Source organism: Nyctibius grandis, chromosome Z, assembly GCF_013368605.1.
Source record: "Nyctibius grandis isolate bNycGra1 chromosome Z, bNycGra1.pri, whole genome shotgun sequence".
NCBI classification, from domain to species: domain Eukaryota; kingdom Metazoa; phylum Chordata; class Aves; order Nyctibiiformes; family Nyctibiidae; genus Nyctibius; species Nyctibius grandis.
The window spans coordinates 8,768,944-8,903,957 of record NC_090695.1 but is presented as its reverse complement, the minus strand read 5'-3'; the positions used below and the strand labels follow the sequence as shown (position 1 = coordinate 8,903,957).

The window sequence follows — 135,014 nt, the reverse complement described above, 5'->3', positions numbered from 1 at the left end:
CCTGCTCCACCTTTGGAGGATGCTCTGAGGTCAGATGGGGTTGCCATGGGGTGGCACACACTGCTGTAGTGCCTGTGGCCAGAGTTCATCTGGGACTAGGATGTTCAGGCAAAACTGGAGGGGAAAGGATGCCTGTCTGTGGCCTGCACTCACAAATGCCATGATCCTTGCCTGAGCTGTGACCCTTCCATCCAGCTCTGAACCAGGTATAAAGCCTCAGAAGTTCCCCTGAAAACCATTTCCAGTCTGCCATAGCGTCCATCTACGATTTAGGGTGATTATAAGATCTGTATAGACTGCCCAATGCTGTCCAGTACTACAGTTCCAGTTTTTGGAACTGTTAGATTTGTTTGTAAAATGTCCCCTGGACTCCAGACCCTAGTGTTCCCAAGGGAGAGCAAACGAGGAGGCGGAAGCTGGAACGTGAAGCCTTTGGGAAAGCTGCCTGCAGCAGACAGCAGTGCGCTTCCTCTGTCTCGCTTCCGACAGGTTCCTTCCCTTCTCGGAGGGGAAGAGCTTGCTCTGAACGGGCCGCTGGAGCTTCATTTCCATGGAAGAAGCTGAGACACTGGTACCTGACACTGAAGACAATTTCAGATCAGCGGTTCAAGCACTGCTCTTCATGTATGTGACCTTCAGCACTTGGTGTCAGAACTGGTGTTACGGTGTGTTACGGGTGCAGGTGATGGTGGAGCATGGTCAGAATCCATTGAGCCAAACCGTAGTTCCCTCTGACCACACTTTCATGGTCTGTTGTTTCTGATCTTTCATCCAGACTGAGGCCCCAAGATGTGCTATGGAGTATCATGGAACTGATGCAGAGCCCCACAGATAAGGCTCTGGGTTATGCGTGTGTGTTGGGGTGTGAACTGCCAGTTCCTAGGGCAGAGGGTGTTTTCTCTTTTGCCATTTGTACAGCACCTCACATGCCGAGATCCTTGCCCAAGACTCGAACTCCTGGGCGCTGTGACCTGGTGAGTTATAACCGTGTCATCTTTGAAGTGCTGCTCCCTCTTTTTCTGTCCTGCCTGTTCATACTGCAGAAAGGATCAGAAAAGCCCAAAGGCGGTGGGGTCACATACTCTGCTCCCGATTTGTGGAGGAGTTAAGACAGGCAATGCTGGAATAAGCATTTAGGGAGAGGCAGCCAAAAGAGATTTCCTCCTGGCTGAGCTGCAGCATTCAAGTTCGGAAAGTACTGTGTGGGTTACGTGCTGCTGGGCTTTGCTGCTGCCATCGCCTTAGGCAAGGCCGTGACATGCATACCTGCTGGTAGTCAGATGGGGACAGCATCTTGAGCAGTGTTGCTCTGAAAAAACTGGCCAGTGTCTTTTTGGACATCAGGAGCAACCTTAATGCTGCTGCTGTGGAAAGAGTGCTGGGGATTTCAGCGGAGAGGTGATGGATCATTGGGACCAAGAGGAAACTTTGGCTTGGTGGGTGTTTCTACCTGCATTCCCTAAATTGTGAGAAGATAGTCAAGCCCAGCAGTGCTGTACAGATTGCCCCATCTGGAAGATGCATAAAGAATAGCTTGTGAGAGCCAGCTCTTTGCTCAACCCAGACGCAGGGAAAACGCCTGGACTGTGTGCGCTGGGGTTTTCCTCCTGCCAGTCAGCAGTGCTGTAGCTGTGCAGAGAAAGCACAGCGCAGACAGGTTAGCACAGTCACTCGAGTCCTTTCTATACCAGTGTTTGCATAGCTGATGAGATTAGCGTAGCTGGGCTGGTGGTGGACAAAGAGGGTAATTCTCAAGGTCTTCTCTGCTGTGGCTGCCAGCAAAATAAAGCGGTTATGCCATCAAGTAGTGAGTCTGAGCTTTGCCTTCATTAAGGAGCAGCAACAGCTAAAAACATGAGTAGTTTTTCAGGAACTAGGATATTCTCAGGCTCTTTGTCTGGGTCTGGTCTGCTGACCTTTCCCCTGGGCTGACAGTCTGGGATCTTAAGGTATTTTCAATGATCTGTGCTGGCCATGTGATAAATCTGGATAGAGAGAACACAAAAATCAGTGGCATCAGTCTGCCACTCTGAAAGTGCTCCTTTTGCTGCTGTGCCTGTTCCCTGTAAGCAAAGGGCTGTTTCATGGCTTAGGTTTGTTGAGGAAACAGCCTTACGGCTCCTCTCTTTCTGCTGTGCAGCTATCTCCCTGGCAGCTCAGTAGGAATGATTTATTATAGATTACAGCTCTGTTCAGTTCTGTTTCCCTACAATCTCATACAGTTAAAAGTAACTGAGCAAAACACAGCGGTGCTTCCGGAGGAAGGCTGCTGTCAGAGGCCAGCCCTGTAGCAGAGGCTGGAAGCAAGGAGGAGCAGTTCACCAGGAAATGCCTGTGTTCACGTGCTGATGGCTTTTGGGAAGGAAAAGGTATCTCACCCGTGAAAGCTTCCTTACAGCAGGACTCCGAACGCTGCTGATGGAGCTGCACCAGTGTGAGCGGTTGTGAGAATGCTGCCTTCCAGAGCTTGGGAAAGGTCTGACCAAAGCGGTGGTCTGGAAAAAAAAAAGTCAAATTCTGTCCTTAAGTGAACCTCCAAGTGGTTGTTTTGGTTTTTTTTTTTTTGAGTGTTTTTTGGCTTGGTCTTTTAGTTGTTGGTGGTGGTGGTTTGGTTTGGGCTTTTTTTGCTACTGGAAAGAAAAGGTATTGCTTGTGCAAATCCTTGTGAGGAAAGAGCAGGGAATTTCCTTTGGAGTGAGCCCATCTGAAACTTGATACGTCTCAGATGTGTGTTAACAAGAGAAATGAAAAGATTGTGCCATAAAGTGGTAGGGGATAATGAGTTTAATCTACTATTATGTTGTCCTGGGAGATAGAGCTGGGGCAAGGGTATCAGCAATAACATTATGCTTTGCATGACAACAGCAGCAAATACCACCTGAACATGCTTCCCCAGGGAGGGGTGAAAGGGTCTGTTTTCAGAGATTCACTGGGACGGTGGAGAAAAGCAACCAAGAGAGGTTGAGCCTGGGGAGAGATGCCAGGAGATTTGCAGATGGGCATTGCATAGTAGCTGTGCATTTTCTGCAGCTTGAGATCTGCTTTCCCATTCAGTGGCCCAGCTGAACTGGAAAGCGCTGGGCTCTTAACCTCATTGAGAACTTCAGAAATGCAGTAAAGAAACCACAGCTTTAATAACATTAGTGACCTGGAGCCTGAATGAACAAATCTTTATATTTAGCTCCTTTGCCTGCAAGGTAGATGGGTGGTGATTTGCTACTGCACCAGACATAGGGGTTTTAAAGGATGCTGGTGTGAGTGAGCACTGCTCTGCTCAGATGGACCTAGAGCAAGGAGTGCAGATAGGACTTAATCTTGGGAAGCTTAACTGGTGAGCAGGGCCTCAAAGGGTTTTTGGAGGGCTGTGGTGAAAACAGAGTCTGAGGTCAGTACCTGGAAACCCATCAGCTCCTAGAGCTGGACAGGAGAATCCAAGTCTTTACTCAAATGCATCAATCTTTTAAAGTAAAGAATGCAACGATCTGCTCTCAAGGAAACATCCAGTCCGCTACCTTTCTTTTCTGGGCCGTGCTAAGTTACGTGCACCTGGTGCAGAGCCCTGCATGTCCCTGTCCCCTCTGGTGCCAGAGAGCACATGGGTCAGTCTGCGGGGCTCGGTGTAGCCCAGCAGAGCTGGATGCAGCCTGTATGGCTGGCAGCAGAGTGGGGCCAGCTTCTGCTTCAGGAGAGGTGGGAACAGAGGAGGCTCATAATTCAGATAGCTGCTTAGTGCAGGACATGTGGGTATCTTTATCTCTCCCCATCACTGGGGTTTTCAGAGGTGTCAGTACCACCCTTGCCCTACTCCCCACGCTGTGCCCGGTGCTCGGGGCTGCCCACCCGCTCCCCTTCCTTGGGGCAAAGACAGCATGCCGTGACTCAGTTTCCCTGTGGCCTGGGGAGCAGCGAGGGGTGGAGCGGGACCGGAAGGGGACAGAGGGGAAGTTACAGCAGCTGGTAGGAAATGGCATTTTGGGGTGCTGCAAGGTGGCCCTAACCCATCCTGTCTGTAGAGGTGGTGTTTTGGGGTGCAGCAGTGCAAGTCTTCTCTGGCTGCTGTAGAGCTGGTGTTTCGGGCTGCTGCAAGGCAGCCCTGCTCCATCCCAGCTGTGGAGCTGGCATTTTTGGGTGCTGCAAAGCAGCCCTGCTCTATTCTACGTTCTCCTGTGCCAGAGATCATGCTAGGGCAGGGAGGGCTGGCTGCACCTCCCATGCCTTCTGTATCCCCGCGTGCAGGGTGTACAATTATGGACAGTACCATGGCCCTGCTTCCTTCAGTGTCTGATTTGTGTGCTGCTGCTCGGGATATGGGTCTGAGCTGTCTCAGACAAGGCAGGAGACAGGACTGCTGTCACTGTGCTCTCGCCTATGTGCAGGCTGCGGGAGTGACAGCACGACGTGCCTCACTGTCTCTGCTTTGCACCCAGGCATGGAGCAATGGCTGTACCTAGGAGCAGAGGAGCCCTTGCAGGTGTGGCGAGGGGAGTGTCTGGTCCCACCTGCTTTCTTCCTCCCCCCTGTTCCTTCCTTGCGGCCCTGAATCCGCCTGCATGGAGTGTGTTCTGTAATAAACCTGCTGAACTGAGGGCAGGTAGAGCAAGACCAGGAGACTATAAAGAGTTGTGAGCCCAACCCAGGCCCATGTTGCTGCAGCAGTGCGGGGCCCCACATGCACATCTTGGTAATAGTTTGTACTGATGATGAGGATGGTCAGAGACATCTTCCACACCCTGTTGTGTGTGTCCAATGCATCCTGTGAGCCACCAGCAGATTGTCAGCACGGCTCTTTTGTCGGTGGAGGATAGGTCCAGCTTTCTGTGTATGCTGCAACCAGCCTTGCTTCTGTGAAGCACTCTGTGTCTGAGGCGGTGCCCCAAGGGTTAAGCCACGGTTGTGGGGTAGGATTTGTAGCAGGAACAAAGAGGGCTTTTAAGGTCTGTGCTGGGCTAGGAATAGAGGGGATGGATTGAGCCTTTCCCAGTGTGTAGAATTACAAAGGTCAAGGAGACCCTTTTGCTGGGAGGCAGCAGGGTTGGGGTCCCTGATGGAAGTGGGGCAGAGAGAAAAGAAATTGTGAAAGTAAGAGCAACTTCATGGGGAGCTTTAAGGCCAGAGTGAAAACTGGAGCTATACCCTGAGATGAATGAGTGCTGAACACAAGGCTGGGAGCCAGGAGTGCAGGGCTGTAGGTTTTGTGCAGGCCTTCTGCCCTGGGGTTTTTGGGTGGTTTGGTTTTGTTTTTTTCCCCCCATGTTGCACATGGCACCTGAATTCGCAGCGTCGCTGGTGTAGCCAGCACTTGGGCCTCTCCAGCGTCCTCTGAGCTGTTGAAGGCTGCAGAGGGTAAAAAAGGCAATGCCTGCAAGGGAGGATCTCTCCGAAATGCAGAAAAGGAGACAGTCCCGGGTGCCTGTAGGCACATTTTGCCTTGGCAGAAGACGGAAGTTGGCTTTTCAATGCCTGCCAAAGCTAAATCTGGATTTTTCATGTGTAGTTAAGCAGCAAAGCCCAGTTCTAGCTGCTTTCCTAGCCCCTCTGCTTAATGTCTTCTGCTCAGGGTGCCCCGTGGAGCACAGCACCAGAGGGTCCAGCAAAAGAAGCTAGGGAAGGGATGGGTGGCAGAAACCTCTGTTTCCCTTCCCACAGCAAGGTGGAAAGAGGATACAGCTAGTTTCCACCTTGAGCTTTAGATGGCGTAAGCCAGCCAGCCAGCCCACTCAGGACGTGTACAGAGGGGTGCAGGATATGCTGAGTCAACAAGAGCATCCCCTTGCTGAGGATGGGGGACTGATCAGGGCTACTGAGACAATAGGGGCTTCCAGCATGCAGGAAGGGTGAGCGACTGCTGCAAACCACACGGTGGGCTTTCCAATTTTAGCAAACTTCGATTTGTGTTACTGACCAGAAGAGGCGGTTTAGTCCTTAAAACTTTCAGGCTGCGTTAGCAGACACTTGGCCGTTGAGTTCCATCCCTGGCACAGGCGTGCTCCCACATCTAAGCTTTCGTTTAAAGAAATTCCACATCTGGTGTTTATGTTGGATCAGATAACCTTGAATGTGATTTTTGGAACAAATGGCTGATGCTTCACTGGGTTCTGTCTGGGAGATGAAAGCTGGTCCCAGGGAATACTCCATGAGGGTCGCTGCAGCTAGCACCTAAGTTAGCAGCCTACTTTTTCTCTACTTTTTCAAGCTTTTTCAAGGCTGCTCTACTTTTTCAAGCACCACAAAGGCAGAACTATAGGGACTACAGAGCTGCTGTGAGAAGCAGAACCCAGAAATGGAGGGCTTGGTTCAGGGCTCCTGGAAACGGTAGCATTCTCAGTTCACCTTGGTAGATGGCTTGTTCTCAGAGTCGTGCCCTGGGTGTCTGTCCCTGTCACCAGGAACCGTTTCAGCAGAAGCATTGGCTTTGTGTTCTTCTTGCTGCTTAGTGTCCATGTTGAGGAAGCCTGAACTTCTCTACCTGCCGTTGCCCAAAGTCCTCTCTTCTCATCCTTCCCTCTGACATCACCTGTGCTGCAAAAGCATGCCACCAATGTAAAGGTGGCTGAGTAAACTGGCACCCCTCTGCTGACAGTTCCCAGCTTGCTGACCTGAAATGTGCTATTTGAAGGCAGCAAGGTCTTGTCACTGTACTTTGGAGGGATGCTCTGCCTCTGTTCTTAGCCATTTGGGCTGCAGAGGGGGAACACAGGGCAGTTACAAGGAATCCCCTTGGTGTGGGAGGGACATCACAAGCAAGAGCAGCTTGGCTGTCTCATTTCCACTCTTCCCCCCCACCCAGCCTGGATGGAGAGGGGTGTTGCAGATGCGGTGTTACCCCTCTGATAGTCACAAATGGGGTGCTGGCAGGAAATTATTACAGTCTGGCTCAAATCAGAGCAGTCCCCAGCTGCTCTGAGTGGATGTAGGGCACGTCCCTTGGCTTCCCCTTTGCCCAGGGGCTATGTCAGGGAGCTGGCCTTGTCCAAGAGCTCATGTAGGTTATTGCTGCTCTCTCAGGGTCTCCCAGAGCTTGTAGAGAAGCCCATCTTTGCAGTGGTGACAGGCTGATTTAATCACTTGCATTTAAATTGCTGGGACTGTCCTGCTGGTGGCTGCTGAGTTTTGTTCAGGTGCTTGCCCAGTGCTGTGACCTCAGTGACAACCTGACCACCACAGTGTTGGCTCTGCCTTTGGCCTTGCTGATGAGACGCTTTGAGCACTATGGATCTCCCACCCTGCCTCCCTAGAAGGGACCCCAGGGACTGGAGCATCCCGATGAGAGGAGGAATGGTGTGCAGGGGAAGTGGCTGGTGCCTCCAGGACCCTGTGTGACTGACGTCTTGGTTTTCTTTGCCCTGAGAAGGGAGAATGGCTCTGTGTGTACATGGTGAGGATCAGGAGTGTAAAGATCCAGGGAGAACCAGCAGCTCTGACATACAGTCCTGAGCTTTGGCAGAAAATCATTCTTTGTCCCTATTAAATACGTGACATCCCAGCCCAAAACATTGTCCCTCCTTCCCTGCTCAAAGGATGGCTTAGTCTGGCCTTAATTCCAGGGTGTCAGGGCCTCCTCACCCAGCTGGACTCTGTGACCTTGCTGGAGACGTGATGCTTGACTGACTTGTCTTATTGCAGCACCAGCAAGGCTTGTCCTGAGCAACATGTGTGTGTGGCTGTAGGCAAAATGCTGCAGCTGGCCAAGTGCTCCTGGGTGGAAGGGACCAGAGCCCCTTCTCAGTGTGACTCTGACCAGTGAGATGAGGAGAGGAAAGGGCGAGAGGAGAGCCTGTGTCTGATCCCAGTAATTTTCTCCTATAGTCAATGTGAAATGGATCCTTCAGCTACAACAGGCAGAGGCGCAGGTCTGCGACCGGGCATGCTGCACAGACCAGCATGTTCTGCGTGCGCCGGCACTCTCCTGCGCTCCTTGACACAGATGGATGTGCTCTGCACGCAGAGCCGCTCGCCGGCTGGGAGCTGTGTGCCACAGCTCTCGCTGGGCTCCAGCATGGCTCTTGTCACCTCTGCTCCGGTCCCTTCCAAGAAGAAGGGTGAGGTTAGCCGGAGAGCCCTCAGAAGGGGTGGTGCTGGGGGAAAGGTGAAGGAAATGTGGGGCAAAGCATCTTTGAACTTCAGCCCCTAGCATCAGGGGGATTGCTAGTCAGAGAAGCAGCCTGCAGAGGACATGTATAGGTAGCATCATGTGCGTGGCTTGTACTGTCCAGATTGAGGAACTGGCCAAGCCTGCGGGCCCTGCATGGGCAGTGGCACTGGCTGATGCTGAGTGACCGTAGCCGTGCTTAGAAGTTCCTTCCTGGCTCCCAGCAAGCTCTCCACCCTGGAGAGTCAAACTGGGAAGAGGCACAGCCTGGGGGGTGTGTTTGGCTGCACCCGAAGGCAGGTTAGCTGGCAGACCGCTCGCCTGTGGATCTCAGCTGCGGCAGGACCGGGTAACCCTCCCACAGCCAGCGGTGGGGGTCAGGCTGCCGAAGGGCTGATAAAGCGAACGGGTTTGCCTGGAAGGCAGCCTCAGAGGAAGCCCTCCCCCAGCATGGCTCCTTATCTCGGCCGCGCTGGCACATGGCAGCGCTCCCGACCTGGGTTTCTGCCCCGTCTCCTGGACTCGAGCCAGCGGCGACATCTCTGCCCCTCCTGCCCCTGCCCGGTTCGCTGCCTTGCAGGGTTTGTGGCATTGCTCCGACGGCTGAGGCCGGGTTGCACATACACATACACGCACACACGCGTGTGTGCGCATGGCTGTGGCAGAAATGGGTGAGTCAGGCAGGAGGAGGGGGTGAATCACAGGGGAGTGAGTCAGCGGGAAGCAGAGGGCAGGTGCTCTCCCAGGGCTGGGCTTTAAGGGAGCCCAAGCGCCTGGCAGCCCATGCTGGGTCCACCGGGTGATGGGGTGAGGGTGCTGGAGGAGAGCTGCTGGGAAAGCTGCGGGGCTTAGCAGGTGGAGGCAGTGCCTGTTGCTTGGGAACGAACCAGGATCTGGCTCAGCCACGTGCCAAACCTGTACTCTGCCCGTGTCTCCTCCAGCTGTGGGTATGTTGGTGTCCCGGAGGGGCCTGGAGCATCCTCGGTACTGAGGCTTTTGCAGGAGGGACCGAAGACAAACGCCACGAGGGAGCAGTGCAGTGACCAGGTATCCCAGCCTCCAGTGCACAGGCTGGATCCCCGTCCCCACGCAGGCAGCCCTGGGCAAGCTGAGCAGGTCTCTGTCCTGGTCGGATCCTGCCCATTAACCTTCCCATCCGCTCTGAGGGAGTGGGGAGAGGATGGAAAAATGAACGATCCGTGCTGGAGCAGAGACAGACCCACAGATAGCTCTGGATTGAGTGAACGCAGCATGGACGGAGAGCTGCGATGGGGACGATGCGCTGCAGATCTGGGGGCATGGTCGGTCGTTGGCTCTGAAATCCCTTGTGTGAGCTGGGCTCTGCTGCAGACCCTGTTAGGGTGTTGGAGATGGTCATGGATGGCTGCTTCCCCCATCCAGGGACCTGCTATGGGCTCTGGAGTCTCCATCCAGCCTGGCTGGTCTCTGCTGAGGTTGATTCCTAGTGGTCCTGCTCATCACTCCTGAGGGCAGGTCCCCTGTGGGTGTGATGGAGGATACCGCCTGGTATCGGTGCCAAAGCTCTCTGTATTTAGGGACAGTCTTTTTGGAGCAGGTACTTGGGAGTTCTGGCCTGGGATAGCCAAGGTGTGTTGCAGCAGGTACTGACATTGGTACTTGGTATGGCTTCCAACCAGAAAAAGGATCAAATACTTGAGTGAAAAAAGCCCCCACTGATGTCAGTGTTGAGGTGAGTCTCTTTTTCAACACCCCCAAGGTGTGCGGGTGTCTGCTGCTCCAGACTGGCTGCAGGTACCTCTTGTCCTCCTTGGTGGCATCCTTGGCTGGGCAGGATGGAGACTAATGGGCTCCAGCACTCTCCAGAGATGCCCTGGAGCTCTGGCCCCTCTGTGAAGCTGCTGATGTGCTGCATCACATTGGGGGCAGAGGCTGAGAGCGATGGGTTTGTGCAGCTGGGAAAGGGAAGGCAGCGAAGGGGGCTCTCGCTGCTGCCAGCAGCTGTGGGTTTGGAGAGAAGCTGAAGCCAGGCTCTCCTGGGAAGTGCCAAAGGACTGAATGAGAAGCAATGGCACACAAGGGAAATTCTGATTTGATATTAGGAAAAGTATTTCCCCTCAAGGGTGGTTAACCTCTGGAGCAGGGTCCAGAGAAGGGGGGGGCAGTGTCCACATTTAGAGACCTTCAGCCCTTGGCAGGGGTGAGCCCTGAGCAACCTGCTCAACATTAGCTTTGCTGTGAGCAGGATTGGACCAAACCCCTCCGAGGTCCCTTCCCACCATCGTTGTTCCCCAGTTCTGCAGTTCTCGGGGTGCTTGGCAGTGTAGCAGCTCATGGCCTGTTGGACTGACTGGCTTGTGGGCGAATGGAGGGATCGGGGGGTTGTTCTGTCCATCCCCTCATACCATACGGTATGAGCAGCGTCAGGGGATGGAGGCACTGCCTTAGCAGCATTGCCTAGCTCATTGCTTTGCCCCCACCTATCTTAACCGTCTCTCCAGAGGTCCGTGTTACTCCCTGCCTGCACCAGCACAGAAAGCCGGCCGGCAGTAAAGCATGGGGCGATGAACCATCCGCCCTGCTCTGCTGGCCGTGCAGAGCTGGGATCTGTAGGGGGGTGCTGGCATTGTTGGGAGGCTGGCGAGGACGCTGGCCCCCAGCCCTCCGGCTGCAAGGGCTCCAGGTTTATCTTCCTTGCTGTGCCTGTCCCACAGACAGTGGCGATTGTGGGGAAAGTCACCAGTAGCCTTTTTAAAGGCCCCAGCTGCCTGACCATCCCAGCAGATAGGGAGCAGATGGAGGCTGAGATGAGCCCAAAGAACTGTCTGGAAAGAATTACTTGCTCCCAGTATTTTCTGTTTCTTTGCCAGCCTTTTATTCTCATGGCTGCTCTTTTCCTGATCCTGTCCTTCTGCAAGGCTGGCTGCTGGCAGCCTTATCAGCCTTGTCTTCAGAAACATCTTCACTCTGCGATTTAGTGTGTCTCTGAGCTTTGACCCTGGTGCCTGGTGCTGCAGAAGCCCGTGTCCAGTGTGTAAGTGCTCAAAGGGGTTTTGGTGTTTGCCCTGTCCTGTCTGCAAGAATAACAAACCAGAGCAAAGGGGGCTGTGTGTAGCCACGGTGCCTGGGCAGAGCTGACCCACAGTGGTAGCTAAGTCTGCTTCCCCGTCTGGCAGAGGCTGGGAGGATGTCCAGGCTTCCCAGATGCTTTTATGTGGTTTTTCAAGGTCTAGGACATTCCCATGAGCCTGTGTTTGTCCCTAGATCCCTTCTCAAGTTGCTCCTCAGCCTTTCCCTTGGGCTTGTTGATGCTGGGCTGCCGCCTTGCTCAGAGCACTGTGTGCTCTCCCTTCCTCGGTAGTCTGTTCACTACTCAATACTGCTCTGGGCGCTCTTGTGTTGCTTGGGAATCCCTGTTACAACACCCACAGGCATCGAGAGCAGCATGGTCCGGTGGTCTGAGCCACGAGGCCCCTGGGGCGCGTTCCCAGCTGCATGGGTAAATCACTACGTGGCCGAGGACAAGCTGGTTCCTGGTAGTCCATGGAGAACTCTCAGGTCTCTTGTGGGCTCTGTATCCCTAGGAGGTTAGGTCTGGGGGGACATCTGTGTCCCCAGCAGCATGGCTGCCACCAGGGTCGAAAGTGTTTTGGACCCAGTTGCTGTAGTTAAGCTGGTTTCTGAGGTCTCTGAGCTTTGTGTGTTCCCACAGAAGCAGCGCAGCAAAACGTGGGCTGCAACAGCAGCAGCAGAGTTTGCATGGGAACCTTCACATCTTTCAGGGGCTAATGTGAGGGCTCATGTCCTGTGCAGGTGGGTTGTCTGGGGATGTGGCTGCACCTCGAGCCTGTTCCTGTTCACTGTCGTTTCTGTGAAGGCGTAGAATGCTGATACGCCAGTGCCCCACTGCCGTGTAGTCTCTGCAGGCTGCCCCTTCCAGATAGCGCTGAGGGCAGGTCCTCTCCGGCCTCCGCCTGACATGAAGCATGAGCTGAGTCTTGGCTTCCTCCATCTCCATGCAACATGCCAGGTGGATTTCCGCTTCCATCCCGAGGGCATCCCCGGCCATTGCATTGCTCGGAGCCCTGGCAGCCCTGCAGGAACCCAGCGCTGTGGAGGGGGTGGCAGATGCACCAGGCAGAGGGCTCCGCTGTCGGTGGGAACCCACAGGTGGTTCAGGGTGCGTGGACCAGGAGGTTTGCCAGTTTCGTGGGATGAAATAGGAGCTAGACTGTGTCTCCCACTGCCCTGTGTACGGATATGCCAGCAGTCAGACATGCCAGTCCCTCCTACCCCCTCGTTTGCCTTCAGAGGGGCTTGTGCTCTTGTGTGTTTGCCTCCATTACGGGCAACAGTGTGAGTGTTTAGGTGACTGCTGTGACATCTTTTTCCTAATGCCAGCAGGGCGTTTCTCTTTCACCTTCAGTCCCACGGGAAGGAGAGACTTTCTTTTTCCATGACAAGGCACAGGACATTGAATTCATGGTGGAAATACGCCCTTCCAGCAGTAGCCCCGGCTATGGCCAGCTCTTTACAATCAAAGATGGACAAAGCCTCACTCCTATGGCCTGAATCCCTGCCCAGCTTGTGTCACCACGCTGGCCTGTGCTAGACTTGAGACTTTCACCCTGGAAAAGAGTGGAGTGGGTGTGCACGGCCATGTGTGTGTGTATGTGTGTGGTATCTCCTCCCCCTGTGCCACGTAGATGTCTAGCACGGGGAGTGGAAAAGATGCTGAATGTCCCCACAGCTGCTGCAGCCTTATCTGCAGGCTGCAGCTTGGTAACGCCGAGCCGGAGGGCTGAGTGCCTGTGCCCAAGCACCTCCCTTGGAGGGCTCTTACGGTAAAAGGAAGTGTATTGCAAGAGGGGTTGTGGTGGGGACAGGCAGTTCCCACGGGGTAAATGCTGCATGCACAATCCTTGCTGCCTGCTCCCTCTTCCCCTATGCAGCTTTGATGCCTGCGTCTGGATCTGCGGGGGGTAATGCAGCATGCCTGGGACCTCCTCCACTGCTTTGCGGTGCGCTGGTGACCGTTTGGGAAGGTGGGGAAAGGTGACGTTGCTGTGGCTTTCCCAGATGGGTGTTGGGGACTTGTGAGTGCAGTGTGTGCAAGGAGGGCTGGCAGGGCTGTAGGTGGGTGGCAGTCGGGGATGGGAGGAGATGGGGTAAGTTACAGGTTGAGCTGCAGCGATCAGGAGGCAACAGAGTACAGGTTGGGGAGCTGGGGACACTTGGGACATGCACAGGGGTGCGTGTAAACAGGGCAGGGTCTGATGGTGATGGAGGATGGGGTTGGGGTGGGAGTGAAGAGGAGCACGCTGGTGGGGATGCAGAGCCCAGCTGCCATGTGAAGGATGTGGGTAAGGTGAAGTTCTTGTGCATCTGGGATCAGGCAGTGTGGATGGCTACAGGGCATCAGGGTACATAAGGAGCTGGCTTGGTAAGGAGGGAAGATGTGGCTGTGGATGACTGTGGTTATATGTGGTGGTGACCGGAGAGAGACGAGAGGAGGCAGCAGAGGCAGGAGCAAAAGGGATCCCATCACCCACTGATTGCTGTGCTGTGTTCTCCCAGCTCGCAAAGCATCACCTCACCGCTGAAGCTCCCTGTCTGAGGCTCATGTTTCTGTACCTGGCTCACGGTGATGGAGAGCAGGCTGGGCTGTTCATGCCACATCGTTAGATCACACTTCCCACGGCGCACAGCCCGGGACAAGGAGCTGATGGGATGGGAGTTACCAGTAAGCAATTGCCTTTCCATTGGGGTTGAGTTAAACAGGTCAGGATAGGGTTTGCAGGGCTTCTGATGCAGACACCAACCCCAGAGCATCATTCCTGCTCTTGGGACATCAGATAAAAAGGTCTGTTAGTGCTAACATTTGTGCATCAGTTAGTATGGTGAGAGTCTAGTCCTGCTTGGACCTGGGGCATGCCTCCTGTGGACAAATGTCCTTACTGAACTTGAAACGTGGTAGTGTGTTGGTGCCCTGGTCACGGCTGGTGGCTCCAGGTGTCGTGCAAATGCAGAGCAGAAGTGATCCGTGCCCCTCTGCCAGGACCTGTTTGCCTTCTGGTCGCCATCCTGTGACCGGCTGCACAGACACGTGACTTTGTAATCACCAACAGTGGAAAATTTTCCATCAGTTGCAGTTGGCACTGAGGTATGGAGTGGAGCAGCCAGTCTGTGTGGTCATCCAGTGGCCGAGGTCCCTGTCCCGTGGGCCACCACCCCTGGAGAGGGACGGGAGGACTGGATGGGAGCTGGCCAATGTGTCCCTGTGCCTGGGTGGCCAGGGGCTTGCTTTTGCTGCAGGTGCTTTCTTTGTTGCCCCGTGGTAACTGCCAAGGCCACTGTGTTGCCACAAGGTCAAGGCCGTTGGGCTCCGCAGGTTGCTGTGGTGGCAAAGCTTGCCGGCACGGTGCCAGCTGCGCCTTCCCCCCCCGGGGAGCGATGGCACGCGGCGGCTACCCCGAGGTGAAAAGACGCAGCTTTTTATGAAGCAGAGCCAGCCCGGAGGAATTTTCCCCTCGTGGCCAGCTGTTGTCCTGGGCCTGGCTTGCGTCCTCCAGCACTTCCCACCCTGCGCTGCCCCAGGGAGGGGAGCAGGGGCTGGCCCACCCTCCGGACTCCCTGCGCAAGGACGAGTGGGTGCCACTTGGGGCTCGCGGGGGTGAGTAGCCGTGGTGGAGCCCAGTAGCATCCTACTGCCTCTGCAGGGATCCTCTTGGGCAGCGGAGAGTTTTCCCCACCCCCAGCTCTGCCGCTGCCTCTTTGTTTTCTGGCAGAAGCCTCCGTGCCTTTTCATTGCCGTAGAGGCGCCGAGCAGGAGCCTACATGTGCCGTGTGTGCGTCTCGCCAGGAACGTGATGTGGGCTGGCAAGCCTGCCGGGCTGGGCATCTCCCTCACAGGGCTGCGGGGGCCAACTGGCAGCTTCGGGGATCTCCTTTCCGTGGGCTGTTCCTCCAGCCGGGCAAGGCTTCGAGGCCGCTGGTTTCCTCCGCCAAAACCCTCTTTCGCGTTGGCAGCGTTTCTGCACCTTGCCACAAGTGGAGTAAGTTGGGTGGGAAGGGGCCGGTCCTCAGCTGGGCTCCACGGGGGGCTCGGGCTCTCTGCTGCAGTCCTCCCTCGCTCCTGCTGAGGAGGCACCTGAGATTAGAGCAGTGCCAGGGGCTGCGGAGCCGGATACGGCGGTGGCTGAGGATTGCTTGTGCTGCGCCTGCCTCTCTGTGTATTTGATCTCTCGACTTCCAGCGGGGACTGAATTCCTGTGCTGGATTCTGGGCTCGGCGCTTGTGAAAGGATCCAATTATTTCAGAGCTTTGAGCATCTCCATTTGCTGCCCATATTTGCGGCGCCCGGGTTTGTGCTGGCTGGAATTCCAAGTGATTAACGTGGCTGTGACATCCCTTCTAGGGGTGTTATCTTTGCTCGCTGTCCCCCACCGCCCCCCTCTTCCTCCTCCGGCATCGAGCGAGCGAGACAGGCAGGCAGAGACAAAGGTCTGTCCTCAACCTGGGCTGTCCTCCCCATGAGCGGCTGCTGCGTGGGATTTCCCTGCCCTGCCTGCTGCAGGTTTCCTGGGCTCCCGGTCGAATGCTGGAGCTGGGTGGCCGTGGGCTGGATCGCTGAGGTTTGAGCCTGCTGGTGCTGGGTGGGCAGGGGGTGCTGCTGGATCTGGAGAGCTGCCCGATTGTCCTGGTGGATTTTAAGCTGCTTTTCATTCTTCCACTGTGCTTTCCTGGGGAGAGGGGCAGCCGTGCATGGAGGGGAGGCTGGGGGGGGGGGGGGATTGGACGTGGGGGAAAGCCATACACAGGTGGCCGTTGCATAGCAGGATCTGCCTGCAGACCCTGCAAGCCCCCCTTCCCAGCTGCAGGCTATTGTCAGCGCCGCTGCCTGCACGCGAGGCACCGGGCAAGGTGTGTGGAGGTGATCCATGCCAAGACGTGGGGGGGTCAGGGGGAGCAGGGGCAAGCCCCCGGGCTGGGAGCTCTGCTCCGGCTCCCCAGGCTCACGGGAGAGGTTTCATTGTGTTACCCTGGGTGGGCCAAGCAGAAGGGCTCAGTCCCTGCGGCACCTGTGCGTGGGGCTGGGGAGGCACCGCACGGCGCTAGGCAGACCTCAGCCCCACAGGAGCCTGCTGCAGCCTGCGGCCCCAGCAAGGCACCCTGCGGAGAACGCTGCTCTGTCCCCAGGGGCTTCTGCACCCCCTCAATGTCCCCTCCTGTGGGATGGGAGGAAGGGCAGCAGCAGCACCTCACGAACACGGGTGCTGCGGGGCAGAGGGAGGTGTCGGGCCTGTCTCTGCAGAAGCTGTCTCTGGTGGTTTCTAGGAGCTTGCACTGCCTCTTGCCCCATCCCTCCCCTCTGGGCTCGGGCTTCCTCCCCCTTATCAGCACAGGGGCCAGCACTGAGCAATGCTCTGGAGCTGCATAAATCTGGTATGGCAGAAGGCCTCCCGAGGACCCCCCAGAGCAGCACCCTTGCAGTGGGGCAAGGATGCTCCCTCCCTCTGCATCCTCCCTCCCTCTCCCTTATTTCCACCAAGTGCGAGCTCCTTCCTCCCCAGTCTGAATACCAGGGGAGTGCCAGAGCCACGTCCACACCAGTTATCTTTCCTTCAGGCACGGATTGCTCCTCTCGCATCTCTCTAACCAGCTTCTCTCCAGGATTGCCACCTCTCCTATGTACAGTGCTGGAGGTGGTCCCCAGCCTCACATGTCTGTCTCTCTCCTGACGGTGATATGCCTGATCTGTCCGGCTGTGGACAAACCCTTCTCTGGTGGCAGCATTGCTGCTAGCATTGCTGTCCTTCAGGGTTGTGATGGAAACTTTCTGCCTGCTGGCGCTTCTCAAGCTCTGCTCTTAGCCTGTGCCAGGAAGCTCCTGGGCTTGCACTTGCACTGCTTAGATTTCCTTCCTTCTCCTCCTGTTCAGATAGGACCGATAGAGCTGCGGTTTATCCTCCAGGCAGTCTGTTTCCAGCAGTTTCTGTTGCCTCTTCTCTTGCCTTGTGCTCTTCTTGTACCGAGGATGATTATTTGCCCTTTTGTAATGACAGCCCCTCTCCTATCCTGGCTGTGTGGTTCCTGCTTCACTCCCGGTGAGGCTGTGAAGGTTACCTTAGCCCTTCCCAGGAGAGGGAGCAGGAGGGAGGAAGGCAGCAAAAGGCACTTTGGGGTTGGTTGGGTTTTTTTGTGGTCTAAATGGTGCAAGGATTCCTCTTGGCCCTGCCAGCCCCCAGGCATGGCGCTCTGCCCCAGGCAGAAACACCCTGCAGGTCCTTTGGCACCTGGGTACTTTGTGGCTGTTGAAGTGTAGTGCCCTTCCCCAGGGCTCGCCAGGCTGGAGGAAGAGAGGAAGGCTGTGCCTGACATAGCTCCGGACCCAGGTGCTGGGAGACCCTGGCAAAAACAGAGGGTCCCTCCTGTCCCCTGACCTTTGACGGGGCCTGGGAGCTTGGCAGGAGCAGGGCAGAGAGCAGGAGCAGCTCTGGTGGGCTTCCCCCAACAGGCAAAGCCCTTTAAGTCCTTAGAGCCAGAGCACCAGCACAGGCTGAAACAACGGCAAAATCACCATCATTTGGACTTAGGAGGGTCAAACCCTTGGCTTGGGCACATGGAGCCCCACGTGCTGCATCCAGAGGATGGTACCTGTGCTGCTCAGCTGAGCTGGTGAGGCTAACAGCAGAGCTTGAGAAGCACCAGAAGGCAGAAAGCTTCCATCACAACCCTGAGGGACGGCAGTGCTAGCAGCAATGCTGCCACCAGAGAACGGTTTGTCCACAGCCAGACACCAGAAGGCTGTGTTGCCATTCAGCGAGACCTGGACAGGCTGGAGAGTTGGGTGGAGAGGAACCTCATGAAGCTCAGCAAAGGCAAGTGTAGGGTCCTGCACCTGGGGAGGAATAACCCCAGGCACGAGTACAGGCTGGTGTCTGACCTGCTGGAAAGCTGCTCTGTGGAGAATGACCTGGGAGTTCTGGTGGACAAGTTCACCATGAGCCAATGATGTGCCCTCGTAGCCAGGAAGGCCAGTGACATCCTGGGGTGCATTAGGCAGAGTGTGGCCAGCAGGCCGAGAAAGGTTCTCCTCCCCCTCTACACTGCCCTAGTGAGGCCACACCTGGAGTAACTGTGTGCAGTTCTGGGCCCCCCAGTTCAAGAAAGACAAGGAACTACTGGAGAGAGTCCAGCGAAGGGCTACAAAGATGATCAGAGGACTGGAGCATCTCTCTTACGAGGAGAGGCTGAGGGAGCTGGGTCTGTTTAGCCTGGAGAAGAGAAGACTGAGGGGGGATCGTATCAATGCTTCCAAATACCTTAGGGGTGGGTGTCAAGAGGATGGGGCCAGACTCTTCTCAGTGGTGCCCAGTGACAGCACAAGGGGCAACGGGCACAAACTGAAACATGGGAAGTTCCATCTCAATATGAGGAAAAATTTATTTACTTTGAGGGTGACAGAGCACTGGAACAGGCTGCCCAGGGAGGCTGTGGAGTCTCCTTCTCTGGAAATATTCAAAACCCGCCTGGACGACCCTGTGCAATGTGCTCTGTGTGAACCTGCTTTGGCAGGGGGTTGGACTAGATGATCTCCAGGGGTCCTTTGCAGCCCCAACCATTCTGTGACTCCTCTGTGACTCCTCTGTGACTCCTCTGTGACTCCTCTGTGACTCCTCTGTGACTCCTCTGTGACTCCTCTGTGACCTGGACCTGGCTCTGTCCCAGCTGGTTGGCCAGAAGGTAGGGCTCTGGAGATGCTTGGCTCAAGGGGAGGAGAAGAGAGAGGTGACCAGGTGCTGTCTCCCCCTCCCTGCTTGGGCTGCAGAAGTCCCTGGTCCCTCTGTTGGTCTCTTGCTCTACAGGGGGGAGGTAGGCTCCCACTGGGTGCTGTGAGAGGCTGAGCCCTGCTGTGAGCTGGCTGGGCTCTCAGCATGGAGGAACTGCCTCGGGAGGCAGAGCTAGACACAGCCAAGGGAAACCCCGAGGCTAGGGGAAGGGCATGGGAACCTCCCCCGGACATGGTGCCTTGCTCCTCACCCTCCTCGAGATGCAGTGCAGTGCTGTGCTCCAGCTGCTCCCCATCCCAGGCTGATGGGCAGTCCTCCAGAGGGATGTACAAGGAGGTCCCAAGGTGTACTTGGAGACACTTTTGGGGTGGGCTAGGGAATCCTGGTATTTCCCAGCATGGTGCTTCAAGTGACAGTATCTGGGCTGGCAAAACATGGTGCAGCTGTGCTAGGTGTGTGCACTACTGGCCAGTGCTGGCATCACTGGTGACTGGTGTTGAGGTCTCGGTTGGGATGGATTTGTGGTGTCAGCCCATCAGCCTCTCCTGATAGACCAGTTCTCCTGAAAGGCAGCTGCTGGTGGGGAGCAAAGGGCTGTGACTGCAGAGGGACATGGGAGGGAGAAAGAAAGGATGCAGGTGAAACTGTGTACTTGTCCCGGCATGGACAGGTGCAGGAAGGATGTGGTTTTCTCCCTCCGCACCGTGCTGACTCTTGCTGCTGGTGGCTGACTTTGCATCCCAGTGGTGGCTGTACCACGCAAGTGGTGGTACAGATCTCCCCCAGGGATGGAGGAGGGAAGCAGCAACCTTCTGGGCAGGCAGAGCACAGGGTGTTACCTCAGCGTCCACCCACAGCTGCAGGCATTCACTTGCTTTTCTACCTGCCTTGGTGCAGGCCCCATGTGGGGTGCCAGGAGGAGCTGATCTTTACAAAGAGCTTTTGTTGAGGTTTTGGACCAGAGGTTTGCTATGCTGAGGTGTTGATTTGCCCTGCTGCAAGTGCTCCTTGGGAGCTGGTGTATTGTGTCTCTGTTCTGGCTGCTGGTGCCCTTCCACAGCACTGCTGGCAGTGGCTCGTGGGCTGGCCGACGCTCTCGGGGGCCGTGACTGCCTGTTAATGACAAACCTTATTGGCAGTGTAATGAAAGCACAGCCCGTTTCCTGGGGCAGGCGAGGTCGGGCAGCGAGCACAGCGAGTGACCTGCCGAAGCTGCCTTCCCACCTGCGAGGTGATGCGATGCAGAATTTGCCAGACCAGGGTGCCAGAGAGGGGGTACACTCGGGTGTTCCATGCCTCCGAGCATCCCTTTGGGGATTTTGTTCGTCTGCCTGGCCCTGCTGTTTCCAGCCTTCAGAGCAGTGCTTGCTGCTGGTTTGGGATGCCCAGTGGGACAGACGGTGGCTTCCCTACAGACGGCTGAGCCCCCAGTTGAGGGCTGCATGAGGAGGGAGGCAGGGAGGGCATGGTCCCCAGGGATGGGCGGCGTTTCCTCCTTCACCTGGAGGTTCCTGGGCCAGCAAAGCTCATGGGCTGCCCCTGCCACAGAGGGGCTGGGGGTGGAGGTGCTTGAGGGCTTCTGCCCACTCTGAAGGTGTTGCATCACGAGCTGCTGCCTGAGCTGACTCTCCTCCTTGCCTTCTTCCAGGCATGAAAGCTGCAGTGCTGGTGGATTATAACCACAGGGGAGCTGTGTTGCATCTGCAAATCTCTGTTGTGCATCAAGGGCACATCTGAGCAGGTGAGTGCTGTGCACATGAAAAGTCTGCTGTCTTTGCGCTGGGAGAAGCTGGTGGGGGGCCATCATGGCTCAGGGCTGTCAGGCTCCTGGTTTCTGCCTTCCCTGCCAGGCATCTCTTATTGGAAGAAAACAATTGCAAGCTCTTCTCCTTGTCTGTAGGCCAGAAAGTGTCCTGTGCTGTGGGTGAAAGGAGCAGGAGGTGGACATGAGACCAGTAGCTAGCTGGAGGCCCAGAGGTTGCTGGTGATCTGCAGTGTCTTGGGAAGCAAGGCATGAAATGGTCACCAAAAAGAAACAGGGATCTGTTCATATGCACAGGGTTTCATACAGGAAGGCATGCAAAAGGGATGTAAAATATGAGCCAGGCATGAGAGTTCACAGCTTAGCTTAAAGTATTTGTGGTTTAAATGGAAATCAAGGTGATAGCACTGCCTGAGATGGCCAAGGTGTATGTGGCCTTTGGGTTTGGGAGGTTGGGAGAGGCTGAGCCTCAGTGCTGCCTTCTCTGCCTGTGTGACCCCGCAAGCAGGCAGTACCCTCCTGCCCTTCTCCTGGAAAGCATCTGAATCACTCCAGCCCTGCATCTCCTGCTTTTCTTCCCCTCAGAGCCACTGTGGAAACTGAAGAGCTGGAGAGGACGGTGCAGAGGTTCCAAGGCACACCGTGATGGTGGGAGCCATTCCACGGCAGCCACGCCGCTTCTGGGGGGTGCCTGGCTGGCGGGTGTCTTCAGCTAGTTGTGCCAACGACCACCCACTGCGGGACAGGGAAGTTAATCTGGAGCAAAGTGGCATTCTGCTGCAGAGGGGTGAGTGTGGGGGGCAGCCAGGACAGGCTGCAGTGTGGTGGGTCACACAGAGGGGCTGAGGTTGGCAGGGATCTCTGGAGGTCATCTGGCCCAAGCAGGACCACCTAGAGCTGTTGCCCAGGACCATGTCCAGGTGTCTTTGACTATCTCAAAGAATGGAGACTCCACAACCTCTCTAGGTAACCTGTTCCAGTGCTTAGTCACCCTCACAGTAAAAAAAAGCATTTCCTGATGTTCAGGAGGAACCACCTGTGTTCCAGTTTGTGCCCATCGCCTCTTGCCCTGTCACTGGCCACCTCTGGAAAGAGCCTGGCTCCACCTTCTTTGCACCTTCCCTTCAGGTATTTACATGCATTGATAAGATCTCCCTGAGCCTTCTCTTCTCCAGACTGAACAGTCCCAGCTCTCCCAAACTTCCCTCCCTGGAGAGATGCTCCAGTCCCTTAACGATCTTAGTGGCCTTTTGCTGCAGTCTCTCAGCTGTGGGCTCACCAGTTCTGAGGAGAGGGGAAGGATCATCTCCCACGACCTGCTGGTGATACTGTGCCTAATGCAGCCCAGGACACTGTTGTCCTTCTTTGCCGCAAGGGCACATTGCTGGCTCATGGTCAGCTTGGTGTCCAGCATGACCCCCAGGGCCTTTTCTGCCAAGCTGCTTTCCAGCATGTCTGGGTGCATGGTTATACTGTTCATCACTCTTTTAAACAAAATCCCTAGGCTCCACCACCCTGGCCTGCCACTTTCCCATCCCCATCACAGCAGAGGTCAAAATACCATGTGCAGCCTTGCTCTCCAGATAGTCTTGACCCACTTGGAGAACCAATTACTCTATTGCTCACCTGCCGCTAAGCCTTTGCTCCACAAGAGCAGGCAGAGCTGTGGGGACAGGCAAAGGGCAGAGCTGGCAGGCACGTGCAGTTTGGCAGGCTCTGGAGCTCCTCAGTCTGCTGGTGACTATTCCTGCATCCCCTCAGCTCTTGCAGTCATTTACGTATTTATCATGCCAGAAAAACTTGTGGATGGGATTCTCACAGCTCTCAAACTAGGCTGAAAAACAAAAGTGAGGTGCCGTGCAGCACAGAGGACATCAGGCCCTTAGGGCAGGCAGGGGTGGGTAGATGGATGGTGCAGGAGCCCATGGTGGGCTCTGCAGCCACTGGTACCACCCAGCTGCTAATTGAGGTGGTGGAGGTCTCTGGTTCAAGCTGGCAGACCTGTGACGTTAAGTCAGGTTTCCCCAGGCTGCCCAGCCAAGTTTATGTCCCTGCCATGGGGCTGGCAGCGTAGGGCACCAGCCCTGCCTCATTCAGCTCATGTGGCCAGGGCAAGTCGTCTTGGTGAGCACTGGGAGATCTTGTTGCTGCTGCCCAAAGGGGTGATGACAGGCCTGACTCCTGCGCTCCAGAACAGCGCAAGCGCGTCAAGTCCCTGTCAGAGGGCAGGTCCCTTTCTCCCCACTTGTCCAGGCTTGTCCCCAGTAGCCTCCAGCCTGGCTGGAGACTCCTCTCCATGCCCAGGCTGAGAAGGAAGTGCTGATCCTGCAGGAGGGTGATGCCGCAGGGTTCCCCCGAGAGCCACACCAGCCTGGTTCCTCTTCCCGTCCCTGGAGAGGAAGGTCCGAGTGGGGGTGTACAGGGAGCTGCCCGCATCCCAGTAGGTTCCTTGCAGCCAAAAGCCCAGACAAGGACGGTGATCCTGGTCTGATCTGAATCCTCCTGCTCTCTCTTCCCAGATGCTGCGCTGCAGTGCACCCCGTAGCGGAAGGCTCACCCGGATGTCCTGAGCGAGAGGGGATCCAGCTCTCACCCTGACCTGTGGCACTTTACAGTCCTCCTCCTGCTGCTGCATGGGCTGTTCTGACTCCGGCTCCGCTCGGAGTCCAGGCAAGTAAGGCCCCATGCGGCACATCCACGCGGAGACGTCCCTGCCCGTGGAGCATGGCACGGACCCCAGCCTGTCCCGACCCAGCAGAGAAGCACCCTTGGAGCCTTCCTCACAGCACTACAACCACCGCAGCATCCTCATGGGCTACAACAAGACAGAGATCAAGCGCCAGAAGGTTTACCAGGTCTCCGTCTTCTCCCATCTCTCCAGCTCCTCTGAGAGCACGGAGCAGCGAGCAGGCAGCCGGCCGGCCGTCAAGAGGGGTTACCCTGAGCAGCGAACTTCGGAGGGAGGGCGAGATCCCAAACGAACTCACTGGGGTGGTGGTGGGGTGGACAGCAAGTGCGACGGGGGCCCTGGGCAGGCTTCCCTGAAGGATGATGATACCTTCGAGGATGGTCTGCTGGTGGAGGAGCTACCTCTGTACAGCTCTGCCCAGCACTTCTCCCACAGCGGGCTGCGGGTGGTGGAGCACCGGTGTGAGGGCAGCCCCAGCCACAGCCCCAAGGCCAGCAGATACGACAAGTCGCAGGATGTCTCCTCCTCGCCCCAGCACATTGCTTGCAGTACTTTGCACACGAGAGACGGGTGCCCTGTCTCATCGGGGGATCAGCCAACAGACTATGGAGAGAATGGGGAGCAGGCAAGTGGCCACAACTTGCTTCACCTTGATTTGCACAATATTGCACAGACAGCCCTCTTGGACTCTGGCGAGAAGAGAGAGAAGCCAGGGGGCAGCCCAGCTCACAGCAGGAGGGCTAGCGGAGAGGAGGAACGGCCAGTGGTGGCCAATGGCTGCAAGGAACCCACGGCTCTGCAGACAGCGCTCAGCCCCGAGCTCAGCAACCTGAGCTCCCAGGAGAAGACGCCCTGTGGGAGCAGCAAGCTCAGCAGCAGCAGCTGCCCAGCCAAAAGGAAGCTGCTGCCCGCTGGTGAGGTTGTGGCCGATTCCTGCTCTGAGGATGAGAGCCTGTCCCCGCCGGCAAAGAAGAAGAGGGTCCTGCCATGCCATCCGGTGCCCACAGCCTGCCGCAGCACTGATGCCAAGGGGGCCCCATTCTGGAATCACCTGCTTCCTACAGCCAAGGTGAGCATCGCTCATGGGGGGAGGCAGGGCATGGCTCTGGGGACACTCAGAGCTCAGGGCTGCCCTTGTGGTCAGTGTGGTCCATCATGGCACAGCACCCTGTCCTGTCCCAATGCCACAGCACTGGTGTGAGCGGGATGGTGGCTCACAGCCAGCCCTGGGACACATGGTCTGTAGGCTGTCACCGACACTTGACACCTTTTAGTCACTGGATCCTCTACTTGCAACCAGCTCTTTGGCCTGGAGAGCCTTGCTCGGACGGGACAGCGAGAGCTGGACATGTGGTGTGGGGCCACATTCAGTGTCTGACAACTCCACATTAAGCCAGACTTACCGGCAGGCTTGGGAAGAGTGGCTGTCTTCTGCCTGCCTGACGAGGAGAAAGGCAGAGGGGTGGGATGGCTTGAGTCCCTGGCTGTGATATCCATCAGGGCAAGGGTTTGGTGGCAGGGAGTGGGACTGGACATGCTCTGGCCAGGCAGTGGGAGCCCCAGTGCTGTGTGCAGAGATGCCACTGGCTTTTCTGCAATTCTGGGGTGCCTGTGCTGTGTCCCCAGGGTGCCACAAACTCAGAAATGGGGCAGACTCCAGAGGTTTGCAACCACCCTGGAAGCTCAGCAGCTGCCTTCGATTCCTCCCTGCTTACCAGTCCCTCCTGGCCGTCTCCCTGCCTTCACCATATTCTGCCAGCTGGGGCTGCAGCAGGCTCACGCCAGAGATGGCACCCTCCTGTCTTTCCCTGGTGCAGGGATCTGCAGGCACTGACAGCAGAGCTGCTTGGAGCTGGGACATACCATCCATGGCGCACAGCTCTGTCCCTGCCCATGTGCCCTTTTTGGTGACTGTCCCCCAGCCCAGGTGCCCCCAGCACTGCCCTTGCAGAGTGAAGCCCTCCAGCAGCTTCCCTGGGTTTTCCCTCCCAGTCATGCCAGCCAGCTCCATCATCCCTTTTGTGTTGTGCTGTCCTTTGTGTGGCTTCCAGAAGGGAAAACCCCTGAAAAGGGGACATCTTTAAAAGAAGGCTGCAGTGTGGCCCTGGCTTTAACCCCCCACCCTACAGCTCTAGGAGCCTGGCTGCGGGCAGGGGCAGGGGGCACACCACTCTGGCCAGCAGCACTGCTGAGGACTTTGCATGAATTACCAGGGGATGGGACTTTTCTTGGGCTGGTCGGGGAGCTTCATTGTACGTGTTACCCTTCCCTGGGAGGTGCAAGAGGGTATTGCTGCATGACTCTGTCTGAGGGCGTCTTGTCACTGGGGCTGGTCCTCAGACCTCCTTTGCAAGGTGGGAGCTGTGTGCTGCACCCTCGGCTTAGGTACCAACACCCTCATCCCTAGCAGAACCACTCTGGGGTTTGGGCAGCCCCACATCCCCACCAGACACAGCAGCCTTCACGCTGCCATGCTGGCCACCCCCGCAGAGGCCACTGACAGCTCCTCATGGATGGGAGCCTCTCCAGTCTGTGTGGACCCTTGGTGGGGTAGGGCAAGGGGTGATGGCACCTCCTGAGTGTGCACAGTCCCCGTTTGCTGCCCTAACACAGTTCTCTATTTCGTGTCCCCTCCAGAGCTCTGCGGATTGCACTGCAGTTGGGAGGAGGCTGAAGAGCGGGCTGCGCCTCAAGTCGTGAGTGTCCTGGCAGCCCTGCGGGATGGACGTGGGGGCTCAGGGTGCCCAGCCAGCCCAGCACCCCGCAGCCCTGTGGAAGGGTCAGGTTGGGTCCCTTCCCTGCCCCCAGGCATCTCTCCTCCACGAGACCCCAGGCTGTGGGGCGGAGGGAGGTTTCTTCTCCCTCTGGTGGGTAGGAAAGTGGGTTCAACCTGCACCAAAGAAAGGGACAGGGGGACCTGGAGAGGGCAGCCCAGGGCTGCGTGCTCTCCAGTCTGACACTAATTTTCTCTCCTCTCCTCTCTCAAAGGCGACATCTCCGGAGCAGCCTCCGGAGGGGTACCAGGTCCTCTGCAGTGCCCTGGGCTACCACCACTGTCAGCCGTGCTCTGCTGGGCAACTTTGAGGTAACAGCACCCACCTGCCAGAGAGGGAGGTGGGTCCTGGAGCCTCTGGGCTGGGCTGGCGGTGGACATGAGAGGCTGAACCTGACAGGATCCCTGGCACGGGGCTGGGCTGATTGTCCCCAGGGGCTTGGCGTGCAGTGACCTTGTCACACAGCCACCATCCACCAGGAGAATGTCTCAGCCAGCAGATCCTTGGGTGATGCACCAAGACCCTGGACCTGAGATGGCTGCTGCGAGGCTGAGACGAGGTGCTGTCGCTGCTTCTCTGTGTTAGATGTCAGGTTGTAGCCCACCAGCTCAGGATGGGTCTGTCTCAGAGCGAGCAGCCAGGGCCCCTCACGGGTGGTCTCTGGAAAGCCAGGAGGCATGCAAGGGCAAGCAGACATGTGGTTGCAGTCATCTCACCCGCAGCTTCGAGGCGAGGGGCAGGACTGGTGTTTGAAGGTCCCTAACGCTTTCCACCTCTCTCTCAGGAGTCCATCCTGAAAGGGCGCTTCGCACCGTCAGGGAGGATCGAGGGTTTCACGGCAGAGATCGGTGCCAGCGGCTCCTACTGCCCCCAGCACGCCACCCTGCCCGTCGATGTCACCTACTTCGACATCTCTGAGCACAGCGCGCCCTCGCCTTTCCTGGTACGGGACGAGGGAGGGCTGGGACCGTGGGGGAGGTGAGCGGAGGCTGTACCCAGGAACTGCGCATCCCGGGGGCCGCTTCTCTCCAGAGAGTGCGGCTCCAGTAACCGCCTACCTAAGGAGACCGATAGCTGTGCCAGGAGCAGTTTTTTAACCCAAAAAGCAAAGAGAGAAAGAAGAGGGAACCCTTGCAGGCACATAAACAGGCAGGCTGCTGCCCAGCCATCTCATGGCTGTTGCTTTGCCCTTGCCTCTGTGTTGCTGCCTGTTCATTCCCTGGTCTGGAGAGGAACTGAGCTGGGCTGCTTCTTGCTGCCTTGTGCCAGGCATTCCCAGCGAGGGGGGCTCTGGGCCCCACGCCGGGTCCCAGCTGGGCTGTCTGTGGGCTTTCTCCCTCTCACGTGCTGTTTCTTTTGCCCCAGGGAGTGATTGACTTGGAGGCCTTGGGAAAGAAGGGTTACAACGTCCCCAAAGCTGGAACCATCCAAGTGGTGAGTTTTCCATCCCTTGGCCTCCGTCAGTGCCGTGGGAAGGGGACTTGGTGGGCTCCAGTTGCCCTCCAGGGTGGATATGCTCCGTTACATTGTTTGGCAGGGCAGCAGCCAGAAAGCATGTGCAGAGTGGGTACGTGGCCACCAAGACAGCACAGCAGAGGGGAGCATGGGCACGCTGGCAGGGAGACAAGGTGGTGGGAGATGCAGAGAAGGAAGGCGGTGGTGGGGAGGGACAGGGTCTGGGCAGGAGAGCATGTATGTGCGGTGGGAATGGGATGTGATCAGATGGGAGCACAGGAGTGGAGGTGGCTGGAAAGGACTGACCTGTGGTCCTCAGGCGAAGGCCTTTGGGGCTGCTGTGGGGCTTTCTGGACACTTGGAGCTGCTGGTGCCGCACCCAGATGCCCTTGCCCTGCCCTGTGGATCCATTCCTGTGCCCTTCCCAGTCTCACCCCCTACCCTTCTGCCCCCAGACCTTATTTAACCCCAACAAGACTGTGGTGAAGATGTTCTTAGTGACGTACGACTTCCAGGACATGCCAGCCAACCACATGACCTTCCTACGCCATCGCATCTTCCTGGTGCCCGTGGGAGAGGAAGAAGGGTCCACCATGGCCCCCAGCAACCCACTGGGGACTGGCCCACCCCGCAGAGTCCTCTGCTACCTGATGCACCTAAGGTAAGGCACTCCAGGAGGGATGGACGCCTGCCCCGGGTCACCCCTGGGCTCCTCTCCTGTGTGTCCCTGCCTCCCCCAAAACTGCCGGGCAGAGTGGGAGGATGGCAGCCTGACCCCTTCGCCCTGGGGAGGAGCAGGGACTGGCTGTTCCTTCGGGGAGGTCAGAGCTGCCACCCTGCCCCAGGGCCATGGCCAGTATTCCTCTGAAGGTAACCAGAGCGTGGCCACCTGGCGCAGGGGCCAAAGTAGGTGAGGGGGTTGTGCCCCGCTCCGAGACTGTCCTGCCCTCGCCTGGGAGCCTGAGGTCCCTCTCTCCTGCTGTTGTCTCCACTCAGGTTTCACAGCTCCAAGTCGGGGAAGATCTACCTTCACGATACCATCCGGCTGCTTTTCTCCCGCAAGTCAATCGAGGTCGACTCGGGGATCCCCTACGAACTGAAATCCTTCACGGAGATGCCGAGGAACCCCTGCTACTCGCCCCGGGCCTGACCTTCTCCATCCCCCAGGGCCATTGGGGAGTCTGCAGCCCAGCACTTTGGGGAGAGAGGAGTTAAAGGGCCAGCAAGCCAGCACCACGTTGAAGTATTGCCCTCCCCACATGCCCCCATCCTCCTCAGCAGCACGGGTTCTGTGCCTGCGCCCTGCAGCAGGGCTCGGATCACCGAGGGGACTTCACCAGGAGGGACAGGGGCTGGGGAGCAGTGCTGCTCCCAGCTTGGAGACTTGGCTGGAGCCAGGAGTTGAGGGGATTGAAGAGTTGGGTGGGGGGCTGCCCACACTGGTCCCGGGCTTGGGAGCAGAATGTGCAGAAGAGTTTGTATTTATTAGTATTTATTGTTGCTGGGAGCGCAGAGGAGGTTTGTGCAGAGGATTGGAAGTGCTGTGCTGTTCTTCCCCCCCTACCCTGTCGGTGCTGGATGAGGCCCTTGGCAGCGCGGGGCTGGGGCAGGGCTGTGGGGACTGTGAGGGGGACAGGGGATGGGGACACCTCTGTCTGCGGAAGAGAGCGTGACCCTGGGCTGGGGCAGTGTTAAAAGACGTGGGAGAGGCTGAGACTTGCTGGGCAGCAGCTCTGTGGGGCTGGCCCTGCTTCAGGCGGTTTGGGGAGGCCTGCAGTTGCCCTCCCACCCCTTTAGGGCAAGCCAGACCCCAAGGAGGCTGTGGCTGGCAGGGTAGTGGCCGTTGCCACAGGTCCCGGGGCTCAGAGGTGTGGCTGTCCCACGGATGGGGACCTGGGGGTCTCTGCAGGCGCGTGGGGACAGAGATGACCCTGCAGGAGCCTCCAGAGCCCACGTGTGCTGTGGATCTGAGAGGAGGTGGAGATGGACGAAAAATCAGAGGCTTGCACCGTGAATGCCATCGAGGAGGCAGCTGCGGGCAGGGGCCTGCCCCCAGTGTGACCGGGTGCCGGAGGGTGGGTGGGAGGCCCAGCTTAGTCCCTGGGAAGAGGGGCACCAGCAGAGGACATCAGAGGGAGAGACATCGCGAGGGGGTTTGAGGTGATGTGGAGTAGCTCCCCTCCCTGCTGCAGCCTGGGGAGCTGGGAGCCAAGCCCAGGGTGGGTCAGAGGGGTGAGGGAGCAGAGAAAAACGCGCTCGCACGTACCGTGTCTGTATCACCGCCCTGACCGGGGCTCTCCGCACACTCCTGCTGCCAGCTGAGGCTGCGGGGAGCCCCGGCCCCTCTCTGTGAGGGGGAGAGAGGGACAGGTCCCCGCACCCTCACATGCCGGCCTGCAGAGGGCCGGGGGCTCCCGGGCCAGCCGTCACCGTCACCACGGCCCAGGCCAGGCTCCCGTCGCTGGGGTGCGGGGACGGGCCAGCACCGGCCTCCGCCACGCCGGGGGCCCGCTCCAATCCCCCCCCCCCTCAGCACCGGGTCCCGGCGTCCCCCTCCTCCGCAGTACACCAGGGTCCCGGCGGGGGCGGGGAGGCCGCGCCGGTACTTTTCGTGTTTGTTTCTAATTTAATAAACGCCCGTTTGGAGACCGATCCGCGGCCCCCGGGACAGGGCGGAACCAGCGGCAGCGGCCGCCGCGGCGGGACGGGCCACCCCGGGGCGGCGCACCCGGAAGGGGCGGGGCTTAGCGGGAGTGCTTCCGGGGCGGCGGGGGAGCGATGCTGGCGCGGGCGGCGCGGCGGGCCGGGCCCGGGCTCGGCCTGGGCCTGCTGCAGGTGGGGCGGGGGGTAGTGAGGGGGCCGCGGTGCGCGGGGTCGGGGTGCTGGGGGGGATCCGGGCTGAGGGGAGCGGGGCTGGGGGAGCTGGGGCCATGGGGGCGCGGCTGGGGGGAGGTGGGCAGGGACAGGGGTATTGGGGTGCAGGGGGAGGCCTGGGGGAAAATGGGTGTGGGGGGGCTGGGGGGTGTTAGTGGGGGAGTGGTGTTGGGGGAGCGGGGGGAACCGGGTGTGGGGAGCGGTGAGGTGAGCCGAGGGGGCGGGAGTGGGGCTGGAGGGAGCTGGGAGGGAAAGGGGTGTAGGAGAAATGGATGCGGGGGGCTGGGTTGAGGTGCAGGGGGGCATAGGGGGTTGGAGAGGAGGCTGGGCGGGAGCAGGGTGTGGGAGGGAGTGAGGGGACCTGTGGGAGTGAGGGGCTGAGGGGAGGAGGGTGAGGGAGTTCCCCGAGGGGAGCGGATCCTTGTGGCGGGCTGGGAGGTGGCCACAGGTGGGGAGGGGCTGGCTGTTGAAGAGGGGTGGCCTGGGACTGAGGTGGGGGTTGGAGGGGGAAGAGAGGAAGGGGGCTGAGTGGGGCAGAAGAGATCCCCACACACACCTTCCTTTCCCTTGCGGTGTCAGGGAGGCTTTATTGCTTCTCCCCAATAGGGATGTGAGGAAAGGGGAGACGCAGAGAAAGCTCCAGCACGGGGGTGAGCCCCCCTAAACCTGCAGGGAAAGCCCTGACACTTGCATTGGCCCTGGGGTCTGGGTCTCATCCCTGTGGGGATAGCCCGTGTGCCCTCACAGTGTGGGCTTGTTCGGGGTGTCAGTGCTGTTTCCTGCCCTGGTGTATCGGGGCCATGAGCAGCGATCCCAGGTGGGAGAGCAGGGGTGGTGCTGGGCTCTGAGGTGCCGGCAGCTGTTCTCCATCCCATTGTCTTTCCTTTCTCCAGCGCTCCCAGCAGCTGAAGCGTTCAGCATGGCTGGCCCCGGCACCGTGCCGCTTGAACTCCGGGCTGCCCATGAATGTTGGGGTGCTCTTTGTGCCGCAGCAGGAGGCTTGGGTGGTGGAGAGGATGGGCAAGTTCCACCGAATCCTCGAGCCTGTAAGGAGCCGCTTTTCTCCCTTCCTGGATTCAGCAGGTTCCTAAAGCTGTAGCGAGGCATGTCCTTTGCGCGAGGATTCGGCAGATGGTGTGCTTATTCTTCCAGATATTTTACTACCTGTAGACTAATTTCCCTTGGTGAAGCGTTAAAAGCACGGAGAAATCTAAATTCTCCCCCATGTGTAAAGCGTCTTTGCTCTCTGTGCAGCATCTGCAGCGTGTAGTCTGCTTGGTCTTTGTTTACACAGCTCTCTCTAGTCTGACTGGGCTCTCTTGGGGGGCGAAAACCCCAGACTAGAAGGCTCAGCCATCTAATCCTGCCCTTCTCTCAGGGTTTGAACTTCCTCATCCCTCTGCTGGATCGGATTCGTTACGTGCAGAGTCTCAAAGAAATCGTCATTAACGTCCCAGAGCAGTCAGCGGTCACCTTAGGTAAGGAACAGCTCCTGTGTCCTGCCCCTTTCCTTCCCCTGCATCCAGGGTGAGCGAGGGACAGCACGGGGAGGAGAGGAAATGTCCCAGGGTCCTGCACTCGGCCCCATCCCTGGGGACCCAAGCTTGGCCGTGCTCCTGGTGCTGTGAGCAGGAGAACCCCAGGAGGTCCTATCTGCCCTCACAGGGCTGCGGCTGCCCCTTCTTTCTGGGTTAAACACATCTGGTCAGGAATCCGTTTTTCAGATGTTTTCCTGTGTTGAACCACGAAAAATCTTCTCTGTGTTTTTGTAAAAAAGATTTCAGCTCAGGGTAATGAACAGCTCTGTTACAATTCTAGTGTTGATATTTTTGTTTTGTTTTTTATCTCCTTAAATCGTTATTTATGAAGATAACTACAGTATGAAATGTTTTGATCTGGAGACCTGAGTCGTCTTGTGCATTAAAACGTCAAAATGTAGTGTTTTCTAGGGAACGTGAAGGCCCTTTTTACAAAGCCTTTTAGATAAGGAGATCCGTTTCAGCCAGTCCCTCTTCCGTGCCACGCTGCTGACACCAGGAAGGAAAGGGGTGACCTTGCCCGGCTCTGCTAGTTCTGTCGGGGAAGAGGGGGTTGCCGTGGTTTGTCTTTGCTGCTTCAGCAGACAGGACGTGTTCTCTCCCGGCAGATAACGTCACCCTGCAGATCGACGGCGTGCTCTACCTGCGGGTTATAGACCCCTACAAGGTACCGTCCCTGCTGCGCCGACACTCGGCCCCAGTCCAACGTGCAGCCTCCGTGGCTGCGCCCAGCACGGTCTGCGTGTGCCGCGCGGCTCAGCCAGCTGCCCCGGCAGCCCCTCGGGCACCGCTCGCCTGGCTCTGCTGGCTCCCTGCTCCCCACAACGCCCGCTTCAGCCTCTGCCTGGCTTGCTGCACCCGGTGAGGCGGGTGGGCTGGGTGCCCTCATCCTTCCCAAAGCTCTGGACTCCGCTTTTTTTTTTTGGCTGGGCTCTCTGTGGCAGGTTTCTCGTCTCAGTGATACGTTTGCCCATTCTGCCTTGTTTTGGGGTCCCTCTCGGCACTGCTATCAATGCTGTTTTTTGCTTCTGCTTTCTAGGCTAGCTATGGGGTGGAAGATCCTGAGTACGCAGTGACCCAGCTGGCCCAGACCACCATGAGATCTGAACTTGGCAAACTCTCCCTCGACAGAGTCTTCCGGGTGAGCTGGGGCGGTGGATCACGGAGCTGCCGGTGTCCCTTGAAACCGCAGGGCAGTCTGTGCAGCCAGGCTGATACACTTAACAGCAAAACACCCTCTGCTTAGAGGGCTTCTGGCTGCTTTTCAGTTGACCTGCTAGTGAATCCTTGAAGATGGGTCTTGTTTTGGTTATTTTTTTAGTGGGAGCTGTTTTCCACCGTGTCCAGGATTAGTTGGAAAGGGTGACGGATGGCGTGTGCCCAGACCCAGCTGGTCTGGCTGCATTTCTCTTGAGTCGGTGACTCTTTGCTCAGGCCCAGAGGCGAGCATCCTGGCTGAGCCAGTTCAGGGCAGCTGTAACCCTCGTGCTGCATTTGCTGGGCAGAAACAGGGGCTGTTTGCATTCCTGGACGATGTTTGTACCCAGATATATGGTAGATGTTTGCATCTCAGCGATTTCAGTTTGGAGCACTGCCCTCCCTAGGAGAAGGTGACCCCTTCAAGAGATGCGGGCAGCATTTGGCCCTGCCTTACGCCTGTGGAGATGGGTTTGTCTGGCTGACCTTGGCCCATGAGGGCCAGTGTCTGTTTCCTTCCTGACCCCTGTCTTGTGCTAAGCGCCTCTTCTTTGCTCTCTGCCCTTTCTTTTGTGCCTCCCAGGAGCGGGAGTCCCTCAATGCCAACATTGTGGATGCCATCAACCAGGCCTCAGACTTCTGGGGCATCCGGTGCCTGCGCTACGAGATCAAGGACATCCACGTGCCCCCACGTGTGAAGGAATCCATGCAGATGCAGGTCTGGTTCTCTGGGAGGGCGGTCTAGAAGGAGAGGGAAGTCTCCGCTTCCACATAACACGGTTGTTCTCCATCCAGAGCTGGCAGCACCGGGCCCTCCTGTGGTGAGGGAAGCCTGTTGGCACTTGGGCTGCAAACGTACAGCGACTGAATAAATAATTCCCATCCTTATTTCGGCAGTGGTGGCCCCTGCGTGGTACACACAAGCTCTGCCAGCTCTCTGTAAGGCTCTGTAGGAAGCAAATCCCAGAGCTGAAGGTCTCTCCTTGAGAAAAGCCTGGCACCAGATCTCTGGGCTGGAAGGGCAGGAGGGGGAAGCGGCTGTCCCGTTAGGTGTGGAGGGGGCTGCAGAGGACTGTGCAGCGTGAGGAGCAGAACCAGCCCTCACTGGGGATCGTGGGGTGTTTGTGGCTGTGTTCCCATCCTCTGCTAAGCTGCGCTGCCCCAAGCGGGACATAGGAGCGTGTCCTCGCTGCGCTTGCCCCACGGGTGGGATTTGCCCAGCGCGGCCGTGGCAGGCTGGTGTCTGACCTGTGCTTGCAGGTGGAGGCAGAGCGACGGAAGCGGGCGACGGTGCTGGAGTCGGAGGGGACGCGGGAATCGGCTATCAACGTGGCTGAGGGGCAGAAGCAGGCCCAGATCCTGGCATCAGAAGCTGAGAAGGCCGAACAAATCAACAAAGCTGCTGGTAGTGCCTTGGGCTGGAACATGTGGGGCCTGGGGAAGCTGTAGCCCTCTGCACTGAGGGGTGATGTTCCTGGGGAGAGATCGCATCGCTGTCTGCGGGCCAGGCATCCTCAGCCACACTGGTCCTTCTCTGCTGGGGCCCTCGGGCTGAGCTCCAGCTCGTGTTGCCGCCCCGCAGCCCAGGGCAGCAGGAGGTGTGTGGCAGGAGTATCGCCGTGCTGCTGTTGGGGAAGAGGAGGCTTTGCACGTGCGAAATTGTCTTGATTTGCTCCTTGAAATTGATCAGCTCCTCGTGAGTGCTTTGTTACGGTTCTGATGCACGTTCTGCTGTGGTTCGTTGCAGGAGAAGCCAATGCCATGTTGGTCAAGGCCAGGGCCAAGGCGGAGGCTATCCAGCTCCTGGCAGCTGCTCTGGCACAGCAGGTGAGTGATGACTTCTTGGGGCAGCCACTGCTTTGGCACTGGGACTGAGGGAGGTGAAACCACAGCTGGGGTGGCACCTGACTTTCTCTTGGACACTCCCTGGTGCCTTCAGTGGCAGCGAGCGAGGAGTTTTGGTGTCTTGGGGCTGTGACCAGCCGGGGCAGGCGGGGGATGGGGGCACAGATGAGCTCTTGGTGGTCCGTGACTTGCTGCTGAGCCTCATCCCTCTCTCTCCAGCATGGCAGCGCAGCCGCCTCTTTCTCTGTGGCAGAGCAGTACGTGAACGCCTTTTCCAAGCTTGCCAAGGACTCCAACACCCTCCTGCTGCCCGCCAACACCGGCGACGTCACCAACATGGTGGCGCAGGTCAGTGTGGTTGGAAGGACCCGGTCCCTTGCCCTGGGGAGGTGAAGGTGGCAGCCCAGTGGGGCCCGGCCCTCTCCTCTCCTCCCCCATAGCTCTCTCATTCCCTCCAGGCCCTGGGCATCTACACCACGCTGACCAAGCCACAAGCTGTGAAGACTCAGGAGGAGATGCCCCCAGCCCACGAGGACCCCCAGCCTCCCGCTGCGGAGGTGCTTAAGGCAGAAGAGGCCAGCTCCAGCTAGCAAGGCCGGGAGAATCCCGCACCCTCGCCCGGGGCCTGCCGGGTGTCCTGTCCCGCCGCCCTCCCTGGTCAGACAGACGCTCTTCTTCCCTTGGTCCTTATTTTGTATTTGGAATTAAATCATGTAATAAATGGTACCGGTGCTGCTGCAACACGTCCCCGGCGCTGGGGAGCACGACCTGCTGCCAAGGGGGGGTCCATCCCTCCTCGCAGGCTCCTGCCAGGAGCTCCCACGGACACGCAGTGATCTACAAGAGGGGCCGGGGGACCCCTCTCCCGGGGGGGATCCCTCTCCTGGGGTGTGAGCTCCCCGTCATTGTCCCCTCACCGGGTAGCTGCCCCCTGTATAGCGTGCTCCCCGTAGCGCGCACAGCAGGGAGGGGAACGCCTCTGGCGATCGATTAATTCGTTAATTAAAGCAATGTCTCTGTCGAGCCGGGGGTGCTCGGGGTGTCTCGCTGCGTGGGGACCGGGCGGCTCCAGGGCGCCAGGGGGCGATGCCGCTCCCCGCCGCTCCCCGCGACGCCGCTCTGGGGCGGCCGGAGCCGCGCGCGGCGCTTCCGGGGGGGGCGGGGGAGGCGGCGGGTCACGGCGGCCACAGGTAGGGCCGGGGGGGCGAGAGGGGCGGGGGGGGCTGGGGGGCGTCTGGGGGTGTGGGGGCGAGGGGCTGTGAGGGGGGAGCTGGCGGGGGCAGGCGGTGTGGGGGGAGCTGGAGGGCGCACAGGCGGCTCGGGTGGGAGGTGGCGGCCCGGGAGAGAGGGCTCGGGGTGCTGCGTGGGGCTGGAGGTGCCAGAGAGCGGCGGGGGTGCCAGGGAGGGGCTGGGAATGACAGAGAGGTGTTGGGGGTGCCAGGGAGGGGCTGGAGTGACAGGGAGGGTCTGGGGGTGCCAGGGAGGGGCTGGGGATGCCAGGGAGGGGCTGGAGTGACAGGGAGGGTCTGGGGGTGCCAGGGAGGGTCTGGGGATGCCAGGGAGGGGCTGGAGTGAGAGGGAGGGTCTGGGGGTGCCAGGGAGGGGCTGGGGATGCCAGGGAGGGGCTGGAGTGACAGGGAGGGTCTGGGGGTGCCAGGGAGGGGTGGGGGTGCCAAGGAGGGGTTGGGGATGACAGAGAGGTGCTGGGGGTGCCAGGGAGGGGTTGGGAATGACAGAGAGGTGTTGGGGGTGCCAGGGAGGGTCTGGGGGTGCCAGGGAGGGGTGGGGGTGCCAGGGAGGGGCTGGGGGTGCCAGGGAGGGGTGGGGGTGCCAGGGAGGGGCTGGGGTGACAGAGAGGGGCTGGGGGTGCCAGAGAGGGGCTGGGGTGCCGGGGAAGTTGGAGGGGGATGGGGGCACAGTGTGGTGGGGGTACAAGGAGGTGCTGTGTACAGGACGGCTACCAGGGCACGGGCTGGGACTGGGTCAAGTCAAGTCAAGGTGGTTGGGGAGTATCGGGGGAACAGCGGGTGTGAGGGTTGTTGGGGCGCAGGGCAGCAGCCAGGGATGGGTGCTGGTGGGGGGTGGTACCTGGCCCAAGTATAACCACAAGGGTCTGAGCCCTCCTGTCCTACTCTGTAGGATGCAGCGGTGGCCGGTGCTGCTCTTCCTGGCCTGGGTCTGCCTTCTCTTTTTTGCTGGTATCGGGCTCTTCATGAGCGGCTTCCTGCTCACCCGGATTGAGCTCGCCAGCAGCAGCTCCTGCTCAGACCCGCTCGTGCCTCCACCCTGGGAGAGGCAGAGCCTCCCACCGGGCTCCTGTTGGGCACCCCAGCGCTTTTCCAAGGCTGTGCTTGTCATCATCGATGCCCTCCGTTTCGAGTTTGCCCACTTTAACCCGGCCGAGGCCAACCCACTGCCCTACGAGAACAAGCTGAGTTTCCTGCACCACCTCGCCACCTCCCAGCCCCGCCATGCCCGCCTCTACCGCTTCCGAGCCGATCCCCCCACTGCCACCATGCAGCGCATCAAGGGCCTCACCACCGGCTCGCTGCCCACTTTCATCGATGTGGGCAGCAACTTTGCCACCTACGCGATCCAGGAGGACAACCTGCTGGCACAGCTGGGGCAGAACGGTAGGTGGGTGAGGGCAGTGTCCTCATGGGACAGGGTACATGCAAACCACTGGTTGGGACTCACAGGGGACATTTACTCCTCTCTTCTGTGGAAGGGAACTGCTTACAACACCTCGGCCCTGTCAGCTAATTGTTTTGCCCTACTCAGATGACAGTTGTCACAAGGTCATCTCCAAGATGGCAGTACAAAGCCAAGGGCAGTCGGTCATGTCGTGTTTGCGTTCAGGTGAGACGCATGACGAGGGTGGAGCTGGTGCCAGGTGTGCTGTGGGGGTGTCACTTGGGCAGCAAGCCTGCCTGGCCAGCTGCCTGTGGCTGTTAGGAAGAGACCTCATCACATTTTCTGTGTAGTTTGTTGCTGCTGGGATGTGCTTAGTGCAGCTGTAAAGGCCTTGTTAGGGTGGGATGATGGAGTAGAGAGAAGGGGACAGGACGCAGTCTTGCATTAGCCAGAGAGATTTCCTTCCAGGGCTCAGAGTGACACAAATACCAGCGCCTGGGATGAGGCAATTTGACTGGGTTGTCCGCTCCCCTGTAAGCAAGCAAGGTGGGCAAACGCACTAAAATCATCTGAGGTGAAAAACACTGGTAGACCCTGAGCCAGAGCAGCAGCCTTGGAGGAAATGATTCACACTCCCAGGCTGGAGAAGCCCTGCGGGAGCATGGGGCTGGCTGGCGGCAGGCAGGGCAAGCAGTGAGAGCAGTGTCACAAGTGGTGCTCCCCAGGGCTCAGTGTTGGGGCCTGTTCTCTTTAATATCTTTATCAACAGTGTGGATGAGGGGATTGAGTGCACCCTCAGTAAGTTCATAGAGGACCTCAGGTTGGGCGTGAGTGTTGATCCGCTTGAAGGTAGGAAGGCTGTGCAGAGGGATTTGGACAGGCCGGATCGATGGGCCAAGGCCAAGTGTCGGGTCCTGCTCTTGGGGCACAACAACCCCATGCACCGCTACAGGCTTGGGGAAGAGTGGCTGGAAGGGTGCCTCGTGGAAAAGGACCTGCAGATGTTGATCGGTGGCCGGCTGAGTATGAGCCAGCAGTGTGTCCAGGTGGCCAAGAAGGCCAACAGCATCCTGGCTTGTATCAGAAACAGTGTGGCCAGCAGGACCAGGGGAGTGATGGTCCCCCAGTACTCGGCACTGGTGAGGCCGCACCTCAAATACTGTGTGCAGTTTTGGGCCCCTGACTACAAGAAAGACATTGAGGTGCTGGAGAGAGTCCAGAGAAGGGCAACAAAGCTGGTGAAGGGTCTGGAGCACAAGTCTTGTGAGGAGCAGCTGAGGGAACTGGGGGTGTTTAGTCTGGAGAAAAGGAGGTTGAAGGGAGACCTTATTGCTCTCTACAGCTACCTGAAAGGAGGTTGTAGCACGGTGGGGGTCAGTCTCTTCTCCCAGGTAACAAGCGATAGGACGAGAGGAAACGGCCTCAAGTTGTGCCAGGGGAGGTTTAGATTGGATATCAGGGAAAATTTCTTCACTGAAAGGGTTGTCGAGCATTGGAACAGGCTGCCCAGGGAAGTGGTGGAGTCACCATCCCTGGAGATATTTAACAAATGTGTAGAAGTGGTGCTTAGGGACATGTTTAGTGGTGGAGTTGGCAGTGCTGGGTTAACGGTTGGACTTGATGATCTTAAAGGTCCTTTCCAACTGATTCTGTAAATACCTATGCAGTTATCTGTGATGACCTGGACAATTTGTATTGACCTGTTTTAATTCTAAAGGAAAAAGCGTCTCCTTTTACAAATCTTACCTCGCTTACACATTCAGTGGGAAGCGTCAGTGCTTTTGCTTTCTCTTTTCCACGCGTGAAAACCCACCACCCTTGTGTTCGAAGCTGGAGCACAGGACTCACGGCTTCTGCTCAACCCCTGCCAGCAGCCATCCACTGCCTTGTGTTTCACAGTGGGGTTGCGGGCTTTGGGCGAGGGTTTGTCTGCTTTGTGCACCTTCCAAAGCGCTGTGGTCGTACAGGTGGGCACCTGCCTGCTTCCTGGCCTGTTCAACACATGGGTCTTTCTGCTGGAGTGACGTGTCAGAGGTCAACAATGAGTTATGAGGTTGTACAGGTGGATTTGCTGTGGGGGGCACTTGTAGGCTTAAAAACAGGGCTGGTTGCTCCCTGTATTCAAACTCATTTACAGCCAGATGGTTGTTTCAATTTTAGGTTGCTTTTGAGTGTGGGTTGGAGAGGAGCCAGTGCTCCAGAGCCTGACCTGGATCTGCCCAGGCTTTTTGCACTAGTGTGGGTAATGGCGTGACTTGGGTGGGCTCCCTGCTCTCATTAATTCCTTTCTTGCTGTCTCAGGAAGGAGAGTGGTCTTCATGGGTGATGACACTTGGGAAGGACTCTTCCCAAAGAAGTTCTTCCGCTCGTACTTCTTCCCTTCTTTTAACGTGAAGGATCTTCACACTGTGGACGATGGGATCCTGCAGCATCTCTATCCAACTGGTGAGCAGCTCTTCCCCCAGGGCCTGGATAGCCCTTTATGTTATGTGGGGGTCCTACTGCAAGTTTGGGGTAGGACTGAAGAGTTTTTTCTGTTACAGAGTGGCACTGGGCAGTCACACACTGCTGCTCGGGGATTACCATGCTCTAGCTGGATTTCCACAGATAAGCCAGCTTTTGGGGTCTGTAAACTGTTTCTGTAAAAAAAAGAGTGTAACTTGATGGGATGAGGTTAAACTTCCACATCTGTCCTAGAAATACACTGCCAGGATGGAGCAGAAGGAGCAGCTTAACTTTGACATGCAGCTGCCCAGGGGGGTGCACAGTGCTCTAGGAAATACCCACAAGTGCAGCCAGGAGGCTGGGGCACTGCACTGCTCACAGCAGAGTATTGGTGGCTCCCGGTCTTGGGGAGAAGGTGAAGTGTGAGATGGGTTTGTGAATTTTAGGTGATTTCAGACTCCTCCCTGAAGTCCTAGGACCAAGTGGAATGCTCTTTGCTTTATCTGTGTGTGAATCTAAGTGAATCAAGGGTGCGGTGGCCTTTTGCGGGGAAGCCTTGTGGGAGAGCTGCGGTTCATCATTTAAGTCCAAATATATTGATTTTCATGTGTCGAGACCCTGAAGCAGAGGGGAGAGGCCAGGGTAACTGTCTAACTAGGGACAGCGTCAGTGTGCCATGCCCACGCCCTGGGTGGGATGCAGAGGGGCACATTGATGAACCTGACCTGAAATATCTCCAGAGAAGGACTGGAGTTCTGGGTTCTTTTCCTGACCATCCCTGTGCTTTAGGTCCATTTATGGCAATTTGAGTTAAGGCTGTTTCAAGGTGACTTGGGTGACATGGGCCACTCCTCTCCTGAGGGCTGCTGAACAAAACCCATCAATACTGGGTCGCTTGCCGGGCATTGAGCTCCCTGCAGCATTGCACCCAGGCACCTGCAGGCCAGGAGTGTGCCTCTGTTAAAACCTGCTTCGATCTGCTTAAGAGCTGGGAGTGATGATGGCAGGAGGGGAAGAAATGGCAGTTTCCAGAGGCAACCAGAAAGCTCTGGCAGGAGGATCCATGCATAGAGCCTGTGCCTGAATCCCAGTCTGGTGTGTGGTAAGGCTGCTCTTGTTCCGCAGTGGACAGCGGTGAGTGGGACGTGCTGATTGCTCACTTCCTTGGCGTGGACCACTGTGGGCACAAACACGGACCTGACCATCCCGAAATGGCTAAGAAGCTCACCCAGATGAATGAGATGCTCAGGTGATTAGTGCGGCGGTGGGGGGTTGCCAGCTGACCTTTTCCTTCAGCCGGGCTGGTGGGGTCTTCCCAAGGCATTTACAGATGCAGAGGGCAACAGGGAACGCTTACTGTGCCTGTTAACATGGAGAACGGCTTTGGCCAGCCCCAGCTGAAACCCCAGCTATGGGGCAGTCTCAGTTGTGTAGGCACATGTCCACGAGAGGTTTGGTTTCAGAGGTAAGGCTGTCTTCAGGTCGTGGAGCCTTGGTTCTGAACCAGGTGATTGGAGTACAGCTGAGCCTCACTCTCCCCGTCTTTAAAATGGAGATTGTTACACTGAGGTTTGTCTCATGTTTGAGAAGCACTTGGAGAACCCTGGCTAGGGAATGCTGCCTTTGTGTCAGAGGGCAGAATGGGATCCAGAAATCCTGATCACGCAGCCGTGCCTCAGCCCAAAACGCCGCGGCTTTTCACTCTTAGGACTGCTTTTAATTTTTGCTGATGGAAGGAGTGGATAACTTGCCCTGCTGCATCTGAGAGTGCAGTATATATTGGGTCATACTTACTGCATCCTTCAGGGACAAATCCCCTCTTTTTTTCTTAAAAGCAGGAGATTGCTCACCCAGCATGATGCAATATACAAGACCCAAATAGAAGCAGCCTAAAATTTGTTCCTATTGGGAACCTTTCTTCTGAATTGCATTTTGTCGAGATCCCTGAAGGCACTGAGGAACCAGCCACTGTTCACTGGGGACCTAAGCAAGATCAGTCCACTCTGTCTCAGGGCTCTGAGTGTTCGGTTCGGTTTTAAAGCGTCCGTTGCCCTGGTCCCTGGCTCAGTTGTTACAGCTCTGCGTCAGCACTGGAGTTTTGCTCAGATCCTTTTGTGGGCTTCAACTCTATAGCACAGGCAGGCTTGGTGGGGACATGTCCTCTCCCACCTGGACTACCTGGGACCCTGCCTAGGTAGGGGTTGACCTTCCTTATCTTGCTGACAGGTCCTTGGTGGATCACCTGGGGAATGACACCCTTCTTCTGGTGGCTGGGGACCACGGCATGACACAGACCGGAGACCATGGCGGTGACAGTGAGAAGGAAGTGAATGCAGCACTGTTTGTGTACAGCAAAACACCCCTCTTCAGCACTGGCCTTCCAGAGGTGAGAAAAAGTTGATCCTTAGCTGCCACTGCCTGAGGTGGCATCTGGGGCAAAAACTGCGTCGTGGTGTTACAGAGAGTAATGGTTTGATTGGCATTGTTTAGATTGAGAGGGGTGGGGAGTCTGTCACCTTTCCCAAGAGAAGAATGGAAAGGCTGACACAGGGTGCAGGTAACTCAAGTGTTTGGGACCCATGTTCGGGCTCTTCCAGCTGTGAGGGGTGTCTGAGAGTGGCCAGGGGAGCTGTTAGATAGCCAGGGCCAGACCCGAGGACCTGCAGCTCCCAGCAGGCATCCTCCCCTCCGCAGGGTGCTCAGGGAGAGCTGAGCTGTGCATCTGCCTTCCCCTGTGTTTTTGCCCCTCCTGGCTTCCCCAGATTCCACTCTGAACAGGGATGTCTTCCCCACCGTCCTCTAGCTCACATGAAAAGCTGTGTTGCTGTGTTCTTTACGAATTTCCAATTCCTCCCCTGTCTCTCCAGGAGCCTGAGACTGTTCCCCAGGTGAACCTGGTGCCCACTGTGGCCCTGCTGCTGGGTGTGCCCATCCCCTACAGTAACATCGGGGAGGTGATAGCTGAGCTGTTCTCCGGGGACGGCGATGCTGTGTCTGCAGCCTTGCAGCAGCTCTCGGTCTATCACATCAATGCCAAGCAGGTATGGCCTATGGTAGGCCTTCCCATTGAACTAGAGAGGAGAAAGAATGGCTTATTAAGCGCATACCTCTTCTGTTCTGTGGAGGTGGGGAGGTGACATGGTGTTACCTTCATGGGGAACTTACTTTGAAGAGTTACCTCCTTGCAGTGTTTGCTCCAGTAAAAGGTGGCACCATTTTCCCAAAAGAGAAATGAGAGATAGCTGTTTGGTGCTTGGTGGTGAATGTTGTGGTGTGGAGAACACTGTCCTGGAAGGTGGCATTCGCTTCAGGATGAGGGTTGGTCCCAGATGGTCAGAGGTGGATTTGGTTATTGGGGAGGCTGGTGGGGAGGTTGGTTCCTCAAGGCTGAAGATGACTAGGGGCAAGTTTTGTTAATGGAGATTCAAGAGTACAAGTGGGTGTTTTGATGCTGCTTCAATTTTGGAGGAGAAACAGTGTTAGCTAAAAAGCTGTTCTAGATCAGTGACAGAAGGAAAGCAGTGATGAAGGACTAAGTCAAAGAAACACCGTGTAACAGGTGACAGTAAAATGGGATAGAGAAGGAACAGTTTACACCAAGCACAATGAAATACAGAACCCCAACAGCAGAGTGACAAAATTTGAATGGAAGTGACTATAGCAGGCGTAAAAGAAGGCCAGTCAATGGAGCAGGCCATGTGCCAGGGCGAGCCAGAGCCCTCGTGGAGAACGTGAGGGCCATCTGTTGTGGCTCTTGGCATGCTACAGAACCAGATTTGCTGCACGTTTGACAAGGCATGTGTCTTCGCTAAGTGCCGGCCCACCTTTGAGGGACCCCTGGATTGCTAGGAGCACAAGAATAGCTCCTCCAGCCCCCAGCCAGGTCCCTGCTGTACCCCTGGGGTTCTCAAGGAAGAAGCCGAACCAGACCAGGTCCTGTTTTGGGCTCAGTTGCCTGGAAGCAATCCATGATGTGCCAGTTGGACACCATTGGTGCGAGTCAGTGAGGAGCTGGAGAGGATGTGATTGCTGATGGGAAGGCAGAAGCGTTCAGCCTCTTTGCTGTGTATTTATAGAGCAGCAGAGTGCTTAGTCATTTAAAGGTGATAGTGTACGTTACTGTCCATTAGTCACTGAGGGTATCGGTCATCATCTGTTAGGAATTAGCGTTACCCAGTCCTGCCTGTTTAAATATTTGCACTTGTTTGTCTGGGGGGGTTTCTGGCTCGATCGCCTTGGTTTTGAAGAAGCTTTTGCATACCAGGGAGGTCGTGCAGGCCTCGGAGAGAGCTGGTGCCCATGTTTGCCGTTCGTGGGCAGGGGTGGGCTGATCCTGCCTGCGCTCTGGGGCGACTGGAGGGCATGTGAAGGTATCGGTGTGTTTCAGGGCTTAAGCAAGTCTACGCTGCGGAGCAGCTGGGTGTTTGTACTGGTGGTCTGCCCTGGTAATGCCCTGGTAAGACTTTTTTTATGACTTTGGGATCATAGCTGCTTCTGTTCTCTTGAAGTAGGAAGCAGAATGAGCTCTCCTTAGCCTATGGTACAGTGGGTTAATGTGCCTGTATTAAAGAAGAGGAAGCAGTTTGATTTGATCCACTGTAAGCTCTTTAATTCGATGTCTGTCCTCAGACAGACAATGTAAAAGTCAGCATTGGGTGCAGATTAATAGCTAGCAATAACTCCCAGCTTCTGGAGGACATTTGCCTTATAGTTACCAAAGTCTCTGTATTAAAGGCCTTAGTGATGCACAGTGTTACCAGAGGTGCACCTGCAGGTGAAGAACTGAGAGCTGTCAGTGTGGCTGTCGAGATGGATATGTCACTTGAGAGGGGTGTCACTTTGGCAAAAGGATTGTGTTTCCTGCTGCTCACATTCTGGATTTGGGTGACCAGCCCTGGGTGATGCAGCTGGGGATGGGTCTGTCCTGGCAGGGGCTGGCAGGTTGGGGCCGTTGCCATTCTGGAGGGGCTGAGTGAGGAAGATGGCAGTGAATCCCGTTTCCAGTGGTCCCAGTGCCACTGTCTGACCCTGTGTCCCCTCTCCCGTAGGTGGACCGCTTCCTGCACTCCTACTCGCTGGTGGCTCAGGACCTGCCAGCAGACCAGCTCCAGCGCCTGCGGGAGCTCTTCTCCAGCACCGTGGAGGAGCACACTCGGCTCTTGGCCCAGGTGCAAGGGGCGACGCTAGTGCCTGCAGAGCTGGAGTCCAGGCTGGGAAGCCTCATCGGTCGCTTCCAGCTCTACCTGCGGGAGGCACGGGCTGTGTGCACCCAGTCCTGGGCCCGCTTCCATCCCCTGCGTATGGTGGGGGGCTGCACCCTTATCGCCACTTCCTGCTTGCTCTGCTACGTGGCCTCAGAGCTGGCCGCAGCATCGGACTCTTTCTATCGCAGCTGCCTCCTGTACCCACTGCTCTGGAGCCTGGTGGTGGCTGTTCTGCTTGGGCTGGCCCGTGCGTTCACCCAGGAGGGGCTGGATATCCTCCTGGTGTCATCATGGGCAGCCGCTGCTTCTCAGATGGGTTTTTTCTGGTACTGGTGGGGCCGGCATCCCAAGCGAACCCATTTGGTGGGCGGTCAGCCACCCTTGGCCAGCGTTGGCCTGAGGCAGAGGCTGCGAGCGTGTCTGGGGCTGGCCTTCCCCATGGGCATTCTCCTCTTCCGCTGCGGAGCTATGTTCTCTGATAGCTTTGTGGTGGCCGAGGCCCGGGTGGCCCCATTCCTGCTGGCCTCACTGGTGATGTTGCTAGTAGGGAAGCTCCACTGGGACGGTCACCTGACTGTGCCAGAAGGCCCCAAGCAGCAGCTCCTTGGCTTTTCTTCTTACCGGAGAGAGATCTGGTACCTGCTGTGCCTCATGGCCACACTCCTCGTCTGCGTGCGCCTCTCTGGTTTCTTCCACCAGTGCCGCGAAGAAATCCCTCAGTGCCAGCCCTCTCTTTTCCTCTCCCCACTTGCCAGCCTGAGAAACACAAGGGCCAAGAACCTTTTCTACCTCCTGTGTGTGGCCTTGCTGGCCGGGCTGGTCTATGCAGTGCGGAGCTGGCTGCGACACTATGGCAACCTGAACAGCTCAGACCCCCTCGTGCTCTTTGTGCGCTGGGGTTTCCCACTGGTGGCCCTCTGCATTGCATGCTACTGGGCCGTTGCCTCCAGTGCTGACGACTCTCTCGGCAAGCTGCAGGAGCTGGTGCAGGTGGCAGTTGTTGTCTTTCCGTGGGCTGTCTATGGACTGGCGTCCGTGGGGCTGCTGCTCCTGCTGTGCAATCCCATGACGGTGTTCGCAAAGGACACGCGGGAGTCGGCAGGATCCATCGTCACTCCCTACCTGGGGGTTCCAAGCTCTGAAGTCGACTTCCTCCACGTCATCCCTCAGATCTACAAGAGGATGCAGGAGTCTCAGAAGAGCCGCCTGGAGCAGGGCAGCTGCAGGGCCACCGTCGCAGCGTACGGGCTGGGCAGCGTGTACTCAGCAGCCCTGGTCATAGCACTTACGCTGCTGGGCTTCCTCTTGATGCTTCTGCATAGTGAGCGGCTGAGTCTCGCCTTCCTGCTCCTCTTCCTGGAGGCCTTTGTGCTGCTGCACATCCATGCGCGTGCCAGAGGCCTTGCCGGAGATGCTGGTGAGTCAGGGCTCAGTAGAGCATCCTCTGTATATGCAAACTGGGCCCTACCTGCAGCGACTTCATCTTATTGCCGGTGGGGGAGGCAGGGTCCAGTCTCTGGTCTTGGGGAACGGTGGTGCACTGATCCTCAGGGGATCCTCCTAGCTTTTTTAAAGCTGCTTAAATCCTCTTAATAGAGAGATGCGTGCAGCAGGGATGTGATGTGGGAGGAGGAGGAGTCCCTTGTGTCAGGGAAGGAGGCTCTGCACCCATCCCTTCTCCCCAGGGTGTGATCAGCCACTGAACTCCTCTGCTGCTGACAGAGTCCAGTAGCAGGGCAGGCAGCAGAGGGAATGCCTGGCCCCTCGCTGTGCCCTCTGGTGGGAGCCTGACTGGTTTCTGTCTGTCAGAAGAGAGCGTGGAAAGGGAACCTGGAAGAAAACCCAGTAGGCAGCTTTTGACTGTGAATCTGTCTTGTTCCTCGATGCTGATATCTCTCCCTCTCTCTCTCTCACACACACACAAAATCTCTCAGAGTCTTTTTCAGTGCCCTGGTACGCAGTCATCTCCTGGCTCCTTGCTGCTTCCCAGTTCTTCTATTCCACAGGCCACCAGCCCATCTTCCCAGCCATCCACTGGAACGCAGCCTTCGTGGGCTTCCACCTTGACCACAGCACGAACCTCCTGCCTGCTGTCCTGGTGGGCGCCAACACCTTTGCCTCTCATATCCTCTTTGCAGGTAAATCAGTTTCTTCCTGGGCTCTTGAGCCTGAGCAGACGTGGCTCACTGCTTTGCCTTGTCTGGAGACCTGCAGGCTGAGCATGAGGCGATGAAGGCTCCAGCACCAGCTGAACAGCAGCATCCTCGCTGTCCCCTTCTGGGGCCGCAGAGCTGCCCATGGCCTGAAGCCTCCATGCAGTTGTGCCTGACCAGCAAACTGGAGCTGGAGTATATGCATCCTGCACATCCAGGGCATGATGGCGGAGCTTAGACTGCTCCTCACCTCCTGGGCTCCAGTAACTTCATGTGCCTTTGTCCTTGAGGTAGTCGGCTGCCCTCTGCTCCTGCTTTGGCCCTTTGTGTGTGAGATGCCCAGCTCGCAGAAGAGGAAGCCCAAGAAGGAGCCCCGGGAGGAGCTGCAGGAGGTGGAGGAGCACATGATGGAGATGAGGCTCCGCGAGTCGCCAGAGAAGTTCTCCGCTGCTCTGCTGCAGCTGGGGCTGAAGTACCTCTTTGTCCTTGGGACACAGGTATGGGCAGAGGTGGGATGGCCATGGGTCCAAGAGGAAACTGGTGTGCTGTGAGAGCCGTGGGGCACTCTGATGAGAGAAGGAGGTTAGCCAGAGCATAGACAGGCCCAGGGGTGATGTGTCTGGTTGCAGGTGGACGAGCAGCTGCACAGGTCCTCTTCTCGGCCATGCCATTTGCTCTGTGCTTTGGGAAGGGCTCCAGCACAGAAACCGCAGTACGGATTAGACTGCATTTCATACCCATCTGCCCAGAGTGGCAACGTCTGTTCAGAAACTATGGGGTTGTAATCCTGCTCCCCCTCTTCCCGACCATGCCTGTCTGTTTTGCACCAGCTCTGGTTTTCATCTGATCCTGTGCTGATGTAGGGAGCTAAACATCAGAAATCTAATCCTGTGAAAGAAGCAAATTGCTTTCTGATCCCTTCAATGATCATTTGAAGGGAATGATCCCTTCAAATCATTCTCCTGTGTGGTCAGACCACAGACAGTGCAAAGGAGGGGGCAGGCCCTGCAGCAGGAGAGCAGGAGTGCCCCTCTCGGGGAAATACTAAATCAGGTTAGCCGCAGTTTGAGCCCTCCTCTGTGCTGTCCCAGCCTGGCCCCAGGAGGGCCTGCGTGTGCCCCGAAGCTGTTTGAGTTTCCTGACTTGAGGACGTGAGGGAAGGGAATCCTCTTTGGGATGCTTATTTCTGGTGTGCACTGTACCAGCCTCTCAGATGTGTGCAGCTTAGTACAACCCTCAGATGTGAATCTAGTGCCCAGGAGGTCTCTCCAGAGTCACTTGTAACTTGTTTTTCCTGATCTCCCCCACAGCTTCTGGCCTGTGTTTGTGCGGCTATGATCCTCAGGAGGCACCTCATGGTCTGGAAGGTCTTTGCCCCAAAGTAAGTCCCAGGAGATGCTCTGATGCTGAGTTAGGGCTCATATCCCTGACATTTTGTCTAGAGTTCATCAACAGTAATGGTGGAAAAGACCGTCTGATCGATCTTGTATGACTTCTTACCTGGTAGAGGCTGTAGGAATGTCCTTAACTAATTTCCGCTTCAAGTTCAGAAGCTGGACTGGAGCTAGAGCGTAGAAATTTCTCCTTATCTTGATTTCCAAGGGCACACAGAGCCCACCTGGAAGCTAAGAATATTCAGGGCAGGGAGCCAAAGGTAGAGGTACCAGACCAGAAGTGGTAAACCCAGAAATGATAAACTAGCAAACCTTTGGGCTAGTAGGAGTGTGGGGTGGCCTTGGCTTCTGGGGGATTCAAAATCCCACCTGGTTGTTGTCCTGATTGGCCTCTAAACCAGAGGCTTGCTTGGCTTCCAGGTTGCAGGCAGCAACTGCTGGGTAGTGAATGTAATTCAGGTTTTAGGATCTGGGATGCTACCAGCCTCTCGGTGTCAGGAAAATTGGTCTGCTGGGAGTGAGGGCAGCAGCCTGTCTCTGCAGGCATGCTGGCTGTGATCCTTACTGCGTCTATTGTGCCTGCAGGTTCCTCTTTGAGTCGCTGGGCTTTGTGGTGAGCAGCATCTGCCTTCTCCTGGGGATCTCCCTGGTGATGCGTGTGGACTGTGCTGTGAGCACCTGGTTCAGCCAGCTTCAGCTCAGGTAGCGTCGAAGATGTGGGGAACCCGATCTGCTTGTCAGCTGAGGCTGTGGTTGTCTCCCTGGCCCCCTGATGGCGGGAGGGTTACACGAGCCACCAGCAACGAGTGCCTGCTGACAGCAGTCAGGGATTTCCCCAGGTCCCTGCCTCAGCGCTGCACAAAAGGACCAGAGCCAACTGTTCCCCGCTCATCGTGATGGTGTTTCTCAGCAGTGGAGGTCAGAGCTCTCGCTGGGCGTCTGTTGGCAGTGGGAGGAGCCTGCTGCAGGAGCCCAAGAAACAGGAGTCCTGAAGTGCTCCTCTGGAGAAACACCAACCAGGGGTCTTGCTGCTACTTTCCTGTCCCCACTGTGCAACTGGTCGGCTTCAGTGGCTGGCAAGGTGTCACCTTACCTGTGCAGAGACAGTGACTCATGGGAAGGGGCCTGCTGAGGAGGGGAGGGCAGGGAGAGAGGAGAGGAAAGGTCCTGCAGCCACCACTTGTCTTTGCGTGCTCAGTTTTCATGCTGGAATGAAAGTGTGTATGGTTGCGTGTACAGATGGTTCCTGGGGTCTCGGTGGCAGCTGCTGCTCTGTAAAGTCAGTCAGTTGCTCCGTAGTGAGGCCCCTCTTGCCCTACACTCCCATGTTCCTGGTCTTCCTCAGCCCTGCGAAGGGCAGCGGGGAGCACTCTGGGCTGCCTCATACAGCCTGACGCAGGCTTAGCTTGTTGCAGGGGTGGGCACAGGGAGATCTGTGTCCATGACCAAGCAACTTTCCACTCAGGGTCTCAGCTTGTCAGTGGTCAGTGTTCCCTTGGGCTGGGCTGTAGCAGCCGAGGCTCCCTATCTCTTTCTGAGTGCGTGCTGCCAGGTGCCAGCTGTTGATTGTGAATGGTTGGGCTGCAGCAGGTTGAGGTGCAGCAGGATGTAGTGACAGAGCATCATCTCATCCCCGTATTGGATCTGGTCAGGAGGAAAGGGGAGTCGAGTAGCTGTCCCAACTGCAGGAGTGGCCTTGGTGTGAGCTCTGGTGCCTGGGAAGAGCTGCTTGAAAGCCCTGAGCAGGCGACAACTCTTCTGGGAGGTGGCTTAACTCACTGGTGTCTGTGTATGTGCTGGGGGTTGTGTCACCTTGAAGGGTCCCTGGGCACTGCAGCCGATGGTGTCTGTGATCCCACATTTGGTGATTATTCCCCTCTTGACCTTGGTGTTCTGTGTGGGACTTTATGCTGCAAGTGAGCTGCCCCAAACCCGCCCTTGACTGCTTGCAGTCAGGAGACATCATATTTATTTCTTTATGGGCAGAGGTAGAGAACAGTGACTGTGGTGCCTGGCTGCATCTCAGCTGCATTCCCCCAGCTGTTTCGGTGGGAGCTGGGCTTCCTTACTGCCCTGAAGCACCGTGTGGCATTACTTGGTGCTATGAAACTTTTTGTCTCTTTCCCCTCTGGAAAGGGCTGAGGACTGCTTGCCTGGCATTCCTGCTTTGATTTTTGTTCTGGTCCTGTTTGTTTTTTAACTCATGCACCATGACTGCCCCTGTTTGAGTTCCTCACTGCAAACTGCTAGTGTAACTCCAGGCTGTTCCTCTCCTCTGCCCTGGAGAGTCACGGGGAAGGTGTCTTGTCACCTCTCATCATTTCAGTTCTTGCCATTGTGCCCAAGTGCCCAGTCGCTGTGGAAAATGCCTCGATAGCAGGTTCAGTTTTGTATTTTACCCCTGCAAAATGCTTGCTCAGGTGTTAGGGTGCAATTCCGGGGAAGCTTGAACCGCTCTAATTTGGCTTTTTCGTTGCCTGTGCCTCAGCCTTGCATCTCCCCAGCCCTGTGGGCCTGTCCTGCTTAATAGCACCCAATGCAACCAGGGACTGGTTTGCAGCTGGCATGACTCCGTGGGCGGCCTCACCGCCTGGTTGCGTGCGCACCAGTGCTGATGCAAGGCAAGGGGTGGCAGCCTGCAGCGGGGGAATATGTTGGGGGCAGGAATGCATCATCCCACAAATAGATGAGCTCAAGGAGTCCCACCTTTAAAAACAGGTTATTTGCTGTATACTGTGACTGCTTGGTGGCCAGATGGTTCTCGGTGCTGAGGGGGCTGTGCTGATGCTTGCATTGGTGTGGAGAGGAGGAAGGGGATGGAGGTAGCAGCTACCCAGTGAATTTTCATGTAGTGTGAGGTTAGTCTAGATAGCACACACATATTGCTAAAGCCCAAGGCTGGAGCCCAAGTAGGTCTTGTTGTAAGCTTATAACCTGGTTAGGAGCTTGCTGCCTGAACACGCTTGTGCTGGCAGAAGTCCTTATGGTCACTAATGCTGTAGAACTGGCCCCTGATGTCCCCGCAGCTGCCACCCAGGCCCCTGGTCTTCCTTCCCTCCCGCCTCTTTCCATGGCTGCCATCATGCTGCTCGAGCCTTCCTGTGCCTGTTGTTTGTGGTCAGAGGTCAGCTGGCGCTTGGGCATCCTCTCCTCATCACTCTGTATCGCCCCTCTACCTTTCTGCTGGGGCTGTAGGCTCACAGCCCTGGGAAGCAGAGGGGACAGCAGAGCCGTGATGCCATGAAAACACGCACACTTATCTCACCGGAGACTAAACAAAACTTGCAGTAACAAAGCTGCAAGTACATTCTTGTCACTGCAGAGATGCCAAGGAGTGCTCGCTGCTCGGCCAAGGCAGACTGGCTACTGCACCAAAGAATGCAGATTCAAGAAGACAAGTTTTCCAAGGGCTGAAGATGCTCTTGCTTTTTTCGTTGACTTTTTTGGTCCTTGTCAGCCTTCCTCAGCTGCCCTCAAGCTGATTATTTGGCTGACATTCTCCTGAGTGTGCCAGGGATGACGATTAGTATTGGTCCAAGGCTTGGCGACCTTGGAAGCATGCTGCTGATGCTAGAGCAGACGTGGCTGGATTTGCTGACTTAAAACCCCAAGGAGTGTCCGGAGGAAGGTGCCATCCTGGTCCAAACCAAGGCTCTTTGGGAAACCTGCCATGCTGAGGAGCAGGCTCTGCCCTACATCCCCCCAGCTGAGGTTGTCACTGGAGCCTGCTGGGTCTCTCCTGGAGCACTTTTTCTGGTCCCTGTGTCACTTGGCCATGCGTGACAGGGGACGTGTCATCCTCAGCATGCTCAGCAGAACAGTTTCGTCCTGCACTCCGCAAAGCTGCTGCTCTTTGGGCTTTTGCAAGCATTCTGTGTGTGCTCCATGGCACAGTTCACAGTTCACTGGGCTCCTGCCCAGTGCCCTGTCTCTCTGGACAGGGTAGAGCTCCACTGGGAAACTTCCCTGGCTCAGGCCAGCAGCGGGACGGTGTGTCCCGTGGTCCTGGCACGGGCCACCAGTGGAATTGTGTCTCATTTGTGCCACCTGGAAAATGGCAACCAAAAGCCACCACCACTGCAAAAGGTTGTGGCTGCTGGGAGCATCTCCCCACCCCGATCCATGGGGCTGGTGCTGCTCGCGTGGCCGTCCCGGAGGATGGGACTGCTGCAGGGAGGCCAGGGCTCGGCACACCACCCTTCCCACGCCCTTTTCTCTGTCCCATCTCTCTCTATTCTTCCCTCAACACTTCAGGCTGCTTATTTATGCCAAGGCACTGTCAGTTCTCAGTGTGTGTGTCTCCTGTTCCCTGGGGAAGCAGCGGTGCCGCCGTGCAGGAGCAGGGCTGGGGAGCAGGGCTGGGGAGCGCTACCCTCTCCCCCGAGCTTGGACTCGACTCTCTGTGTGGCTTGGAGTGAGATTGTTCTGGTTTTTGTTATTAACCTCTCTGTGCCTCAGTGCCCCATTTGGGGTAGAAAAAGGGGATGGACCCTGTTCTGGAAAGCGATTTGGGAGCTCTGCATTCAGCTGGTGTTATGCTTTCCTGGGTATCTGGTTGTTAACGCTTTCGTTCCCGTTCAGCAGCTACACTGTGAAGGTGGAAGTGATGCTTGAGTCTCTCCTAGGAAGCAGAACCTTTTTTTCCTTCAAATAAACCCCAAAACAGGCAAGTTGGCAGCACTCATTCACCCCACAGCTGCGGTCCTTGGGGCCGGTGGCCCGCGTCCAGCCGCACCTGCGTCCGCTCGCAGCGCTGGGCCACCGCTGTCCTCCCTCGCCGGGGGCTGCCCCTTCCCTAGCGCAACAGGGTGGGAGCGGGGGGGTCTCTTCGTTATTAAATGATTCATTCATTAATTGGTGGTGGCGAGATTTGCCATCGGAGGGTGGTGCGGGGCTTTGGGCGGCTGCAAAACAGATGCCTGCAGATAAAGCCGTGAGCTCCGAGGCGGGCGGTGGGTGTCTCCTCCTCCCCCCCCACCCCCGGTGCGGGCTGCGGGCAGGTGGGACCCCTCCGGGGCCGGCCCGGGTCTCGCCCGCGGCGCTTCGCCCAGCGCCGAGTCTTGGTTCTCCTCGGCCACCGTCCTCCCGGCGGGGCGGTGGCCGGCTCCGCCCCTTCCCTCACGCCTGGTTGTTGCCTTGGAGACAGCCGCTTCCGGTCTGTGCCGCTACCCAATCGCGGCAGCGGCGCGGCGGGCGCCGGCCAATCAGCGGGAAGGCGGGAGAGGAGCGGCGCGCGCGGCCGGGCGGCGGTGGCGGCGGCGGCCATGAAGCGGCGGCGCGGAGCGGCCCCGGAGCCGGGCTGCCTGCAGGCCTGGGCCGCCGAGAACCAGGCCCTGGCCGGCCGCTGGCGGGTGCGGCGGGTCCCCTCTACCCCCACTCCCCGTTCCCTGAGCCCCGGGGCTGTCCTTCCTGGGACCGCGCTGCCGCCGGTGCCGGTTGCCATTGGAACGCCGCTGCCCGGAGCTAGGCCGCAGCCTGCCCGTGGGTCGGGGGGCGGGAGTGGAGGGGGCGCCGCGGGGCGGGCTGGCCCTGTCGCCAGGCCGGTGGGTGAGGGTCTCCCTTGCAGGCAGCGAGGTGCTCGGGATCCGGCGGAGCGGCGGCGCGGGAGGCGCGACAGCAGCAAGGCAGCTTCGGGGAGCTGCTCCTGAGGATGCGCGGTGAGTGGCGGCCCGGTCGGCCGGGGACGGCCTGCCCCGTGCCTTGCCTTCACCCTCCCCCACGCTGCTGTCCCGGACCCGAAGCCTGTGGGTGGGAAGCACCAGATGCCGGGCACTGGTGTTCCTGGCTGCAGCTCCGGTATCCAAGTGCTGGAAACAAACTTCCCAAGGGAGGGAGGTGAAACGTTCCCCACTGCCCTAAGCTGAACTGGGCCTGCAAAGGGATCAACCTTGCAGTTTCATGGCTGGGCTTTTTTTCGTTTGTTTTCTAGCCCAAACCTCTACGTAATCTTGCTGGGGGATGTCGGCAGAGCTTTGGGGTTTCTGGAAAAAATGAGGCAAACTTTGTCCTGGCAAGCTGGGGAAGGGCCTCCCTGCCAAAACTGTGGTGTAGAGGAAGCCTGATGAGAGGGACAGGGACGTACTTAGGGAAGCACAGTGTGAGAAACCTGTGCGAAAGGGTAGATGTGTGTTGGAAGCGGGTAGGCTATTGATGCTCTTTTGGGAGAGGCAAAAGGCCTCAGTCCTGGAGGACTACAGCACCTGGATAGCTGCGGAATGGATGTCTAAAGCAGTGTCAGCAGCTGGAGGGCTGACAGCTGCTCTCTCCCTAGGCAGTGCAGTTCCCAAGCTGTTAAATCTCAACATAACAACAAAAAAATACTTGTGCCAGGACACTTCTGTTGTCACAAGGCTGGGTGATGACACCTTAGTGTGGATGGTTGTTAGGTTTTTCCTAGCCAGCTCAATTTCTTCTTGGGTCGGCTGTGATCACAGGGCTGCCGGCTGCCCTCCCCACCCTGCCTCTGGAGCTTACCGTCCTCTACAACTCCTTGCTGTTTACTATGGGAGCATCTGACTCTGCCATCGAAGGAGAAGCAGAAGGAATACGCCAAGGGCTCCTCAGGGGTAAGGAGATTGTTCTGTGTACAGGAGCTCCTTGGGGTGAGGAGATTGTTCTCTGTGCTTTGGAGATGTGCTGTGAGTGGCCAGAGGCGGGGCAGCCTGTGAGCAGGGACACCTGGCTCTGCCGGGAAGGGCAGGAGGTGGCGTGGCTTGCAGCCAGGGATGATGCACAGCTGCCTGTCTGTCTGCTGCTGCCACCTGCAGGGGTGGGCCAAAGGTTTTAAAGGAAATGAGAGTTTTCAAGGTGTAAGGTGCCAAGTCTCTAGCAAAGTTTCAGTGACAGTAGAAAATGAGTGTTTTCTCTAATTACAGTGTGCTGGCTTCAAAGAAAACCCACTGAAATAGGCTGCAGGTCAGGGTGGGATCTGCAGTGTTGGCACATGCTTACTTAGGGGCAAGAGACCTCAGGAGGACTTGGCAGAGCTGGAGTCATAGCTCTGAACCGTGTGTTGTCTCCTGAGCGTGCTGCTGTTAACTCCACTGTCTGAGAGCTTGGTTTCCATGCTGCTGAGGCCAGGCCAGCCCTGTAACCCCATTCTTTCCCTTGCTACAAGGAGCCCGTGCTTACTTGAGGCTCTCTCTCTTGGGAGGATATCTGTTACAGGGCAACCGACCTGTTGTCTCATGGCTGGGCTTTTTTCATTTTTTTTTCAGTTCTTGAGGCTTGTGGGGCCTGCGGGCAGGATCTTAGCACTGAGGAGCTGTGGCAGAAGGTGCTGCAGGAGGTAACTGCGGAGGAGCTGCAGGCACCTTTGCACCGACTGGGAGGCCTGCAAGCAGCGTGGTGGCTGGCAGCCCACCGCCTGGGAAGCACCGCTGGCCTCTTCCACCTCCTGAGCAACGCTGGGGTAACTGAGCACGGGCGGATGCTGCGCTCCCCGTTACCTGCACTGGAGTATCTGCGCAGATATAAATACCTGTGGGTTTGCTAAAGGAGGCAGAGCTGGTATCAATAAACACCACTCTGCAAAAAGTTGCTGTGGCATTTGGAGACCTGAACCCATCAGCACTGCCCAGTCAGCATGAGTAATCCTCTCGCTGGCATCCATGCGTAGCCTCATGGCCCCGAGTGCGTTAGTGGGTCCCAGAATACCTCCTGGGGCCCTGGACCTCAAGGTGCCAGAGAATAGTCTTGAGCAGGCTGGAAGAGGGCTGCAGGTGGACTTGCAACCTCTGTAGGGAGCAAACTGTGAGCAGTGGGATGTAGAGGAACCTTCTCTGCTGATCATGAGGGTTGTGTGAAGGCTGTTGAGGGGTCCCACCTTGTCAAATGCCCTCTGATGGCACTTGGATCTGCCTTGCCAGGAGGTCCTTGAGGTGCACCTGGCTCAGAGGTGGGGAGGTGTTGCCCTGGGCCAGGCAGGAGTCACTGCAGCAAGCAAATTGCAGTTGAAGTGAGGGGGTGGTAGGACATTGCTCCCCAGCACAGAGAGCACTGTCAAAGGGTTTGGTGAGACCTCTGTTTCCCCATGCCCTGGGGTCGGTGTTTCCTGCGTCCCTTCAGCATTCCCTGCTTTCTCTCCTCTGTGTATTTACAGGACTCGGGGAGAGCTTGCTGCACCGAGGGGGAGAACGAACTCCTCTCCCTGCTCAAGGCATGGCGAGTACCTGCTGAGGAGGCCTCCCTGCCCCTTGTACAGCGCACCGAGGACTTGAAAGGGATCCTCTGCACCGCAGCAGCCTTCCTGCAAGGTTTGTGTGCAGGAGGTACTTGTGCCAGCACAGCCTCCCACTGCTCTCCTGTCACAGGACCCCTCTTGCTGCTTTTTTCCTGGTTTCTCTTCCCAAGCAAACCAGCCCTTGGGGTTTTCTGGGCTGTTCCTTTGGAAGAGGGCCTGGGCTGAGCCTCTGGGTCTCAGCTTTGCCCTTTGATATCCAAAGAGCTTCTCTGCTTTTTGCCCAGCTAAGTCTTTCTCTGCACTGTCACAGGGTTCCTCTGCCTGTCTGTGGCTTTAGGTAGGTGTCTGGGCCCTGCAGTGATCTTGTATAAAGCAGAAGGCTGGCAGGGGTGTTATGAGGATTTTCCTTTCTTCTGTCTTTCTTCTGGCACTTGCCTTGTTGCACACACATTGTTTCTGTCGGGTTAACAGTGCTGCAGGAGCCATGCAAAGCTGTTGTGCAGCTTTGTAGCCTGGTGTTGCAGCAGGTGATGGATCTGATCTGACTGCTGCGTTCTGTCCCGCTCATGGTTTTCCCTTGCTTGCTGTCTTTGACAGCCCCAGCAGCTCTGAGGGCAGCCAGCGCTGCCTTGCTGTGCTCAGGCTGTGGGGCTTTCCTGTGAGGAGGGAGGGCAGGAGCTGCTGCCCACAGACCTCTTAAAAGCCTCTAGGGTGGCAATAGCACTTCCAGCATGGAGGTGGCAGATGTGAACGTGATGTAGGCATGTGAGAGTGGCCTCAGAGGGAAACTTGAAACGGGGATTGAAAGAAAAGCAAATACCATTAATGATAAATATTCACAAATTAATATCCCAAAGCATCCTGCTGGGAAATGGCCCAGATGTGCTGGAAAAAGTCTTTCTGGGATTGTGTGTGTGCTTCCGCATCTGCACCACTGCTGCTGTGGATGAATGCACAGGTGGACCTGCCCAGCACCTACCTCTGCCCTTGTTCTGGGCCAAGGCAGGCGTCTTGGTATCTGGGCTTGGAAGCTGCTATTACTTCTGCTAGATGTTTCTGTCAAGTGGCTGTTCTCTTGCAACACCATCTAACCAAAGATGGCAGCTTGGCACCATCCTGCTGCACACTGCTGGGTGTGGAGGGGGTCAGGCAGGTCCCTGTGGCACTGGGAAGAAAAGGGCACATACGTTTGTTCGGGGACCAGGCGGGGCGGGAAGTGGAGCCGCAGAGCTGAGATGTTGGGTCTGTCCTAGGGCTACAGGAGCTGGAGGCTGGGAACTTCCCTGCTGCCTTCTCCCTCCTTCAGGAGGCTGCGGGAGGATTCTGCTCCAAGAGGGTCCTGGCCCAGATCTACACCTGCCTCAGCTGCTGCGCTCAGCGAATGGTAATGGCCAAGCATGTCTCCCGTCAGTGGGGAGAAGGGAAATGCAGCCTAGAGCAGGGTGGGGAGGCTCAGGCTGATGTCCTGCTGCCTCTGTGTGGTCCTAGGCTGCTGCAGGAAGGCAAGGCCTTGAGAGAAGTTGCCTTTGTAGCCCCAGTCTCCTTGGACAGCTGCAAAATCTGGGCAGGGATTTTGGCTGAGCGTAAAGGGTTGCTGCAGAGAGAGAAACTCAAAAACCAGCCTGAGGAGAGCTGTCTTTGGCTAAAGTGCTTCCCTTGCTTAGTGGGGATGGCTGGGGAAGCAGAGCAGGGATCTGGATCCCACCGAACAGTAAAGATGTCAGCAAGATGTCCTTGCAACATGAATGTCTTCCCATCTAACTAGGGCAAGCCTCAGACAGCCCTTCAGCACCTCAAACGGGCCCTCCAGGTAGACTTCCAGTGCCTTCCTGCCCTGTCCCACGCGGCAGCAGTGTACCACGAGCTGGGGGAGACTGACGCGGAGCTGCAGGCCCTGGCTTTGCTCTATGAGGTTTGTCTGCTTTCTGTAGTTCTGGGCTGATTTTTGCCCAGCAGATCCTGCACACAGCTTCAAGCAGGCTCCTGCCTTCGAGGGGGCTGTTTGACTCTGGAGGGTCTACAGCGATCCAGCCATGGATGGTGCTGCCTTCAGCAGCAGGCAGGAAGGAGCCCAGCAAGATCCAAAATTCCTGCTCAGCACCTGGCTGTTGGATTTGTCAGGACCTTTTGGTCCTAGTTCGTGTTCTTGGTGGCTTGGGAGAAGAGGTTACACTCTCATGTCAGAAAGTATCAGTCTCTTAATAAATCCTCTAATAGTAAAGAGGCCTTTAAAAGGCAGATTGTGGCTGTGGGGGGGTCTGCGCTAGCTGTAGCAACCTTGGTCTGCCTGGGAGGAGCAGGTCACAGCAGTAGACACGGAGTTAGCTCTTCAGCTGTTTGAAATCCATAAGATACAAACACGGCTGTGGAGAGGGATCTCTTGTTACGCACGGCTCAAGATCTGGTCTAACTACGTCTGCGGCAGCTCAGAACACCTTGAACTAAAAACCTGAGGTGATCTGGGTGATCTTGTAAATCTCCTGATGCTGTGTGGAGATCAGAAGTCTGCCTGTCCCTGTGCGATCCTGGTTGCTCTTCCTGGAAGCGGCTGTGCTGTACTGAGTGAGAACAGCGTAGCTGTGCTTATGAAGTGCAGTGCTTCTGCTCATCTGGCTGCATCTCCAGATGCCAGAAGTGGCAAGTGATTGCAGCTGCTCAGGACTTTGACCAGCATTGTGTTGACCATATTTTCTGTTCCTGTTTCACAGGCTCTGGAAAAAAACCCTCCAGCAGCTGCTTCCTCTAGTCCATATTTCCTAATCCGAACAGAGCTTCTTGTCCACACACCACTATTAGCTACTCTCCTTCGCCACTGCCACCCCTCTGAAGTGAAGTACCTGCTGGCACAGCGGTGTCTCCAGGATGGGAGGTAACAGTGCTTCTGGTCTGCTTGCAAGATGTTGCTTGTTTGGCCAATGTGGTTCTCTCTGTGCTCCTGGAAACCGTCCAGCTCAGTGCTGCTGTTATAGGTCTACTCAAAGCATGGGTATTATGACCAGGGCGAGTGCAGTGCAGCGGGAGCCTGTGGGCTGGCAATCCAGGTTCCACCTGGCTGCTGGCTGTTCTTGGGGTCCCCCTGCTCCTTCCACTGCATGTCCTGTCCCCATTGCAGGGTGGCTGATGCAGTGGAACATTACCTGGATTTTCTGGCTCTGCTTCAGGAGGGGCTGCAGCAGCAGGTAGGTGTCCTGGTGAAGAGCTCCCTTGGTGACTTGGTAGATGAGGTTTGGATCCTCATCCCAAGACCTGGGCATCACCCCTGGACTCCAGGTTTCAGTGCCCAGTTTGAGATGTGAAGGAAACGAGGTGAGGGCACTGGCATCTCTGACCTGTGGCACATCTGTCTTTGGACTCACACCAGAGACCACTTGCCACTGCTGTTTGGAGAAACAGCTTCCCCTTCTCTGTGGGGAGCAGTTGTCTGCCTGGTTTTGAGCAACCTTCACTTCAAGAGTAGGGATTTGCCACTTCGACTGCTGATCTGTCAGTGCTTCACAGCTTCTGCTTCCTCCAGCAGACTCCAGTGTCTGTGGGAGTGGGTCGGAGCTTTGCTGGGCAGCAGCTCCGGCTTCCCAGTAAGCACAGGGTCATTCTGCTTGGCTGGGTGCTGTGCAGTTCTGTGTCTGAGCACCGCCATTGCCTTTGCTCCCCAGGTGCCCCTAGATGGTAGCTCAGCTCTGCCCAGGATCCCTGAGGTGTTCCTGGAAGCAGCGTCCGCCTTGGAGCAGGCTGGAAGGCACCAGGATGCCATAACCATGTGCGAGGAGGTCATCAGCCGGACGACTGACCTGATCCCACGTATGTTACGAGTGGAGGAGAGGCTGGAGCAGATGGAGTGCCCGTCGCCAGGGGCAGGGCTGGCGGGTGGACTCCTGTCCCAGAAGAAGGAGCGTCTGTGCTGCCTTGCCTGGAGAGCAGCTGGATACCTGCACCAGGGCTGGGCGTGGGCCATGCTGGGCGAGAGCAAGGAGGCCGTAACACAATTCAGCAGGTGAGGGAGCCTTGCTGGGAGAAGGGGCTTCCCCGGCAGGCAGCAATGGCTGGTGGGAGCTGGCCTGACTTCTTGCAGCTGGCTTCCCAGCCCAGGAGTGGTAATGAAGCTCCCCTGTCCTCCCACCTACAGGGGCCTCGGCGATCTCTTGCGAGTCCAGCTTTATGGGTCTGGCGTTGAACCGAAAGGTGGGATGCCGCACAGCTGGGACCTGTGCGGGGCCTGGCTGGGTCGGGATCTGCATGCTTGGCAGCAGTGGGGACAGGAGCAAGACGCCGGGCCCAGCATCACCTCTGGCAGGAGGTGCTTGTCCCAGCGTGCTGAGCTCTGCGCCACGCTGGAGCCTCTGAAGGGACCGGCTGGTTTGGTTGGAGCAGGGTTTGGCCTCGGCTCTGCCTCCTTCCCCGCTGTCTAGGTGACAGTTAAATGGGCTGTGAACTGGGAAGCTTCTCCAACTCAGATTTCAGGGAGGAATCTGTACCACTTGTGCAGATGGGCAGCTACAGGCCAGGCTGCTGCTGAGGTCACTGTTCACCACAGCCATGTAACGTACCAAGCTCTTGGCGTTCTTCACTCTTGTCCTCTGCTGCCTCTTGGCCTCTCCCAGCCTGTCAGAGAGGCTGAGCTCTGTCACTGGGGCTTCGGGGAGCTGGAAGACGAGCAGCCCAAGTAAATGTTCAGCCTATCCTGACTGCTAACCTGACTCAGCCTGCTGGGACGAGGAAGGGAACGTCTGGAGGGTGCTGTCTCCAGCTGTGTGTGTCTTTCTGTTCCAGAGAATCTCCTGCCAGAGGTGGAGGTGCTTCAGAAGATCAGGTTGCTCTCCCTCATCGGGCGAGGTACGCAGTTCCTGGAGCTGGGGAGGCACAAGGAAGCCTTGTTGGATTTTCAGCATGGTTTGCAGATCTCACCAGGTAGGAGCCTCATTTTGGTGAGGAACAGAGGGGATTTCCACAAATTTGTCCTGGGCTGCTTTGCTGTATTCAGCAGAAAGGTCTTATGCTTTAGACCACGCTTATTCAAATGTCAAGGACTACAGTAGGGCTACTAGCAATGTTATGTACTTGAGATGCTTCTCTGGGGCCTAGTCGGCTCACTGCCATGGAGAAGGAGACCAAAACTATTGTCAGAGGAGTCTATCGGAACCCTGCCCACAACCTGTGCCCTAAGATAGCTTGGAAATTTCTCTTCTCCCTGCCCAAAGCCCAGCCTGGTACAGCCAGCTTTCTCCCAGAGAGGGTCTGCTTTCCCAAAACAGCACCGGGACTCTCGCTTCATCCTAGGAACCAGCATGTCTGTGCCTGGCCGCCCAGAGGCTGAGTACAGAGGCCTGTCAGGGAAAAGGGGAGCAGGGCGGGGAGCCGTACGTGTCCTGAGCACAGCTGAGGCATGGCTGTTCCCAGGGGTGCCCCTGCTCAGTGCTTCAGCTGTGCCCCTGCTCAGTGCTTCAGCTGACACGCTGCAGGGGTCTGAGCTTCATCAGGATCTGTCAAATCTGCTGGTCTCAGTCCTGACCGAGGCTCCCTCCCTTTGGGGGTGCAGACCTGCCTGCTAGGAAAACCCCAACCCGTGCCCGAACAGAGGTGTGGCTGGCTGTGCCGCAGGGCCGATGCCACCTGCCTTGGCTGCTGGCCCCAGGGTTAATTAGAGCCTGTGACACAGCCGGGACGGTCTCCTCCCCATTACACCACCTCTCGTCTTGCTCACCTCCCTCATCTGGTTTCTAAGCTTCTTTTGCAACACCCTGTGACCCACAGCAGCACTGGAGACCTCCTCCTCCCCTGCTCGGGGCTGAATCCCCCTTCCTGTCTTGCAGGTGACCCAGCTGCTGCCTCCTACCTGGTGCAGGCCTTGTGGAAACTGGACCGAAAGCAGGAGGCAGCAGCTCACTGGCAGAAGTTCTCCCAGAGCCCCCCTGGGGAGGATGGGCAGCAGGAAGGGCGTCAGGGAAGGTGTGTGGAGGGGTGGGTGGCATTTCTGCTGGCCACATGAGAGAGCTCCAGCAGTGCAGCCCGTGTTTCAAACTGTGTGGACTGTTTCGTTCAGCTCCCACCAGCCTGCACCCACAGCTCGGATCATAGAATCACAGGACGGTTTGGGTTGGAAGGGACCTTAAAGACCACCTAGTTCCAATCCCCCTGCCACAGGCAGGGACACCTTCCACTAGACCAGGTTGCTCAGAGCCCCATCCAACCTGGCCTTGAACACTGCCAGGAAGGGGGCAGCCACAGCTTCTCTGGGCAACCTGGGCCAGTGTCTCATGTGTCTGAGGAGCTTCCTCCACGTCTGCTCTGAGACACCATGGGCTGTGGCTCTGCAGGGGGTCCCTGGGGCACAAAAGAGCTGACATGAGCCAAAGCCCTGTTCTGTGATGACAAATGGGAGCAGGGAGGCTGGAGGCAGAGCAGAGGGCTCTGTGCAGCACACAGGAGCGAACCTCCTCGTCAGGCCACGGCAAGGGAACGCGGCGGTCCTGGCTGCTCCAACGCTCCCTTCCCTTTCAGGCCCTTCCCGTTGTACCTGGCTTCGTGTCTGAAGCAGGCCGTGTTCCCGCACAGCGAATCTCTTGCCAGAAGCATCCAGGATTACCTGGGGACCAGGAGTCGGGACCCCTTGAGCTGACCTGGGTTGTCTCGCCACCCCCAGCTGCTGCCATCTCCCCACACAAGGCCTTTGGGGACCCCTCCAGGACTCAGAATCTCGCCTGGATAAAGCTGGAGTCCCACAGGACTGACACAGAATAGATCTCCTTTTCTAATAAAAGCCTCAGCTCTATTTAGTTTTTCTGTGCCCTTTTTCCGGACCAAACCCGTGCAGCCACGGCCTTGGGGAGGCGGGTGCCCAAACGGGACTGGGAAGCGGGGTGTGGAGGTGGGGGGTCGTGCGGTCCCGCCCTGCCAAAACCACCAGAGACAAGAAAACCCCACTAAACCGTAAATACATGGGGGAAAACGGACGCGGGTGTGTTTGGGTGGAGGGGAAGGGCCGGGTCCCCCCACACCCCTTCACCCGAGGGAATGACCCCCCCGGAGCGCCCTCCCGCCGCTGCCCCGGCGCGCAGCCGCGCCGGCTGAGCCCGGGCGTGCCCAGCGCACAGCGCGGCTCCACGAGCACCCGCCTCCCGCCCCTTCTGATTGGCTGCAACTCTGCCGCCCGTTTCCCTTTCCCCGGGTGTTAGCCAATAGCGAGAGGAAATGGCCCTCGGGGCGGGACTTCCCGCCCGGATTTTCCCGTTGGTGGATTTTTGCCATTGGCTGCCCGGCCGGTGTTGCCCGGTGGAACGGCCACGGCAGGGGCGGCGCTGCGATTGGCTGACGGGTGTAGCGCTCGGCTCGTGACGGTTGGGAAGGGAAAAGGAGAGGGGCGGGGCGGAGGACGCAGAGCGACCGTTTTTTTTTCTCCTTCCCTCCCTTCCCCCTCTCCCATTGGCTGAGGCGCTGGCCCGGCGGAATTTCCGATTGGTCAGCGCACGCTGTTGCTAGGCAGGCGAGGCGGCGCGGGGCGGGGCGGAGCGGAGCGGAGCGGAGCTCCCCCGTCCGATGAGTCGGCTCTGAGGTTCAGTCAGCGCGAAGCCTCCCGAGCCGCCGCCACCGCCAGCCTGCCCGAGGCCCGCCGCCCGCTGCCGCCGCCCGCCCTGAGGAGCCGCCACCGCCCGCCTCCCCTCGCCCCTTCCCCCCTAGCACCATGGCATCGGGATCCGAGTAAGTGCGGGCCGCCCGCCGGCAGGCCGCGGCCTGGGCGCCGCTTCGGCGGCGCTGGGCCCGGCCCGGCCTAGCCTGGCTTACCTCAGCGCGGCGCGGCCGGGGCTGGGACCGGCGGCGGGCCCGATCCGTCCAGCGATCCCGCTGTGTCATGCAGGCCCTGAGGAGGCGGAGACGGTGCCGGGAGGGGGATGGGCCGCTCCCTGCGCACCGCCGCTACCCCCCCCTCCCGCCCCGGGCTGGGCCTCCCTAGGAAGTGTCGAGTCATTGGGGGGTGGGCGAGGCCTGCCCGGGCCCGGGCCTCCCGCTGGGCTCGGGCCGTGCCCCGGCCCGCGGCCCGGGGCCGCCTGTCTGCCGTGCCCCGGCGCGGCCCGGGCCGTCCCGCCTGGACTAGGCCTCAGCCAGGGAGCGCTTTGTCTTCCGGGCCCCGGAGCGGCTGGCGGGGCAGCGAGGAGGGGAAAAGGCATGTGCCGGCCTCCTCCTCGCAGCGGGCCGGGGCTGGCAAGTGACTTGGCATTAGCAGAGGTAGACATGTTGTGCCCGGCTGGCCTCTGTGGCAGCTGAGGCAATCGGCTATATTTTCGTCTCCGGTGTCTTGCCTCACTCTCTTTTCAGTTCCAGGCTGAGGATCATCTTTCGTGCTCCTCAAAAATGAGTTCAGTAATAGTGGTCTCTTGGCTCCCAGCCCACGTGCTCAAGCTACTTCATTGCACCCATTGAGGGGAGTAAAAATCGAACCAAAAGATAAATTTCCCAAATCGAAGAATACTTGAATTGACTTTTTGGCCTTGCCAGAGGCACTTTCAGTCCCTTTAGTGTCTGTTGTTTATGTTCTCCTTTTCTTTTGCAAATCCTGAAATTCAGACCTGCTGAGCCCTACTGAGTCAGTTCCAGCAAGGTGTGCCAAGAATTCAGTGTCCGTGGTAGAGCTTGTGATGGAAGTGGGCGTATGAGGCGTATTTTGCAGCTGAGCGAGGTGAACAGTGTCTTTAAAAAGAAATGTCTACTTTAGCAGAGTTATTTTCACCATGTAGGAATCAACAAAAGTTACTCTGCAACTGGAAGACAGTTACTTTTTAGTTGCCGTTTTTGGGTCAGTGCTGTTGGCAGCCATCTTGCTGAATTGAGCTTTAGCATAGAGAGTAGCATGGCAAGTCTAAGAGACTGTGGTTTCAGAAGGGATTCTCATTTTCGTGTGCCTGCCTGTCTGAAACAGTGTTTGAGAACTTGGCACCTTGAGCACGAGTATGAACTCACCGCTTGGTTGTCATGTGCTGTTCCAGTTAGTAGCTGCAATCATCTCGTTTGCTTCAATGGATAAAATGTTTCATGGATTTTTTTTTTTTTTTAATACCTACCGGTTCAGTCTGTAACATGAATGTTCAAGGTGGTAACAAACCGCTGACAGGTTTGATCTGGGAAGCAAGTTCATGAGGATATTGATAAAAAGGCACGCTAGCATACAGAAGGCATGGCTGTTTTCACTTTCATTTCTGCAGCTGGAATCAGTTTGAGTCAGTGCCTTTCCGCTGTATTTTTAGCAGAGACTTGCAGGAGCAACTTATTTCCTTAGTTTCAGGGGAGCTTTGGAGGTCGGTAGTAATTTTCAGAAGAATCACTAATTGGTAATTACTTTCTGCTCTCACTCTTCATATGGTCCACTGTAATTCGTAGCCTCTGGGCATTATCACATGCTGAATGAGGGGACCTCTGACACACAGAAAAACGATAAAGTGATGTGAGTTCTAAAAAGTCCCCTGCTCCCCTCCCCGCTTCCCTGTGTCAAATGGGGCTGTTGAATTGCCTTACTGAGAGAGAAAAGGGGACGAAGGATGGAAACTGGGAACCCATTTATTGTTGGTCTTTAGGGACAGTACGTATTTGCTTCAATTTTATTGATGTCTTGGGCTTTATATGCAAGTTTGGCCATTAGCTGTGATGAGGATTATGTCCTCACTTCTGGCCTCTGTCTAGGGGCAGGCTTGATGCAGGCATTGAATTTCCTTTTGATTCCAAAACAGCTCTAAAGCTACGTTTTGTGCTCAGTTTGTCTCTTTGTTGAGTCAGTGAAAGAAAGGAGCGAGAGGGAAAATGTGTGAGGGAGCTGACAAAAGGGGTGAGTAGGGGAGTCGATCTAGAGGATTTGTACCAGGCTCTCTCTGATGGGAAACTCGTTGAGGAGCTTTAAAAATTACCTCGGTCAGCTGTCTGTCCTACCCTTTGCTGAAGTTTACCAGCATGCCTAGGAAAGTTGGCAGGAGAGAGCCCCAACCCATGCCTTAGGCTTTCCTGCTTGGTATTTTCAGTTCAGGCTCTCTGATGCACAGATGTCAGGGATTGTCTGAGCATCGTTGAGGTGCACAGACATATTCTGCTCTGTCATCTCAGTTACAGCATGAGGAACCCCCAGGAGAGACACAATGAGGGCAAATGGTGATGATAATAATACTCTAAATTGCTACTGGACGATGGGTAGTGCTTGTCTCTCAAAGTCCTTACCCTTGTCTGTAGGAGAAATAACATCACTCTCCTGTGTAGCTGACATGTAATTTTGCTAACACCTTTGTTCTTTGGCTGCAGAACTGTCAGGTCAGATAACTGAAGCTGACCCTGCACATTTAAATGTCTGCATGCTATTTCATGGAGACCCTTGTTCCTTTTTAATGCCTTCAAGCTTTTCGATTACTTTAAGTGCAGTAATGTACTGACAACATTGATCCAGCCCTCCCTTCCTTCTTAGGAAACTGTAGATTCAGTTCTTCAGTACTGGAACTTTTTTCTCACGTTCAGCAGAACCAAGTGGACCTCTTGCTGTGCTCTTCAGCGCTGCTGTGTGTTGGGAAGGATCTGAACTTTACATATTTATACAGCTTTTGCTTTATTGACAGTTTTGGTCCAAAAGCTTCCACTTGCTGCCCAGTTCCTCTTCCATTTATTTTTATCTGGTGTGCCAGACTAGTTTTTAGGCTGCATGGCAGTCTCTGCATCCCGAGGGACAGACACTCAGTTTCAGTGACAGTTTATGTAGCCAAAGTCTGGCAGCGGTTTCTTATCAAAAGGCCTTTGGATCCACATCTCATGTGCGGAGGAGTATGAGTTACATTCACACTTTGAACAGGCTAAATAGGAGTATTGTTTCTTTCTGATGTCTCCTAGCTCAAGTTTTAAAATCTACCTGCTAAATTAATTTTGAGTGTCCAAGAGCTAATGCTGAGAGAAGGTCCTTACCAGTAGGTTGTTGGTTTTATCCTCTCTTTTAACTATAAGATCCTGCCTGACCTGACAACTTACTGGTTCAGTTTTCTTATTGCTTTCTTAGTTTTCCTGGAAATCCTGGACCTTTTAGGACTCTACCAAGACCCCATTTTAGGTTGAAGAAGGAATTAATGAGCTTCTTCCAGGATGTATCCAGCAGCCTTTCTTGTGTCTTTTTGGGTTCAGAGAATGGAGCTGTAACATCTCTCATGGTCATTGAAAGGGGTGGATGTTGATTTCTTACCTATTGCACTCTTTAATGAAGAGAGGAGAAACACTACTTTCCTGGTGCTGGCAGTCCAGGAAAGACATGTTTTACAACTCCTCCTTTTGTTCACTTAAAATAATGTTGTATCTCATTTCCAACATGTTTCCTATGTTACCAGGGCTTATGTGAAGCTTGAAAACCTCTTGGAAACAAGCTGGCTGCCCTCATAGGCTTGCTTGGTATTGTTCCCCTTTAAAGTATCAGAGAAAGGAGCCAATACCACATAGTCTGTCTTGGAAAAACCTCCATCATGAGGGGCAGGGGACCTTGGGTAACATCACACTGTAGGTATGTCACGCCTCTCTGATGTACTTTTAAAAATGCAGCGAGCGTGCCAAGTGACGCACTGCTGCCACAGTCTGCGTTCATGCTGTGTAGCTGCTTGCTCTGCCACTTCCACTCAAGGTTTGATTTCTTCTGGTTATTTTGTCCCTAAAAGAGCGAAACAGAGCCCAAGTGTGCGGCCAGCACCGTTGTCCGCAAAGCCTCCTACTCTTTGCCAGTGCTTGCCGCTCGCTTACAACAAAGGAAGACTTTATTTTATTTTCTTTGTCAGAATAAAACCAGACTATGCAAAGTTTTGTGTTCAGACCTTTGACACTGGCACACCTGGAATACTTTGAGAAAGTACTCGGGTGCCCACCAAGGGAAGTTACAACAGTCTGCCACTGTTGTGGCTGGCTAATGTACAGCTTCCAGAAGCTCCTCGGGAATAAGATGGTTCAAATTCATGCTTCTTTCATGGAGTGAATTACTTGCTGTATTAGTTTTTGAGGGAAATTACTTAGTCTGTGTTTCTTCCATTTTTTTTGCCATTTCATTTGCTCCACTTGATCAAGGCAAATGAATTATCTGTTGTATTTCTTGTGGTGTAGTGGGCTAGAGCTGCAATGACTCCTGTGAAGGTACTATGGAAAGGTGCTTATATCCTAAAAAGAAAACCCCATTTTTCATGAGCACTTGAATATTTCTACTGGCTTGCTAGGTTTAACTAATAGGCCTTGACAGGGTAAAGTCTTACAACTCTTCCTGTCAGGGAAGCTGCAGCATTGTCCATTAATTCCTCTATTTATCTGGGATTTGACACCAAATAGACTTGAACTTTTGTTTCGGTGGCAGTGGTTACATGTAATTTCAGATGAGTCAGACTAATTCTTTTAGGTGAAACATCTTACAGTCAGCAACATCTCACAGACCACTTCTTTTCGTAGGTAGCTTCATAGCTGGTTTCATTTGAGGCTAGTAAAGGAGTTACATTTACTGACAGAAAACATTGTGCTTTGAGCTCCTGCAACTAGTACCTGGGAAAAATGTTCTTCTTTGTCTTACAAACAAGTATAATTTCTAAAAGACAAGACAACAAAGAAACCTATAGAAAATGGAGCTGAAAACAGGGAGTGACAGGAAAAGGGGGAGCAGTATCACTCAGACTCGTAACTCCTGTTTTCTTCACCAGTTCTAAAGCGGATGACTTATCAACTGCTATTCTGAAGCAGAAGAACAGGCCCAATCGGTTAATTGTGGATGAAGCCATCAATGAAGACAACAGTGTTGTGTCACTGTCCCAGGTGCGTCATCTATGAAAGCAAAGCGTTTAGTCTGGTAATTTGCAAGTTGTTGCTGTGTATTAACTTGGAATGTAACTTTGCAACATGAATCTAAGCATTTGTGTCAGAAGCTGCGCACTGTTATGAGTGAGGGAGGGTTGTCTTGTTTCCTAACACTCTTCCATGATAAAATGTGTTTTGATTCTCAGATTTCTAGGATTCAGTTGGGCTTCAGGATTAGCTCTTGACCAGCGTGGTGGGAGCCTCTGTCCTTGTGGATTTAGTGTATCACTTCCAAGATGTAATTCTGCAAAGTCAAGTAACCCTCCTTCAAATGTTCGAGTTCTTGTTTTATCAAAAGCTTGTTCTAATGCTGTTACTGTTTACAGGCAAAAATGGACGAATTGCAGCTGTTCAGAGGAGACACTGTCCTGCTGAAAGGAAAGAAGAGGAGAGAAGCAGTCTGCATTGTCCTGTCAGATGATACCTGCTCAGATGAGAAGATTCGCATGAATAGGGTTGTCCGCAACAACCTGAGAGTGCGCCTGGGTGACGTGATCAGGTGAGGACTCGTTTGCTAACTGTTGGCATATCCCTGGGTTGCCTAAATAATTTGTGAGCTGGCCCTGAATTGGTTGAGTCAGTAGCAGAGGCAGGGTTTGCAGGAAGTATTCTTAGTCTTCCAGAGGAGATCTCAGAAATGTTTTCACGATCAGGGATCTTGGTTTATTTGTGCATTTGTTTCTGGCTGTATGCATATTGAGATTAATACTAAAAAATTATGCTAAAGATTCGTGAAGTCTCTTCAGGACCTTCACGAGACCAGGTCCAGTCATTAAATTGAGTGGTTCATTTATCCCACTGTTGTCACAGTTGTATTCCCAAATCTATGTGTTCAAGTGAACTTGCAAATTTTTTTTGTGTAAGTTTTTAACGTCCACAGTGTTAACTGTGGAAGGCATTAAACAACGTTGTAATTGATCAAGTAGTATCTAAGCTGCCCTATGGCGAACAGAAGTTAAAAACTTGCTAGAAATGAGTGACAAAAACATGAAGCAGTCAAATAGCAAGATTAAAAATCCCCAAGGGATGTTTACATTCCGATTTTTGTTATGAAAATAATTTTAAAATTAGCAATGCTTAGAAAGCATTGCTGGGATTTTGTTGTGCAACACTTGCAGAAAGTACTGGGAAAGCTTTGCAGTATACATCTCTGCTTACAGGAGACATATTCCATTCTGTGAGGGGAGTGCAGCGGGGGGGAAGCACATGAGCATTTCTTAAACATAAAAATGCTAATTTGCAGGCTTAAATATGGGAGGACTAACAGCTGCTCCTCCTGAGCATCTTCCTAATCTGGAATATCCCGTATGTTCTGGGAAAATCGGATACTGGTTTTTGACTCTAGAATTCCTGGAGTGATGCCTGGAATAATCTTGAAATGCAAAATATATTTCATACAAACTTTGTAGAGGAGAGGAATGAGGCTGTTTCACCCATCACTCTACCACTAGAAAATGCAAGTCTTAAGACACCGTTGTAGTTAGAACAGACCAGTGCTTTGAGCCAGTCTCTGGATTTAAAATCAAGGTGAATCCTTACTTTAACCTGGTATGAGATTACTGTTGAGTAGTTTCTAGCGTGACAGCTCAGCCTGTGCTCTCCCCTTCTCTGCAGGGACTGTGTCTGTAGGGGTTCTCAGCCTTCCAAATATGTTACCAATTGTCTTAGCTTTGTTGCGAGGGTCAGAGAATTTTTACACCTCTTGCCCTGGAAGTTTTTCTTGCTGATGTTTAACTGCTTATTGTGTTACTTTCTGTGGCCTGGTTTCTGCCAAAATCCAGATTCATGCACTGGTTGCTTCCTGCTAGTGGTCTGTCAGCTGTTTTCCTTCTGAGGCAGTCTGTCTTTTCCTTTACCTTTCTGCCATGTCCTCTCTGTAAAGCATGTGGTAAAAGAATCTGTTAAGTCTCGAGCAAAGTCACGTATGAAAACTTGCGTGCTCAGCTGCAGTTCCACGTAGGCTTTTCTTAGCTGGCAAAGCCAGTTTGAGCTTTCTGCCACAGCTTCATGCTCTGAGCTATCGCTACAGTAGGGTGTTGTCCTACACTGCAAAATAATAACTGTAGTGTTTATTTAAAAAGGTGGAGGGGGCCTTCAGACTTCAACCTAAGTGTCAGCCTCCACAAAATGGGGCTGACAGAGACCTGTCTGCAAGCTGGTTACCCCTGGTTGGTACCATGAGGGCCTTTGCTCAGAGTCAGAGCTGTCAGCAACAGCGGCTCTGGTTTCTGTAGTAAGTTAGAGAGAGGAAGGAATAAAGAGTTTCCCCCAGCTCCCTTTCCCTTGCAGCTGGTTCAGCAGTAGCTTGTTGAAACAAGCTACAGAAGAGCAGGGGGTAGGAGGAAAGTATGAAACTCCCCAGTGGTCTTGGACAGGGCTGAGAGGAGTGAAGGGAAGTGTGTGTTGTGAAGACTAGCTCTTTATGTCAGCATTGAAATGTTCTTATGCAGGTGGGAAGTCTCACCAGGGTTTTGGAGGGTCCTTTCGGGCATCTGTGCTGGCCTGGGAAGGGGCATCACTGCCTTTTCCAGACTCATGTGTACATCCAGTGTGATGTGGCTAACTGGAGTTTTCTTCTGTTGCAGCATCCAGCCTTGCCCAGATGTGAAATACGGCAAACGTATCCATGTGCTGCCAATTGATGACACAGTCGAAGGGATCACGGGGAATCTGTTTGAGGTCTATCTCAAGCCATACTTTCTGGAAGCATACAGACCCATCAGGAAAGGTAATACTGCCTGTTATTGAAGTCTTGATGGCAGCGAGTGTGAGCTGGTCCTGAGACTGAATAAAGAGAACTTCTAGAAGCTTGCACAGATCTCTGTGAAGCATTAGACTGACATCGGTAGAGTTAAATTTTGCTTGTGCTGATTTAATTTTTCCTAATCTTCAGAAGAAAGGATGTTTACTGCTGCTGGCTGGCAGAGCAGCTTGATAGTTCTCCTGTGTTTTTTTGCTACATGAGATGGGAGAGCCATCAGAAAAGGCTCAGGTAGAACTCAGGAGAAAAATCTCATTAAACTAAGTTGCTACCACTTGATGGAATTGGGGAATTGCTTGCATATTAATCAATTGGTTGGGTATACCAGCTGGCACCCTGACTAAATTCACTTCCTCAGAGTAATTTAATAATTGGGAGAGTGTGTAGAAAACCAAATGCACTTTTGGAGTTGTGCTAGTAGCACTTCTGCTGGAACAAATAGGTCCTGATACAGTATAAACACAAATACGGCTTCTGTAGCCCAGTTTAGCCAGGAGTCGTAGTGCAGTATGATATATTATTCTGACAACCAGTTATAACTAGTAACAGCTAGTTATAATAACTTAAATGAATTTTTATTAAGTTAGATCTTTTTGTCTGTTTTAGAAATGCTAAATCGAAACTGAATGGAGAAGCAATGTGATTCCTTGCCATTGTGTTTTGCATTTAGGCAGGGTATTCTTTTCTATTGTTTGCTGGTTTTGTTTGCTGTTTGTTACTGGGTGAAATTTGAGAACTTTAATTGCTGCGGATCTAAACGGTCCTTGGGCAGTCACAGTACATATAGCTCTGGAGTTTAAAATGCAGAGCAGTGTTACAAATGCCAGCAGTGTATACCTACATAACCCACTTCCTTGTCCTGTGGGGCTGCTGGTAGTACAAGGGTCGACATTTTGCAGACATTGGTTGCAGCAGGCTACTGAAGTGTGGGGTTTTACAGGTGACATCTTCCTGGTGCGTGGAGGAATGCGTGCAGTTGAGTTCAAAGTGGTGGAGACGGATCCAAGTCCATACTGCATAGTGGCTCCAGACACGGTGATCCATTGTGAAGGAGAGCCTATCAAACGAGAGGTGAGCAGAATCCTGCCACGCTGTCCTCCTACTGAATCTTCTCTGTCTGAAATCCTTTTCTGTGATAGTGCTTGAGAGCAGCAGTGTTGGCAGTTCCTGTTTTGACATTTTGTGTATTGAATGTAATGGTGAGAAATGCCGGTTTTGGGAGGTGAACTGCTGATGAAGGTAGTCAGAGAAATATACTTCCAGTGTCCTTCCTCATATGCTGAGATGGCACCAGTGTGTAGGTTTGCTGACGAGATGCCATACTTTGGCAGCAGTTGGTTTTGCATCTGCTTCCAGATATCTCATGCTGGACTTAGATGCACCTTTTAATTTCAAAGTTCCCTTGATCGATAGCAGGAAGAGCTTACAATGTTGCTAGATTTCATGCCACGTGAAAAGAAAGCAGTTAGTGCTTTTTCAGTGAGAAATTTGAAATCCCAAAAGGGTTGACTTTAAAAAAAATTTCCCCAGTCCCTTAAGGTGCCTAGCCTTGAGTGTCCCAAGCTTGAGGCAGCCTGAGTGGCTTGTCTGTCAGGTCTTGGCCACCTTACTGTTACAGGGTAGGAAATCTCAGATAAATGAGCTAAGGTGGTTGCGTACTTCGTAAAGTAAGTGCCTTTTTACTACCTGCAAATCTGTGTGGGTGCTGGTTTGTAGTTGGCTGCCTTCTTAAAAATTCACCTCTATATATGTGACACTTGTGAGACTGCATCTGGGCACCCCGTGAGTCCAGTTTGGGCTCTTCAGAACACAGCAGAGACAGACAGGAGCAAGTTCAGCCAAGGCCACCAAAATGATAAGGAGCTGGAGGTCAGAATGAATGCGTAGGGGCTGGGAGAGTGGGATGTTGCAGCTTGGAGAAGGGCAGGCAAAGGCGCAGGCTTACTGACAACTGCCTGATGGGCAGGGGTAGATGACCAGGCTCTTCTGAGAGCTGTGCCCAGCGACAGGACTAGAGGTGGTGGCATAAGCTGGATCTAGAGAAATTCCCAGTAGATACTAGGAAAAAGGTTTCCCCCAACTGTGGAGCAGGGCCCAGAGAAGACAGGAATCTCCAAACCTGGAGACCTTCAGTGCTTGATAGGGCCAGACCCTGAGTGACCTGCTTGAGGTAGTAGTTCTTGTTTGTGGGTCTTGGACTGAGCACCTCTGAGGTTCCACGCTGTGTTATTTTATTGTTTTGGTGTGGCCCAATGTTAACTAAGGCCAGTAGAGATGTGGACAGCCAAATGAATGGATACTGTAGAGCTGTACTGGAATTGCTGGTTACAGTTGATCTTATCCGCATGTCTGGATCTTAACATTCTCTGTTAATTTGAGACAATCCCAAAAGACATCACTACATCTGATGTCTTTTGATGTCGTATGATAGCTAGAGTATGTCAAGTAGTTTTAGATACCACTTACAGTATAAGGAATAAGTATATTTTATACTGAGCTTCATTGTCTATTGCTATCTGTTAGCCACATCAGAGGGTCACAGAGCTTGTTTTGTGCTAGAGTCTGTACAGAACCTGGCAGCAGAGGCTGTCATGCAAGAGGGTGGGCTTCAGTGAGGTCTAGTTACGTGCAGGCAATTCCCTCTCTATGTCTGGGAAGACAGACCTAAGAAACAATTGTCGAAGACAACAGGAAGACTTAAAAGTGAGAATCTCAAGACAGCAAAGAAACAGCAATGAGCAAAAACCCAGATTCCTGGCTTCTGTAGACTGGGCGGGGTTGTTGGAACTATTGTTCTCACTCAAATGTTCAATGTATTTCCTTCCGGATAGGATGAAGAGGAGTCACTGAATGAAGTGGGCTATGATGACATTGGTGGCTGCCGGAAACAGCTGGCTCAAATCAAAGAGATGGTGGAACTTCCCCTCCGACATCCTGCACTCTTCAAGGCAATAGGGGTGAAGGTGAGTCCCCGTGTGCACCAGCTGGATCAGTGGGCTTATTCTTGCAGACGACTCTTGATACCAGAGGTTTATGAGGCACTGGTGGAGGCAATAAGTTATTTGTGCAGGTTTTTTAATGCTGGTGTTAGGAAACTATTTCCTTATGTGTCTGGACACAGATTAAAGTACTGGCAACTTGTAAAGCAGAGTGATGCTTTGAATCAGCGCTGTCAGTTACTGGCAAGGTTTCTGTTTGTGTCTCATGCAAAGTAGTAAGGGTGTTGATAGCAATGCTGGGATGAGAGCTGTTGCATGAGATTGCATCGCAATTTCGGACTGGCTTTATCAAGTATATACAATTTCACTGTGAAGCTACTTAGGCATTCAGATACTAGCTCACCACCTACGTCCCTTGCCTTTGTCCTCAGCCTCCACGTGGAATCCTGCTGTACGGTCCTCCTGGCACTGGTAAAACACTGATTGCCCGAGCGGTGGCCAATGAAACGGGGGCTTTCTTCTTCCTGATCAATGGTAAGTTTTGTGGCTGCTCTGCCCCCAGAACTGCTGTGTGCTCATTCATCCGTCTTAGCATAATTAACGGTATTAATAGGGCTTGTAGAGCCACATTGTCTCCCTGACATCCTTCCTTACCTCCTTCAAGTGTGCCTCTGGGGACACTTGGAGGCCATTTCTGTGGAAGGACCTGTAGTGGCACATCCCTGACGTTTGATTGTGTTGTAGCAGGGTGGTTGCAAGACAGCTTTGCGACACAGGACACAGGTCTGGCTGGATGTTCATTTATGTGGGTGAGGGCAGAGCTGGGAGTGAAGTGCTGAGGTTATTCTAAGTATATGGGTGCAGGACACTTCTGTTGCTGCCACCATGTTCCATTCAGAAAAGAAGCTGGTCTGCTGTGGATTTCTCTTCCCCTCAAGTAAAGCACAAGACCCGTTTTGTTTCACATAACTAATTGGGAGGAACTTTTGTGAAAGCTATAATGAGTACCTTGGGACTTAGCTACAAGTGGTAGAACCTCCTATTGATAACTCTCACCTGTAGCAGTTGAGATTGTTACTGGTTTGTGTTCAGTAAGGACCAAATTCTGAATTTTCCTTAAAGCTTTTCTGTCCCATTTTACAGTCGGTGCTGGAATAACTGAACACATTTACAAGTGCTGCTTTTCTTTTCTGATTTTGATCACATAGACCCATGAAGGCAGTAGCAAAGGAGTGTATAGCACAGCGTAGCAGTGACCAGTAGTAGGGAAGTGACTTGCTTTGTATCTCAAGATATCAGATGTAAATGGGCTGGTTTTAACCATATGTCGCCCTTGTCATATACTTCCTAAAGTGTGTGGAAGCTGTCACTGAATGCTAATGAGCCAGCCGTTACTTTAGACACTTGTACTTCTATTGCATAATAAAAATAGCGTTGTCAGAGTTAGTGATGCGTTGTCTGTCTGCTGGTCCCAAGCCTGGAGCTGCAGGCAGTGTTGTAGACAGAGCTGGTATGAACTGGTGAGCTACCTGTAATGAAACACTCTTAGTACCTGCCCACACCAGTGGCTCTGCAGCTGATGTGCTTCAGTCAGCTCACAGCTTTGCACTCTTGAGGGTCGGGTTTCTTTTCTTTGGATCTTCTAGAAGCATACTTTCTCTTCATTACCACTCCCATCAGCACGGTGGAAAAATCTGTAAAAACTAGAATAAATCTGTAAGCCTGTACTAGTGTTCAGCAATTGTAGGAGATCTCAGGGGAATGCTGTTCTTCCTTCTGGGATTGATGTGCTTACACATTCTTTTTTTATTTATTCTTTGAGAGGAGATGGGGTTTGGGTTTTTGGTTTGGTTTTGTTTTGTTTTGTTGGCTTTTTTCAAACTCATTTACAGGATCTTACAGAGGTAAATGTAATTTACCTTTAGCTGTGTAATGTAAGCTAAAGGCAGCTTCAATATATTAGAGCTTTTTCCTTCCCTAACCTGATAATTCATCACCATATAATTTGATTGCTTCTCTTGCAAGCTAGGACTGGCATTAACAGTGTGTGGTGGTACATTACAGAGAAGCTCACCAAGTGTGAAATTAGGGTAAGGAAAGAGACAGCTAAAGGTAGCTCATTGACTAGCGCTGCATTCTGTTAAAGTGAAAACACCAGAGAAATCATAGAAAGTAATACTTCATGCTGTTCTTCCCTGTTCAGCTGCAAATTTAGTGAACTCGGGTGATAGTATTTGCTTTGGCGTGAAATATAGATTGTGCCATGTGAACATTGTACTAAAAAAATCAGCTGCATGTCATGGGGCCAGCTGCCTCTCTTCCGGGTGCCACAGTGCTGCTATTTTTCAGGTCCTGAGATCATGAGCAAGCTGGCTGGTGAGTCTGAGAGCAACCTCAGGAAAGCCTTTGAAGAAGCAGAGAAGAACGCTCCTGCTATCATCTTCATTGATGAACTGGATGCCATTGCTCCTAAGAGAGAGAAGGTAAAGAAAGCCTGTAGAAGGTAAAGGAGTACATGCTTTTTGGTAGCAGCTGTCCTGAATCTCTGCATTTGATTACAGGCTAAAGCAGTATCTAACTTAACACCTGATTTCAGCTGGACATGAGAAGAATCAGATATAGTTCACGATGTTTCTTAACAGCTTGTGGCTGTTGTATCTGTCCGCTCTGGTGCAGTACTAGCTCCTGTGCTGCATTGTGGAGCCTAACCACTGCTTTCTCCCTCTGTAGACACATGGAGAGGTGGAACGTCGCATAGTGTCTCAGCTGTTGACTCTTATGGATGGACTGAAACAGAGAGCACACGTGATCGTTATGGCAGCTACCAATAGACCTAACAGCATTGACCCAGCACTCAGGCGATTTGGTAACCATGATTGCAGTCTCTTTTTTGTATATCACATACTTTGTTACAGGCTGTGCTTCAGGGGCTTTGGAAGGATTGAGCAGAAATTAATACTAAACATCTTCTGTGTGTTGCATAAACTATTGACTTGTCTCCAGCTGCTTGTTTGAAATTCATTTCTAGGCTTCCAGCCTTTGGTATCATTTTTCTGTGCCATATTAGGTTAGAACTTGCAGAAATAAAAAAGTACTTTGAAGTGGAAAAGTGTGCTAGCTTCTTAATAGAGAAGCTATTTCAGGACACACTGAAGGAGTAAATGCTTAAGGGGATGTTCATGCCTTAGGTTGCAGAAGGCTCTGAATTGTCTGATTTCTCTTTCTTTTATTGATGAGAAGTCGGTAGTTTCTGAGATTCAGGTTTTTGACACTTTGCAGTGTGAAAGAATGTCTGGTGTATGACCAGTTGGTAAAGTCTGTAATAGCAAACCAGTCAAGTGTGCAGGGGAAAATGGCCTCTTAAATGTGTAGCGAGGCGTTTGAATGCACTGTTATGGCTAGAGGCAAATGGTAAGCACCTTACTTAATATTGCAGTAATACCTAGGTTTCCTGCCTCTCCACATACTGGGGCAACTCATGTTTTTCACCACTCGAGTACTGCTGCGAAAGTTCTGAAAAATTAAGTCTCTCAGTATTTGCGGACTCTTGTGGTGAATACACAAAGGTAGAAATAAACAAAAATGTCTCGTGGTATGTTGGTTTGGGGAAGCATATTTTCCTATAAATGAGATTCAGAAAAAGTTACTAAACAGCAATCCTCTGTGTCATATAATCTTGAACTCCCGTTAATACAGTAGTCTCCCTTTCCCTAAATGGCTAAAGCTTTTCCTCCTTCTCTGATCTGACTGCTACTGTGCTGATAGATGCTGCAGAGAAACCCAAAGCTCTGGCATTTTCTGAAATTGTACATGTGTGTGGCTTGTCTTCATGTTGTCAGTCAGAGGAAGGCAGCAACTGCAGCTCCTCTGTTTCTCAGAATCAGCAGCTCACCATATGTTTTGTACTGCCCAGGTCGTTTTGACAGAGAGGTAGATATCGGTATCCCAGATGCCACGGGGCGCCTGGAGATCCTGCAGATCCACACGAAAAATATGAAACTGGCTGATGATGTGGATCTGGAACAGGTGAGTAGCGTGCTATTAGGAAAGCCTGTCTCTGCAGACAGGCATTCCTGATGCTCTTTGCAGTGGAAGAGTTGTTGTTAAGGCTTGATTGCATAAATGTAGTTGCTCATTTAGGACAGCATGAAACTGGGTGAAATGTGTGATCTCTGGGCTTCCTTCTGACTAGTTTACCAGTGACCAAAAGTCCTCACTCACTAGTTAAGAATGGCCAGCAAAACAAATGCACATCGGTCCAGTCTGGAAGCATCTTGCCACTGTCCTCCTGGGTTTGTTTGCTGTGACGTTCTCTTTAAAAGTAAAGCAAGCTTGAAACTGCTCACAGAGAGCTGGGTGAGCACTGTGGTGACACTGGACACCACGTGTAAACTGGATGATTCCTGTAATCTCTGTCCTGAATGAAGAACTGCAGTCCTCAGGGTTATCTTCCTGCACACGATCTGAATTCCAGTTGCAGCTTTGATTTCAAGTAGGAGGTGGAACAGCATTGTCTTTGCTTGTTAAATATGTGGTAGCACTTGTCTTGAATCCTCAGCAAAGCACTGATGTTCCTGTCCTCCAGAGCTTTGTTGCACCTGCCAGTGAGTGACCGGAGTATGCATTGCCCTTGCAGATCGCTTGCTTGTATCCCTGTGAGTCATAGTCAGTGCTCTGCTTTCAGGTGGCAAACGAGACCCATGGCCATGTTGGTGCTGACTTGGCTGCTCTTTGCTCAGAAGCTGCTCTTCAGGCTATCAGAAAGAAGATGGATCTCATAGACCTGGAAGATGAAACCATTGATGCTGAAGTGATGAATTCGCTGGCTGTGACCATGGATGACTTCAGGGTAATGCAGAAGTGCTACTCTTTCTTTTGGGTGCAATGTCTAATTGCTTATCTGAAGCGTGTGAACATAATGTGTTAGAATTACTATAATGCCATTTCTTCTAATGATAGTGGGCTCTGAGCCAGAGCAACCCTTCTGCTCTTCGGGAGACTGTGGTGGAGGTGCCACAAGTTACCTGGGAAGACATTGGTGGTCTAGAAGATGTAAAGAGAGAACTCCAGGAGCTTGTACAGGTAGGGGTTTCCAACAGATTTTTTGCCTAGTAGGCTTGAAAAATAATTATCATAACAAAATCCAGAACTTCTTCAGATTCTCGTCTAGGCTGTGAACAGGGTAAATGCAGAGGTTTTAGTGGTATTGCTTGTAATGGACTAAAAATACCATGCTGTTCCATCTTAGTGAACTTGGAGAGGAAGGTGCTGGGAAGCAGCGTTAGGCTTTCCTTAGCTGAGTGTACAGTGTCATCTTGGGTGGGTGTTGTGCTACATGCAGAAGGAGCAGCAGTTCTGCTTCTCGTAAGTGGAGACCAGCAGCGGAACCACTGCTGAGAATCTTCTTACGTGGTGGCTTTATATGCCAGAAGGTGGATGAAGATTCTCATACAGAGAGCCTCTGAAGGGCTTTCCATCAGAGTTAGCCTAGGGACAGGTGAGAAGTAATTGTGAAGCCTTCTATGGAGGGAGAGGCTGGGGCAAAAAGTCTTGAATCGTCTGTGGAAACTTCTGGTGCCTGCATTGGGATGGTTTGGCTTTGATATGTCCCTGCATTCTGTTGGCACTGTAGAAACATCCTGTCTGTGAATAAAATAATCTAATTTTCTGATGTTAAAATCGTCACCTATCTCTGACCTCATTGCTGAGGATAAATGCTCACATCAGGCACTTTGCCTGCCTCTGGAGAGCAGAGCAGATAGGTTAGATAATGAGCTGTTCCCTTTTGCTTCTGCAGGGCAGAGTGAAGTTGAGGTTAAGTGTGCTGGAAAACTACCTGTACCAGTACTGAGTCCTTAGAGGTAAAGAGGTTGTTTAAGGCAGCTTTCCAGTTTAGCTGTGGTGCTTTTCAAACCAGTGTCCATTTAAAAACTCCAGTGGCACTGAGCAGGTAGGATCTTGGGTTTAACCCACCAGAAATCTCAGGTAGTGTTTCTGGTAGGAGGAGAAACAAAACTGATCTAGTAAAAGATGTCCCTGCCCATGGCAGGGGGGTTAGTCTAGATGATCTTTGAAGGTCCCTTCTCACCCAAACTATTTTGTGACTCTAAGGTACAGGCCTGTTCTCGTGTTCACGAGAGGTTTTTGTTTGTTTTTGTTCTCCTTCAGTATCCTGTGGAGCATCCAGACAAGTTCCTCAAATTTGGTATGACCCCATCAAAAGGGGTTCTGTTCTATGGGCCACCTGGTTGTGGTAAGACGCTGCTGGCCAAAGCCATTGCCAATGAATGCCAGGCAAACTTCATTTCCATCAAGGGGCCGGAATTGCTCACCATGTGGTTTGGCGAGTCTGAAGCCAACGTGCGCGAGATCTTTGACAAGGTAGGTCTTTCTTCTGCTGCCTGTGCTATGTTTGTGCTGAGGTACCCTCAGAACTTTGTCTCCGCTGCGTCTGTCTTATGGGCCTCATTCTTGCTTGTGTCTTTTGTGTTTTCCCCGCTTGCACAGAGAGCAGGGGCTGCTTTCCTGATGTTAGGAAATTAATGCTCTTCAGCAACATAGCTATTTAAACTGTTTTCTCCAGCTGTAATTTGCATCTGTTGTTATAGGATGATAGATACCCCAGTGCCTTAACAGTGAGGCTAGCATTAGGATGGCATAGATATCCTCTCCATGCCTGAAAACTTACCTTGACACCTCATTAGCCGTCGCCATCTACAGATTTTAAAATGGGTTCTTGTCCTGCAATATACATGGCTTAGAAAGGAGCTCACTCCTACTGCCCAAGCTCCCCTGTAGGTAGTGTCACCTCCTGTCCCAGAAGGTATCTGCGTGGCTTATCCAGGAAATCCTCACTCTTGTGATGAGGGAAGGTGCTGATGAAACAAAGTTGGAAGGAGAGTGGGAGTGAAAAATTTTGGTTGGCAGGGAACCTCAGAGGCCATCTGGTCCAGGTGTTTGTCCAGAGCAGGGAGATAACTTGGAGGTTTGATCAGGTTGCTTAGAGCCTCGTGTTCTGATGTGTGAAGGGTGGAGAATCTCTGACCTCTCTGGGCCTGAGTGCTGGTGTTTTGAGCTCTCTTGAAGAATTTCTTTTTTCCTTATTTCTAATTGGAATTTTGTTTGCAACTGTTTGTACCTGTGGTCTTTCATCCTTTCACTGCACACCTCGAAGAAAGATCTGGCTCCCTTTTCCCTATAACTACCCATTAGGTAGCTGAAGACAACGTCTGGGTTTCCCCCTTCCATTGGATATATCTTGCCTACTGATGCTTGGGTGCCTAAATAACCAGTTGATGTTCCGAGATCTTGCAGGGAGAGTTCTGGTCGAGGCAGATTGACTCTGGCTTTCCCTCTAGTCATTGGAGTTACCACTTTTCTGCCTGGTTCACAATGCTCCCAGCTTTGGGGGAAATTCAGCTGCTTGTTCAGGAGAATTAAATTGAGGGTTTGTGTGGCAGGAGACTGTTACGGAGCAGCTCCTCCAAGCTCTCCTTGCGGCAGTGGTGCTCTGGTACGCCTCTGAGCTGCTTTAATGGTAGGGTAGGCTTAGTGTGACATCAGCGTGCTCCTCGCCTGGTGGTATTAACATGGACTACTTGTTCCCATTTGCGTTTTTCAGGCCCGCCAAGCAGCCCCTTGTGTTCTCTTCTTTGATGAGCTGGACTCCATCGCAAAGGCTCGAGGTGGGAATATTGGCGATGGTGGTGGTGCTGCAGACCGTGTCATCAACCAGATCCTGACGGAGATGGACGGCATGTCCACCAAGAAGAACGTCTTCATCATCGGTGCCACCAACAGGCCGGACATCATTGACCCAGCCATCTTGCGCCCCGGCCGCCTGGATCAACTCATCTACATCCCACTGCCCGACGAGAAGTCCCGGGTTGCTATTCTTAAGGCCAACCTGAGAAAATCACCAGTTGCCAAGGTAGGATCTGCACCCTGACTGCGTCTGACTTGGGTTTGCTGTGTGCTGGACGTGCCCCTCACAAGCTGGGGCTAGAGCAGAGGGCTGGTCACTGCTCCACGCAGAACAGAGCGGGGAAACCTTCAGTCCCTGAGGGGTGGAAATGAAGGGGTAGGGGGTGGGTTGAGCTCAGAGGCTAGTTATCAACGAAGCTGGGTGTCGGTGTGTTAAGCACAGCAGGTCTTTGTCACGTAGTGGAGTTCTGCCCACGGTGCGGGAACAGGGAAGCCTGTTATGGCAAGGTGGGAAAGATTCTTGTCCTCTGAAAGAAAAGTAAATGTAGAACATGGGGGTGGGAAACGGAAATTGAAGAGGACCATTGCAGTTAATTGTTGCTGAACTCTGTGTCCCTTGCCTGGGGAGCAGGTGATAATGCAACTGATAGTTAACAGAAAAGCAGAAGTAAAGTGAGAGTTCTAGCTTTTTTATGCCAAGCGTAGCTTTTTAGGTACTGTTGGGAGGGAAAGCTTCAAAGGGGGTTGCAGTACTACCCCGTCAGTTGGCGGAAAGGAGGAGGAGGAGGTCATTTGTCTTGGGCTGCCTGTGCCCCATCTCCATTTCCAGTCTGACAGCGTTTCATTTGACTCCTAATGCTGAGACCTGAGCAAATCGTATCCTAAATCCAAAAGTGCAGAGGCATTTACAGCTTCTTCATGGCTTCTTGCTGGGTATGTGGAGGGTGTGGCCTGCCTTCATGTGTGGTTAAGTTTTTTCCCAAAACCAAGAACCATAACAGCTGTGATCTTTCCAAAACTGGCCAGAGTTAAGGCAGCACCTTAGTACCATGGGTTCCGAAGACACCTCTCTGTCACCTGAAGATGTAAGGTGTTAAGGTGAGGCCTCTTTTGCTTTTTCTTTTTTTCCCCCCACTAGGATGTTGACCTGGATTTCCTAGCTAAGATGACCAATGGCTTTTCGGGGGCCGACCTGACAGAAATTTGCCAGCGTGCCTGCAAACTGGCCATCCGCGAGTCCATCGAGAGTGAGATCAGGCGAGAACGTGAGAGGCAGACCAACCCTTCCGCCATGGTGAGTGGGGCACCCTGAGCTTTCCCCGCTCGTGAGACAGGCAGCCTGCCTCTACCCACGACTGAGGTGTGATGTGTTCTTCTGTAATCCTTGGATGGGGACGAGTGGACTCTGGTGTAGAACGTGGAGCTGGAGCACTTTGTTCTCATCTTGTGGGAGGGTGAGGCTCTCCTGAGGTGCCTTGTGGTCAGTGTTGCTCAGAAGGCCCCTGCTGCAGCCCTGACTCACGGTCTGCCGCAGCGCCCCTCTCCAGCCCCTGCCTTGGTGGGCATTGGAGGCTGCTGGCCTGGAGGGAGGCTGTGGGCGGCTGTCAGGAGGCAGAGCTTGGGCGTGCAGCTCACCTGGGCCCTCTGTGCCACCGCAGGAGGTGGAGGAGGACGACCCGGTTCCCGAGATACGCAGGGATCACTTTGAGGAGGCCATGCGCTTCGCTCGCCGCTCCGTCAGCGACAACGACATCAGGAAATACGAGATGTTTGCACAGACTCTACAGCAGAGCCGTGGCTTTGGCAGCTTCAGGTAACTGTGGGGGAGTGGGGGGGGGGGGCAGCGTGGCTCAGACAGCCCCAGAGCAGAGCACCGGGGCAGCTTTCTGCTGAATTCTGGGTAACAAACCCCTCTTCCACCGCGCGTTCCTGTTCTCCCCAGTGCGTACAGCAGCCTGTAAGCAACGTGGCGGCTGTAGGCTCTGCTGCAGCTCGGTTGTAGCTGCTGTGTTAGTGCTCCTGAAGTCCATCAGACCTTTCTCCTTTAACACAAGTGGTGGCCGCGTGAGCCTTTTGCGTGACCTGCCCTGAGGTTTCATCCCGTTTCTCCTGCCTGTCCTACTTGGCACCAGGGTGTTGGCGTGGAGGGAGGGGATGGCGCTGAGCTGCGAGCAGGCGCTTGAACACCATCTCTTCTCTCCCCTTCTGCACCGCTGCACGCAGGTTCCCGTCAGGTAACCAGGGCGGCGCCGGTCCCAGCCAAGGCACAGGAGGTGGCAGCGGGGGCAACGTGTACAGTGAAGACAATGACGATGATCTCTACGGTTAACTCGCTGTCCTCGGACCAAACTCCAAATCAGGCCACGTTGTACAGGGAAAAATCTGATGTTCAATGGACTTTCGGCTTCTTCATTCCTCAGTCCGAACAGTGTAGCTGCACGTCAGACTTTTGTACAGGGGATGTTTTCTCAAATTCAGACCGTTGTTCAGTTGGGAGGCAGACATTAACAAGGAGGGGAACCGACTTAATTTCTGAGAAATTTCTGTTCTAGTTTATGTGGCAGAATCAGCAGCTTTAGCAAAGGGTACAACGCTAGCCTGTATTAAAAAAAAAACACACAAAAATAATAATAAAAAAAAATAAAAATCCCACAAAACTCTAGCCAGGCCCTGTCAGTTCCTTGGTGCGGTGCTGGCGCTGTCTGTAAGCCCATGTCTCGGGCACTGTCCGAGCGCTCCTGGCTCTGGTGGAGTCCAGCTGTGTGCTGTGCACGGGGTTGCTCTTTGTTCCCAACACCTCTTCGCTCGTGTTAATGGAAGAAATCGGTTTGGCAGTGTCCTTGCCCTGGCTTGGCAGGAAGGGCTGGGTAAGAGCCTGGCAGGAGGTACCCGGTGTTTCTTCTCTCGTGCTGGCCCTGGACTGTCTGCTCTCCTGCCGCTTTGGCTCCTCGGCAGCAAAGGACTTCTCCAGCAACCCCCTCTCGTCAGCCCTGCCTGCAGGCAGGCATGAGGGGGCTCTTGGGCTGTCTCTGGGGTTTGTGGTGCAGCGTGACACCGCTGTGGTTAGGGAAGAGGGGAGCTTCTGCCCAATGCTTTGCGCGTCCCCTTGGGTTTCTGATGACAGTCTTCTCTCTGGTGCCAGACGGCCCCACCTTGTGCCCCGTACTCGGTAGTGGGGTTCTGATCACAGCTCTTGCCCTTCCTTTCTACTTCCTTGCTCCTTTGTTTATTTTCCCCTCTCTGAACTGAAAAATGTGCTACTGCTCTACTTCGTGTTTTAGGTGAGAGAAGCCCTGGGTCTGGTCCTGTCATGCACACTGGAGCCGGGCAGGAGCCTGGGTATGGCCTGGCCCTGAGCCCCAGAGGCACTGGCAGGAGGACGCAGAGGGCAGCCACGGGCAGGAACTGGGGCTTTCTGCGAAGAGGGTTAAATGCAGATTGTGTGGCAGAAGGGTGCCCCGGCCTGTGGGGCTGAGCCACAATGGAAAGGGCAACTTCCCTGTCCCCCCAGCAGGAGTTGTGTGGGGCCCTGGCGGTGGGAGTTTCTGCCCCAAAGGGTGGCATATCTTGGAGGGCTCCACCAAGCCAGCTGGATGTAAGGGGAGAGGGGAGTGTCAAAATGTCAGAAGGATGGGACCATCCCTGGGAGGGGACTTGTGCATAGCATTGGGGAGAAACGCGCTGAAATTGGGGACGCTGTGTTTAAATAGCACAACCTCCTGCTGGGGTAGGAGGCCATGTCGGCCCTGGGGGAGTGGGGGCAGCTCAGGTGCTCTGTCCTACTTCAGAGCTCTCTGCCAGCACCACTCTTCCCCTGTCCTCATGCCACCTCTGTTGGGGACAACACTGCTGCTCACTCGTACGGGGACGCTGGCCATCGCCAGCTCCTGCAGCAGGGGGTTCAGGGTGGGAGGGCTGGTCCTTCCCCTGCCCCTCGCCTGCCGTTTTGGGTTCACTGGACTGTGGAAACTTTTACTCCGGGGCTGCTTCCCTGCCTGCCCTTCTCCCCGCTGCTCACCTTGGGTTTGCTTTCGTGTCCTGCTGCCTCACCAGTGCACGCCCCAGAGAGGCAGCTCCAGCCAGGGGTGAACCAGGAACCCGGCTGCTCTGGAGCCCCAAATCTTCCCTGCTGCCTCTCCTAATTGCAAATGCTAATTAAATCCAGCAAGAGGGCTGCAAAACCGCATCTTTCTTCCTTGCCACCTGTGGGACATGGCTCCTGGTGAGGACAGCACCTACTGGAGCTCCGAGAGCCATCTGCCCCTGCCCCGGAGTGGTGTAAACCTGCTGGGGGGATCAGGGTGTCTTCCAAATCAGTACTTGCAGCAGCTGGGGAGCTCGGCTGGGCTCCCCCCAGACCCAGGAGAACAGTTGGCACGGGACTGGGTTTGGCCCCAGGTTGTGCCTCTTTCCAGGGGCCACCCCACAGCAGAGACCCCTGGTAGCTGCAGGGGCAAGAGCCTTCCTGCAGCACCTTGCTGGGGGGCCGAGGCACCCCCAAAGGTGCTGGGGGCAGGAAGGTGCTGTTGGCTGGGTCTTGCCTTGGGTGAAGTGGATTAGTGGGGGGGGGGGCGGCTGAGGGCAGCCCTTTCATCGCCTCCATGGTCGGCATCTCCTTCTGCCCCCCTGGGGCTCCCCGTGTGGCCCCAGATCCACGTCCCCCCCACCCCAGCCCTACAGCCGGGTCCCACTGGGACCATGTGACCTCATATGGGCCACAGCCCAGCAATGGGGGGGGGGGTGCAGGATGGGGGACCCCTCCCTGGCCAAGGCGTTGGGGTCCCCCAGGGGACCGGGGCCCTCCTGCAGCACCCCAAACCCCCGGCCCTGCAGGCGCTCCCGCCAGCAGGGGGCAGGCTGCGCCCGCGAGCGGGTCCCCTGCCCCATCCTGGGCCAGGCACGGGTGTCCCGTGGGCATCCCTGACCCACGGCTATCCCTGACCCACGGGCATCTCTGGCCCCAGGGGCATCCCCCACCTTGGGCATCCCCTGTCCCATGAGCGTCTCCTCCCCATGGCTATCCCTGCCTCAATGGCACCCCCCTCCTCCACGGGTATCCCCAGCCCCATGGATCTGCCCTCCCTATTGACATCCCCTGTCCCGTGGCATCCCTTCCCCACGGGTGTTCCTGCCCCAAGGGCATCCCCTGCCCCATGGGCATCCCCGGCAGCACTGTCAGCCCCCATGGCCAGGGGGGCTGTGCTGGCTCTGCCCCCCCAGAGTCTGCTCAGCCCGTTAGCTGCCCCAGCCCTGTCTGCTGCGGGGGCTTCAGGGATAGCTTGTTGCAGGGTGATTTCATGGCCTTGAGCTCTCTCCTGGGAGGGGACAGGGAGCCACGGCCCCCATTTGGGGTTTGGCAGCCTCTGCCCAGTCCTCTCCCGAGGCACAATGACTGTGGGTTTCACTCTCATCGCCTGCCCCTGGGTGCTGCTCCTGCTGAGAGCTTTTGGGCAAACCTTCTGGGTATCAGCAGAACTTTCCCAGGCTGCAACTTGTGCCGCTGCCTCTCACCCTGCCCCAGGGCTGCTCCGGAAAAGCCGGGCACGGATGTCTCCCCAGCCCCCCCCCAGGCAGCCAGCAAGGAGCCCTGACTGGTACTCCTGTCTCCCGACCCCCGGCGATGCAGTTAGCACAACTAACGCCACTTTATGAGGTGAGCAGCCATTCTCTAACCGAGAGGGTCACATATTCATTCCCTTCCCCTCGTTATCAGGCCCTGATAACACCATTGGTGCCCCTGTGCACCAAGCAGACAGACCAAACAGATTTCTTCTTCCCCTCCCTACCAGCCTCAAGGTTCCTGGATGCCAGGCTGGCTACTCCCTTCCTTACCGGCCTTGAGGGTCCCAGGCACCCGGCCAGCCCGGTGCTGGGGTGACAGAGCCCCGTCCCCAGCCCCGCTGCCTGTGGGAGCACAGCCCAGCATCTCCCATCACAACGCACCCCGAGGAAGTCTATTTTTTTTTTTTAAAATACTTTATTTTTTTCTCTCAATACTGACATTACAAAAAAAAAAAAAAAAAGAAAAGAAAAAAATTACAAAATAAAACCACTATAAAACATTCAGGTCTCGTTGAAACCGAGAAAAACAAAGCAGCTTGCATCCGCGCGCTGGCCCGTCTTCTCGCTTGCGGTGTCCACCAGGTTCTTCTGTACGTCAAACTCCACAGGGACCAGGGGAGGGAACCGGCAGCATCCCCCTTCGCCGGCCAAAGCAGGCGATTAATTAAGCAGCACCTAATGGCTCTCCTCACCCCGTATGATACACTGTACAGCTGTACACCCAGCCCCGACAGACACCCCATGCTTGCCCCCGCCCCAAAAGATCCCCTGTTTCAAGTCAGTAATTTATCTTTAAAAAAAAAAAAAAAAAAAAGATTCGTGGGGCGAGGGGAAATATTTTGGTTGGGGTTTTCTCGGCGGTGCTGCGGTGGAAGAGGAGCCGTACAAAGCCAGGTTGAACACGCCTCCTGCTCCATAAGAGCCCTTTCCTGGGGAAAAAACTGGCACGAGGCAGAGCGGGCCGAGAAAGGTAAGAAATATAAAAATTCTCCTGATGGAAATCCAAAGGTTTTAAAAAAATACAGCATTTGAAAACAAAGCCACCAAGCAAACTGCCTCATGCACCTCCCAGCTCCAACCCAACACCCAGAAACACCTCCTTAATGAATCGTCCCTGTAGAAAAATATATACACGCACCTCTCTCGTCTTATTAAAAACCCTAAGGCTGAACTCAAACGCTAGTGAAACCCACAGCTCTGCTCACGCTCGGTTCTGCTTTTGCACCCAGACTTGTGCTACACACACTCCCCACCCCCTTCTTGTGATGGCCTTCATGTTCACGTGGCTGAACCAACCCCCCTCCCCAAAAAAAAGTCAGGGTGCACCACGCCAGGAACCCCAAAACAGGCAGAGGAAAAACCCTTACGGAATTTGTCTAATGAGCTCTATATATATATATGTATTTAAAAAAAAAAAAGCAGCAATGCAAACTCAACACATCTGAACAAGAAAGCTCCACCCTGGGCTTTCCCTTTCCCCCCTCCTCCTGCCAGCTGGGGCTCTGTGGGCAGCGGGTGCCCCCCGGCACCGGGGACAGCCCCGGGCAGGGGCAGGAGGCTGGATGGGATCATCCCCATGTGCTCCATTGTTTGGCACAGCCAAGGCTCGGGTTGTAGGCTTGGCACAGGAGACAGGACCACGGTACCGTGGTCCCAGGTGAGAAACAGTCCGGCTACGGCGAGCGGGGGGCAACCACGGGCGGCAGCCGTCGGCACCGCGGTACAGCCGGGACCCCGAACAGCAGCAAGTGTCAAAGAGGGGAAGAGAAAAACTAACAGGGGGGGATGCCAGATCCTGCGGAGTCCTATTTACACTGTGCCGGACCCCGACAAGTCCAGCCTCTCGTGGGAAAAGTGGCCTGGAAAAGCAGGTGGCATTAAAAAAAAAAACCCACAACATGAGGCACCTCCGCAGGCAAAGGGCCCACGCTGCTCGCTTGTGCGAGGTGGAAAAGCTGGACCTCTGGGGGAAAAATAAAAAGTTTGGCAGCTGGGAGAGCTGCGATGGGCAGGAGCCTCCCTGCTGCTGGAGCAGAAAACAGGCCGAGGAGGAGGGATGGGTGGGGAGCAGGATGGGTGGGGAGTGGGATGGATGGTGGGGGGTGGCTTGGGTGGGTTTTTTGGGGAATGAAAGTGGTGTGATGGCGGGTTTTTTTTTTTTGCATCTGAAAGTGCTGCGGCACCTCTGCTCCATGTGGGCTGGGTGCTGCAGCACCTGTGTTTGGAGTATTGCTGCTTGGAGGAGAGTCCCCGGGCTCTAGGAGCACGGGAGGTGCTGCTTGAGGATCTGTCTCGTCTGGGGAGCTATTCTGTCCGGGAAGCGGATTTTGAACTCCACGATCAAGTCTCCTCGCTGGCTGGGGGCCTTGGGGAAGGGCAGCCCCTCCCCGCGCAGTCTCTTCACTGTCCCCGGCTTGATGATGTCGTTGCAGGGCAGCGGGATCACCCGCCCGTCGATGGTGGGAATGTTCACGGTGCAGCCGCACAAGGCCTGGGGGGGAGAAGAGGGGACACGCCATCAGACGGGGCTGACACCCCAAAGCTTCCCGACAGCCGCACCCCGGCTGCTCCCCGGGTTAAACCGCCCAGCTCCCTCTGGATGATGCCCCAAGAGCATGGGTTGATGCTCACCAGTGCAAACCCAGGTCTCTGCTGGTGCCAGCCCAGTCTAACCACCCTCAACTGGGCTGGGGGAGCTGTGCAGGAGATGGGTGCCCCAGGAGAGGGGTGCCCCAGGAGAGGGATGCTCCAGCCTCATGGGTGGCAGGACTCACCTCCTGGGCTCTGCAGGAGGCACCACCAGCAAGCACCCAGCCACTCGCAGCAACAGGACAGGCTAAATTTATCCCCTTCCCTGGCCTTGCTGCCCAGCCTCAGGCAGCCGAAAATCCAGCTGAGATCATCGGATGCCACCGCGGTCCATCAGCTGCCGCCCTCCGGAGCCCGGCAGCTCTGCCTGGTGCTGGGGGTTATCTATAGCACAGCCCGCGTCCCGTCCCCCCTCTACCAACAGCCCCCAGAAGGTGACGCGGCATGGGACGGCAGCGCAGCCATGGCACGGCACCCAGCTTTGCTGGCAGCCGGGGTCCCGGAGGGGCTGGTCCCCATTGCAAAGGCAAGAGGGGGTTTTGCGGGTGCCACCCTGCGTACCCCAGCCCCCGGCAGCACCGGGGCGGTGGGTGCCGCGGCAGCCGCAAGCCGGCCTGCATTAACGAGCCACGTGACGCGGGAATGCAGCAAGAAAATCCTTGTGTCCTTAAATAACTCAGACAGCTCGGGCGTACACGTGGGCAGGACCGTCTCCAGGCTTTCGGAAAGGGCTGAGGGAGAAGGCTGTGGAGATGCTTCTGGAAAAGGGGGGGTTTGCTGGGGGTACAGCCTCGAGCTTCCTGGCGGGGGGCTGGCGCAGGCTTGACCCTCTGAGCTGGGTCCTGGGGCTCCCAGCCCTCCTGTACCCCCCAGAACACCCTGTAAAGGGAGGGGGGAAGATGCGATTGGCTCTTTCTGGTGTGGATGGGGGGATGTTCTGCATCACCCTCCCCAGGAAAAGCCTCCAGTGGCACAGCAGCAACAGGCACCAGAGGAAACATCTCTTCTTCTCATGCTGGCCACTGGCTCAGGGCCGATGGCTGTGGCTTCTGCGGCTGGACGGGGGCTTTGCACCAGGGCAACCGTGGCAGGACCCGTGCCAGAGCCGGCTGGGGGGCTCCGGAGATCTCCTTGCACAGCTCGTCTGCACAGGGTCTCCTGGGAAGGGTCTTCTCCAGGGATGAGCTTTTCTGGCTGCAGGAGGACACCCGCTGCCAGCTCTGTGCAAGCAGCGCGTGCTCAGCTGGAGCTCCAGCAGGTTGGGGGTGTAGCGAAGGAGGATCTCCCCCCATCAATGCATTTCTGCCCTGCGCCCGCCCAAAGATGCCAGAGCCCTTCTGCTTGCTGGTGCCCACTGCTGTACACCGTGGAGGGCTGCACGGGTGCATGTGTGCCAGGGAAAGGACATCTTCCCCCACAAAATGGGAAGGAGAACAGGAACTCCCCGTGGGAGCAGGCGGACGGGGCAAGTCGAGGGATGCGAGCAGGAGCGGGTGGTAACAGCGAAGGCAGACGGGATCTCAATGTTTCCTTCCTAGAGCCAAGACACAAGAATCCAAGGCGACTGCTCCTCCGCCGTATGTTCCTTGTTTTTCATTCTTCTTGCCCAACTTTGCTGGCATTTGGGAAAATGGTTGCTGAAGTAACACCAGCAACCGCCGGGAGCTGCCCCGCATCCTAGAAAGAGGCTGGGTTTATCCCTCGGGATGAAACCACCGTGGGTTTGATCGCTGAGCGCCGCGCTGCGAGCGCAGAGCTGTATCTGGGTCAGCGCTGGGTCCTCCTCCGCTCGCAGCGGAGCCGCGGCGGGGGACGTCGCCACCCGTCGGGATGCTTCGAGGAAGGTGACGCCAGGTAAAGGATGCAGAGCGGGCGGCTGCCGAGGGCAGAGGAGGGCTCTGTGGGATGGAGGAAGAGGAGGAAGATGCTCTCCTGAGTGCCCCAAGGTGCCTTGCTCCCCATGGCAGCAGGGTGCTGGCGAGGGGTCTCCGACACAGCCACAAGTCGGGTCACAGCACCCACCACCTGCCAGCTCTGCCTGACCACACTGCGCCGTGCTGCTCTCCTGGCAGTGGAAGAGACTAAAGCTCAAGCTAAAAAAGGCAGACTTACACGGAGGAAGGGTGCAAGGAGAGCGCCCAAGGCTACGGCCGTAGGCTCAGGTGATGAAGAGGTCGTACTCCATCACATACGGAGGTGGTGGCATATGGAGTGCGGGAGCTCCCGGCATCAGCTCGTGCTCCAGAGCACCTAAGGTACTTGTTCCCGTGGAAGATAAAAGCAGCAGAGTAACCCCTGCCCGGGCAAATGGCAGGCTGGGGATGGCAGCGAGGCCAGCAGCTCCCCGAGGATGCCCAGCGTGTTGGGTTTGCGCTGGGGGAGGACAGAGACCAGCTCAAAGAGACAAAGAATGTGCCTGGACCACCAATTTTCCAGCTTGAAAAAGTGACTGCATCGTGCAAACCAAACGCCAGCACACATGGCTTGCTGATGGGGACCACGGGCACCCGGCACCAGCGCTTCTGGTGCAACAGCGCGTGGGGCCGGAGCAGGTTTCTCCACTTGCTGCTCAAAGGGCAACTCCAGGCAAGAATCCCTCCAGCCTGAGCAGCGCAGGAACCTGGGCTAACGTGGTCTGGACATCGGCATAGCCGGCTTGGGGTTAATTTTACAGCCAGGGGAATGCATGGAAGGAAACATCTGAGATACGGCATGCATGGCTCCATAAATAAGGCAGCAGAGTATTTCTGGAGCGGGCAGAGGAGCCAGCCACCGCAGGAATAAACCTCTTCACCGTGCACTGCGAAGGAAATTCAGCTCCCCAGGCTGCAGGTTAACTTGAGCTGAGTTTGCTCCAGGAGCACCCGGCTCTGCCCGACCCACGTGGCTGCCCCTTGCCGCCAGTACACCCAGTCACAGCCCCAGCTGGGATGCGGAGCCATCGCAAAGCTCTCCCAACTCCCCGGCACGCTAACGAGCTCACGTTTCCCTACCTCAGGTCTGGCCCATTGAGCTTATTTCTATTAAATGCATTTGAGAACATAAATCTGCCTTCAGAATAAAAAAAAATATCAGCTCATTAAGAAGACAGACAGCGTCTACGGTCTGAAAGGAACAGCAAATGGCAGCTGCCAAAAATGTCAGCGTTAAACGCAGCTGCCAGCTGGGGTTTACTAAAAGGCAGTTATACAGCACACCTCGTACCGGGGTGACCTCCCCTTCCTCTCCCACCTTCGCCCAGCTTGCTGGCTCTGATGCACCCAGCCCCACTGCGACCTCCAGGACCGGCAGCCTGGATGTGCTGGGTTATGCTCATGGCCTGAATACCTCATTTATTTGGTTCTGTATCATCTAGGAAAGCCAGAACCAAGGGAAACAGCGACAGCATTGCTCAGGGAGGGCGAGGTACCGCCTTTCTCTGCGTGACCCTGCTCCCTGTCCATGGGGAGAGGGGGAGAGGCACCCGGTGCTATCGCAGACGGTAATTAAGCCACAGCAGGCTCGGCTACAAGAACAGGCAGGGACCAGACTCATGCCAGCCAACCTGGGTTTTCCCTTGTTCCTACAGAAGATCTGGGCTTTCTTCCACATGTGAGCACCCTACGCTAAAATAGAAGGACAAGACACATGGGGAAGGGAGAAAACGGGTAAATACCACCTGTGTTGGCTCAAGAAGCAAGGCGCGTTCAGCAGGGACCGCAGCACCCGTGTCCTACACCCGGCACAGAGGCTGAGCACCTCCAAAACCAAGCACGAGTTGGCCTCTGTGCTCCTCTCTGCAGAGTTCTTTGCTTGTGTCTCTCGTGACTTACCTGGTCCTTCCTCATCGGTGCAGGACAAGGACTGACTCCTGTCTTGGCCCCATGTGCCACCACCCAGCGCCACCTCCCACCTCGTGGGTTTTTCCACCCATACCCACCTCTTTAAGACTGATGTTTGCCGTGTAGACCACGTTCGTCCCATCCCTCTTGAAGTGTGAGTGAGGCTTGTCCTTGAGGATGAAGACGATGTCAGCAGGGATGTTGTCCGGGGTGGCGTCCCCTTCTTTGGGGAATGTGATTTTGGTTCCCTCCTTCCAACCCCGTTTGATGACAATGTTTAGGATCTTGTCCTCAGTCCGCATGGTCCGGCCATCAGCGTTGAGCCTTCGGCGTGTGATCTTCATCCTCTTGGTGGAGCCGTGGTAGATCTCTTCCAGGGACACCTTGAGCTCGTGGATGACGGGTGGGTCTTGGACCTTCCTCCGCATGTGCAGGGACTCTTGATGCCGCCGGTGAACCCCGTTAATGCCATTGAAGCCAAACCGGCCGAAGGCACTGAAAGGGTCGTCATCGTCATCGATATCCACGTCATCCTGGTCAAAGCCATTGAACATCCGGGAGCGGCTGCTGGCAAAGAAGATGTCGAAAGGGTTGGACCCTCCGAAGAAGGACGCGAAGGTGGCATGGGGGTCTCCATGGAAGGTGTAGTGGAAAGTGTTCCCTGAGCCACCTGAAGAGCCACCTCCAGTTTTGAGACCTGGAAGACAACAGGGAAGAGGAGACATGAACACTCCCTGCTGGTGGATGCCGTGCCGGGACTGCACTTTCCAGGTGGGGATGTGGTCTCTGCTGGCTCCAGGCAGCCCTTCCAGCATCTCTTGGGGGTGCAGGTCATCCCCTCCAGCCCAGTCACCTGCAGAGAGCATGAGCCAGGACGGCACCATCTCAACCCATGACACACCATCCTGCCCCTACACCCATTAAGCTCAAAATTCATTCAGGTCTTGTCCCTGCTACCTGGACTGAAGTGCTGCTTTGTTTCTCTCCACTCAGTTCACTCCCCCAAAGTCCCAAGCAGCCAAGGCACACAAGTGGCCCCCCAAAGAGGTCACACACGCTCTGCAAGGCTATTTTTGACCAGGAGGGGCAGGAAGGGTTAAGCCAGGCCTGGCTCAAGGACTATTTTCAGGGCACGCCAGTGACAGGGAAGGGCTATTTCTGACAGGCTGTCCCTCGTGCCAGCCCCCTGCAGCGACAGATATCAGGGGGACAAGCACAAAGCGGGCAAGTCTAGGGGTCTGTTCTGATCAATGAAGTTAATATTCTGTGTGGGTCGGAAGGTTTTCGCTTCACCTTGTCCACCGCAGCGTGTGGGACCCAGAAGCCCCTCAAAACGCCGATCCCCAAGACACGTTGCTCCAAAAAATGGCATCTGATGGCAAACAAAAGGTGTGGGGGAATGTGGACCGTGACTGGTCTGACGCTGATGGGGCAAGGAGGGGGATGCTCTTTCCTCCCTCCTCAACTCGCTCTTACTTGAGGTGCCTCCAGGCGATGGGGATTTCGCCAAACGCCCAGCGAGCCCCTGTCCCCAACAGACTGTACAGCCAGGAGGTTTCACCTTTAATCCCGTGACACCAGCCTGCACGGGGTCTGATTTCGGCATCGCCTCCAGGGTCAGGCTGGCTTCCCACTTGAGACAGTCACTTCTCATTTTACAGCAAATCACCGCGCCTGGTGCATCCATCATAGCCCCGACATAATTAACGGGTTGAGAATTAACCCACCACTGGTTAATTCTGCCGGCAGCTCATTAGGGGATGCACCTGCCCGCTGGCCCCACGAGAGGGGCTGCCCCTTCCACCCGGCAGCCTGCTGCTGCCAGACCTCCTGCTCTGTTAAGCACCCAAGTCCTGGGCTGATTAATGCAGATGCTATTCGGTGCTCTCCTCGAATGGGGTTGCGCTCTTCCATCTTCGACTAATAAGGCCGCCTGCGGTGGAGCGGCTCTCCTCCTCCATGCCAACCACCAGACAACAGCAGCCGCTTGGTTTCAAAACAAGGACCTATTACTTAAATTGGGAAAAGCTTTGAATCCTGTAGGTCAGCCTGTACTGGGGAGGGCAGCGGGACCAGTGCCCAAAGGCAGGGGGGAACGTGGGCAAACGCAGTACTTCTCTGCCGGGATATTTAGTTCAATTAAAGGGTTGCTAATGAATTACCCCAGGTATGACCCCCCAGGAGGTGAGCTCCTTCCACTTCCCGGTCTCAGCTGGCTCCCGGGGGTTTGGGGAGGGCAGGGAGAGCCCAGCCATCCCAGGAAGCAGGGTTGGAAAAGCAGAGCAGCCCGGGGAGGAGTGGGATGAGAGGCGATTTCTGGCACCCGCGGAACCTTTGCTTCCCCAATTCCGCGGCTATCAGCCCCGTGTTGGGGGCAGGCACGAACCGCAGGAACACCTCTGTGTGACAACACTCCCTCGACTATAAAAACCGACCTGGACCCCGCACCCCTGCCACCGAGCGGGCACTGCTCGTCCCCTTACCTTCCTCCCCATACTGGTCGTAAACGGCTCGTTTCTTGGGGTCGCTCAGGACGTCGTAAGCCTCCGCGATCTCCTTGAACTTCTCCTCGGCGTTGGGGTCTTTATTCTTATCGGGGTGATACTTCAGGGCCATTTTCCGATAGGCTTTCTTGATTTCATCCTCGTTGGCACCGGTCTGGATGCCCAAAATCTTGTAATAGTCCTTCCCCATGACGGTGACGCTGCCGGGAGCCGAGTATTTATTCCTGAAAAGCACAAAGACAGCTCTCCGTGAGGCGAATATGGCACCGGGGCGGCTGGGGACGGGACCGGCATGCACTTATCGCGGAGCCGGCGCTCCCCACGTCCCACCGGCCAGCAGCACCACAGACGGCTCCAGTCCACGCTTCCCAACGGCGGTCAGAGCCCCGGCGCCAGGACGTGGCACGGCTCCCGTTCTACCCCCCCGAGCCCCACGGCGGGGATGGGGAGACTCATCTCTGAGGCTGACGGGGACAGGGAGAGCCCGAGCCGGGGCACGGCGTTATTATAGGGGCCACGCCGCTGCTAACGTCAGGCCAGGGCTGCGTCCCCGTCCCGTCCCCCCCGGGCCGAGCCAGGGGGGCTGAGCTATGTCTAAATGTAGCCGCCGGCCCATGTCCATCACCCCCCGCTTCATCCTCTCCCAGCCAGGGACGCGGGACCCGAATCGGGGTGATGACAGCAGGTTTTTGGAGGCTGAAAGCGGCTGCTGCCGCCTTCACCTTAAAGGAACTTCAAACATTTTGTTCCTGAAAGCAGTTGGCATTCAGCTGGAGATAAGCGCCTCCGGCATGCCAGAGCTGTGATTTGTGTTTAGCGGAGAGAGAACGAAGCCGTTAGACAGAAACATCTTGTGGTGGTGGGAGGGCTTTTTTATGTAAAAAAAAAAGAAAAACCCTTTCTAGCCTGACTTGCACTCCCCGAGAGCCTTCAGCCACGTCCTGCGGTAAGCCAGAAGCCCCGGGGCTCACCCCCTCTGCTGTGTGGGGGCTGAGGCTGGGGCCATGCCTTACTAAGGCATGGAAAACCTGGTGGCCGTCACCCAAGGGAGGGAAATTCCTCCCCCAGTCACGCTGCTGGAGTGGCAGAGACCCGGAGGAGACGGGAGGGCAGCTCCTCCGAGGATCCTTCCCGCTGCTTCTCAGCCTTGGGTTATCTGACAGCAAACTCCTGAATCCCCCAAGCCTGACCTGCCTCCCTGCTTGCTGCTGGCCCTGCTCATCTCCACGTGTTGCCCCAGCAGACCCGCTGCTCTCTAAGCCCTCCTGCTCCCTGCTACAGCCTAGGTTTCACCCCATCCTTGCTCCAAACACCCCAGGGCAGCCCCAGCCCATCGTGCCCCTCCAGCAGATGGGTTTCCGCATGGGGAGTGAGCCTTGGCCCCTTCCTTCACCATCGTACAAGCTGCCAGATGTTCTTCCCCACCCTTACTCCATCCATAAGTTCCTGGTGGAGGTCACGGAGAGACCCCCCAACCACAGCAGCTCAGGTAAGGGTGGTTGGATGCCCCCGGGGTGCATACCCACAGTGCTGCACTGAGCCCCTGGCATCCATCCCAAGCATCACCAAATCACACAATGGTTTGGGTTGGAAGGGGCCTTAAAGATCATCTACTTCCAACCCCGCTGCCACAGGCAGGGACACCTTCCACTAGACCAGGTTGCTCAAAGCCCCATCCAACCTGGCCTTGAACACTGCCAGGGAGGGGGCAGCCACAGCTTCTCTGGGCAACCTGTGCTGGTGTCTCACCACCCTCACAGGAAAGAATTTCTTCCTCATATTTAATCTAAATCTCCCCTCTTTCAGTTTAAAACCATTCCCCCTGGCCTGCCTTAGGTCACACCTCAGACAACAACCCCTCTACAGCTGAGTAGCTGCTATGAGGGCTTGGAAATCAGCCACCTCCATTCGAACTCCAACTTCTGCTCTCTTTTGCCCCAGCCACGGAGCAGCTCCTTTGCCAGAGGTGGGGAGGAGGGATAAGGCACTCAAGGCACGGCCAGGGGAGATGGGGGCACCGGCAGACACGTGAGGCAGCTTGGGGGGGCACAGAAGAGGTGGGAGAAGGTCCCTGGGGGCGTAAAGAGCACCGTCAGCGTCTCCCGCGGCAGCTCCTGGGTGCCAGCACGTTTCTGTACCAGCTCCTGGTTGCGGAGCCGCTGCCGTCACCCAGCCCACGCAGGCGCTGGGGGATGCTCTGCCCCTCGCCCCCCTCCGCCTCCCCATCTGCCCTCCCCGTGGGGCCCGGGCGTGCGGGAGACCCTGGGGTGAGCAACAGGCGGTGGGGCTGAGAGGTAACCTGCCCATCGCCCCCACCAAAGGTCACCCCAACGCCTCCCTTCCCCATGGCAGCCTGCGGCACGGGGCAACGGCTCCCCACAACACGGACCGGGACCTGGACCAGGATTTGGCCCCCGGCTGGATGATGACAACCCTCCCGCAGCAACAGCAAGCCAGGCAGCGCTGGATAAAATCCTGTCGCACCCCGTCCCGAGAGACACAGAGGTGGCAAACCTTCAATTGTCCCCCCAGGGACCACAGCACCTGGCTCCAACCCCATGCAGCCCAATCCAGCGGCACTACTGGGACCCCCTTTGCCCAGCCAAAACCTCACGGCGCTTCCCACGAAAATACATCCAACCCCGGCAAAACGCTGTCACACCCCGCAAGATCTCCTGTCCTGACCACCGAGGGGTCTTTGGCCGGGGTGGGGATGCTCTCCTGGCCAGTGACCCCTTCGTCCAGCTAGGCTCAGGGAGGGGGATCCTGTACCGAAACGCACCCCCGCGCCGCGGTTTACCGTGCCGGTGAGGACCAGCTGCCGACGGGTGACCCGGTGGGTTACGGCACGTTCCGGAGGCGACGCTCACACCCGCGACGATGGTAAAACACGACTCTGTCCCCGCAGAGCCTCCCTTCCCTCCCACCTCCTGGGGATCAGCTGCGCCTTGCCACCGCTCCTCTCCCCCTTCTGCTCACTCATCCTCTCCCGCCTTCCCATTTAACGCCCTCGGGAGCGGGGAGGGGTGGGGTGGGGGGGCAAGGCGTCGCAGGGTGGGTTTCAGAGGGGCAAGGCCATTCCTGCATCGCCTTCCCTTCGGACACAGCAGCGTCTGCCTGGTCTTGGAGGAAACCACAAGCATCCCCTGGCCCCGCCGAGCCAGCCCAGCCTCCATCCTCCTCTTGCAACCACACACACACAGAGAAAAAAAATTAAATAAAAAATTAAATCTTTGTTCCGGCCCCGCATGACATCAGCCCATGCGAGTGCTGGGTGAGCGCGCCAGCTGAATAGCGATTGTTTGACATAATCCCTCCGCTCGGCAGTCATCTAAGGGAACAAACCCACCCCGACACCGGCACCAGCCAGAGGGTTTTTATTTTTTTTATCATCTTGGGGCGCAAGGTCACCGCAGGACACCGGGGACGGGCACCGACGGCTTAACGAGGACGCGAGGTCGAGAGGCGGAAACCCACTTACCGAAACTTTACGAACGCATTCAGAGTCCAAGCCGTCATTTTTAGAGGCTCTAGTCTTATTTTAAACATCACGGCTGTCCGCGGGCGTCGGCAGGTGCTGCGTGCCCGGCTGGGGGGCACCGGAGGGCGGCAGGGGGATGGCGGAGAGGACGGCGCTGGCTCGTGCCGGGGATGCCACCGTCCCCAAGGGATGCTCGGGTGGGCAGCCTCCCCGTCCAGCTCCTCCGGTGCACCAAAAAGGCAGCTCCTCGCCCCAAAAAGGCAGGTCCTTGCCAGCCCAGCGGCCACGGTTGGCTCCGACCTCCGCTCCCAAGGTGGCTCAGGAAGGGCTTTGGCGGTGGGCGAGCGGGCGTCAGCGCGGCGCTGCCGGGGAGCTGCCGTCCTTTGTGTGCTTCCCAGCTGCGCGCGGGGGGACCCCTCAACGGAGCTGCTCGCCGAGCCGTGATTTTCCTTTTAATTGGTTTCTCACAATTTCTCGCTAAGCCGTCGGATTAAGACGCTTGTGCCGTCAGCTCCGGCACCCTCCCTCCCCGCTGCCACAAGGCCCCCGGCCGCCCCGTTACTCTCACGTCCCCTCCCCGTGCAGCCCCCGCCGAGGACCGGGGTGTGCAGCCAGCAGCCCCCCCGCCGTCCCCAGAAACGCCTGTGCTGACGCCTGGGGCCGTGCACCCACCAGGCGAATCGGGGAGGCAGGAAAGTAGGGCGGGTGGTGGCGGCGATGCGTTAAAAAAAAAGAAAGAGTCCCGTTAACCAATGTGCACCTCCCCAGCTTTCCCCTTGGGATGCGCGGGGGTCCCTGCGTCCCCCTCCCCGGGTGCCGGCTCTGGTCCCCCAGCAGAGAGGTCGGACCGCTGCGCTCCCACCGCAGCCGGGTACCGGGACGGCGGCGGCACAAAACCTACTTCTGAGAAGTCACCTTCACGCGCGCCAAGGAAATCCAATGCCACCGCGTCCCCCCGCTCCGTCACCGTCACGGAGAGCATCCCCTCCGGATGCCCCACACTGAAACTGGGTCTACCGGGACATCACCGGGCGGCTCCTGCATCCCACCCTGGGCGAGGCGACAGCCCCCAGCCCGCTGCCTGCCCGGAGGGCTGGGGGTCCGGTGGCTCACCGGGCACCGGGGTGGGTGCCGGGGTGGGTGCGTACCTCTCGGCGCGGCTCCAGAAGAGCAGGATGGCCGGCATGGCAGCGTGTCCCGGGTCTGGTCGGGGAGCCGGAGGGGATGTCGACGCGCCGGGGCAGGCAGAGCCACCCGTGCCCGGTGCCGGCTGGCAGCCGCAGGCAACCAGGCAGCAATGTCATGACTACCCGCAATGAATCATCCCCTCCCCGAGCCCCCACGCTGCACCGCCCGCCTCCCCCTCCCCACCGACAGCCCCACTGGGGTGCCAGGCACCTGCGTGGGGACGGGGTTAACCCTCCCCTCGCTGCCTCTGCCGGCACGGCCCCCGCTGCCAGCCCCGCCGGCTGCTGCCTCCTGCGTGGGGACGGGTCAAGACCCCCGCTCAAGGTCCCCCACTTCCACGCCCACGGGGTGCTGCGTCCTCCGTGGGGCCAGGGTCAAACCCCACTCACCACCCTCCCAGACAGGGTCCCCCATTTCCAGCCCTACCGGGTGCTGGCTCCTGGGAGGGGATGAGGTCAAGCCCTCTCCCCGTGTAGGGTCCCCTCTTTCCAGCCCCACTGGGGTGCTCACACTGGTGTGGGGATGGGGTCAAGCCCTCCTCGCTGCCTCCCCATGTAGGGTCCCCCCTTTCCACCCTCACCAGGGTGCTCACACTGGCATGGGGATGGGGTTAAACCCCCTCATTGCACTCCCCTTGCCCCGGGGCTAAGACCAGGTGTGGGGATGGGGTTAAGCCCCCCCCACATCCCCCCAGGCGGTGCCCCATTTAGGGGTGCCCCGTTTAGGGGCTCGGCAAGGAGCTGCCACCTGCATGGGAAGGGGTTCACCCCTCCGCTGTGCCCCAGTGCGTGGCTGGCCCCTGGCAGGGGTGACCCTCTTGCCACAGCTCCAGCCCCACTGCGACCCACTGGTTAACCCTCTCCTCCCCACCGACAGCTCTTCTGGGGACGCTGTCACCTCGACTGGGGACAGGGGTTAACCCCTTCCTTGCTGGCCCCTCTGACCCCATTACTGTCACCTCAGGGCAGGGGGCAGGGGGGGGGTTATGCACTTCCTCACCAGCCAGTTCAGCCCCACTGGGACATACTGGTCCCCCCAAGAGGGGAAGGGGGAGTTAACCCCTTCCTGGCCACACCACACCACTCCAACAGGACACATTGTTCCCTCCAAAGCAGGAGGGGAGAGAGGGGTTAACCCTTACCTCACCGCCCTCTCTAGCCCCAAAAAGCCATACTACAGCCCTGGGGGGGGGGGGTATTAACCCCTTCCTCCCAGCCCCACTTGGATGCACTGTTACTGCTACGGGGCAGAGGGATTAACCCCTTCCTCCCACCCCCTTCAGATCCACGGGGACACGCTGTCACTAGGTAGGGCACAGCAGTTAACCCTGACCCACAGCCCCAGCAGCAAACCCTGTCACCCCATGGGGGCAGAGGGGCTAAGCCTCCCTTCCTAGTCCCATAGCAAAACCCTGGCACGACATGGGGCAGAGGGACTGAGCTTCCAGCCCCACAGTGACACCCTGTTACCCTATAGGGCTGAGGGACAGACCCCCAGCCTCACAGCGTCATCCCGTCACGGCACAGGGACTGACCCACCCCCCAGCCCCACAGTGATACCCTGTCACTCCACGGGCGGGGGAAGTGAGCTCCCAGCACCACAGTGACACTCTGTCACCCCATGGGCAGGGGGACTGAACCCCCCCCAGCCCCACAGTGACACTTGTCACCCCACAGGGCAGGGGGACTGACCCCTCCCAGCCCCACAGTGACACTCTGTCACCCCATGGGCAGGGGGACTGACCCCCCCCCCAGCCCCACATTGACACTTGTCACCCCATGGGCAGGGGGACTGACCCCTCCCAGCCCCACAGTGACACTCTGTCACCCCACAGGGCAGGGGGACTGACCCCTCCCAGCCCCACAGTGACACTCTGTCACCCCATGGGCAGGGGGACTGACCCCCCCCCCCCAGGCCCCACAGTGACACTCTTGTCACCCCACAGGGCAGGGGGACCGACACCTCCAGCCCCACAGTGTCACCCCACGAGGCACGGGAACGGGCCACCTCAGCCTCACAGCAACACCCTGTCACCCCACGGGGCAGAGGGAGTGACCCCCCCCCAGCCCCACAGCGACAGCCTGTCACCCCACGGGGGAGCGGGACTGACCCCCCCAGCCCCACAGCGTCACCCCACGGGCAGAGGCACTGTCGCCCCCACAGGGACACGCCGTCACCCGGGAGGCCGGTGCCGGCGCCGCGGGGGGTGTGTGGGGCAGCGCGGTGGGGCAGGGCCGCCGCCCCCCCCCGGCACTCACCGCTCGCGCTGTCCCGGGGCGCCGCGCGCTCGCTCAGCCGCCCCCACCCCCGCCCCGCCGCCCCGGCCACCACACGTCAGGGGGAGTCCCGCCCGCGCGCGCCCCGCCCCGTTGGGCCGGGAGGGTGTCCGTCGCCGCGCCGCGCCGCGCTCATTGGCTCTCCGTCAGGGGGAGGCGGGGCGAGGCAGGACGGGCCCTCGCCTGCACCCGCCCAGCCTCGCCCCGCCTCCCCACCGCCGCTTTCCATTGGCCAGTTCAAGCCGGCACCGCCCCCTCGTGGCGCTCTCATTGGTCGGATCCTCGTTGGTAACGGCGGGATCCCCGGGGGGAATCTTCTGGAAGGCTGTGACGTCACCGCGGCGCTGCGCGTCAAACCTTCCCTCAGCGCCCGGGTGCGGGGGGGGGAGCCAAGGGGGTCACGGGTGGTGCGGGGCCTGCAGGGCCTGTGGGGCAGGCGTGTGGCCTGTGAGGCTAGTGTGCGGCCAGTGGGGCTGGCATGGGGCCGGTCAGGGGGCCTGGCAGCCCAGGCCGCTCCCCAGCATGTCGTTGGCTGCTCCACAGGGAGCGAGGCTGCAGGTGGGGTTGGGGGGGTGCAGAAGGAGGTTCTGGGGCTGGGAAGAGCTTGAGAAGGTTCAGGCCTGATCCAGGGTGGAAAATGGGGGGAGACCTCCTGAGAGCCCTGCCCGTGGTAAGGCAGCACCTTGTTTCACGTGGGTCTGGCTGGGGCAGGAGAGGGAGTGAGGCCCTGTCATCGCTGCCTGGGGTGGTCTGAGGGTGTCTGACAGGGATGGTGGGTGAGCATCTGCTCCCCAGGGACAGTGCTGTGTCTGGATCAAACACCCAACGTGATGGGGCCCGTGGTGCTTCTGCAGCAGAGGCTTCTGTGTCTGGGGGTCAGCTGAGGTGCCTGAGCCTGGGGAGGGTGCAAGGGCTTGCCTCGGGGGATGCTTTTTCATCAGGAAAAAGCCATCGAACCCCAAAGCCTGGGTCATGTGCAAGGCTTAGGGGCTGTGTTTCAAACAGCTCCTGATCTGCTCGCCTTGGTACATCCCAGCTCTGTAGCCCACAGCCGTGGCCAGCTAGCAGGGAAGCTGGGTAGCTGAGCTAAACATGCTGCCAGCATTGTTTCTCTGCAAAGCCCTGTCACACGTCCCCTTCCGAGGGAGGAGTGTGTTTGTGCTTTTGCCGTGTGAGTCTCTCCTTTGATCTTTCCAGCATCCCAGCCTGGGTTAGACCTGGAGCGAGGCAGCTCCTGGCCAGAGGAGCTGTCTGGACCCCGTGTGCTGCATTTTGTCCTAGGAAACCTGGCTCTTTAGAGAAACAAGCCCAACTCTTGCCCCCGTTGAGACACCACGTTGGTGCAGAGTGATGATCCCTCTGCAGACCTGTCCAGAGACCGAGGAGGGAAGCAGCTGGTCCTGTGGGTGCTGCAGGTCATGGGTGAAGCTGAGTGGTGATGTGCACAGTTGCATCTGTTAATACCAGTTTCTCATGATGAGAGGGTGCTTTTGTAACCTCTGCATGCTTCCCCTTACTGAGGAGGTGTTCAAATGGGGCGTTTCGGAGTAACTTCTGGGTGCACAGCTTGTCCTTACCCTGTGATTAGGTCACAGCATCGGTCTCCCCATCCTGTCCTGCACTGGGGTCTCTGACTTTCTGGGGCAGGGTGTGAGCAGCCACTTGGGCTCCTGCTTTCCCCCCATGAACTGTTTGTGGAGCCCCTTCAAATTGGGAGAGTCGGTGTTTTCATTGTACCCCCCTGTGCAATAGCTGAGTCATGGTGATATTAAACCAGCACTTACTGTTACCCGTCTATTTCGCTGTCTATGTGTTTGGCCGGCAGTGTACCCCCAGTGGGGGGGCTCGGGTCACTTGTCCTGTGCCACACTGATCGATGCCCTGGCCTTGCAAAACGCTTTTTGTTGCCTTTCATCGGCCTTTCATCGCCGGGGGCCCTGTGGTGGGGGGAGGCAGCGCTGTCCGTCCCCGTGCTCACAAATGATCTGCTTGGTGTGCAGCCTGCCTGGGCACAAACAAGGGCTTTGGTCCAGGGGCTGGGTGCGGCCCCTCTGCCGCTGAAAGCTGCGCTGGGCCGGGGTCAGGGCTGACCACAACCGCCTTGCTGGGGCGCAGCAGGTGTCTTAACCAAAACTGCTCCTCCTTCACAGCCCGTCTGCCTGACGACACATCCGCACCCTTTTAAAGACATGCCGAGAAAGTGCAGGGAGGGTTGGCAGGAATAATTAAAGGTACGAAGCCGTTTCCATAGAAGGAACAATTACATAAACTGGCTCTCTTCCGTCTGGGGGAAGAGATAACTGAGGGAAGCATGACGGGGAGTAACAAAACCCTGTGTGGAGGGGGGGAAGGTGAGCAGGGAAGGGTTGCTTGAGCTCCCTCCCTGTAACAGGGCATCAGTGCAGGAAGAGGCAGTGACCTCTCAGGGCGAGAGTGTGTTTTGTGAAGCGGTTTGGGATTAACCTGTGGAAATGGTGGCCTTGGGTGGAGGGATGGAGGGAAGGTGTGAGAAACTTGTCTGGGGTCAAAAGGCAATTATGCTAATTCCTGAAAAGAGAAATCCACTGAGGGCTGGTGAGCCCAGTGACAGTGCTTCTGGTGCACTCCCTCAGGCTGCGGGAGTGAGGAGCACGGTGTGCTGCCCTGGAGCTTCAGCTCTTCCTGAGGCTTTGCCTGTGGGTCTCTGTCCCAGAGAGGATGGGGAGGTGGGGGACCGATGATTAAAACATTGTTGCTTGGTGTCTGAAGGTCGGAGCAGTGGATGAGGCCACCAAGCTCTGCAACCTCCTACCCGAGTGCTGGCTGTGAAGCATGTTCCTGGCGGGCACCATACCACTGCAAAGGAGACCTCTCCCCAATCACTGCCACCGCTGCTTCTGAGCCAGGTCTGGATCTCCCCGTGGCCGAGCAGAAGCGCAGGACCAAGGGCACCATCCTACGCACAGGGGAGTGATGGCTCCTCGCTGCGGTGCTCCCCCCGGCACACTCTGACTCCCCCGCTCAGCCCAGCACGGGGAAGTCTCCGGCGACTGTGGCTGGGTGAGCTGGGGAGATGCATCTGAGGACACTGGGCTTGGCAGCAGTGGGGTTTGTACTCTGTTCTCCACGGCGAGAGCAGCGCCCACACATTCGGTGCTGTCTCTCCTTCCTGCCTGTTCCCATCCTTGGAGTTGCCGCCTGCCTTTTCCAGCACCCTGAGCTGCAGGATGAGGAGAGGGCTGCAAGAAAAAAATCCATGCCCAGGGTTTTGTTTTTTTTATTGCATTAATGCCCTGTTCCCCACCTGCGGCTGTCCTGGCTGTGGTCTGAGGCTGATCATGAGGTGGTTGATCCATCTCATCTCTGAGGAGATGCTGGTGGGTCACTTTCCAGGTCAGGCCTGAGTCTTAGTTCCTGCTGGAACTGCTGTCTGTGCAGGTGAGCCCTGTCCTGATGACATGGGGATCTCCTTCCCCGGGGCTCAACCAGCCTCTGACATGTCCCCTGAGGAAACCACCAAACCCAAGTGGCTCTCACCAGCTCCCAGTCATCCTGACTTTGTCAGTAGCCCCAGCACGTGGCGGGCTTATGCCTGGCCGGCCCTGAGCACGGGCTAATCTGGACGGAAATGGTCCCCAGGAGGTCTCGTGCTCCAAGCACAGTCAGTCACAAGGTCAGAGCAAGCTGCTCAGGGCTTTATCCAGGCTGGCCTTGAACACCCCCAAGGACGGCGGCAGCGCTGGAAGGGCTTGTTCCGGCAGCACCTCCCACGCCCCCGTTGTGCTGCGTCTCCCCAGAGCCTGCCCGGCCTCCCGGGGCACACCGTAACGATGGTGTTCGGTTTGCCCTCCCCGGCTGGGGCTGAGGACGCAGGCCGCTGCCTCCCCGCTGCCAGCGGCATCCGAGCCGGCCGCTCCGCTCAGCGCTCTGCACCTGCGGGGGTGGCATAATGAGCCGCGTCCTTGTCTCAACCTGCCGCTTCCTCTCCCGGCAGCGTCTGTGCTGCCAGCTGGGTTATTTTTTCTTTTTCTAAATTTTTTTTTTTTTCCCCTTCCTGCCTCTATTCTCGAGTGGTTCCCAGCCGGTGCTGGCACGCGGCCCTCGCTGGAGACCTCCTCCCGGGCTGACCTTTGCAAACCCCCTCAGATGAGTGCACCGGGGCTGTCCTGCCTCCCACGTTGGGCGTGCGGGGGAGATGCGAGCAGCTCTGCATGGCAGGGAGTAGCAGAGCGTGGGAGGACTGGGTCCTCTCCAGTCCCCTGCTGTCCCCCACCTGTGCTCGGGCTCTGCTGGAGTGGCCAAAACCCAAGGGCAGGAGTGAGTGGGAGGAAAGGGTGATGTAGGAGATGCTGCAGTGCTTTTTTGGGGCAGAGCATGGGGAGAGCAAGGCTCCACCAGGCAGATCCTGCCTCTGGACGCCTTGGTTTGGGCTGACCTACCATGCCAGCTGCTCCTCCACCAGTGCGCAGGTCTGAACTGGGCCTGCAGCGTGTGTGGGCTGGGAAAGCCGCTCGTGGGAGCCATCTCTGCAAACCCCCTGTCTGAGGAGGTGAGAAGGAGAGGCGGTGTCCCCACCCCGGCCTGCGTTCGCTGGAGCACGGCAAGTTGTCCCCGGTTGCGATGGTAATGGGCAGCAGGCACAGGACTCGAGTGCGGAGCATCTGGACTCTGGCTGAGGTACTCCCCGGCGAGGCAGGGCGATGGTAGCTGTGAGCTGGCAGCATCCCTGCAGCCCCTGGGATCCTCCTTGCCACCCATCTGTGATCTCGCATGTCTCCCTGGAAGGGAGGCCAGCCATTTTGGGGGGGTCTTAATAGCATCGGTCGCCCATGGGGACCCATCTGCACGTGGAGGACATGCGCTGAAGTTTGGCTTGGCTCCATTCCAGCTTCCAGCCTTTGCTTTCCTGTAGCACTTGGTGGTTTCTCCTGGGGATGACTCTCTCCAAGTTATGTTTTAACCAAGTTATTTCTAGTCTGCGTTTGGATGCCAAGTGCACTGAGCTCTGCTAGTCTCTTCAGCCACCACATCATTTGGAGAATTTTGGCCTTGACACACATCCCAAGTCCCTGCTTTCCCGGGCAGGGGTATTCGTGGGTGTTCCCAGCAGGGATGCTGTCCCTGAAGGTCACAGCTGGAGGTGGGTAGTGTCCGGGCTGGAGACAAACCCTCCTGCATCTACTGGGAGTGTGTCCATCTGATGCTTTTCCTCTTGCAGATCTGCCTGGCATCTAATCCTTAACTTGCCAAATGAGCTGACAGTGGCAAGGTGTGGTAGGTTTATCAGGACGCAAAGCGGTACCCAGTTGACTGCTGCAGGAAGATTAGTACCTCCGTGGTGCTACCAGATCTGTGACCTCCAAAAAAAAACAAATGACCCAAGGGTTGCCTGGCAAGGAGAGTTTTCGGTAAGAACAGGCTGGCTTGCCTTTATTCTGGTCTTGCCTCTTCTCCATTGCTTCCTGTTGTGGAACACCACCCCAAGATCCTGCCAGCAATTCATTGCAGAGGAGTGTCTAGGTAAAAGTGTGACTTAACTGAGTTTGATGGCAAGGTTCACTCTGTTACTACCTGGAGGAAACACATAGAGGGGAAATCATGTTAGAATCGATTTAGAATGATTGACACAGGGACTGGAGGTGCAGAAAGGTAAGGGAGACCCTCCTGTTGAGACACAAGGTTCAGAGAGAACCCCCATGCTTTCTGAACTCCTTCTCAGAGAGGAGTCTAGGGGTGGCTGGATCCAAACTTAGTCCCAGACTGGGTCAATGGTTATGTCAAAGAGACACAAGGGTAAGGGCTTGTGTGTGTTTATGGCTAAAGGATTATATGTGCACACACGATTCTCTGTATCACTTAGCCAAGATTTCAAAGTTTCATCGTACTTATTCCCACTTCACTTACCTTCCGTCTGGGTGTTGGTTCTCTCCAAAGTTCGAACCCGAGGTTTCCCAAAGCAGACTCTCAGGCATCGGATTTTATAAAATAAATAATTTAATAGACTGGTACCGCAGCATGGTCAGCTCGTGCCTCTGGAGAAGGGCCAAGGAGTGGGCAGCAAAGAAAGAAATCCCTGGGCAATTATACCCTTACAGACTATTCACCCACCTCTCACGTGATGGTTTGGTGCAGTAGCAATATTTGGGTCTGGGGTCTTCTTGTTCCTCACTGGATTCCTTCACTGCCTTCAGACAGGCTGTTACCTTGTCTAGTTGTAGCTGCTGTTGATGGTTTGTAGCCATGGAGCCTCCCTATCTTCTGATTTACGCTGGCTCAGGAGGCCCTGTTGTGACTAAGTAGGTGCGCGTTCAGTAAACCTGAGTGGAAATTTACAGCTTGCGGCCTGAGGCTTCAGCAAATGTGGCTACTCGTGCTGAGTAAAGCTGAGCAACTGACTTATTTAAGCTAAACAACTGATATCTCTTAATACTGAGAGGTGTCCCTGTTAAAGGGGAGAGTTGCCTGGCATTTGGTCCAGTTGCTGTCCAAGGAGGATTCAAATTGGGCTCATCCAGCGATCTGACGTTGGTAAAAGATCTCGTTGCTTCAAGGAGCAGCCTTGGGAGGCGTCCCAGCTCAGGGGGAGACCATCGCCGTGCAGCCACGCTGCCTGGCAGGGCGAGCTCAGAGAAGGCTCACTGAGGCTGTCGTATTTATGGGACAAAGTGGTTGGCTCCTAGTCAAATTGCACACGATGTCAAAGGTACGCACGAGACTCCTCGTACCCACAACTTGTCGGTGTTCACTGTGTCTCTGCTTCTGTGTGGGTTTCCTAGAGGAGTTCTTGGTCTGGCTGTGGCTCAGGCCTTCACCTCCTTTAGAGCCTGCACCAAACTGCTGCTGGTTTGGTTAAGGGGGGATCGAGTGCATCTGTCACACCTCCCTAACCCCCTTCCCTGTGACTGCCCTGGCCGGCTGGCAGGTGGGGCTTGGAGGGATGCAGGCGACGTTATGCTGGCAGCAGAAGACTCCTGCGGTGCCGCAGTGGTGCAGGGTCGCTTCCCTCCTCTCCTGGCTTGGCCAAAACCAGGCCAATTTTCCTTTCAGTGATTTTCATTTTCAGCTAAGTCTCCTCTAAGTAACTGCACTTTCTGAAACTAACGGCATGTTTTGCAGACAGTGTCTGCTTCTGGGACTGGTAACGCTCGAAGTTTGTAGTTATCGCTGAGGCACCGGTAGGGATGTTATGCAGAAAGGCTCTTGCTGTGCTTGTTCTTAGAGAAACCAAGGTCACTGCTAAATTCTCCCCCTTTTCCCTTTCCCTTTCCTTGCGGGGGGGGGAGAGGGTTAACAGAGAGCGTCTGCCACAGGTTTAATAGCCGGCCCAGCTTTAAACCGTGACACCTCCCTACCCATAGCCCATGACTACTAACCCCTCTGATTTTGCTGCTTCCTGAGCATCGCACCTCCTTGGTCCAGCAGGATTATGGGTGGTGGGTGGGTAAAGCCATAAAGATCCCTGTAAAGAAGGAGAAGGGAAAGGAGGAAGATTTCCAAGCACGCCCTCCAGAGTGCTGGAGGATGCTGAAATGCCCCAGTCTCGTCTTTGCAAGCAAATGGAGACCTGTGGGGCTGCCTGGCCCTGGGCATCTCAGCTCAGTCTCATGGGGCTTTGTGCCTGCCAGCCCTTGGCAATGCCGTGTGGCACTGCGCCAGTCCTGTGGTGGCTCTGCAGATCTCCAGGTCACTGCCTGCTGCTGGCAGGGAACAGCCTTGCCTGGAGTTTTTTTTCATCAGGAACCTGAGACACCAGCCAGTGTTGAGGTTGAACTGGGAGGGGATGCAGTAGTGAGGAAGGTGGGGATGCTGGCAGGGTCTGGCCGAGCATCTGGTGCCCTGGCTGGAGGCTGGAGCAAGGATGCTTTTCCTCCGTGCCCGTTTCTCGCTCGGAGGCAGAGTACGGGGAGATGGGGCAGGGAGTGGTGGTGGTATATGAAGTGGCCGGTGGTTAACAGTGTGTTATGGGTCACCATCTCCAAGTCAAGCAGCTTTCTCATGTGTCTCTGGCACAGAGCGCAGTCCTTGGACGTTTCTGTTTAATCTGGTCTCCCTGGGTGCTCATCACTGTGGTATCTGGGCACATTGATCCTCTCCTGCCTGGCAGAGATGTCTGTAGTGGCTGCTCTGTGCATGGGTTTTTGCTGGACGCATTGCCCTACTCCTTGGGGAAAGGAGATTGCTCTTGCCCAAGCGGCCTTGAAGGCATCCACTAACATGCTGTCCTGCTCCTCTCGCACTTATTCAGGATGAAACGGAGCTCCTACTTGTCACCTGCATCGCTCGGGGCTGGTGGCAGTGCTTGGGCTCAGGGATGTGCTTACCACATCCCCCTCTGTAACACTGACTTGAGGGGACACCCTGAGAACAGAACGAGCCCTGCACTCTCCTCTCAACCCTCCAGACCAATGGACAGGGCAGGGGGTTTGGCTCTTCTCCAACACCCACCAATGCTCTCCAGGAGCCCCATGAGCTGGGGCTCCAGGGAGGCCAGATCCCTGGGGATGCAAAGGTGTCTGGAAGCCCCACACAGCTGGCCAGCTGTAGGGCCACATCTGGAGCACTGGGCCTCTAATTCCCAAAGCCACGTCCTGTTGCCCACAGTGAAGATTGCAGAGAAGATTCGGCCGGGCATGCTGTGTGCAGGGGCAAGGCACCAGGATAAAGCCGATTGCGGTTGTCTCTGGCAGGACCATCACAAAGCAAATATATCCAAGCCTGGTCGGGGATGGCGGTGGGTTAAGGTGAAAGTGAGACTTTGCAAACCTCACCCTCCAGTTCGCTGGAAGAGAGCGAGCTAAGAGGGAAAAGTTACAGTGCTGCCTAGTTAGGGAGCAAATGAGGAGAGCAGCAGCGTCTCCGCGTGAGAAGGGGCTGGAAGAATTAATGCTTAAGAAAATACAGCCCCAAACTAATTCCCTGCTTTGCTCCAACCTTCAGTAAAGGCAGCGGCACTGAATGTACATCGCGAAGGAGGGTGGGGAGTGGGAGGGAGGCGAAGAGGAGAAATTGCTGCAGCTGGAGGGGAACAAAAAGGCACAGCGTTCAACGTGCTGGGCATGGGGAGAGGGGCTGAGCTGCACCACGGGCCCTGGGGTTGCTGCCGCACGCTGTGATGGTGGCAGGGCTCCTCTTCAGCAAGCCAGCGTCTTTAAAGTGTCGCTCAGGCTGGAGCGGTATTGAGTGACTTGTGTTCACGAAGGAGGAAAAGGAGTCTGGGCAGATACAAGCCCCTGTGTTTGGTCTCAAATTCTAGATAAGGTTAAGGAAAAATAAGAACATTCAAAGTGAAATGTGAAGAGCAGCCCTTGCAGGGGTGGGTAGGGACAGGGCGCAGGCTCTGGGCTGCAGGTGCTGGTGCCTATGCTCCCTCACGGCATGTGGTCTGGTGCCTGTACCCCTGGGTCACGCCAATCTGAGCAGCAGTCCCCGCTGCAAGAAACCCTCCAGTCCAACGTAGATGTTGGCACGTGTCTGTGGCGGCCATCAGAGGGGGGAGCTGAGCTGGGCACCCATTCCACAGGTCTTGGGGTACCTGCAGGTACATCAGCGTTTCCCTCCTGTGCAAGGGAAGGGAGAACGGGGATGGGGACACGTCATGACAGCTGACCATGTGGGTGCCAGGGCCTGTGACCTGCCTGCCAGGTTGGGAAAGGGTCCCTGGGCAGGGCACAATGCCACACTAGCTGGTGCGGCACACACTGTGCCGGCTGTCGCTGCTGCACCCCGGCTCGGTGTGGCTGGGAGGCTGCTGGGTGAGGGGGCGGCGGGCGGAGATGGGATGTTTTCTCAGGCACCTCATGAGGCTTAAAAAAAAAAGAAGTTATTCTAGGAAAAGAAATGAGCTGAATCCGCTCCATCTCGCAGCTCGGTGCGGTGGCTTGTCCCACACTCGGCTGGAGTTATATAGGGACGCGTCGGCAGAGCGGGGTCACGCGGGGGAGCGGGCAGTCAGGCTGCGGGCATCGCCCTGCCCTGCTGCTGCCTGGCCATGCCTGTGTGTGCCCTGTGCGCGCCAAAACCCCGAGCGGGGTCTGCAGAGCCCCACGCCGCGGCGTGTGCCCGGTGTGTGCACACGCGTGTGGGCATGTGTTGCATCTGCCCGGGGCTAGATGCAGGTGTGTGCGGCGAGCCTGTGCATCCCAGGGGAGCTTTTGCTGGGTGACAACCCCCAGGCTGGACCAGTGCTTGGAAATGGAGGTTTCTGTCCATGCACATCCCACGTGGATGTGTCACTGGGCACTCACACATTGCATGCTGTGCACATATGTGTCCTCCATGCCATGCATGTGCCGTGCCCTGCACGGCCCCTGCCAGGTCCTGCTCAAGCTTTTTGGGGATGGAGGGACCTTTCTGGCCCCGGTGAGGGGGTTTTTGCTACAGCAGCATCCCCTGTAGAAGGGTGTCCTCTGAGCTGTGGGGGCAAACGTGGCTGGGAGTGCTTACGTGCGTGCTAAGGGGGCATCTCCCACGTGAGAGCCTCTGGATTTGGGACCAAAAAGTGGCAGGGGGCTTTCTTCCCCCGGGGAGCCTGTGTCACCCCAACACGCCATGAAGGGGGTCGCACGCAAAATTTGCTCCCACCAGGGTCCCCCGTGGGCAGAGGTGGGGTTTGTGTGCAGGGACACGCACGGGTGCGGTCTGCGCTTGCATTTCTGAGCGGGCGATGCAGAAGGTGACTCGGGGAGGGGGGGATTCCTGGAGGGCGCAGGGGTGGGCGCACGCGTCTGCCGCACATGGCTCCCCACGGGTGCGCTCGCATGTACGGGCAGAGCTTCCGGAGAGGGTGAATGAATGAGGCAATTCGCTATTTCAGCGCTGGCTCCGCTGAGGCTTTTCCTTTAGAGGCAGGCGTGCGCCGGAGCGTGGGCTCCTGCCTGCGTATGCACGTGGGCTCCTGCCTGCGTGTGCGGGTGGGCGTCTAGGGGGCTTCGGGAGATGTTTGCCACGTCAGGGGATTCACTCTGGGGGCTGGCGCATGCCCCCGCCCCGCTGGCTGCCTTGTCTGCTTGGCGCAGCGTTGTGTAACTTCCGATGCCCCCACCGGATCTCCTTTCCTGGCAGAAGGGGATGCTCCAGCCGCCCTCCCTGCCCGCTGCCGGGGAGGCATCCCAGCGGGGCAGCCCTAATGTCACCCCCTGCCTGGGGATGCCAGCGCCTTTCCTCCTCACCCCAGGGAGGGCTGGCCCCGAGCAGGAGGGCTGCTCTGGCAGACGGAGGGACTGGCTGCAGGAAAAAGCCCTTGGCAGCCAAAACCCAGAGGGACAGTTTTCCTGTGTGCCCCAAATTTATGCCCCTCAAACAAGGCGTTTGCTCTGGGAGAGTTAAGGGGGAGATAGGGGTCTTCCCCCACAGGGGACCTGCAAGCAACACCTGCATGCTGGTGCACCTCCCTGGGTGCCACGACTCGTGAGAGCCGGGCTGAGACCCAGCAACTCATCTCATGCAGTGCTGGGTGATGGGGAGAGGAGGCGATGAGGCTGGCAGGTCTCGTTGTGCCCAGCGCCCACAGCCTGTTGGAGGTGCCTGGGGGAGATGGGGCAGCTTTGCTGCTCTGGGGAGGAGAGGGACAACTGGGGCAAGAGGGGTCTGCCTGACATTTTTGTCTCTCTGCAGCCACATTGCCATGCCGATACAGCCGTTGCCATGCCGATACAGCCGTTGCCATGCCGGTACAGCCGTTGCCAGGCTACACAGAGGGTGTTGGAAGAGGATGTCAGGTTGCTTTGAAGATGAGGAGACAGGAGATGAAGCCATGGTGATGCTGTGGTCTCTGAATCCCGCCTCGCTGCCAGCCCAGGGACCTGCTGGGCACGGGATAGCTCAGAGGAGACCAGGTGGTGACAGAGATGTCACTGCCCACGGGAGCCTGTGTGATGGGTGGAGATCCCCAGGGCTGGGTCCTGGCAGGTCACTGGCCTTGCAGCACTTCCCTGGCATTGCTCAGCACTCAGGGTGCTGGAGGGTGACCTCACAGCAGACTGGTACGTCCATGGTGGTGTGCTAGCAGCTGGATTTATAAAGTCATCAAATAAAGAAGCCAGGATTGTTTGACAAGCCCTGTTGAATACAGGGTCATGGAATCATGCTGGGTTATAGCCCCTTCTGTAATTTCCTGCGCCAGCCTGGACTGTGGTCCTGCTCTGAGCCCGTAGGTGTTTGACTGATGGGCTGACACCCAGCCTCATCCCTGCTCCCTGACCATAATGCACACATTTGAATTCTGCACCATTAAAGTGAGCCAGAGACTCACTTTTCAGTCAGAGACCCCCCAAAACTCCTGACTGCAAGTTTTGGGGGCTTTTTGAGTTAGAAATGATGCTCCCCTTGCAAACATCCTCCTGGGCTGGGAGGTCTGGAGGGCACACAGGTTCCTCAGCTCTGCTCCCCCTGTGCAGAGCTAATGAAGGAACAGAGTAATGAAGGAACTGGCAAATGAACTTGCCAAACCACTCTCGATTATCTACCGGCAGTCCTGGTTAACTGGAGAAGTTCCAGCTGACTGGAAATCAGCAAATGTAACGCCCATCTACAAAAAGGGTCAGAAGGACGATCCAGGGAACTATAGGCCTGTCAGCCTGACCTCAGTGCCAGGCAAGGTGATGGAACAGATCATCCTGAGTGCCATTACACGGCACATGCAGGACAATCGGGGTGTCGGGGCCAGTCAACATGGATTCATGAAAGGCAGGTCCTGCTCGACCAACCTGGTCTCCTTCTATGACAAAGTGACCCGCTCAGTAGATGAGGGCAGGGCTGTGGATGTAGTCTATCTAGACTTCAGTAAGGCATTCCACACTGTCTCCCACAGCATCCTCCTGGACAAACTGTCTGCCCGGGGCTTGGATGGGTGGAATCTTAAATGGGTTAAAAACTGGCTGGATGGCCAAGCCCAGAGAGTGGTGGTGAATGGGGCAAAGTCCAACTGGTGGTCGGTCACTAGCGGTGTTCCCCAGGGCTCAGTTCTGGGGCCGGTGCTGTTCAATATCTTTATAGATGATCTAGACGTAGGGATTGAGTGCACCCTCAGTAAATGTGCAGATGACACCAAGCTGGGTGGGAGTGTCGATCTGCTGGAGGGTAGGAAGGCCCTACAGAGGGATCTGGACAGGTTAGATAGATGGGCCGAGACCAACGGCATGAGGTTCAACAAGAACAAGTGCCGGGTCTTACACTTCGGCCACAACAACCCCATGCAGCTCTACAGGCTGGGGGAAGAGTGGTTAGAAAGCGGCCTCGCGGAAAGAGACCTGGAGGTGCTGATCGACAGCCGGCTAAACATGAGCCAGCAGTGTGCCCAGGTGGCCAAGAAGGCCAATGGCATCCTGGCCTCTATTAGGAATAGTGTAGCCAGCCGGTCTAGGGAAGTGATTGTCCCTCTGTACTAGGCACTGGTGAGGCCACACCTTGAATACTGTATCCAGTTCTGGGCCCCGCACTTCAAGAAAGATGTTGAGGTGTTGGAGCGAGTCCAGAGGAGGGCGACCAAGCTGGTGAAGGGTCTGGAGGGTCTGACCTATGAGGAACGGCTGAGGGAGCTGGGGTTGTTTAGCCTGGAGAAGAGGAGGCTCCGAGGTGACCTTATTGCAGTCTACAACTACCTGCAGGGAGGTTGTAGTGAAGTGGGAGTTGGCCTCTTCTCCCGGGCAACCAGCGATAGGACAAGAGGACATAGCCTCAAGCTTTGCCAGGGGAAGTTCAGGTTGGACATCAGGAAGAATTTCTTTACAGAAAGGGTTATTAGACATTGGAATGGGCTGCCCAGGGAGGTGGTGGAGTCACCATCTCTGGAGGTGTTTAAGAAAAGACTGGACATGGCACTTAGTGCCATGGTCTAGTTGACACGGTGGTGCAAGGGCAACGGTTGGACTCGATGATCCCAGAGGTCTCTTCCAACCTGGTTGATTCTGTGATTCTGTGATTCTGTGATTCTGTGCAGAGCAGGCTGCAGGCTCACAAGAATTCATGTGCCACCTGGGTTGGGATGTTTGAGCCCCAGTTACGCTGCAAAAATCTTTGCAGAGCGAGGAGAAGAGTTGCAACATGCAGGTCGACAAGGCAGGGTGGCCCAGCTGAAGTATCGGCAGGAGTCGTGACTCTGTGATTGAGACTTGCTCTTCTCCATCCTGCTGTCAGTCCCTAAAGCACGGGGTGGCCCAAGGAGTTAGGTTTGGTACGTGTTGGCTGTGAGAGTGGCTTACGTGGTGGTGTCCATTCCTTCCCAGGAGAAGGGGTGGGTCCCAGAGGATGCTGAGACCCAGGGGCTCAGCATCCTCTCCTCCTACCTCTGATTTTTGTTGTGCGCTGGGTGCTGACACGAGAGCACTGCTCTGCCAGGCTGAGGCTCAGGAGAGGTGCCACATAGCGGGGTCATTTCTCCACCTTCCTCTCCCTGCCATTAAAAATTCACCTTGTGGGCACCGAGGCGAGTTTTCGCAAGGCCAGTACCGGTCTGTCCCCCAGCAGCCGTCCTGGCGCAGCGGGGTGCAGCCCATCTGCAGGCACAGGGCTGGCCCCGGCGTGGGAGCAGCATGGCCCGGAGATCAGCAGAAATAACTCCCACACACAGCCCGCTGTCCAGCTGCCGGCGTGTCACCGGAGGGCAGGGACACAGGGCTGTGCATGCCTGGGGACCTGCCCTGTGCAGGCAGCTGCCAGCTGTTTGTCCATGCTTGGGGGATGCTGGCTGTCCTGCCATGCTGATGGCAGGTCTCTGAGTCAGTGCCTGGCTGTGGGGTTGGGGCCAGGGCAGGACACCCCCTTGGCTGAGCTCCCCGAAAGTCAGCCAGCGTCTCCCAGTCCCCCAACCCTTGTGCTATTTCTCCCCAGCCCAGTACCCGGTGTCCCTCTGGCGGAGAGGGGGAGCGCTGCCAGAGCATCCCACCCAGCCTCCACCTTCCCTCCACCCAACTCCTTCCAGCCCCCCCATCCCTCCACCCCCGCGCTCCAGCCTAAATAATTCCTCCTCTGCCTGGCGGTGTGCAGACTGCTCTCCTGTCCTTCCCTTAGTCATCGTGCAGCCGAGCGAGACAGATATAGTTGCCTGCGGCTCCTCGCGGATCAGTCACTCCAGCCCCCGGATCGCTTCACTGCTGGGTCGTGGGGTGCACTGTGCCGAACACGAGGTGCCTCCCACTTTACTACCCTCATCGTTGCTGTCAGAGCGCCTCATCCCCCACCCGGGGAGCAAGCGGTCCCGTAGGTGGTGGGTGGGCTGGCAGGTGACCCAGACGGGGCTCTGTGTCCCCGACTGGCTATGGGCTCGGTGCCTCTGGCCGTGCCAAGCGCAGCGCTGGCTTTCTGAGGTGGCTCTGATCCAAATCCCTGCTTTCCAGGTACCCTGGCTGCCTTCTTCCTTCCGTGGCCAGCCAGGGTACACCTTGGCCCCGTGGGGCTCCCAGATTAGCCATGGACTGATGCCTCGTTACCAGTGTCCCCATAGCATGCCTTGACGTGGGAGTGGGGGGGGGCAGAGGGGGGCTGTATCTGCTGGCTTTTAGGTCCAGGGGTGCACCCCTAATGAAGAGGGGATGCTGGGGTGCGCAGAACATGTGTGGTGTGAGAAGGGGTGCTGGGGCATGTGGGGACACGCGTGGCACCATACAGCTGCGCACTGTGCTACCCAGAGGGTCTGTCAGCGTCTGCGCTGATGCCAGATCCACGCAGTTGAAATGGGAAGGCAGGTCCTGCCCTTCGCTGTACCCCAAACCATTTCCCTCCTGGCTTTATTCGGCAGCCGATGGCCCCCGCCACACTAGCCCTGGCACTCGATAGTGACTGCTTAGGGGCCAGCGGGGCGCAGGCTGCTGCGGGGAGGGGAACGGCAGGACACAGGAGCCCCAGGGAGCCCAGGCTTGGGGCCACCATCCCCGGTGCCACCTCCTGGTCCCCCTGCAAGGCCAGGGCAATAGGTGCAGGGAGGCGCAGAGGGAGGCACCCAGGACTTGGGGTGTTCATGTGTTGCTCCCGCATGACCTCGCGAGGAGGCAGGAGAGGACCCGGACACCCTGCCCAGGTGCTGTGTGGGTTGCCAGGATGAGTCACAGTGAAGCTGCTGCTGCAGGGAGCGAGATGATCGCTGTGCCCGGTGCCACGCCATGCCCCCCCCCATCCCGGGGCCGCCCCTGCACCCCTTGCACATGCAGGCACCCCGTGTCCCCACGCACAGCCGTGCTGCGGGGGGGGAGAGTGGGAGTGAGTGTGCTGGGAACGGGAGGCAGCGTCTGGCAGCCCCGTGCTGTGTCAGGGCCACCGAGCCGGCAGGGTAGGGGTGGCAGGAGCCGGTGGCATGGCACGCTATTGGGAACCCACGCACAGCCCCCTGGGTGGGATCCCCTGGGTGGCACTGGCAACGTCCATCCTCCTGGGAGAGGAGCATGCCACCTCCACGCCCGGGTGCCCGCGGGTTTGTGTCCTGTCGAGGCAGCTTGTCCTGCTGCCCCAGCACTGTGCTAGGGGAGGTGCTGGGGAGGGGACCCCATTTCCTCACTCAGGTCCTGTACAGCTCCCTCTGGGCTGCCCTGTGGACCCAAGCAGCATGTGGCTGGTCCCAGCAGGTGCTGGCGGGCATCGCTGTCCCTACCCCTGTCACCACGCCAAGTGCCTGGCTGTGTTTCCATCACCTGAGTATCTTTCCCAGCCCGGTGGCAATGCCGGGTGCGAACAGACACTGTGGCTGCTTGGAGGGTGCAGAGGCTCTGTGCAGAGCAGGGGGTGCCCAGGGCTCCTGCCGGGGGACATGGAGGGGAGGGGGCTCTGGCTCCCTGTGCATCTTGTGGGGAAGGGGTGCTGGACCCAAGGGAGCCCTGGGTACCCTCTTCTCTGAGGCCCAGGGTCTCCCTACTCCTGGGTGCTGCGGAGGATGGAGCCCCCACAGACTGCAGGAGCCTGGGGCTGCCCGGGCTGACATGGGGCGCGTGGCCCAGCACTCACCCACTGAGGGCACGGATAACCACAGAGGAGGAGGGTGCTATGGGGCAGAGTTTGGGGTCAGAGCCAGGTTTGGGGCAGGAGGAGAAGGGGGACACAAACCACCCTATGAAATGCTGTCTGGGGACGGGAATGTGTCCCTGCATCCTTCTCCCTGCATGCTCCAACAGCTGTGGGACCAGTGGCTGGGCATGACAATGGAAGCATGGCTGGTGTGGTGATGCCAGCCCATCGGTTCCACCGGCACAGCCTGGTGGCGTGCGTGTGTCCCCTGCCGGCCATGCCGTCCCGTGTCCCCGTCCCCGGCGCAGGGGCCAGGGATGGCTGTGCAGTGTGCAGGTCTGAAAGTGGCACTGCTGCTGCCAGCGCGGAGCAGAGGCGACACCCTGCGGCCACCGCTCTGCTGGGAAGGGGGGGGACACTTCTTAGGGTCCCTCACACCCTTCCCCAGCCCCCCGGTCCCCAGAGGGCTCTTGTCGCTCCAGGGACCCTGGCTTCGGGTGGGGGGGGTGTCACTTTTGGGTGTTCCAACCTCCTCATCCCAGCTCTGTGCCCCAAATTCCCTCGGCTTCCCCCACTCCTCGCCCTGCTGGCATCTGGGGGGGACAACGGTAAACGGGGACACTTGTCCCCGCTCTGCATGGTCACTCCTGCGCTGGGCCTGGAAGGGATGGGTGGTGGGGGCCGTGAGGATGGCACTGCCCTGGAGGGGCTGTGGCTGTTGCTGTCCCTGTCACACACTGCCCAGAGGGATGGCAGTGCCGTGGAGGGGCTGTGGCTGTTGCTGTCCCTGTCACACACTGCCCAGAGGGGTGGCAGTGCCCTGGAGGGTCTGTGGCTGTTGCTGTCACTGTCACACGCTGCCCAGAGGGGTGGCAGTGCCCTCGAGGAGCTGTGGCTGTGGCTGTCACTGTCACACGCTGCCCAGAGAACCCCCTTTTCCTGCCGGAGGTCCCTGGCTGGTCCTGTGGCAGTGGTGGGATGGGGCTCTGACATCTTGCCCCAGCGATGGCTGGGTGCCACGGCTCATGGTGACACTGTTTCAGCCCAGTGGGACACCACTGTCCCTGCCATGTCGGCACAGCTCCCCACACGCGTCCCCTCTGTTGTGGGGCACATCGCAGTCATCTCCCCTCTGGGACACACCAGACCTGGTGGCACCTGGCCAAGCCCAGGGGAGCCCCGGGGACACGCAGAGGTGCCCGGCCTTGGAGGAGGCTGCTATCCCGCACCCTGGGGTGCAAAGCCAAGTGCCCACCTTCCCCACAAGCAGAGGTGTTTTGGGGTGTGTGCCAGGCCTGTGCAATGGCCGTGCATCCCAGCAGAGGGTGCAGCCTCCCCACAGAGTGGAACACGGCCACCCCAGAGTCCCCGTGGGACAGCGGGGACACCCTATGGGACAGCGGGGACACCCTGAGCCACGCAAGACAAGGTGATCCGGGCTCCTTGCAGATGGCAGGACCTCATGGGTGAAGGGTGGCCGATGCTCTGAGCGCTGCAAAACGTAACGCGCAAGCCCCAGGACCCCACGGTGTCCCCAGCCCCAGGCTGGGTGACACTGGGATGGAGCCCTGGGGCTGGGACACCCCCCTGGGGAACATCCCCACAGGAAGCAGAGCACCCACTGCCTGGCACCTGGCAGTGGGTGATGGACCTGGGACGGCGGACCCGTGGGCTGCATGGATGCCATCACTACAGCATGACTTTAACACCCTGTGATTTCCATCCTTGTGGGGTCTGGGTGGGCGGGTGGGTTGGACAGCCGATTCCTGCCCCAGCCTTAAATCCCAGGGGAGCATCCCCATCCTTCAGTTTGGGGCCTCTGGGACTTCCACTGGAGAAGTTTGCACCAGCAGTTGGTAGGAGGTTTGCGCCAGCATTCAGGGAAAGGTTTGCACGAGCATTTGGGGAGAAGTTTGCATGAGCATTCAGGGGAGATTTGCACCAGCGTTCGGGTGGTGAGGTTTGCACCAACATGCAGGGAAGGCTGGGGCTGGGAAAGCCGCCTATGCCTTGTCCCCGTGGGAAGGGGTGGCTGCAGAGTGGGGCTGGATCAGGGTCTGAGGAGGTTCTGCCATCCCAGCTTGGATCCTGTGGGATGCTCAGAGCGTGGGCTCGGGGTGCTGGCAGGGGGTGCTTCAGCCCCAGGGTCCCAGGAACTGTGCTCTGCCCCAGCTCGCTCTCCAGCTCTGGCAGCTGGAGCAGTAACACAGCAATTAACAGCATTTTCCCAGGCGAGGGCTTCCCTGGGGCATAGCCCAGGGCATCACCCACCCGTGGCATCCCGGCTTCAGGCACACAAACCACCTGCCCGCTCCTCCTTCCTCCGGGTGCCCACCCTCTTCCTTGAGGTGGTAGGTGCATCTCCCAGAAGTTTTTGCAGCTAATCCGTCTTCCAGGGCCTGAAACGCTCGGTGCTCCCCAGGCTGGATTTTCTCTGGGGGGCAAGCTGGACACTGCCGCTACGGTCTGCACACAATGGGCACCTCGAGTTTGTAGGGTCCTGGGTGCAGCCCCTTGTTTCCTCCCATTGCTGCTGCAGGACAGTTTGGGGACACAAGGCCAAGCCTGCCTGATGGGACAGGGACCTGGGGACAGGGACCTGAAGCCAGGGCAGGGTGTTACACACAACAGGCAGCTGTGGGGTCCCCAGAAATCCCCGAGGAGAAGCCAGAAGGCCCGTACGCGTGCCGGCCAGAGGCTAGTTGGATACAGCTGTTTAATGGATGCTTCCCCGTACAGAGCGAGTGTTGCGACCCACACACCCACGGCCGCCTCCTTGCCACGGCCACAGCTCTGGCTCCATCTCGGGCATGGAGTCCAAAGTATCCCCATTGGCCTGGCACACGGGGGCGGTCGAGGAAGATGTCACGGCACCGGCGTGCCTCCTGGTCTTGCAGCGGGGAGAGTCCCCAGAGAGGGGACCTGTGCTCTGGCTGGGGAAGGGGCGGCCGAGCGAGATGGTGCCCCCATTACATGGGGGGGTGGAGGTGAGGGAGTGACCAGGCTGGCGCAGGTACACCCTGGTCTATGTGCACCCTGGGGAACCCCAGCTGAGCCAGGGCATGCCCGGGGGGTAGAGGCTGCGGGCACAGGGGGGAGAGGCTGCGGGCACTGCGGGGAAGGGGTCAGAGGCGCAGGGGGCAGCTGCTGGGGCTGCTGTGGACCTGGGCATCCCAACCCCCGGCTTGTGTGGGGTGAGGTTTCCAGGGGTCCCTGCTCCTTCGCCTGCGGGCTGAGCGCATCCATCCACCGTAGGGCCACTGAGCACCAACCCTGCCCAGTGAGTGCCTCATCCCTGCAGCTGACTGCCCGGGGGCTCTGGGGTCTGCCCCATCCTCCTCGCCCCGAGCCCTAATGCCCCCAGCGAGGCGGGGATGCCGGCTCACCGTGCTGGGGAGGGAGTGGGAGCGAGCAGGGATCTTGCAGGACCTCAATGCTGAGCAGGGGGAGACCATCCCATGGGACCAGGGGGACAGGAGGGGGTGAGGGATGCAGTGCAGCACTGCTGTACATCCAAGCTAGCCCTCCTGGTGCTTTCTGTTCCTGGTGCTCCTTCCCACAACACTGCTGTTGCCATTAAATGGTTGGTCCCCAGCGGGACAGAGTTGAGCCGTGCCATGAAACACTCTCCCAGACACGGCCACGAGCTGTGGGTGCCAGGATGGACCTACTGGGCTCCAGCCCCTGTTGGAGCCGGGCAGGGATGTGAGAGAGGCCAAGCGGGCGTCAGCTACGTCCTCCTCACGAGGATGCACCATGCTGGTGAGCTGAGCTGGTGCTTGCCACAGACACCGGGTGCTGCTGCTGGCGTGCGCAGAGGCTCAGCCATGCTGCCCCACGGTGCTGTGGGAGGCCGGGGGCGCACGGCTGCCCTGGGCGCTGCTTGAACCCGTAACTACCCGGGCCCAGTTTCAGGACCAGAGCAAGTCCCGCTTCTTGGGGGCAGACCCCATTATGTCTGTGGGTGCCTGGGGACAGGCTCCCAGTGGGGACAGACACTGGTGGGCGAGAGGGTGCTGTGGGGCTGGGGGTTATAGGGGCAACAGGTTCCCTGCCCCCTGCGCCCCATGTCATCCCCAGGCGCTGGACCCTCCCCACAGTGGGGTTTGTGGGGGGATCCCCGGTGCCCCATGGCATCCCCAGGCACTGGACCCCTCCGCGCAGTGGGGTTTGTGGGGGGGATCCCCCGTGCCCCACGGCATCCCCAGGCACTGGACCCCTCTGCACAGTGGGGTCTGTGGGGGGATCCCCTGTGCCCCACAGCATCCCTGGGCACTAGGCCCCTCCCCACTGTGGGGTCTGGGGGGGATCCCCCGTGCCCCATGGCATCCCCGTGCCCCACGGCATCCCTGTGCCCCATGGCATCCCCGGGCACCGGACCCCTCCCCGCAGTGGGCTCTGTGGGGTGCAGGGGCAGTGGGGCCACTCCCTCTGCCCCTCCCCACTTCCCCTCCACCAATCAGAGACCCCCAGAGCCACACCCGCTCCCTCAGCCAATCAGACCTTGGCACCCATCCTCTTCACAGCCAATCCAAAGCGGGGGCAGGGGGTGAGGGCAGCGCCGGCCGCTTCCCCGCCAGCCAATCGACGCCCGGCTCCGCCCAGAGGGGAGGGCGGGGCGGGTCCGGTGGCGGGAGCACCGTCGCGGCCCAAGATGGCGGCCGGGGGCTAGGCGGGGGGCTGGGCTGGGGGCTGCAGGTGCCGGGCGGCGCTGTTGGGGCGGGCGGCCAGGACGTAGGCGACATTGTCCCGCAGGAAGCCGGGCCAGTCGACGCGCCTGCGGGCACACGCGGGCTCACCGGCCGCCCCGACGCCGCTGCTGCCCCTGGCGCCTCCCCACAAAGGGGGGTGTCCCCCCCCCCAACCCACACCGCCCCCCACCTCACCTGGCCTCCTCCCGCTCCCTGGCCGGCGGAGTCTTCTCCTGGCTCTTGGCGCTGGCGCTGCTGGCGGGGCTGCTCTCCGACATGGGCCCCACGTGGCTGATGCTGTGGGGAGGAGGAGGAAGGCGCTCTTCATCCCCCCCCTTCCTTGCACCCCAAATGGCGATGGTGGGGGGCAGTGGGTGCGCGGGGCCAGGGCAAGGCTGTGGGGCCAGGGCAGGGCTGCGGGGCCCTGGAAGGGGAGGTGGCAGGAAGGGGGGACACCCATTCGTGTGCCGAGCCCCTGCGGTGGGTGCCGGGGCTGTGCCGGGGGCCCCAGCAGGGATGTCACCCCGAGCCCAGGGCGGGTGTCCCCGTACCTGACGTTGCAGGACAGCGTCTCCTTCTGGTGCTTGCGGAACCAGCCGTGCCGGGCCCGGCGGCACTCGACCTCCCCGATGAAGCCGTCGCCATCCTGGTCCAGGGCCAGGAAGGCCACCCGTGCCCGCTCCCGCTCCTTGGCCGTCAGCAGCCGCAGCAGGGCGTTCTGGGGGGGCAGAGAGGGGAAGGGGGAGCGCTCGCCCCACGGGAACCCCCCCGCCCCCGTGCATAATGCCCTGGGTGCCACAGTCATGGGTGCTGGCCAGGGGAGCCAGCCCCACGTGCTGCAGCCATGGGTGGCAGCTGTAGGAGCCCTGGGTGCTGCAGCCATAGGTGCTGGCCATGGGAGTTGGCCTTGGGTGCCATGGCCATGGGTGCTGGCCATTGGGGGCAGCCCTGGATGCCACGGACATGGGTGCTGGACTTGGGAGCTGGCCTCAGATGCCATGGCTGAGGGAACTGGCCACAGGTGCTGCAGCTGTGGGTGCTGGCTGTGGAAGCCAGTCCCAAGTGCCATGGCCATGGGTGCTGGTGGTGGGAGACAGGCCCAGATGTCATGGCCGTGGGTGCTGGCTGTGGGAGCTGGCCTTGGGTGCTGTGGCCATGGGTGCTGGCTGTGGGAGTCACCCCCAGGTGCCGAGGCTGTGGGTGCTGGCCATGGGAGCCACCCGCAGGTGCTGTGGCCATGGGTGCTGGCCGTGGGAGCCAGCCCTGGGGGCCACAGCCGTACCTGCGGCCGTAGTTTCTGCAGCAGCTGGATGGACTCGTGGGAGAGGAAGTCGTGCCACTCGATGTGCCCCTTCTTGTCGGGGTCCAGGGCGGAGAACTGCAGGGCTGCCTGCTCCTCCTGCGCCTCGGCCATGGGCCGCTCGAACTGCTGCTTGTGCACTAGGTGCTTGTAGTGCAGGAAGTCATCCAGGGTCAGGCAGGTCTCTGTGGGGGACAGGCCAGCTGTGTGGCATCTGGGGAGAGGAGACCTGCCTCCCCCCACCACCCAGGACCTGCCGCAGTGGGGGTCCGCACCTGGGATGATCTTGCAGTGCCGCAGGGTCTCCATCAGGCTGTACATCTCTTCCTCCGTCAGCAGGAGATTGAGGTTGTCCTGGGGTGGGGGGCAGAGAGGAGCCGTGGGGCAGAGGCATGGGCTGAGGGGAGCACCCGGCCATGCCGCGGTACTGGGATCCCTTGAAGGTGCATGGGTGTGGGCACACAGAGAGGGACGGTACGGTGTGTCACCCAGGGGTGCTGCAGTGGGATGGCTCTGTGCCCTGGATTTTTGGGTGCCATTACAGCTCTGCCACAGCTCTGCATGTGCCCCATGGCATGTCCCATGGCATCACGTGCCCCCGCCAAGGTGCTGGGGGGGGTGGCTGTCCCCTGTCATCTGGTGCCTCCCCATCAGGCCAAGGTGGGCGGCAGGAGCTGGGGAGCAGCAGGTCCCCCATCACCCTGCACCAGACCCTGCTCACGCCCGCGCCAGGCACAGCTCCGCGGGGAGCACCCACCACCCAGCAGAAGCCAGGTGCCCCCCACCCCAGGCACTCACGCAGTAGTAGCAGCTCCAGCCTGTCTCAGTGTGAGCTGTCTCTGTCACCTCCACGGCGCTGTCATTCTGCAGGTAGCCCATGCGGCGCAGGCAGCCATCGTGGTACACCCGGCTGCAGATGCGGCAGGGGAAGAGGCTCTCGGCCGTCCACACCTCGCAGATCTCGCACATCTCGTCATTGAGGACCTGGGGGGAGATGGGCAGCTGCTCAGAGGGGCAGCGTGGGCAGGGGGGGCTGGCTTCTTGAGGTGGGGGTCGGAGTGGTGCTTTGCAGGTGGGAATAGGCGTTGGGGGGCCGAGGGGATGGTGGGGTGGGATTGTGTGGGGCTGGATGGGGAATAGATGGGTGATGGGTTCATAGGGGGTTAGAGGAGGGTGGATGGGTTTGTGGGGATGAACAGAGGGTGGATGGGCCCAGCTGTAGGGTTGGTGGGGTTGTAGGTTCTCTGGGGTGCAGCGTTGTAGGTGTGGATGGCCGGGCTGTGGGGTTGTAGGTTGGCTGGTCTTTAGGGTTGTAGTGTGGGCGGGTGGAAGTGCTGATCTGTGGGTTGGCTGGTTGTAGGTGTGGACGGATAAGCTGTAAGGCTGTAGGTGGGCTGGGGTGTGGGCTTGTGGTGGTGGGTGGATGGGTAGGGTCACAGGTGTGGATGGGTGGGCTGCAGGATTCTGGGCATGGTGGATAAGCTGTTGGGCTGTAGGTGGGCTGGGCTGTGAGGGTCACAGGTGTGGATGGACGGGTTGAGTTGCAGGCTGGCTGGCTGTAGGCTGACACATAGATGGGATTGTCCTCTCTTCCTCAAAGCCAGAGCTGTCTGTGCCCAGCAGTGACCTCTCCTCTCGAAGACACCCCAGGGTCCCTCTGGGGCAAGTCTGACCAGTCGCGCCCTCCTCCCTGCATGGCATGTCCCCCTGCCCAGCCCAGCCCCCGGCCCCCTGCCCCACTGAGCCACCGGACAGCACCAGCGGTGCTTGCACAACCCCGGGGCTCCCCCCTGCGCATCTCCCGCCCCGTCCCCGTCCACATCCCTCCTGCCCCGTTCCCATGCTCTGGCCGCTCGCCTGCTCCCGCTGCTCCAGGCTGATGTCCGGGGGCTCGTCATCGTGCAGCTCCCGCTTGGGCCGTATGAAGGCGGGCGGCGTGAACCTGTTGGCTCGGTCAAACTCCTCCGGCTCCACACCCCGGCCGTCCCGCAGCCGCTCCCAGGCCGCCTTGCTGGCGCTGCTCTCCTCCGGCTGGGAAGGTCCCGCTGATGCCTCCTCCTCTCCCTCCTGCACTGCCTGCTCCAGCGTCCCCCGGCGTGTGTCCCCCACCTCTGCCCGCCGCCGTGCCGATGGCTGCTCCTGCAGCCCGTCCTTAAAGGCTGACACAGCCAAGCTGACCTTCTGCACCTTCTCCACCGTCTGCCGCCTGGACATCAGCACCCCCATGGCTCTGCGGGGCTGGGGGGAAGGTCTCAGTGTTAAGGCCCTGCGGTGCAATGCTGCTCCCCACCCTGCACCATGTCCCTGGCCCCAAAAAGGTGTCCCGGTGGCTGTCCCCCAGCTGTGCAGGGAGCAGCTTGGGGCAGGGAGAAGTGGGGCCTCCTTGGCAAGATGGCGTTGAGGGTCTTCCATGGTGGTCATGGGGAGATGGACCCAAAGCCACGTGGAGATCTGGCCGTGGTGGGTCTGAGCGTTGGTGGGGGGACTGGGCAGCAAGCAGGGAGCTGATCTGGGGGCACCGTGCCTCTCCCATCCTTGCTCTGTGGACTCTGGCTTAACAAGAAACACATCCAGGCCCTTCCCACACCAGACCAGTAAATCCCAGAGGGACTGGGACGAGCTGTAATCCTGCCCCTTGCATGCATCCCATTCTGCCTTGGAGAAAGCCTCTTTGGCCAGCCGCGGGTGAGAGGTATCCTCCTTGCAGCTCTACCCAGGGCTGGGGCATAGCAGAGCCGGTGCTGGGTCTCTTACCTTCCCTAAATTTCAATTATCACAGAATCACAGAATCACAGAATCACAGAATGGTTTGGGTTGGAAGGGACCTTAAAGATCATCTAGTTCCAACCCCCCTGCCATGGGCAGGGACACCTTCCACCAGACCAGGTTGCTCAAAGCCCCGTCCAGCCTGGCCTTGAACACTGCCAGGGAGGGGGCAGCCACAGCTTCTCTGGGCAACCTGGGCCAGTGTCTCTCCACCCTCACAGTGAATTCACCCCCCAGTCTCTCCTGTGCTCGCACACTCATCAGTATGCGTGTTTGCTGCTGCCCCGATTGCTGGGCATCCTGCATCCCACCCCAAAACATGGGTCGGGGCTGGCTCGCAGCAAGGAGCCACGCGGAGAGGTTGGGCCAGCCGTGGGAGGGCTGCGAGGGTGCAGGAGGGACGGGGAGAGCAGTGCGTGCGTTTGGGGCATGTGGGTCCCAAAATGGGTTTGGGTGCAGGACCGAGGGAAGATCATCTTAGGGCGAAACAGGGAGGGCACCAGCAGCATCCCTCCGCTCGTCCCCGCATCCGCTGGTGCCCAGCCCCATGCTCTTGCCCTGTGACCCCCAGCCGCCCGGGCTCCGTCCACACACGCGCGTGTGCGCGGGCGTGCAAACCTAAACACGTCCGCGCGCACACGCATGTGATTTCCCAGCCTCCCCCCGCCCCTGCGGGACCATCTGCGTGCAGATTCCCACGTGCGGAGCCGGGCGTGCCACACACGCAGGCCCCGTCCTGTGCGGGGTGGGGGGGTCTCGGTGTCGGGCACGCGTGGACGGGGGTGTTTGCACCCGTTGGCCCCCGTGTCTGGCTCAGCGTGCTGCAGCTCCTGGGGCTTTGCGAAGGTGGGAGTGGAGAAGAGCTGGAGACACGTGTCCAAGCCACAGCACCAGCATCCCTGCAGCTCTGCCGGCAGCAGGGAAGGCACCAGGGCATCCCTGCCTCCTCGCCCTGCCCCGGGCAGCTCGGGATCCCATCGGCCATGGGTAGGATCGGCTCTGCTGCTGGGCAGCACTGCGGCTCTGCCTGCGAGCCAGCGAGCTGGGGGGGCTGCAGGGAGATCCCCCCCTTTGCAGGTCCCTGCATCACTGTGCGTGGGTCAGATGCTGGCCTCATCCCACCCAAGGCTTGGGTAGAAGCGGGGAGGAGACTGCACAGAGGGGCTGGGCTCATGGAGAAGAGCCCAAAGAGGGGTGTGGGCCCCAGCTCTCGGCACGCCAGGCCCCCAGTAGCCGCACTGGTGCTCCTGATCCTCAGTGTGCTGGCAGCACTTCCCCGCAGCACCGCGGGGCTCCGGGTGGCCCATCCCCAGCCACCCTGCAGGATGGCAGGGCAGCAGCGGGGCGACTGGCATGTGAGCCTGCTGTAATCCCCCAAAAATGAGGTTCCCCTGCGTGTTCATGGCGTCGTCACCCCCCTGCCCTGCACTGCTGCTGGAGGATCCCAGCCCATCTCCCTGTTCCGTGTCCTCTCCCAGTGCCACCCTGAGTGTCTCCTGCCACAGTCGGTGCCACCAGCTGCTGTGTGCCTGGAGTCTGGAGGGCACCACTCCTGTCACAGCTTGTGTCTGTTCTCAGCCCCACCGGCGTCCCTGTCCCTGCTAGTGCTGCACAGCCGCACCCTGCCTGCACATCCAGGGGCTAAATGGCTTCTGCCTGAGCCCCGTCTCCAGGCGCCACTGCCTTTCCACAGGCCCCAGTGCTCCCCAGATACCCCAAACCTGCTCTGCACTCTCCACCACCCCCTTTCCCCCATGCCCTGCCTGACCCATTGGTTGTGTGGGGTGGGACATCACCCCGCACACAGCCTGGCCCAGCTCAGTGTCCTGCCGGCCTTAGGGGTCCCCCCCCTCTCCTGGGGACCCCTGGACATGGGGAGGAGGGACCACAGGCACACTTGCCCCATAGCAGCCCTGCTACCGGAGCAGCCCCTGTGTCACAACGTGTCCCCAGGGGAAGGTGTCTCCACTGCTGTTTGTGGCCACCCCTCCTCGAGGCACCTGGCAGCTGGGGATCTGCTGCCACCACCGGGCTCACCTTGCCCGAGGTGCTGGGGCCTCGACCTTGCTGCCAGGCACCAGCATGGGGGCTTTTTTTAGGTGGCCCCATGGAGGAGCTAAATCTGGCCATGGGCTGGAGCTGCCTGCAAACACCCGGCTCCACCGAGCCCTGTTGGCACCTGGGGCTGTCACAGTGGGTGGTGGGCACCTTCCCACCCCCTTCCCTTCCCTCGTTCCTGGTCTCCTGCACCCCTGCCCTATGCCCTGGTCAGCACCCATTCCTCATGCTCTTGTGATGGGGATTTGCTCCTTGCTACTTCATCTCTGCAGCAAAACACTGAACCAGAAAGCAGGGCAGGGTAAAGCACTTCATCCTCCTAGCACCCATGGATTCATCTTTCCCAGCCCCACGCAGCTCTCTTCCTGGGGAAACTGAGGCACAGAGGCAAGGCTGGTGCAGCTGGAGTGAGGATCATCCTGTTTTAGGCAGGGATGGGGGCACTGGCAGGACAGGGCTGGTGGCCAGCATGGGAGAAGGAAGCAGGGCAGAGCATCGCGATGCAAACAGAGCCAGTGGTCCCTGCGTGGCTCCAAAATCTCCTCTCTCCCATCGCAGTGGGAGTGGGGAGCACCCGCGGCTCGTGCTGGGGTTACGGGGTGCCAGGTTAGCCTATGAGGGCAGCAGTGGGTGCAGGGCCGTGGGTGATGCGTGGGTGGGTGTATCGCAGGGTGGTGGGAGTGTTGTGGTGGCTGGGAGCGCAGGATGGATGCGGCGGGGAGCGGCGCGAGGTGGATGTGTTGGGGTGGATGTGCTACGGGGTGGATGCCTTATGGGGTGGATGTGCTATGGGGTGGATGTGCTACGGGGTGGATGCATTATGGGGTGGATGTGTTATGGGGTGGATGCGCTAAGGGGTGGATGCGCTAAGGGGTGTATGTGTTATGGGGTGGATGTGCTATGGGGTGGATGTGTTATGGGGTGGATGTGTTGGGGTGGATGTGCTATGGGGTGGATGCGTTATGGGGTGGATGTGTTATGTGGTGGATGTGTTATGGGGTGAATGGATTATGGGGTGGATGTGTTATGTGGTGGATGTGTTATGGGGTGAATGGATTATGGGGTGGATGTGTTATGGGGTGGATGCGCTATGGGATGGATGTGCTATGGGGTGGATGTGCTATGGGGTGGATGCATTATGGGTTGTGTGCGTTATGGGGTGGGTGCGTTATGGGGTGGATGTGCTATGGGGTGCATGTGTTATGGGGTGAATGCGTTATGGGGCGGATGCTTTGTGGGATGGATGCGCTACGGGGCGGATGCGTTATGGGGCGGATGCGTTATGGGGTGGATGTGCTACGGGGTGGATGCATTATGGGGTGGATGCGCTACGGGGTGGATGCATTATGGGGTGGATGCGCTACAGGGTGGATGCATTATGGGGTGGATGCGTTATGAGGTGGGTGCGTTATGGGGTGGGTGCGTTATGGGGTGGATGCGTTATGGGGTGGGTGCATTATGGGGTGGGTGCGCTATGGGGTGGATGTGCTACGGTGCAGCTGGCAGTGCGGGGTGGGTGTTACGGCCCGGCGGGGAGCGTGCGGGCTGGGGGTGCTGCAGCGGCTGTGGGCATGGCGTGGGTGGTGGCTCTGGGTGCGGGGACGTTGCAGCAGCTGTGGGTGCGGGGTGGTGTCTGTGGCAGCTGGGGGTGCGGGACGGGTGTGTTTCAGGGGCCGTGGGTGCAGGGTGGGCTGTTGCGGTGCCTGGTGGTGGCATGGGGACCTGGGGGTGAGGATCCATAGGGCCCGCAGGGCTGTCTGTTGCCTCCCTGCCTGCCCCCCGCTCAGCCACGCTGCGTCCTCGGTGCAAAGCCCCTCCAGCAAACCAGGGGCCAGCAGGCGCTTGGGCTGGTGCACACCATGAGCAAGGTCCGTGGCACCCCCTGCGCCCACCCTCGAGGGGATGCAGCAGGAGTGTGCCAGGAGCAGGACCCCTCCTGGGCTCCCTGGCTGGTGGGGAAGGATGTGCCTGGTGCCCATGGGCTCCCCATGGACCAAGCCTCCTCCCTGCCCTCGCCAGGCTCCCTGTGTTTTTACCCCACCCCCCAGTGCTGTGCCTTCCTGGGAGCAGCATTAGGGACCTGGGGGCAGAGGAATGTGGTACCGACGGGGAGGACACGCCGGGGACCCCTGGACCCATGGCAGCCCTGTCCCAGGGCTTGGTCTGAAGGGCATGGAGCAGGGCTGGGAGGAGCTGCCGTGGCTCTGGCACAGCCCTGCACAGCCTGCCAGCCGCTGCCTGCCCGGGGGCGAGGGGTACCCCACATCCCACCTCCTTGAGCTGGCTGGGGATGTCCAGAGGGGTCTGGCAGCACCCCCTTGTCCCCTCTCCCTGGCAGATGACACGTGCTGGGACTGTGGCACCACTGGAGCTGCTGCTGCGAGGTGACCCGGTTGCCATGGGGCAGGGAGATCCGTGGCTGTTGGTACCCTCCCCACCCTCTGCAGGGCTGCGGGGACCCGGTGGGGAGGTTTGGGGGAGGGGGTGGCTGGAGACCCAGCTGTGCTGTGTCCCCCTCCTGGGGACACCAAGCCTGGGGGTGCTCTCCCTGCTGGATCAGGCTGCCTGTCCTGCCGCGCCATGGCAGATTTTATAGGTGTGTCGCACGTTTCCATCTCCCAGAGGGGGATGAAA

General features: G+C 57.2%; 7 protein-coding genes across 13 annotated transcripts in view; 5 read left to right on the top strand and 2 right to left on the bottom strand.

Moving 5' to 3' along the window:
- ATOSB (atos homolog B) overlaps window positions 1-29,105 on the top strand; it is a 39,662-nt gene extending 10,557 nt beyond the window's left edge. For all 3 annotated transcript variants that reach the window (XM_068423314.1, XM_068423313.1, XM_068423315.1), the window contains 9 exons: window positions 20,510-20,602; window positions 21,209-21,410; window positions 23,143-24,381; window positions 25,950-26,008; window positions 26,301-26,397; window positions 26,871-27,029; window positions 27,452-27,520; window positions 27,997-28,202; window positions 28,538-29,105. In XM_068423314.1, the coding sequence (XP_068279415.1) occupies window positions 23,308-24,381; window positions 25,950-26,008; window positions 26,301-26,397; window positions 26,871-27,029; window positions 27,452-27,520; window positions 27,997-28,202; window positions 28,538-28,691 (1,818 nt within the window). In that variant the 5' untranslated portion in view covers window positions 20,510-20,602; window positions 21,209-21,410; window positions 23,143-23,307 and the 3' untranslated portion in view covers window positions 28,692-29,105. The remainder of the gene's footprint in view (window positions 1-20,509; window positions 20,603-21,208; window positions 21,411-23,142; window positions 24,382-25,949; window positions 26,009-26,300; window positions 26,398-26,870; window positions 27,030-27,451; window positions 27,521-27,996; window positions 28,203-28,537) is intronic.
- A 1,191-nt stretch (window positions 29,106-30,296) lies between these two features.
- STOML2 (stomatin like 2) lies at window positions 30,297-35,736 on the top strand. Its single transcript, XM_068423062.1, has 10 exons — window positions 30,297-30,376; window positions 31,309-31,461; window positions 31,794-31,893; window positions 32,562-32,620; window positions 32,993-33,094; window positions 33,734-33,868; window positions 34,411-34,555; window positions 34,898-34,977; window positions 35,215-35,343; window positions 35,454-35,736. Exons 1-10 carry the CDS (start codon window positions 30,320-30,322, stop codon window positions 35,583-35,585), a joined length of 1,092 nt encoding a protein of 363 aa, XP_068279163.1. The 5' UTR covers window positions 30,297-30,319; the 3' UTR covers window positions 35,586-35,736.
- A 426-nt stretch (window positions 35,737-36,162) lies between these two features.
- On the top strand, window positions 36,163-50,001 carry PIGO (phosphatidylinositol glycan anchor biosynthesis class O). 3 transcript variants are annotated; one of them, XM_068423463.1, is made up of 11 exons: window positions 36,163-36,185; window positions 37,135-37,628; window positions 39,931-40,074; window positions 41,200-41,323; window positions 42,301-42,460; window positions 42,942-43,115; window positions 45,123-46,695; window positions 47,285-47,416; window positions 47,726-47,928; window positions 48,742-48,812; window positions 49,411-50,001. In XM_068423463.1, the coding sequence occupies exons 2-11, from the start codon at window positions 37,136-37,138 to the stop codon at window positions 49,529-49,531; spliced, it is 3,195 nt and encodes a 1,064-aa protein (XP_068279564.1). In that variant the 5' UTR covers window positions 36,163-36,185; window position 37,135; the 3' UTR covers window positions 49,532-50,001. The 3 variants fall into 3 exon arrangements, with proteins under 3 accessions (XP_068279564.1, XP_068279563.1, XP_068279565.1); XM_068423462.1 differs by having other exon boundaries at window positions 47,213-47,416; XM_068423464.1 differs by lacking the exons at window positions 48,742-48,812; window positions 49,411-50,001 and having other exon boundaries at window positions 47,213-47,416; window positions 47,722-47,845.
- A 4,088-nt stretch (window positions 50,002-54,089) lies between these two features.
- Window positions 54,090-63,671, top strand: FANCG (FA complementation group G). Its single transcript, XM_068422112.1, has 14 exons — window positions 54,090-54,176; window positions 54,392-54,482; window positions 55,260-55,391; window positions 56,043-56,236; window positions 56,927-57,095; window positions 58,261-58,391; window positions 58,773-58,919; window positions 59,716-59,876; window positions 60,120-60,186; window positions 60,661-60,998; window positions 61,131-61,186; window positions 61,775-61,912; window positions 62,815-62,950; window positions 63,503-63,671. The coding sequence occupies exons 1-14, from the start codon at window positions 54,090-54,092 to the stop codon at window positions 63,618-63,620; spliced, it is 1,965 nt and encodes a 654-aa protein (XP_068278213.1). The 3' UTR covers window positions 63,621-63,671.
- Window positions 63,672-64,511: 840 nt separating this feature from the next.
- Window positions 64,512-85,898, top strand: VCP (valosin containing protein). The gene is made up of 17 exons (XM_068424163.1): window positions 64,512-64,699; window positions 69,679-69,790; window positions 70,159-70,331; window positions 72,418-72,560; window positions 73,534-73,664; window positions 75,425-75,556; window positions 75,964-76,066; window positions 77,882-78,015; window positions 78,263-78,398; window positions 79,446-79,558; window positions 80,217-80,381; window positions 80,492-80,614; window positions 81,701-81,913; window positions 83,154-83,462; window positions 84,375-84,530; window positions 84,895-85,049; window positions 85,460-85,898. Exons 1-17 carry the CDS (start codon window positions 64,683-64,685, stop codon window positions 85,563-85,565), a joined length of 2,421 nt encoding a protein of 806 aa, XP_068280264.1. The 5' UTR covers window positions 64,512-64,682; the 3' UTR covers window positions 85,566-85,898.
- Window positions 85,899-90,183: 4,285 nt separating this feature from the next.
- Window positions 90,184-104,677, bottom strand: DNAJB5 (DnaJ heat shock protein family (Hsp40) member B5). 3 transcript variants are annotated; one of them, XM_068423125.1, is made up of 4 exons: window positions 104,640-104,677; window positions 97,692-97,936; window positions 95,307-95,905; window positions 90,184-91,289 (listed from the first exon to the last, which is right to left on the bottom strand). In XM_068423125.1, the coding sequence occupies exons 2-4, from the start codon at window positions 97,900-97,902 to the stop codon at window positions 91,056-91,058; spliced, it is 1,044 nt and encodes a 347-aa protein (XP_068279226.1). In that variant the 5' UTR covers window positions 97,903-97,936; window positions 104,640-104,677; the 3' UTR covers window positions 90,184-91,055. The 3 variants fall into 3 exon arrangements, with proteins under 3 accessions (XP_068279226.1, XP_068279225.1, XP_068279227.1); XM_068423124.1 differs by lacking the exon at window positions 104,640-104,677 and adding an exon at window positions 98,043-98,180; XM_068423126.1 differs by lacking the exons at window positions 90,184-91,289; window positions 104,640-104,677 and adding an exon at window positions 91,587-94,992 and having other exon boundaries at window positions 97,692-98,180.
- A 21,556-nt stretch (window positions 104,678-126,233) lies between these two features.
- PHF24 (PHD finger protein 24) lies at window positions 126,234-129,782 on the bottom strand. Its single transcript, XM_068423785.1, has 7 exons — window positions 129,414-129,782; window positions 128,355-128,540; window positions 127,832-127,910; window positions 127,539-127,741; window positions 126,808-126,974; window positions 126,452-126,553; window positions 126,234-126,342 (listed from the first exon to the last, which is right to left on the bottom strand). Exons 1-7 carry the CDS (start codon window positions 129,780-129,782, stop codon window positions 126,234-126,236), a joined length of 1,215 nt encoding a protein of 404 aa, XP_068279886.1.
- Window positions 129,783-135,014: the final 5,232 nt, after the last annotated feature.

What these genes read in the sequence shown, in the direction of transcription:
- STOML2 (XM_068423062.1), top strand. Translation starts at nt 30,320, where the DNA reads ATGCTGGCGCGGGCGGCGCGGCGGGCCGGGCCCGGGCTCGGCCTGGGC. An exon ending in GCAGTCAGCGGTCACCTTAG is followed by an intron (nt 31,894 to 32,561) that starts GTAAGGAACAGC and finishes CTCTCCCGGCAG; the next exon opens with ATAACGTCACCCTGCAGATC. An exon ending in CCCTCGACAGAGTCTTCCGG is followed by an intron (nt 33,095 to 33,733) that starts GTGAGCTGGGGC and finishes TGTGCCTCCCAG; the next exon opens with GAGCGGGAGTCCCTCAATGC.
- PIGO (XM_068423462.1), top strand. Translation starts at nt 37,136, where the DNA reads ATGCAGCGGTGGCCGGTGCTGCTCTTCCTGGCCTGGGTCTGCCTTCTC. An exon ending in TCTTTGTCCTTGGGACACAG is followed by an intron (nt 47,929 to 48,741) that starts GTATGGGCAGAG and finishes TCTCCCCCACAG; the next exon opens with CTTCTGGCCTGTGTTTGTGC. An exon ending in TGGAAGGTCTTTGCCCCAAA is followed by an intron (nt 48,813 to 49,410) that starts GTAAGTCCCAGG and finishes TTGTGCCTGCAG; the next exon opens with GTTCCTCTTTGAGTCGCTGG.
- FANCG (XM_068422112.1), top strand. Translation starts at nt 54,090, where the DNA reads ATGAAGCGGCGGCGCGGAGCGGCCCCGGAGCCGGGCTGCCTGCAGGCC. An exon ending in CGGTGTCTCCAGGATGGGAG is followed by an intron (nt 59,877 to 60,119) that starts GTAACAGTGCTT and finishes TCCCCATTGCAG; the next exon opens with GGTGGCTGATGCAGTGGAAC. An exon ending in AGGAGGGGCTGCAGCAGCAG is followed by an intron (nt 60,187 to 60,660) that starts GTAGGTGTCCTG and finishes TTTGCTCCCCAG; the next exon opens with GTGCCCCTAGATGGTAGCTC.
- VCP (XM_068424163.1), top strand. An exon ending in TGACCATGGATGACTTCAGG is followed by an intron (nt 80,382 to 80,491) that starts GTAATGCAGAAG and finishes TTCTAATGATAG; the next exon opens with TGGGCTCTGAGCCAGAGCAA. An exon ending in AACTCCAGGAGCTTGTACAG is followed by an intron (nt 80,615 to 81,700) that starts GTAGGGGTTTCC and finishes GTTCTCCTTCAG; the next exon opens with TATCCTGTGGAGCATCCAGA.
- DNAJB5 (XM_068423125.1), bottom strand. Translation starts at nt 97,902, where the DNA reads ATGGGGAAGGACTATTACAAGATTTTGGGCATCCAGACCGGTGCCAAC. An exon ending in CGACCAGTATGGGGAGGAAG is followed by an intron (nt 95,906 to 97,691) that starts GTAAGGGGACGA and finishes GTTGTCTTCCAG; the next exon opens with GTCTCAAAACTGGAGGTGGC. An exon ending in CAAACATCAGTCTTAAAGAG is followed by an intron (nt 91,290 to 95,306) that starts GTGGGTATGGGT and finishes TCTCCCCCCCAG; the next exon opens with GCCTTGTGCGGCTGCACCGT.
- PHF24 (XM_068423785.1), bottom strand. Translation starts at nt 129,782, where the DNA reads ATGGGGGTGCTGATGTCCAGGCGGCAGACGGTGGAGAAGGTGCAGAAG. An exon ending in TGCAGAAACTACGGCCGCAG is followed by an intron (nt 126,975 to 127,538) that starts GTACGGCTGTGG and finishes CTGCCCCCCCAG; the next exon opens with AACGCCCTGCTGCGGCTGCT. An exon ending in AGGGAGCGGGAGGAGGCCAG is followed by an intron (nt 126,343 to 126,451) that starts GTGAGGTGGGGG and finishes GTGTGCCCGCAG; the next exon opens with GCGCGTCGACTGGCCCGGCT.